Here is a 143,077-nt window from a genome sequence, read left to right as displayed (position 1 = left end):
TTAAATAGTTTCTAATAGTAATTGTCAGCCAATAACAAAAAAGATGATTTTAAAGCATAAAAAAAAATATTAACAAAACAACTTAAATAGTAACAAATAGTAATTATCAAAAATTAACAAACAACATGATTTAACACTTAACGTAGCATAGTCACAAAAAAATCAACTCTTAAAAAGTGGTACAAATGAAATGATCTCGCAAAACAGTAATTATCAATCAATAACAACCAAGACGATGAATTTGACCCATAACATATTCACAAAAATCTAAAATTTTTAAACGTTACATATGTAACGATCCGACATACAGTAAATAACAAACAAACATAACATATATATACAGATATTATCTAAGTAAAAACAATTCTGAAAAGCGTTATACAATGATCCTAGGCATACAGATAAAAAACATAATGATTTACAAACATAATAAGAACATATTTAGAGTAATCTTCTAAATTCTTATTTTTGTATTATTAAATGTTTGTAGTAGGTAATTCCATAAAGTACTACAGATTTTAAAAATTCTTTCACGGGATGCTACAATTCCATGTACGCCATTTAATGGTATGTGGATAAACGAACAGCGGATTATGGGAGAAAACGAAATAGCGAAAATCGCGTAATCTATGTGGGCGAAGCCACAGCGGAATTTTTTTTTTTTTGTTTCTAAGCTAAAATATACACATTTAAAAACTTGGAAAACAAAAAACATTGCAAAGACATTAGATGTCAAGAAGAACTGCCAATATGTATGTTTTCTACAAACATTGTTTTATAGTACTGACAATATAAATATAAATATTCAACAAGAATCTTAAAAATTGTTATCTAAGCTTTGTCTTGATCACATTATTCTAATTGTATATTTTTGTCTTTACATGATTTTCTAATGAATAATAAACAAAGATTATGAATTAATTGATTTGTTTTTTTCTATAAAATGCTCATTACTTAATTGCAAACTAGTCTACTGCTTTATATTTTTAATTTGTAAGTCCTGAGATATAATAGCTTTGAAATGAATTTGGCTCTTGTTTACAAAATGACATAAAGGTTTAGAAGGAAAGTGTAGTATAGTAAGTTGTTTACGTTCTAAGTATGTAGTATAGGTATGTTGTATACCTTATAAGCCTTATATTTAAATGACAGTAATAAACATGCAGTTTTACTATGAACACGTCTTTTTAAATTAACACTCCTCAGTCCCATCCGTACAAAAGCACAATGAGCTCGAATCTTTCCATCATTCTTTAAAACTAATATAATTGTTTAAGTCGTCTACTGGTTTATCAACTTTTAACGAATCTTTACATTTCTGACATTTCGTTCTATCTAATAATTTTGCAGCTAAATAACCACTAACATATACTACTGGCTGCTCCAAAAAGTTACATAAATCATTTTCATATAAAAAGAAATCGATTTCATTGGGCAAAGACAAAACAGGATAAAATATTTCATCAACAACTTGAATGTCATCATTATTATTTCTATTAGGCATGTCAGTGCGGACCCCGCTAATATCGTTATAAGCTACAAACAATTTATGTGTCTTCCTCACAGTTCGCATTTCGACTGCCAAACGCTTTAAGCTTAATTTAGTTTGAGTCAAATGACTCAGCAGGATTTTCTCATGTTCAGTTAATGTAGAATCTGAAATTTAAAAAAAATCCTGTTATTATATATACATTTTTTTGTTGAAAGTATACAATATTATGTATAATGTGATCTATTCCTTTAATTTCATAAATTTTTACTTAAATATAATATTATAAAATAATTTATTGCTTTTATTATATTAAGATACATTTATTATTTTTATTTCAATATTAAACAACGCTAATATTGATATATTTTATTAATGATCGTTACAGTTTAATATGTATTTAATTTTGCTTTAAATAATAACACAAGTATACGACAAAGGAATGCCCATTGCATGGTACAATTGGAATCATTGAATGTAATTATTTTTTTTTTCCGTTTTTCTTCAATTTACTTGAAATATTATAACAATAAAATATACGTATTTGATTACTAAGGAAAGAGCTATATCTAAATAAATTATTTTGTCATTCTATTTTTTAAACTATACTATACTTTAATAGTATAATATCGAAATATATATATATATATATATATATAAATGTATAAAATATAGATAAATGAAACTGTTAAACATTAATGTTAATGCATATTTAACAAAACTAAGCAAACTTTTGATTTATAAAATGTAAATTATTGATGCAGTATAATTAAAAATTGATTTGACTCTCATATGCTTTATATTAGTCAAATGTGTACCGGGCTATTCATAGGTATAATGAAATAAATAATTTTCCCATAGAAAGAGTGTGTGCTTCTATTAATAACTGGCCTCAACTTTTAAGTGTATTGCAGCCAATGCAGACCACTTCGGATTAGCTTTATTTTCATAGAATTATATTAATGTATTAAACTAAAACACTGCAATAGTAATAAATGTTATGTGCAACAGAATAAATGTTTTTTTTTTTCTTTATAACAATATTCAGGACATATATACATATATATTGGCATTATATATTGGCCTGCAGTGTGTATATATATATATATATATATTATGGATAGATACTAACTACTACTATTTACATAGTCTACCACATAACTACATTAATAACTACCACAACTTAATCCCTTGTAGTTGAAGTTGTAAATTATGATTTGAAAATAATTTCAATAAAAATAATTTAAAAAGGAGTAGGCTACAAAGAACTATACTGAATTACGTTCTTTGCTACATTAAAAGATTGTTGAAAATTATACCTCTATTTCTATTAGGTTTTCCCACAATTCTTTCATAGTTGCAAACAGGAACTTTAACATTTTCTACTGATTCATTCTGGGAAACTGTAATTACATTGATAAAAGTGAACAATAATAAATAAATATCTTTAACACATACACACGGTTGTCTTTTCCTAAGGTAAGCAACTTAACACTTGTTTTATAGACAACAACCAACATGCATATATATATATATATATATATATATATATATATATATATATATATATATATATATATAATATATATAAATTATAACATAATTATGTATAGTAATACACCCAGACTCAGGCAGGAATCGAACCTACAACCCCCGGAGCAGAAAATAGAACCAGCACAACTGGAATAACAGGCTACTCATCTAAATGTATAAAATTCAATTTTGAGACAAATAAACATTTAAAAAAAAATTAATACATAAAAATGTTTTAGTTGCTTATAATTATCTATGTAGTAACATATACAGTTAGAGAAATATTTTATATAATAAAGTGAACTTGTGTCATAAAATTAAATGCTAATTAGCTATATGCTTATAGTAGACATGTTACTTGTTAATGTTTTATGTAATCAAAAATGTGAAATTTTCATTTGTTATTCTTACCTAGTGTTTTTTCAAAAGTAAGTCCTTGTGGTGGCTGCGAAGTAGAGGGCAAAGGGAGAAAGCTGTATTCAGCATCTGAAAAATAGTAGTACAATATCTAAATATATCTAGTATCTATTACTTGTTAATTTTTTTTTTTTACATTTTCCATTATTTACTCACACTTAAATTATTTGAATTTTATTTTCTACTAGCTTCTACCCGCAACTTTGTCCGCGTGGAATAGTTACTTTGGGCTAGCTGGGGAAGGTCTCAGAAGGAAAAAATCCGATTTTGAAACATTCTTCATTGGTGCTCCACTCTTATTGGTCTTTGCGTTATAATATATAGCCTATAGCCCTAGCCTTCCTTGATAAATGGGCTATCAAATACTGAAAAAAAATTCAAATTGGTCCAGTAAGTCCAGAGATTAGCGCGTTCAAGAAAACAAACTCTTTAGCTTTATACTAATATTATAGATTTGATATGAAATTATTTTTATTTTAAAATTAAAGTGAATGATTACTTATCTTGTTATAAAGAAGATGAAAATGATTATTTTCCAAAGGTGTTATTCATAATCATTTTATAGAAAAATAAAACTAAAAATCTTATACTGCATTGGATCATTTGTATCATATGTTGTGAATCGTTGCATATATGTGTTAAAAGATATTAAAGATTCTCAGAAAGTGTTTTACATATCTCTCATTTTGTCAGCGATATGTATATCAATCAGCCTTAGATATCTGATATCTAAGGGCCAATATTATCTAGGTAAATGTATAAATAATAAATTAAATATATTTCAGATGATTTTTTAGAACATTGACTAACAATAATCTATTATATGATATTTATTACAACTGAGATTGTACTGCCATTATCAGTACAAAATATATTTAAAAATTATCTTTTTCTATATAGTACAATTGTGAATATTTGTATGACTTTTATATAATTTCATCTTTTTTTTTTTTTAAAGTTCCAGTACATACTTAGTAAGACAGAGTTTTTGAAACAACAAGACATTGTTTTCAAGAAAACTTTTTGTCACTTATTAAAAATGTATAAGACTTGCAACAGCAAGTTATTAAAATTATAAGTAAGTTCATTTAATTAACAATAAAAATCTTAATTTTATCCATCATTAAAAATATATTACATAACCAAACATGAACTAACAAGATGCTGTACCTCTTAAAAACACTTGTTACTTCTAACAACATAACATAAATAAATATAATATAATAAAGTAGTTTACTCACTTTTAGATAAAATATTTTCATTCCATTGCACATTCTCTGAATTTGTTATATCTTGAAAACTAGAAAATAAAAAAGAATTTATCATAAACATCAATTAGCATATTATGAACCAGAAATAAGACTAGACAAATAGCTAAACAAGAACATCGAGAAAAAATAATTGTAATGTAATTTATAATTATCATAAACATATAAAAAAAATTTGCACCTTTCAAGACTTGAGATTTTTCTTTTTCTTCACCATATAAAGGAAAATCTACCAAAAGACTGTCATCCAATGGTTGTGGCAAATTTAATGTTGGAATAGCATTTTTAATTAATCTATTGCCCTTTGTATTAAAATACTTTTTTTCAAAGTGATATCCACACAAATATTTAATTTCATGCAATTTTTTAACGGGTATGTAAGCAGTCTTCATTCCCAACTGCTTTGACCCAAGAATGACACCTGAGAGTAGAATTTTAATTGTCAATTTAAATTAAAAGTTTAAATTTTACATAGTCTACAACTAGTTTTCTAGTATACATAAGTATGTATAATACTTTAATGTTCCTTTATTACTACAGTTAGCTATTTACTGTTATAAAGATTTTAAGTAGAATTTATTTAAATATTGTATTGTTCTATTGTTAACACCACAGAGCATAGTAATATTTACACTAACCGATCTGGATCAAGTGGAAACTTCTTCAAAAATACATTGGCTCCAGTCCAGGGGTCCTCTTTAGACCACAAATAGTACATTTTTGATATCTCACATTACGTTTCACTGTATTTTCTAAAGGAATGAAAACAGAAAAATATAGTATAAGTAATAAAAATATAGGTATAACTATAAAATACTATTATTTTTTCTGTTGATATAGATATTAAGAACTTATTTTCAAAAGCAAAATTACTTCGTTCGACCAAAAAGACGAATGATTCAGGTTCAAATACAAACCCATAGTAAATCCCTAGAAGCGACGAATAATATTCTCACAATAAAGTATTAGGGCTTAGAAAATATATATGCAGAAAAATCTAAAAATCCAAAATTCCGGCGTGGTTACTCGGTGGTTGCAATATAATATGGCGGTTAGGAAATAATTGTTCGAGTCAAAATTTGACAATTACGACGTTTCCGACGTTTAAATTTTTTCATTTTGACGTACAATTTTGCCAATTTATATAAAAATTCAAGTTTGGTATACAAAGTATAGCAAAAAAAGTGTCGCCCTACTGGACAGGCGGGCTATGCTTTAGTATGTAGCGATCGGTCTCCTTTTCTCTATGCTCCATGATTTCTATAATTTCAGATTATTCATGGAGCATAGAGAGACTATGCTCCATGAAATTGTTGATGATTGTTGCAAAATTGCAAATTACTTACTGTTTATTTTAAACATTTTTTCATTTCTTAAAGTTAGTAAAAAAGAACTCAAGTTAAATTAATTAAATAGAACCTATTTCTTTAAAGACTGATAAATATCATATGCTATGTAAAGATAAATGTTTTACTTATATCAGTATCAGTCAGATATCCAACTTGTAATATGTTTACAGTGGCTTCGGGATTTCGGTTAGCAATTACAAGACATGTATCATCTGCGAACTAGTAACATGTGCAGTGTGCTATTAATGATACAATTGTTCATGTCGTTGACGTAAGATAAAAAGAAAAGTGGGCCCTGAGCTTTACCCTCAGTGATCAGCCACAGACATACGTTTACTTCAAATATTATCTACTTATACAGTAAAAATTCGGTTTCACTTCGATGTTATAAACTAAGGACTATTATAAATCACTTGAAAATTAAGTTTTAGAATAATTTTTCAAAAATTAAATATTATTATTTTACACTGATGTTACGAGTATCCGCTCACATGGGCTGGGCCCAGATTCCCAGAATGTTACCAGCCGCCAGGATTCTTGAGTTTCTTGACACCATTCCACGTGCACACGTATATGATTTGTACCATCATCATCATTACAGCCTGTACAGTCCACTGCTGGACATAGGCCTCCACAAGTTCGCGCCAAAAATGATGTGAACTCATGTGTGTTGCCCATTGTTACCACGCTGGGGTTGGTGAACGCAGGGCTGGCTTTGTCGCACCGAAGACGCTGCTGCCCGTCTTCGGCCTGTGTATTTCAAAGCCAGCAATTGGATGGTTATACCGCCACCGGTTGGCTTTTTAAGTTCTAAGGTGGTAGCGGAACTATATTATCCCTTAGTCGCCTCTTACGACACCCACGGGAAGAGAGGGGGTGGCTATATTTATTTTGTACCGCAGCCACACAGTACAAAGTACAGTAAAATTTGAAAGGTTCAAACATAACACCAATACTGACAAATAAATTCTGGGATGTATAAACAAAGAGTTTATTTAATTATAATAACTGCAAAATAAATTCTAATTAAAATATACTTATTTAAAATTCACAGCTTAGGAACTAAATATTTACAGATAGCTATGGTACAAAATACAAATAATGTCCGCGTAAATTGAAACAACGAAAATGTCAAAACTATCTGTATATACTCTTTGGTCAAAACGAACAAACAGTTTGACGAACAGCGGAAAAGTCATTCGAGTTGGATTTTGGATTTGGAACGGAGAGATTGGAGTTGTATCGAATAATCAGAAATTTTTACAGAAATCATAGTATTTATTTATTTATTAAAACCTATTTTTAAATTTTAGTGCTATTTTTTGTTAAGGTATAACATTATTTTTGTTAAATTTGGTTCATTTACCGTAAGCAAAAATATATTTGTTCCATCGAATCGTAATAAAGGCCGTTCGCTGGGCGTAAAAAGAAAATGGCGTGTGCTACTCTTAAAAGAAACCTGGATTGGGAATCTTCGGCACAGCTACCATCTAAAAGGCGAAGATGTGCTTTAATTGCTGCTAGCTCAAGTACAAGTCCTGGCATAAAAGTATCGGAATCTTCCAAAAGTTCTAGTTCTGTATTTGGAGAGACCGTTAGTGCATCTGTAAAATTGACCCCAGGTTTGTTTATTTTTGTAAATCTGTCTGGCTTAACAAAGAAGTTATAAATCAAACTTTCCCTTATTATTATTCTAGATTTAGTATAGTATTCTAGATTTGATTATTGGTCAGCTGTATAATTTATCGCCATTGTGTTTTGATAAATCGTGAATATTATTTTAATCATGCTAGAGAGAGACGGGCGATGCGTGATGACCGTTGGGCGTATTGGCTTTGTTTTTTATTTTTTTATTTTAGATATAAAAAAGAAATAACGCACTCGAGTAAGCTATCATTTGCTTCCTTTATAGCAAGTTCAGTTGCATGCAAGGAACTAGTTTTTATATCACGATAAACTTGCGTTAGGTATCTGAGATCGCTACGTACGAAAGATAGCGTTATTGCAGAACTGCAATTAATGTAAATCACTTCTAAGCAATAATCATAAGTTGATTGTTTTACATTTATTTAACCTAATTCTTTTTTCAAATTACGTGCTAAGGTTTTTTGTTTGATTTTTTTAAAGATCAGCATAAGACATTGCAGATTTAAAATTGTTATGACATTCAATACGAATTATTCTTTATGAATCTGAAAAATGGACTTTCAGTTATAAAGCCTTGTCATTATTTATATTTTACGTACCTAAATCTATCTTATCATTATTTATCATTCAATTTAAAGTTATAAAATTTCGGATATTATGTACAATCGAGGAGTGTATGGATAGGTTAGGGTTATTTTTTTTTTTATATAACGAAACTGTCGTTAAACGTTGTACTTTTTAAGTTAAATAGGTTAGGGCTATTTTTTTTTTTTTTTGTTAAACGAAACTGTCGTTAAACGTTGTACTTCTTAAGTTAGATAGGTTAGGGTTAAATTACACTCCTCGATTATACATAATTACCTAAATTTCAATAAACTTAATTGTGTGCTAATTTTATTGTAACACTATTTCAATAAATTGCAATAACATGGTGGGTATTTATTTAATAGAAAATATCTAATTTCATTCAAATTGCCCAGTGATCTTTACAGGATAATTTTAAAATGAATACAAAAATGTTTCAGTGTTGGTCATGTTCAACTTGCCACTGTAATGTAAAAAGAAAAACTGAGGTAGGGCACAACAGGAATTTCCTGTTCAAAATATGGAGCAGCCCGACTGGGGTAGTATCTCGACCTTACAGAAGATCACAGCAAAATAATACTGTTTTCAAGCAGTATTGTGTTCCTGTTGGTGAGTAAGGTGACCGGAGCTCCTGGGGGATTGGGTCGGCAATGCGCTTGCGATGCTTCTGGTGTTGCAGGTGTCTATAAGCTACGGTAATCGCTTACCATCAGGTGAGCTGTACGCTTGTTTGCCGACATAGTGACATAAAAAAAAAAAAAACTACAATATAATCTATTTTACTTGTGTTTTTTTTTTTTTACTTTTGATATACAATTCTTTTAGGGCTCCGTTTCATCTGGATTTGAAATATTATTCATTTTATTAGTTAATACATTATATATTTCTGTATATAAGACTTAAAAATAGAAATTATAGTTTTATTATTAAAAAAAATTGTCATTTATTGGTTACATTGTTTTAAAAAACTTTGTACTGTGATTTAGCCTGTGATATCTCACTGCTGGGCATAGTCCACTTTCTCTAAGTAGTATGTAGCAATAGAAAAAATGTCTGTATACAGTAAAGATATTTTTGCATTGCCCACCCTACCCTTTGTCCTCTCTGGCCACTACTCACCACAGGAACACAACACTGTTTGAAACCACTATTATTTACCTGTGATCTTTTGTACGGTTGTGGTATTCCCCAGCTGGGCTTCACCAGATTTAGAGCAGGATATTTCCTGCCGTGCTCGTATGATACATCAATAATGTTACTACTTAAAACATAAACATTCTAGAACGCATGGCACAGGAAATTTACAATGAGATGAAAAGGCTTCAACGTCGCCGGCAGCTGAAGCTTGCATCGGGGGTTGCAGCGTCTTGCTCTTCGTCTAGTGGAAGTGAAGGTGATACCTCGCCACCTCATCATTCGCACGCCACACAAGGAACTAAGATTCATCACAGGGCGCTCTTCACATTTAAACAGGTATACTACCACATAGAGGTTTTTTATTTTATGTCAGACATTAGGAGACTATCTGTAAAATATGTGATGCAAAACTTTCCAGTTTTGGACCTCCCATTTGACACGCTAAGTAACACTTTCAGCAACCAAGTAAATAAATATTAAGTACCAACAGCTTAAAAATAATTTTTATATTACACACGAACTACTTACTATAAATAAAGATTTTTCTTATTTTTTTTTTTTGAAGAATATTAAATAGGCAGTGCAAGAAACTCATTGTGATGAAAAATATAAGAGCTGAAATCAAGTGTAAATTTAACAGATTAACAATTCTTTTTAAGTGTTTTCAAGAAAATTTAGTCTTTTATAATTTTAGCTGGGAAATTCTTCATATTACTAGAAGCTTACGCAAATAATTGGTAATAAGTATTGATACAATACCAAACAATTCATACTAATCATCGAAATGTGTCATTTCTTTGTCCTGTTAATGTTTTATTAGTTGGTTTCAAAAAATGAGGTAATGTAGTTAATGAAGAGTGTGTTTGTTTAAATGTTTATAATGTTATCATTTTTAAAAATAATGCAACTAAAAACATCTTAAACTGCTAAGGACTTCTAGTCATTAATAATTATTGATAAATCTGTCTTTAAAATATGTTTATTATAGGGTATGTGTTTGTATGTGTATATATGTTTTTTTTTTACTAGGTGCGTCTTATCTGTGAGCGTATGCTTCGCGAGCAGGAGGTTGCGCTGCGTGCTGAGTATGAGTCTGTGTTGAGCAACAAGCTCGCCGAGCAGTACGAGGCATTTGTACGCTTCAATATTGATCAAGTAAGTTTTTTTTTGCAATTAGGTCGGCAAACAAGCGTACACCCCTCCTGATTGTAAGCAGTTACCTCCGACCCCCAGGTAGCCTGGATATTAGTGAAGTAAAAATGTCACTTGTGAATTTCTATTTCTTAGCTATTTATAAAAAAAAAAAAAAAAAACTTAATAAGCAGCTTGTAAGAAACAAGAAATGTTAATAATATAACAATTTTATAAAATATGTACTAAAATTGCAAATGACCAGTGTGTTTTATTTTATGTTGCATGGTTGTTGTGATTTTGATCTATGCACATGTTAAAAATTTACAAATTAGGTATGTCAGATACATTTAATGAGTTCTACCCAGTTTGTTACTGTTTGTATAGCTAAATTTATCCAGTTTTTTACAACTGTACTTAACAATATATAAATTATTTTTATAAAAATGTAGGAGTGAATGCATAGTATCCAGTGAATGATAACTTAAAAAATAAAAAAATAAAATAAAATTATAAATTCTACTAAAACTCCTATCTCACTTTGATTGGATATTTATTTTAAGTAACGCAAAATGTTATATTAACAAAATTGTATGTGTTTACAGGTTCAGCGCCGACCACCTCCGTCTACTTGCATTCCTTTTGGAATGGACGCTGAAAATATGCATCAGGATCTTGTACCCAGCTGTAGGTTTTACCCTGATATTTATTTATTTTTTAAAATACACAATAAAATCATCTTGAGATTGTAGTGGCAGACGCACTAAGGTGCTGTGTTCTGGAAATCACTTTTATAAATTTGTATCTTTTTTTAAATTCTGTAAATAACATTACAAACCAGTAAGGTAAAATTTAGTATTATTTGTTAAATTTACGTAATGAGTACTTAATAATTAAAACAAAAATAGATATGCATATTACACCTCTCATATAATTTAATATGATTTATTAATCTATAATAATATAATATGTGAAAATTTGTAATTAACCAAGAAACTTTTTATGTCTTTGACTGTTATGAATTCTTTTTAATATTTTATTACACATTCATTTCAGATCTGTCCTAATAAAAAAGGAGATGCGTCCTACATTGAAAAATATCAAGACAAACATATTTTGGTATATGTGAATAAGCTTAGTGTAACCTAATGATGGATATGTACATTGTGAGTGGAATTTAACTGTGACTGATATTGTGGGTTGTTGCCTGTTAAATATCAATACAGTATTAAAAAAAAAAACTTAAAATTGTTTGAAGGGACAGCCAATATTAATGGGTTGGCCTATATAAAAACTGTCTTACCCATATATCCACAATATTAACTGAGATAAATTCCATGGATTGGTCATACTACATAAATATAAAATTAGCTTATAATGCTTAGTTAAGATTTGCAGCATAATTGTGTTCATAGACTGAGAAAATTCACAAGGATTGTGAGGAAAGATGGTTGAAACAATGGGAATTTGTTTGACCATACTATACTAACTATAATTCGCCTTTTTTTAGTAGGAGATCCGAACTAGAGACAAAGTTCACCCATCTGCTTATCGGATGTAAAATAATTTAATATTTATTTTAGATTAGGAAAATAATCCCGAAAGAGTTGCCTGAAAAATCCCAGCCAGTCTATATTTAATTTAATATTGAAAAATTAATTTTTATTTAAAAATGTACCCACAAGTTTAAAGAATAAATTTGATATCAACCAATAGTATGAAGCCTGTAGAAAATTTAAATATTGGGTTGTATATTAATATATGAAGGGTCAACTGCAATAATGATGAATGTCTTTTGTTTTTAAATAATTGGGTTTAAAATTTACCAACGTTGTAAAAAAACTCAGACATGAAGATTGTAAAATGTTGTTTATTAAAGTTAAAGTATAGGCATAATGGTATTATTTTTTAGAAAATAATCATTCCAAGGGTATTATAAATTGATTAAAAATAATTGAATCTTAAGTAAGTCTTTAAAAATCAGGACTATAATGATCACTGTCCACACTGCATTCATAGTCAATAATGATTGGTGTCCAAATGACTGTTCTAATTAACTTCTGAATCTTTAATATTTGAAGCATGTGGAAGTTCATCGTTATAACGTCTTGTTGCAACTGAAGGGCGTCATATTTCGCTGTTGATATAGATAGCTTCTCTTTATAAGCCAAACCAGGTAATGTAATTCGCCCTCATTAACTGCCTTGATAGACTGAAAAGAAACTGGTGTGTTCACCACACTTTATTCCCATGGACTATTATTAAATTTTTTGTGAAACATGAGCCGTGGGTGTTCTTTCTGGACTCTAAATTCACGCTCAGGTCTTAGGGGAAAAGGACAAGTTTTTTTGTAAAACGGTTTCAAAGATGCAGTCCAGCCTTTGAATGCATGACATTGAAAGGTTTCGGTCTCTGTCGAGCTTCACGCACATGTTCGGCCCATTCTTCAGGATGTTCAATCCTAGCCTTTTGATTTAAGTAGACCATGTTACGTTCGCATTCCATGTATGAGTGCCCTCTTATTGGAAATATAACTGTGACAGATTCTAAGCGATTGCAGCAGTGAACTATGTAGTGTAGCATTCTGAAGATGGTATAATTTTTATTTTGACCACCACACGAGTCACAGAAAATTATAAGAGTCTTGACCTGTACCTCCATTTCATTAAATATGAAATGGAATAGATGAGAGGCCACATTGTCTGATCCTTTTTTTCCAATACTCTCATCGTAAGCGAAAAAATAAGATGAGGAATCAGCAAGCACATGAATATTAAACATAAAATATCTCATCTGTCTTTTATAATATACATCGTTTGTAGTTATGTTTGGTACAGGAAGATTTTTTGAGAAATCCATTGTTATCGCTATTGTTGACATCTTGTCTAGCTCTCAAACGAGCTTTTCTTTTTTTATCATAAAAATCATCAGCTCTCTTCTTGTGTGTTTCCAATTTCCGTGGTTAAGTTTTCAATTCCGAGTCTTCGAAGTTGAGTCAAAATCTGAGATTTTTCGTGGCAATCAGGAAGAGAAGCAATCTTAATTTCAAATTGCTTTTTCTCAGCTTGAAATTCATCGTAAGTCGAACACGTATCCATCCCGGGATAACCGAATGATATATTGAAGTTCTTATTGAAAAAGTTGCGATATGTTTCGTATGATACTTTGTTATTTGGATTGTTTTCATCATACATTTTGTGAATCTTAGACTAGTTCAACTCATCCGACAGATATATTTTTTGACTCTCACGTAAATTATAGTGGCCTTTTTTAGCATTAATTGTTTTCGGAGTGTCAATTTGCTTGTACATCAAATCAGTAGTTAGTTTAAAGCTTTGTTTTAACATGTATCCCCCGTTTATCTTTTTGAACAACGCCATGCTCAGTCAGTGATTTCTGAAGAAATTGAAGTCTTCTTCCAGTGATACCATGTAAGGATATAAAAGCTTTTCTACAAACCGGTAACTCGTAAGTATCATCCCCAATCATACGAATCTATTAAGAGTATGGCTTATTATGTGATTTCGCATGTTCTTCACCCACTCGTGGAAGACGACGTTGTATATTAGAAACGGTTATAAGCCCGCTTAAATAATTATCCTGATCATACCTGTTCGCAAAAGACGAAAATTCCTTGTTGGTATTTGAGCGGAAAATACTAAGACGCATTTTCGGAGCTGTGATGGAAAATGAGAGATGGCGAACGCGTTATAACCACGAGCTATACCAAATGTACGATGAGCCAAATATAATTAAGACCATAAATATTGGGCGCCTGCGTTGGGCAGGGCACGTGTTGCGAATGGACGAGGCCAGAGTACCCAAGCGCCTTTTAGAAGGCCGACCGGAGGGCCGCAGAAGTCGAGGCAGGCCCAAGCTCAGATGGTTGGACGGCGTCGAACAAGACATCAAGACCTTGGGAATAACAAGTTGGAGAAGGAAAGCCTCTAACAGATCGGACTGAAGAGCTTTGCTGGACCAGGCTAAGGCCCACCCGCGGCTGTAATGCCTCAGATGATGATGATGATACCTGTTCGCAAAACTATTAAATTGTCGTATTATTCTTGTTCTCTGGTCTTCACTTATCATTTCAAAACATTAAAAACGATTACACTTGCAGTTATCGCCAATTTCATGTCCTTGGAGTCGAAGTTTCTTTAAAACGTCACTCATTCTTCCTGTCTGTTTTCTTTTTTTCGTATTTGTGATCATTTCGTTGTTCTCAGCCAAAATTTTAAGAAATAAAACACTAAAATCCTTATAACATAACCTTACAGAACGACAGACTCACAAAGACTGACGAAACAATTTGCGAATGGCGGGATCGGGATCGCCGCTGATTTGACAGGAAGATGGCGGTCAGTGCGAGGCGATGGACTTTTTTTATTGCTAATTGCCATGAACACCTGCGACGTTGAGCGTTCTAGTCGTGTAGTCAATATATTAAATACATATTTATCACGGGACTGCAAGTGATATTGCTAAGTTTGAAAACTAGATTTCTAAATATAATTTCAAGTGACCGGAATGGCATTACTCGTTAAAATTTAAATATTTTTGGACATTCATCATTATTGCAGTGGACCCTTCATATATTATTCTAGTTACTTTCACTCATGTTTTACAAATAAATCCTATATCAAAATGAGCGCTGTTTCATTCCAATAACAGGGTTGCATGCTGTCTGGTTTAAATGGCGGTTGTTTAATATAATATAGTCTGGCCAGGAATTTTAATCCACCAATGGCAACTCCATCTATACAGAGAAATTTATGTAAATACAAAAATAACTTTAACATTTCGTATTTTAGAAAGAATTTTATTAAGTTATAGTAGAAGAAAATTTAATTTTTATTCATGAAGGTGAAGAACACGTCTAGTTCGTATCTTAGACTATTTGGTATGTAGCCGAGATGGAACCAAATATAAACTGATTGTTTGTCATAGTTAGACTAGAATATCTAATAACGCAAATAAATTCACACAGAGTGCCTGCTAAGAATCATTGTCATGTGTTAATTTTGTATTAGTTAGCCATTTTGATTTGTTTAATTTTTTTAGTTTACTTAGCATTATCGAAATATTATTTTAGTACATAAATTTTAATTTTTATTTCATCTGTCCTACATCCTACTGTGTTGCATGTAACTCACCCCGATCTTTGAAATGCCCTTGTATCAGATTACTCGGTAATTAATCTTTTTTATATTCTATAATAGTCTATAGAAAAATATAAAATTTTTCTCATATTAAACTTCTCTCGTTTTTGAAACAAACGGGCTGGTCAATTGTAGTTACTTTTATTTAATTTTTAAGTTATTTTTGTCTTCTCAAGTATTGTGCTATGCAAGTACGGGCTAAGATCTAGACTAGGTAAAACCGAATTAGAAAAACCGAATTATGGGGTTTTTGGGTATGGAGGGTGGAGGGTGTAGGGAGGGTCTATACAAGGTAACACTGTCACACCTCAAAACCCCATGGTTATGGAGATATCCATGGTTAAAGTTTTGAGGTTAGAAGAAGAATTTAAAGCTATTATAATACCTTTGAGCTCGTACTGTTTGCATTGTGTGACAAATCAACACTTTTAAACAAAATAACGCGTCAGACATAATATTCTAATAAAATTAGTAACATTGCGTGCTAGAATATAGGTTAAGAAATTCGAAAAATACCCAAAACCGAATCGGAGCACCCCACTGTCCACGTGGTCTTGGTCTGTCCTACCCCTAGTGTTTTTTTTGTGCCGCGGAGGCGCGGAGGGAGGGCAGCCCTTCCGCTTTCGCACGCAAGGGCGGAAGGGCTGCACTTCCCGCAGCGCCGGAGCCAAGCGTTCCTCTAACTTTCGAAATTCTTCTTCTAACCTCAAAACTTTAACCATGGATATCTCCATAACCATGGGGTTCTGAGGTGTGACAGTGGTACCAGGGGTAACGTTCCCCACCCTCTCCCCCCCTTCCCCCCACGGTCCTGAAATTCGGTTTTACCTAATCTAAAGCTTTACCCAAGTACGTACTGAGTTATTTTTGAATGTCATCGGGCTTTTGTTTTATAAATGAGTTAATTTTTATTGAATATAAAAAGATTTAATTTGTTACCATGCATTATTCAGTAAAAACAATTAGGATAGGTCTTTTATAAATTGTATTATCAGCTCATTATTAAGTAGGTTATTGGCGTTTAAGAACTGAAAATAAATTAGCTAAATACCACTAAAATTGATTTTTATTTGATCGTACTCAATAGCTAGAAACAAAAAAGTGCCGAGATAATGATACACGAAATATTAAATATGCCTAATCTTCTGACGTGTATATATATATATATATATATTCCGTTTTTTTGGAAGAGTCCTATTTGGTAAACAAACCGCTATCAATCGTAATTAACGTTTTTTACGCATTTATCACTCACTTTTACAACACATTCGCTTAAGGACATTTGTAAAACTCCATTTACTATTTATTTCACTAAAAATAAATATCAATTTATCATTTTAAAACACATAAAAACTACTAAAATAGGAATTCCGAGAGTACAGATAACTAATATTTTCGAATATGACATTTCAATATCTTTTTTTAAAAGGCAAATAGGGATGTGGTCAGAATATTTTAAAGGGGCCTACTCAAAGTACTGCCTGCAGGGCCTGCTTGCAGCAAGTGAATGAACAGCATGAACGATAAAATAGGCCATGTTCTTTAACTATATTTTAAATTTTCACGAATTATAACTTGTTAAATAATATTACCGTAAAGCGATTTGTTATTAATTTGTATTTTGTTATTGTTTTTTTTTATGTTGAGCGCAATAAATGCTTACAAAATATTTCAAATGTCAATCATTTATGGTAAAGTATTCATTGTAAAGGTTTTATTTTATATTATGAATATTTCTGAATTAAAATTTCATCCCGAACATTTTTAACGCTATCCCATATAATATTAAAGTATACCACATAGCAACGGCATAAACGTTTACTGTAGTACACAGGAAAAAAATTTGAGACTTTAGGATGAGACTTAGGATTATCCAATGCGAGCTTCGTGGAGTACAATGTTATTTATTAGTCCTTTTTTGTAGATGTTAGAGAGAGTGTGCCGCTGGTGACAGGTGTTTTATTCATAGTAAATACAAATAATGTGACAATAATATTAATAGGGTCGACTATTTTTTAGACACATGCGGCCCCCTATTTTGTTGTAAATTTTATTTTTGGCGTCTTTTTTACCGACCATTTCACATAAACGAAATATAAATTTGTTGCCTTTTATGCTCGATGTTCGATTATTATTTTTTTTCGTAATTATGTAACCTCTACTAATCTTAGCAAAAATATTCAATATATTATTAGGTTTTGAAATAATTTTAGCGATATGTTTGCGTTAATATTCGAACATAAAATGAATTTTATATTCGTCTATGGCTTATTAATATTGTTCATTCATTTGCTCTTTGTGTCACTTTACTATACTTACAATATTACTCTATTGTCTGTGGTCGGAAGTACGCCATATTTGTTTACTATTTAGGACTATTCCAAAAAAATAGAATAGACTATAGTGTATATATATATATATATATATATATATATATATATATATATATATATATATATATATATATATATATATATTATACATACATATGGATATATACACTAGCTGACTCCGCAAACGTTGTTTTGCAATATATGTTATTAAGTTGTAGTCGTAGTACGTGACACTGACGAAGGGATTGGTCCATAAGCTTAAAGTTGCTTAACGGGCTATGCTTGGGGTTTCTCTCAAAGATAAAATTAGAAATAAGACTACGAGAGAACGAAAGTAACCGACATAGCCAACAGAATTAGCAAGTTGAAGTGGTAATGGACTGGTCATCGGTAATGGGCTGGTCATCGGTAACGCCGGACCGATGGCCGTTGAAGTGGCAGTGCGCTGGTCATCTGTGTCGCAAGACCGATGGCCGTTGGAGCTGTGGCGACATCGTGTCTTTGATTGGAGACCGCGTCTTCGCAAACGCAGTGTGGAACGTCCTCCGGCCCGCTGGACCGACGATCTACGTAAGATTGCCGGTGTAGGCTGGATGAGGATTGCGAAAACCGGGATGTCTGGCACTAACTTGGGAAGGCCTATGTCCACATAAGATTGCATTTTGGTTGTATTATAAAATTATTTCACTGAGCTAAATGAGCTGAAGAGCTAAATGAGTGATATATATCCTAAGATCAAAATGATATATATATCTCTCTTTTTTTTCAGTGATCTAAACTTCGCATGACTAGCCGAAAGAGAGCTTTCAAAACTTCACCCGTCCTTGTCAAAGTAGGGTTACCATATTTTATGTAATTTATATGTACATCGGATTTTACTGGGCCACCTTATATAATTGTCTATACACGCTCGTCGATTCTTGATGCTCTTTATGTTACATGCCTTTTCATGCACCTAGTAGCATAACATGTTCAATCGTAAAGGTATATTTTTAAAATTACAGCGATCACTCACGTGATCATTTTCTATCTTATCTTTCATCGTCATAAATTATACTTAATAGAAGTAGACAGAAATACTTACACCCTTGGTGGGGATTTAATTTAACATTATTATCCAGTGGGAATTTTTCATGTTCATATTCCAGAAATCCCCTTGAAATTTGAAATGTCGTGGTGGGGATTTTATACTTGCTTGCTTCTCTATACCCCTATTATAATTCATGCCGTGATGTGTTTCTTTCTAACGGAGGCCCCTACCTATAGCAATGAACGCGATGATCGTCTCGTCGATGGACCCAACTACCTATAGTATCTAACCCCAGGTTCGCACCGGCAACAACACAGGTTATAAACAGCTATCTATGTCTATCACTCTTTGAGGGTTTGATTGCGCTAGGAACATGTTTTAGGAGCATGTTCGGAACGGAAGCATGTTGTAGGCATGTTGCAACAAAGAGCATCACGGAGGGGAGTAGCCATGTACAGGCGTTCCCCTCTGTCAAGGTATAAGGCCAAATGGCCATATACATACAATAAAACTAGTTGCAGCCGCACTGATCACTAGACTAAATCTAGTTGCGCGATTGAATCAACGTCCTTCAAAAAATGCCAAATTGTTCTGTTTTTTTACTTCAAAAAAAGATCTGCCACGTCAAATTTACTAAAACATGGCGTTACATTTCATACGTAAGTATTTTTTAATCACATTATTACTTGTATACTTCTTTTAAACCTTTTTTAAACTTAAAAATTACAAATATTATCGGTCGTGTTGACTCGATTTGTTTACCAACATAGGCCGCTCGCCCTCATACAATATGCGGATCGGTCGAGCGACTGATCGGAGTCTATTTCCGAGAAGTCACTGTCGCCGAGCGATAGTGTTGTTACCGGTTCGTTTGTAGATGGTAATCGATAAAAACGGCAAAGACAAAAGAGGAGACAGACATTTTTGAGATTTTGATTTATTTAAAATATTATATTGCTAGCTTTTTTTATAAACATAGTTATATAATAAAATTGCATTAAATTAAATATAATACACGTATTATGAGTATTAATACATTTTACTAGAATTACTTATTGTGAACTTTGACCATAATGTTTTATATAAAAATTTGGCAGGATTTCTAAAAATCCAAATTTAAGGGATACATGGAAAAAAAATGTAATAATAGATTAACCTGGACGCCCACAAAAAATAGTGTAATTTGTTCAGATCATATCAATACCACTAACTTTCAAGTGTTAGCGAACAATAGAAGGATTAGTCGAGGGCACCAAACCAACACTAACGCCACACTGTTTTTGTCCCGTAAGTTTTTTTTTGTCTCATGTACAAGGTACTCTCGACATAGGTTAATACTATATTTTCAAAAATACTAGGGATCCTTACTAAAACTCCAATAATGTAACCCAAGGGATAAAAAAATAACCTAAAATATTCCTTACATTGCGTGCGCTGCAAAAACTAATGATAATAGAAATACATAATGTAGTAAGACTTTGTAGAACACATCATTATCTACAATAATTGTATTTGCTCGCAAACGAAAAAAAACCGACTTCAATTCAATCGATAAGTAATACAATATACTTAATATATACGCGTTATCAAAGGTTACTCAAAAATATGTTATCAGATCTCGATGAAATTTGAACGCGACCACATGATAAACATCAGCTTTCTATTAAATTAAAAATCATCAAAATCGGTCCGCCCAGTCAAAAGTTCTGATGTAACATACTTAAAAAAAAAACAGTCGAATTGAAAACCTCCTCCTTTTTTGGAAGTCGGTTAAATATTCACGAAAAGTTAAATACAAAAAAATCTGACAAAGGTGTGAGATTTAATGATGATGTAAAATCTTTTGCTCTTACTTTGTATTTTTATTCTGCAAAAGCATATAGACATCTCATGTGTGCATTCCTCATCCTTCTACTTTGAGAAGTCAAAGAAGAAAATTATAAAGTATATTGTTTATTAGGACCCACCTCACATGATCAAGCTAGCTCGAAATGTTTTTGCGGAAACTAAAATGCGTTCTGAAAAAGGAGATATTAATAAGAATAAGATCAATCCATTTTCTTCTTATTTCGGCATGCGAAAGCAATCTAGAAAAAAAATATTATATTTACTAACACATACACCATGCGCGTCGATCAAATGTGGCCTACATTGTCGCCTACCCGTGGAAGAATAAGGAAGGAAGGTGAGAGGGGTTGGGTCATCATCATTACAGCCTTTACAGTCCACTGCTGGACATAGGCCTCCACAAGTCCACGCCAAAAATAACGTGAACTCATGTGTTTTGCCCATAGTCACCACGCTGGGCAGGCGGGTTGGTGACCGCAGGGCTGGCTTTGTCGCACCGAAAACGCTGCTGCCCGTCTTCGGCCTGTGTATTTCAAAGCCAGCAGTTGGATGGTTATCCCGCCACCCGTCGGCTTTTTAAGTTCCAAGGTGGTAGTGGAACTGTGTTATCCCTTAGTCGCCTCTTACGACACCCACGGGAAGAGAGGGAGTGGCTATATTCTTTAGTACCGTAGCCACACGGTACATTCTCTAACCTGTCTCGCATCCGAGGTAGTCGTTTTTTTTAGTGGTTCGCATTTTATAAATTTGACTTTTAGTCGCGTAGATCGCTCAAATACCCGTATGTCACAAAGTTCAAGAGATGAAAGTCTACTCCACAAAAATAACATATTATTTATATAACTCTACAGTATACACTATTCATATACAGAATAGGTAAATATATCATTCATCATCATCATCATTTCAGCCTATTAAAGTCCACTACTGGATATAGGCCTCCACATCCACAAGTTCGCGCAAAAAATGGAGTGAAATCATGTGTTTTGCCCATAGTTACCAAGCTGGGCAGCCGGGTTGGTGACCGCAGGGCTGACTTTGTCGCACCGAAGACGCTGCTGTCCGTCTTCGGCCAGTGTATTTCAAAAGCCAGCAGTTGGATGGTTATCCCACCATCGGTCGTCTTTTTAAGTTCCAAGGTGGTAGCGGAACCGCGTCATCCCTTAGTCGCCTCTTACGACACCCAAGGAAAGATAGGATGTGGCTATATTATTAATGCCGTAACCACACAGCAAAATATATCATACTTCAAATTAAATTAATTACTGCGAGCTATATTAGCGGAGATTAAACATTAATTCTAAACGAGACTTTTTTATACGACTAGAGTATAACCCGCAAGGGTTAACTTCAGACCTGAGCGCAGTAGGTAGTACACAACGGCGCTCAGGTCTCAAGTTAACACTTCCGGGCTACACCTACCAATGAGAATGATTCATGATTATTGAAACGCAACTTGATAGTATTTAGACAGAGTATATTTATTTAAAATAAAACAAACATAATCGATTCTATTATAAAAAGTAATGTGATGAATGATTTAAATCGCCCCCCAAGCCTCCACGCCACCATTTTTTTTTGAGTCTCTTAGCGCTCCCTTTAGGCCTGCAGCGCCCACAAGGGGGCATTATCGCCTACTGTGGGAAATGCTGTATTATAGCATGGTCTGGACTAGTTTTTCTCTCCGTTGTTTCGTGTGGCGAATGATATAATAATATATTTCTCACCTCAATGCGTATGGCAATATGTAGTTACGTATATGACATTTGTCAAAGTTGCAGTATCATTAATCTGTGCTGTTAAATTAACGTCTGTCCCTGTGTGTTTTCTTAAATATCATCAAATCTTGATCAAATCTCGAAAAAAGATCACAAAATGAGTTTTGAAACACCAACAAATAATGGAAATATTAAACCAGAACGGAGATACTACGATCGATCTAAATCAGACGATCTTCATATATCGAGAACAGACATGAATATGTTGATAATGAATTATTTAGTCACAGGTAAGGTCTTTTGTGCTAGTTTTAACAAATTGGTGATTCGCACTCCCTGTAAATCAATATAATAAAATATATTGTAATCGTTATAGAACTTTAAAGCAGACTTTGATAACAAAAGATAATGCAAACGTGGTAAATAATTAGTTTTTTTTTTGTGGCTTAAATCTTTTCTCTTGAATGTCGGAAATGAATTAAATAAACTTTCAGAAGGTTTTAAGGAAGCAGCTCTGAAATTTCAACAAGAAGCTGGACTTCAAGAGCCAGCATTGTGTAGTTCTCTGGATGAACGTATCATGATTAGAGAAGCAGTCCAAAATGGTCGTATCCCTGAAGCCATTGCGATGGTTAACGCCTTACATCCTGAATTATTGGACAACGATAGATACCTTTATTTTCATCTACAAGTAAGCACCACTTTTGTTACAAACTACTACTTATCAGTTCATTTTGTACAATAGATGGTGATCCATTGTGTTCATATGTCAAAATTAAATTGTATGAAACTCATTATATATCTTATTATGAGGAGATATTTCAGTATGAATAATTTTAAATTGATAAAAGATTGCTTATTGTAACTAAGCAAATTTATTCCCATCTTATTGTTGTATTGTATCATACTTAAGAGCCATTTCACAAAAATCGGTAACAATCCGTGAAATTGTAACATTTTGACGTCATTAATCTCAGTATTGGATGCAATAATGTCATTTATATTTTTGAAATATAGTACCTTTGTAGTTAAATAATGAATCAGAATTTTGATTTATAGTGTATGTACAAAATAATTAACCTATTCATCAGCCGCCTCCCTGGGTAAACGGTCAAAATGTATACTTTGAAGTTCTATTTTTCAATAACCTCTACCTTCAAACTGTATAAAAAATATGGTAATATGTGGAATATTTTTTTGTTGACACATAATGCAGATTTTTTAACATTTCTATCTCCATTAATCCGTAATAATAATAATAATCTCTATTAATTGATAAAAAAAATTTAAAGTTACGAATATTTTCCAAATAAGTACAATTTTAAGTGATATTTTTTTTTTTTAAAAAACAAAGAAATTTTAAGGAACTATCTCCACCAAAGTAAACTAACATCATTTAGGAACATAAAAAAAAATTAAAATATATTAAATAGTTAATATATTTAATATATTTTTATTTATTTTTAATACTTTTTGTATTAAAAAAAAAAGCTAGTGTATAATACCACGCATCAAACCCAGTAAATTAGTCGAGCGCCAGCGCTCTTAGAGGTGAGGTACACGCCAAATTCTACGCAGCCGTCTCTTTCGCTCACACGCGCCAATCTACTGTTGTTATAGTGTGATAAACCGCATTAGATACTTTCATAAAAATAACAAAAATATGTGAAAATTACTGTAAAATAATATAATGATAATTTCTGTAAACAAATGTATAATTTTATTTTTTTTTCTCACATTATCAATACAAATAGGCATTTAAATGTGTTTGTCTTGTTATTTGTTAATAAATATGGTTGATTGGTCCAGATTTTCTGGAGAATAATAAAATGCCATTTTATTTATATCGTAAATATTCGATTCATTTGTAAACTTAAAAAACTAAAAAAAATAAAAAAAAATGTTTGATAAAATTTATTTTTCATTTTTATTCTAAATTTATTGACTGTTTATATAACATACTTGAAATTTTTAACAAGTTAATTATGTATAAAACATTTCATACCACAGTTATTAATTTTTATGATACATTACAAAAAAATCAAGATGGTTTTTTGGTTATCGCACTATACCAAGTAGCACAACGATCGCACGGCTCGTACGATCCGCACAATTCGACCAAATTTACCTAAACTTGCAGAGCGAAAAATTGTGAAATGGCTCTCAATCTCCTAAAGCTCAACTTAAATTTAGGTGCATATGAACTACCTACAGCCTGACATATTAAAATTATAGTAAGGTAGCAGTGATCTCTTTTACAATCGCCTGTCTGTCTGCAAATTTTGGGTTGAAAATGACGTTGATATTTATAAAATTGAAGATGTTTTCAAGGTTGATTAAAGGTATAAATAGTTGGGTTTCTCTAAATAAAAAAAAATAGGCTTACATCTTGTGTTACAGTTTTAGGTCACCGGCCATTATTTTATGAAATTTATGGGGATTGAAATTCTAAATGTTTCATACTTTGTTGTACTTATACTGCCTCTAATTAGAATTTTTAATTTTCATTATTCTGCCTCTAATTATTATTATATACATGCTGTTATACTTTGCTTTAATATCATAGAATTGCAAAGCAAACAATGAAGTCAATATGAGTATAATTATTTTAATCAATTAGAATTTTATAAAATAAAATTTAGAGTTGTAATATTGGTCACAAAAAATGTTTCTCTTCATATTTTGTGTATTATTTTGTTTTTTAATAACTATAGCCTACTTATATAATTAAAAATATTATTGTCCTGTAGATAAACATCTTTTTCACAGTAGTGTTTAACTTTTCTAAATTTTCTTAGCAATTGCAACTACTGGAGTTGATAAGAGCTGGTCGCGCTGAAGAGGCACTTGCATTTGCGAGCGCAACATTAGCGGAAGCTGGAGCAAACGACCGCAATGCTCTTACAGAGCTTGAGAGGTCTCTTGCTTTGTTGGCCTTTCCAGACCCCCATAGCTCCCCATTCGCTGATCTTTTACTACCTTCACATAGTCAAAAGGTAAGTTAAATATTGAAATATGTTCTGTCAACTTTTTAGTTATAACATTTTGAAAACTACAACCAAAAATAAAAATTAATAATTGTTCTTTTGTTTATGTATGTGGTTGCTAATTAAATTAAAACAAAATTTTAATACCTTGTTTATATTTACAGATTGCAAGTGAACTGAATGCAGCAATACTTAAGATGGAAAACCAAGAATATACTAACCCGAAATTGTGCAGCCTTTTAAGAATGATCCTTTGGTCGCAGAGCGAGTTCGACAAGCACGGTGTTAAATATCCAAAAATGACCGACCTAGCTAATGCCACAATAGAACAGCCCAAATGAGATAGGTTTAGAAAAAAGAATATGTTTAGTCGTGATCGATAAAGGAAGACAACTTTTTTAAAATTCAGATTTATATGTATGACGATTAAATTTATGCTTATAGACTCTAAATTTTAGCCTAAAATAGTTGACTTTTTTTCTTAATTATATGATTTTAAAAATTGTACAATACTGACAAATTAAAAATAATTTATTTAGAGATTTAATTGAGTACTCTGAAACAAAAGAAGTAGAGGGAAGTTTAACTCATGATAATTATTGCTTCAAACATCTCCAGCCATCACCATCCATCACATACACTAAACATTATCTAAATAGTTATTACATTTGTATAAAATGACAAAAGAACAAAAACCATTCATATAATTATGGTAATTTTTATTTTAAACCCTTAAAATTTACAGTTTGTTTTTAACTTTCCCTATAATGTTTACTCGAGCCTGATTTCTTACTTTATCAGAATATCTATGTAAGAAGCTTGTCTTAAAGGTTTTTTCAGTTGTATAAATAAATCTTGTACAGTAAATAACTATAGTAGGACTGTAGATTGTAATAGTTGTTATAGCAATTTCTCCAATTTATGTATTTCGAATATATAGTATTTAAAAGGTTTTAAAATTGATAACTTTCAATATGTCTTCTAAATAAATGGCATATAAATTAATATATATAACCTCTTTTTGATAATTGACACTCTTTATAAAAGCATATTTTTCATGGATTTGCGTTAATGTTTAATATTGCTTTATTTAAATTGTGACAAAGATCTTGAGCATACTTTTAGATGACAAAAAATAGCTAATACTGTTTACATTATTTTTTTATAGTCTTTCAATAAATATAATTATAATTGGTTCTTTAATTGACGATATAAACCTTACAATAAAAGAAGATTATAATACTTATAGAAAGTAGATATTTGTGTAATTTCAAATAGTATTTAAAACCTTGTGTACATTTTTATTCAAAATCTAGTTTATTGTCGAGAAAACATAATTCTATTACCAAATACATGAATTAAAACCTGTAGAATTAATATTTAAGGATTTTATATTTAAAGTATACAATTAAACATAACTTATTAAGTAAATACGTGATATTTTATTTTTCCAATTAATAAAAACACGTGAATTGTCCTATGTACATGTGGTCAGTCGTTTGCATAACAATCACATTTCATCCCATTTCAATACATTGAACAAATTGTCTGATTGGTTGTAGATTATTTGTCACCAGCCAAGTACGTAATCTAGAGCCTTTGATATTATACCAGTCGATCTCTGTGGCACTGGAGCTGAAGGTATAGGTGTAGGGCAAAGTGACCTTGCCGTAGTTTGTCTAAAATAAAACAAACATATATTTATAATAAAATAATAATTGTATATTTACATTATGAAACTAAAATTTTTGAAAGTAACCATTGTACTCACTACATGGTCATTAAAAAGCCAGTAGTTTAAAGTTTTGGTTTAATTATTTTGACAAAAAATCTGATTATAAAGAGGAGATTTATATTAAAACAGAAAAATGTAATTTTTTTTTCTTTGATAGATTTGTATGTATATCAAGTAAATATCAAACGCACTATTAGTAACTAGTGAAACTGGCCCTTAATCTTTTCAATATAATTGAATGGCTTGAAAGGGTAAGTAGAATAACCAAAGCAATATAAAACATTTAAGGCTTCCAATGATTACCTTTCTGTAACATTTCCTGGACTAGTAATACCCATGCGGGGGGGTTCTCTACACTCCACAACACCCACCATAACACCTGGTAATACTTGTCTTCCATTGAGGGCTATGGCCCTCTCCTTCTCAGCCCTTGTTGCATACCGCACATGCGCCCAATTACCTTGGGTTGGATATTGTTTATCTGAAAATTGTTTATAACTCTCATGAAATAATTAAAATTTATAGAATTAAAAATAATAATATTTGTATGAGAAGCAATCCTTCTTTAATTGAAACAGCAATTGGGTATTACTATAATTAAATTGGGTATAACTATAATTATGTATAGCCACAAATTAACAATACAGGTAATAATTGTGTTTGCTCGCAAATTAAAAAACCGAGTTCAATTACAACGACCTGTAATACAACATAAGTAGACGAAAAAAATTAACAAACACACTGGTCGTCACTACGATTTACGAGTGTTCCCATCGATTTCTTTGGGATCCCATTAGATCCTGGTTTCGTTATCATGGTACCACCCTTGGGATATCTCCTTTCCAACAAAAAAGAATTATCAAAAATGAGTTGAATTGAGTAACCACCTCCTTTTTTTAAGACGGTTTAAAATAAACTACTATATATTGTTTTAGCGTTTACTCATGTATAAAATAATATCATTATGGCTCACATTGTTATATTTTTTTTCTAGTAATAAAATATCAATCCTATTATTATACAACAAAAGTTTATTTACTTTACCTAGTATAGCACCACAGTTGCTAAATCTCGCTAAAACTGTATTAGCTGCATTAGGAGGGAAACCAAAAACAGTGACCCAGTACTCATCCTGCTCCTGGCAGCTGTCTTGCCACTGGTTCATTGTCTGATTATTTGCTGATATATTATTAACATACGAGTTGTGCATCATTGAGTTATTCCCATACCCTAGAAAACTATTTTCTTGAAAGAGTGATTTATTAACTGAAGGTTCGTTGCTCTTGATCGTATCAAACAAATCCTCTATGGGTGGTCCAGTTGTTTTGTTAGAGTATGATATATTCGGAGATGCGGGCATATTGGCAAATAGATTTTGTTGCTGGTTATATAGAGCTTGCTGGTGTATGGACATGTTCTGTCGATATATTTTCTGGTCTGGAGTTGAAGTTTGAGTTGGACTTGTGGGGGAGCCTGGAAAATTAATACATAATTACAAAACGAAAAGAACACGCTACAAATATGTGATTTAAGTACTCACCAAAAGCTAAACTGCGTCCTTTTGTAGGGGATAAACTATTAGGCCGCGGAGATAAACTAGATAAAGTCGGTGGATTTAATTCTCCTAATAGAAAGGGCGGTAAATATCCCACGTTTGGACTCCCAGAAGGAGAATGAGTAGGACTTCCTAAAGTCATAGGTTCCATTTTTAATAATCTTTGATTTCCTTTTAGACTGATGGATAATGTACCGACTTTTAGTATTATTTTATTTTGTCTTGATTTTAATGAACACTTAACAACTAATTCACCAGAACACCATCAGACTAAATTTTGACAAGAGCCGTTATAACATTATGTTTATGTCAAAATCAAAAATTAATTGTGTAAGAAAAATCGGATACTCATTTTAAGCTATTCTTAATTCATCCCAGCGGGCCAGCACAGATTGATTACTTTATCTGTGAACGAATATTTATGATAATAGTTTAATATAAATAATGGAAGCTTTTTAGTTCTGTACATATTGGTAGCATTGATTAAATTGTCAAAACAGCAGTCAAACAAACGAATATGGATTCTTCTGTGGCTGAAGAATCTGAAAATTTTGTAGCATATAATAAAAATGAATACAGCAAAACAATCTCTAATACTCCAACGAACATCTCAACTAGTAGTAGTAATATAGTGCATAAGTTATTTAATAGAGAGGTAAGTTTGAATTTGCTTTGGAGATTATATCTTGATTATCTTATTATTTTAGTTTCCGTATCATAATAACTCACTTAAGAGAGATGTTGAATTTAAAAATGACTTAGCTTTTAAAACAGAAGTGTTTAATATCATTAACTTAGTTATTAAGCCACTGTTATATATGCTAAAAGTATTTATTTATTAAATTTTAGTCAGTCATTTAGTTGTGTTCCTAAAGAATAATATTCTTTGCAGATATTTGGTAGTACCTCCAAGAAGCCAAATGAGAAGTCGAAAAAGGTGTTTGATAAAATCCCTCCTCGGTTGCGGTTTTGTCTCATGGATATAGTGCCCATCCAGTACTTAAGGGAACATGTATTTATGGGCTTTTCACAATGTGGACAGTTTCTTCTAAGTTTTACTTATAGTTGTAACACCCAAGTGTATTTTCGGGAAAGCTCAAAATTTACGTAAGTATTAAAGAATAAATTTCATAGAAAATATCAATAATTATTAAAACTGAACAAAAATAAACATTATTCTGTTTACAAATCTCTTTATTTGTCTTTTTTATTATTGAGCTTGCTTGTTTCTTATTACAGGCTACATTTTCTGTCTTGGGTGCCAGGGCGCATAGTTCGTCCGGTGCACAGTGTTCCTCTGTTTGGAGATGACTCCGTAGACAGTAAAGTGACAATATCCATGGCACAATGGAAACACAATCCTGGAGTTCTTGTGGTGTATGGTATTGCGTAAGTATGAAGATTTTAAATTAATTACAAATTAAAAAATAAAGGCAATGGGGGTTTGTGCTTATGTAAATATTTAATTGTTTTTGTTGTACTGTTTATATATAAGTTTTAAATATAAGTGAATTATAACTTCATTGTTTTCCAATGTGTTGTATTGTTTAACTTAAAAATAAAATATAACTGTAATGTTATTACATTGAGTAATTGATCTACATAAATTAATAGATTAGTCATTTATTCACACATTAAGATTATCACATAAACACATTTAAGATCATAAATCATATCTAAGACTTAACAAAATTTAAATATAATAAGACACATCATAATTTCTATTGTCTTATAATATTAAAAATAGTTTGAAAAAAATAATCTATCAAGTTTTTTAATAATCGTGTTGTGGGAGTTACAAGTATCATTGAAATATAATGGAGCATATTTATTAAAAATCTGTATATATTTTTTAGAGATTCCTGTTCTGAAAGATCTTACCTCAGTGTTGTTGGAGTACCTCGATTAGGATGTAGACAATGCTCAGCTATTTCCAGAGATGAAGGTGAGTTATGCTAATATTGTGCCAATATTATAACACAGTTACAATTGTGTTATTGTTTCAATCCCTGCTCCTTATATATGCTTAAACAGGCCATACAGAAGTATATGTTTTGTTTCTGAACCTGCCACTCAGGCTTCTCATTCTACCGATTTCTGTTGAGTGGGATGTGTTTTTTATTTATTTATGTGAGAATTTTTATTTGTTACAGATGACTTAAACTGGAGCAAACGTTGTTTAGAACATAGTTTTGCTATACACACAAGGTTTTTCTGCACGTCCGATTCTAGTATGTATGAGCCAGTCGTCCAATTAGCATACTCAAATCAAATTATAATTTACACAGATTTCATACATATATTAGAAATAGATTATGTTAAACCAGACCAGGACAGAACGGAACCACCAGAGGAAAGCAAATTCTCATTAGATAGGGAAGAAATAAATTCAATTGATACTAATCCTAGTACGCCAGCTTCAGACGTTTCTGCACCCTTCCAATCGCCTAAATATCAGAACAATGTTGTTCAAAACATTTTAGCTGACTTTTCAGACCTAGAAGTCGAACCATACCAAATGTCCAGGCCAGTTCAGTTGCCAGATGTTATGGGACAAGAGCTCTGCATTCAGGCATCATCTATATCCCATAATTTAATGGAAGAGTGGGAAGGTCCATCACCATCAATTAGAACATTAATCAGCCCACCATTGAGATCTCCAAGACGAAGACCCGCCGAAAGTATGTCCAGATTTAACGAAACGCATAGAATTATAGCAGAAAAAACTTACGAATTTGTTGAAGAAGCGGAAACAAAATGCGAAAAACTCAGTATGTTTAGAAAGAGGCGTTTAGCTGATAAGAAATACGAGTTTTCGGAAGACAACAATGAAAATATTGTTCCTTTTAGAGTATTAAGGAGTAACAGGAAGTATTACACGGGGTCTACCAGTAAAAATCAATCGAAAAGGGCGAAATCACCGCCCGTTGAAAGTGTGGTTTTGAGAGCTCACAATCAGATTAGTAGACCGCCATCGCCGACGACTAGTTTAGATCTTAAGAATCCAGGACTTTCGTCACTCGAATCTGATAGAAATAGTGAATCGGAATACAGAGTTATGGAGATGTTAGACGACGGCTCCCTTAAAACAGTATCAGTGCATGATAACACTTCGAAAACATTGTCAGATTGTCCAGTTAGTCCTCAAGATCCTTATTTAGTACATTCGGGCAATTCCAAATGTAGTAAATTCTTTACGCGGTATTTTCTGGAAAGCGACGATGAAATTACGTCAGTTATTACCGATTCAGAAGGTAAGGAATATTTTTTTACTTAATGTTCATAAATTGTAATGTTTTGTTAAGATGCAATTAAGTGTAGTCTAATTTTTTCTTTAAGTCGACATTTGATAGAGTTGACAAATTCGAAAAAAAAAATGTTGTGCTTGTCATACTATAAAAGTGAAGATGTGTACAGGGTATTTTTTTTACAATTGGGATAAACATTATGTATTATCTTTTGGGATTTGAGACTGTATTGTGGTTATTCAAGGCACAATAATTACAGTTGATTAAAAATCATTATCATCACCATCACTTCAGCCTATTGCATTCCACTGCTGGACATAGGCCTCCACAAGTTCACGCCAAAAATGGCGTGAACTCATATGTGTTGCTCATAGTCATTACGCTGGGCAGGCGGGTTGGTGATCATAGGGCTGGCTTAGTCGCATCGAAGACGCTGCTGCCCGTCTTCAACCTGCGTATTTCAAAGCCTGTTTTTAAAGTCAAGTTTGATAGTTATCCCGTCATCGGTCGGCTTTATAACTCCAAGGTGGTAGTGGAACTGTGTTATCCCTTAGTCGCAATTTAGGCTATATTCTTTATTGCCGTAGCCACAGCTAATCGGTCTTTTAATTCATAATCACTCAATCGTTTATTACTAGTCCACTAATATTAAAAAAGACGAGTGTGCTTTAGACCTCACGACTGAGGTAAAATTTCTGCACAAAACGCCTGCACCGTGTCTTAAATATACAAAAAATACTACGAGAGAAAGAAAATGTGCGCTCGCACCTCTCTCACTCGCTCCTGCTCGTTCGAGCACACCGTTCGTAACGTTTTCGTCGGTTTTTTTCTATTTCAAGGTAACGCCTACCTTGAAATAGGAAAAAAAAAAAAAAAAAAAAAAAATTGCATGTATTTAGAATAAAAAAGGACATGGGTTTATAAGCCCGTGGATGTATATGACTTGTAAAAAAAAAAAAAAAAAACGTTTTCGTCAAACGTTCTAAAGTAGTAACGGCCAGCCGTACGCGTGCGCCCGCAGACGACTGCATCTCCGGCTACCACGTGGCGCTGCCGCTGAGCGCCACGGGCGCGGGGCAGGCGCTGCAGGGGCTGGGCGCGGGCGCGTGGGAGCGGCGCGGCGGCGGCGCGCGCGCGCTGCGCGCCACGCAGCGCTCGCTCGACACCGAGCTGCTGTGCAACGAGGTGTGCGGCCGCCTGTGCCGCCTGGGCGGCAAGCACTTCGTCTACTGCTTCGACTGGGGCTGCCACGTCATCGACGTCTGCCACTCCAGCGGCTGCCTCTCGGGGGTCGGTCGCCTTCTCACCTAAACTCTGTTCGACGAGAAGATGTACCAAATCGACACCGACAATTTATACTACGCCAATTCGACTTTTCGATAAGTTTGTTTTTTTAATGCGAACTTGATAAAATGTGTTTTTATATGTAATAAGAAAATTGTGAAATTGCAATGAATAAATTAACTATTAAAGATACCAAATTTCAAATAAATTTCTTAATTAATATAAAAGGTATCAAGTTTTTCCCTTTTATAAGCCTCTATTGTAAAGTTCACTTTTAAGAGTTAGCTTAGTATAAATTGCTGGTGTCGAAATGTAAACAAAGCCCATTATTTTTTCGTAGCGACGACGGAACGAACAAAATATAGTGTATCTCTTTCTATCTTGTTTGTTTGCTATCTGCTGCACGTCTCTCTGTAGGGTCAGACGATATTGTATCTGGCCTTGAAAACAATCGAACCGCGGACGGCCCTTTGATCTTGTATTATTTATTTTTATTTCATTCCGTGTCCTGAAGCGCTCGGGGTGATTTTTATATTTCGATAATTATTATTTAAAAAGGATCAAATCTTATATACATAATTATAATTAATTATATTTAATTCAGTAATTATCAGAATATAAATATATTTTACATTTTAAATAATTTTGTAAGTAAAAAAAAGGTTACAAAACCCTGCATAGTTGAATGACCTCACATTTGGTTTGTTTACATTTGGTATCTCGGCTCGTTGAACGCACTATAACATGCTTTTATTTTTCTTTTTTATACAATTAGGTCGACAAACAAGCGTACGGCTCCCCTGATGGTAAGGGAATACCGTAGCTTGTCTACGCTTGCAACACTAGAAGCATCGCAAGCGCGTTGTCGACCCTATCCCCGATTCCTCCCAGGAGGTCTACGATGTTAATGTATCCTCGCCTCTTTAAAATACTGTCATGTTAAGTTTTTCTTTTTTTGTAAAATCGTATCCTCCTCATTTGTTTAAACATATTTGTGTCTTTTCAACTAGATATTACCCAGTAAATAGAGTACCTTAAAAACGCTATCGCTATATGTTTTTTTTTTTTTTTTAGTAAAACAACTAGTGTGGTTAAAACCACTGTTGGCGAAACCTGTTCTTTCTCAATAACTGTTCAGTAACTGTCTGAAAATCGGCCAACGTCTATTTTTCATTCCCCTAATTTAAAGGGGGGGGGGGGGGGGGGTTGAGAAGGTTAATGAAATATATGGCAAAACAACGTTTGCGAGGTCAGCTAGCAATTGTATAAGTAGTTACGGTGTTTATATAAAATTCATTTTATGTGAACTATTTTAGTAATGTTGTAAACAAGCATCAATTTTATTTGCGAACGAAGCGCTCGAGTTCTCCTAATGTTAATTTCCACACATATATTTGAGGGGCAAATGAAAACAGAAGGTTACGGTTTACGTACAGCTTTGCGCGATGTGGCTGTGGGCGACCGAGGACACGGCTCTGCTGCAGTGCGAGGCGTGCAAGGACGCGTCGGCCGGCTGCCTGCAACATCGCCAGCAGTACGCCGCGCAGGTACTAAGGCATACCACGCCTAGACAAACGAATATTTGTAATATTGTATTTATATTTTAACCTGAATGAGTAATATTAGTACTGTGTGGCTACGGTACTAAAGCATATAGCCACCCCCTCTCTTCCCGTGAGTGTCGTAAGAGGCGACTATGGGATAACACAGTTTCACTATCACCTTGGAACTTAAAAAGCCGACCGGTGGCGGGATAACCATCCAATTGCTGGCTTTGAAATAAACAGGCCGAAGACGGGCAGCAGCGTCTTCAGTGCGACAAAGCCAGTACTGCGTTCACCAACCCGCCTGCCCAGCGTGGTGACTATGGGCAAAACACATGAGTTCACGTTATTTTTGGCGTGAACTTGTGGAGGCCGATGTCCAGCAGTGGACTGTATAGGCTGTAATGACGATAATGATGAGTAATATTAATGTATTTGGGATATATTATATGTTTTTTTGAAACAAGGTTTGTTTTAGTGTCTTTTCGTCTGGGATCTCGTGACCGGCGTTTATAGGACTGAAAGAGTGGCCATGACTGAGGATTCCAGTCAGGAAGGGACTAGAGGTATTTTATTTGTTTTCAAATATATTTTTTAATTATCAATCAAATCAATTAACGCAGCCAATAACATATTGCTTCAACTAGTCAATACACACGGGATTTTAATTTAATTTGATCTAATTGATCTTTATTCATCGTGTATTGTATATTACATGTAAGTGTGAATTTTGCCTATTTCTTTGTAAACAAAATCAAAATTAATCAAATAGGCTTCAAAAGCACTTTCGAATCGTCAAATTATAAATTAAAATTTTAATTACCGATAAAAGGGTAACTACCACCGATGATAATTACCGATAAAAGTGAAATTATCATCAATGAACAATGAAATGCCCGTTTTTTGTGATGACATGTTCTCTCCTTAGTGTCAGGGGTGGAGCGAGCGCGCGAACTTGCAAAACGTCTGGGAGCTGTGAGCGCGCCCGCTAACGATAATCGCCTACTAACCACGCTCACTGGTACGTAACACCACTATCACTTAAGACCTCCAATTCCAAGGTACCAACCCTGTTCTAGATGGACTAGTTGTCCTATAGTAACGCTGGGTAAGAGCCAACCCTGTAATCCAATTTAGGTGCCAACCCTGCTAAGACCTCCAATCCCAAGGTGCCAACCCTGTTCTAGATGGACTAGTTGTCCTAACGCTGTATAAGAGCCAACCCTGTAACCCAATTAAGGTGCCAACCCTGCATTAGACGGAGTCGCAGGTCCCATAGGCGCCATCCCTATTAATGATGCTGTGTGTGCGGCAAATATGTGACAAATGATGTATCAGGGTTTGATAATTTTTCGGTTAGTGATAGGTAAACTTTAAGAAAGATTAGATTTTCTCTATTTCTTTAATTACTAATTCAAAATTTAAAATAAAACTTGCAAAAGAATAAAAAACTAACTTCAATTACATCGACAAAAAATATTAAAGTAAACACCCTATATGAAACCTGACAAACAGGGCATTTCAAACAAAAAAGAATAACCGAATTTGATCAACAAAATCCAAAAGTTATGAGGTTAACACACATAAAAAATGCAGTCGAGTTGAGAACCCACTCCTGTTTTTTGAAGTCGGTTAAAAAGGTATAAAAACTGAACCACAACATTATTGCTTAAAAACTTACTTCTTCAGTTAAAGTTGCCATATATAACGAATAATATTGATATATGTTTTGGATTTGAGATATGTTCATAATTTAATTTATTTGTTGTAATGCTAGGTAAATCGTTAAAAAGACTGACAGACTTTGACAACTGCGTCGAGATCACCAAGAATCATCCTGACAGCTCAGAATCCGAATCGGAATCGGAATCGTCCGAGGAAGACAGCGATTACGACTGATTTTATACCACTTTGTATAACATTAATTAATACATCTTTGTACATTTAACTGCTTTGATTAGCACACCTGAGTTTCGTACTGATTCCTTAACAAAATAAGAAAAAACATCCTCTAAAATTGAATTAATTCGCCTGAATTGATCGAAATATAATTTTCAAAAATTGGGCTTTAGTCCATTTTTAATTTTAATTAAAACAAAATATATCTATAATGTTAAAAACACGCCGATAATTCTTATACATCATTATAATATTATAATATTTGGGAATTTTTTATTATTATATTTCGGTTTTCAATGGGTAATTGGTAATTATAAGGTATATTGGTACGAAACCTCATTATTAAGATAATGTTAACGCACATATTTTCATAGAGACATCAATAAAATAAAATAAAAAAATTAATATTGCATTAAATTATGTTACCATCAAATCTGAGAAGTCTAATTGTATTAATACACTTTCTAGTCTATTGCTTTCTATTTTAAAATACAATGAAGAATTTAAACAGGTCATTGTGAATGATGTACAATAAAATCTCATATGGTATCATTGATATTAGAAGTGTCATTTTGTATGATTATATGTAATTTAATGTGTGTTACTGTTAGCAAAAATGTTGTATGAAAGGCCTTCACGTGTAGGAAACTGGCTGGCTCTTTTTCAGAAATATAATATCAAATGGTATAATACTGATTATATGATTGATTTAGATAATAAAAACAGTCTAAAGAACGTTTTATTCAGAAAAATGTAGAATAAAAAATGTATATCCCGGCTATATATAAATACATTGTGTACTTTCCAGTGATCATAAATGTAGGTATATTTCGATAAATTTGTATAAACTAGAACCAAATGCAATAAATTAAAAAAAATTGATGATACTACAACCAATAATATCAGATTTTTTTTATATTTTTTTTTTTGTGCCAATTCTGTTTAGTTAAACATAATTCTAGTGACTATGTTTACTTGATAACATTTAAAAATGTTAAACTGAAGGATGAAAACATTAAATCTTATACGAATTTTGAGTCGAATAAAATATAAGTTTGCAAATATGTGGAGATATTATAGATTTTACGAATCAATGTAATTAAATTACCTTTAATGAGTCTAAAATGATATCATTCATAAAATTCTATTCTGATGATAGCTCATTGTAATGGTTGTGATAGAGTGGAAGTTAGGATTCGTTTTAAGGGAAGTGCCTGTTTTTTCTTTTTTATTCTCAATAAACTTACTACTATTCTGGTATTAATATTTATAATAATCGTAAATGTGTTTACATGTATCTGTTATTTGTACATTATTCCACTATTTGAATACGTAATTAGATAGCAATCTAAAATTAAAATTGTACATATATTTTTAGAACGTTAATGAAATAAACAATTTTATATTTTTATCTATGTTTAGTATTATGATACAGCGAAGATTGATTTGAGAATTATTGAGGAGAGCTAGTCGCTATCAAGTTGCTCAAACCTTTGTCTTTTCTGAATAATTGACAATGTACTGCTACGTTTTCTAAGCAAGTGGCGTGTCACAATTAAAAATCGCTATTGACTCTCCTCTATAATATCTGTATGGAAAAACGAGTTGACTCTTTTGATTAAGGGTTTGTTTCGAAAGTTGCTGGTCAAAAGGTATCTGACATATGAGTATCCAAAGAAAAGAAATGTTATATATTTTTCTTTTTCTCTACGAATTCCAGCTTATATGTCAGATATTTACATTCGCAAGCTGTAAATTTGTTGTAAGATTATTAAGGACAAGCCCTAATTGCCTATTTTATCTGCAAGAGATTGTAGATAAAGCTTATCAGTAATTTAGGTTTTTTGTAAACTTTTACAGCAACCAGTTAAATAGCCCATAAGTGTACGTACTACTATGTGTAAGTGTTATACTGTCACATTAATCACAAGAACTAAACTGAACTATCACAAAAGGTATATTGCATTTAATAAAATAGTGCCCAGTATAGGGTACTACGAAGAACTTGCCATGAAAATGTACTTTAGCTAGATATGGAAAAAATAAACATGAAAAAATACAAAATCCCTTTTTATTCTCACCATCGTCCAAATGTTCACAACCAAAACCGTAATCACCCATTTTATTACAGCAAAATATACACAACACACTGAAATATTCTCTAATGTATTTATCACTGCTTTTCTTACGATATTAATTTAGCTCTAAAGATTTTATTTTTATTTTTGTGTCATACATACAGCTACTGAACTATTTATTGCTTACTTTTAAAATCTATAGGTCCATTACAAACGCCTGTTGAAGATACAATGTATATATTACAACATCAACACTATCGTGTTTATAATGGGATGAGATAGTCAAAAAATTGCTATGCTTCAATTTCAGATAACCTAATAAGTCCTATCATTTGTTAAGAACGCAACAGAACAGAACAGATATGTCAATTGCGCATTTCGCAATGCGTTGTTAGAGGAAATAGGGGAGGAACTACTTCTTAGTAAGTTTATCTTGCGATTTTTTGTGTTTTCAAACATAATTCAATATTTTGTGTTTCTTGTTTTATTTTTTGTCTTTATATTTAAATATTAATGTGTAACACCATACATTTGGGTCCTTTTTTTGCCAATTAAAATATCAATCTATAGTAAGAGGCACAAGCTTTTCTGTAACCGCCTTGCGCAATATATGATTATTTAGGTTTTATTTAAATGCTAGCAAAACTATGGGTAATATAATAGCAAGTTTAGTATAATACTAGGGTTTGGTATTGAGAGTTAAAAAGTTATTACTAACATTTGGGCTAAAATAATAGATGTAGTACTTTTATATAACGCAAATGTGATGAACGTTACGTCATACTTTTGGAAGAATTAAATTTATTACTTACAATTATTTACGATCTAAATATTATGTTTAATACGGACACATTCATATTTGTAAACTACTTGCATAGAACAAAAACTATTTTATTAAATTTTACAAATGTATAGTAGACTATTTTTTCTATAAAACATCACTCAAATTTCCATAAAAATCTATGTGAATAATTAAATTTAACATGTTAATATGATGCAGTAATTTTAAACTAAAATATATCGAGTGATATTACTCTTAATTTACAGACATAGCTCGTCTATTGTATATTGTATGTGTATTTTACAAATTTCTGTAATAAAGTTACTGGTTCACTGTCTTGTAATTATAAAAGTCGATTAAGCAATTCCAAGAATCGGTTAGTGTTTGGTCACAATCCAAATGCGTCTTCACACTCTGTTTCCTGTTCCTGCTCCAAGGCAGGTTGAAGGTGTCCACATTCTTCGATCATGCAATCGAGACTCAACCTTTCGATATCATCCCAAGACAACTTGTTGAATTTTTCTTCCACTACTTTTAACAAACGATTTGCTGCATTTTTAGCCTCCATTTCTGACATGCCATGCTTTTTGAAATATTTCGTGGATACTTCTAAGAGGCCCTCAGGTTTCTTAACAACTAGGTTTAACTTTGTACCGTTTTTGATTTGAGGGTAGGATTGTACTGTTTGATCGTCTGCTAGAGTTCGGCCTAGTAGTAAGAGTTTCTGTTCCGATATAGGTATCCTTAGCGTCGTTGCAATGTGTGATTTGATTTCTGATATTTTTGTTGATGGTTGAACCTTAAACGAATAAACACAGAAATTTATTAATTAATTAGTAACGCTGTGGTTACAATTCGTAAATAGATAACGAACCTGTAAACTACATTCGCCGCCTTGTAACTGCTTTATAATAATATTCATGATTTCTGGACCTTTATTATTTCTTTATTTAAATATATGAAACAAAATTTATACAATATTACTTATTTTAAACAAATAGTATTTAATGTGATCATTGACAAATGTCATTATTCAATATTGACAACAGATTGACAGATTTAATTTGACTGCGTAAGATTGGTTGCACAGACTAGTGAGATGCTAGTGAGAGACAGTATTATCAAAGAAAAATAATTTTAACAAGTTTTAGCATATAATTTTTTGTATTCGTATCTATGTATAATAAACTATAGATTGCTGGTTATGTAAAAAAAGACAATATTCTTCAAATTGATCAATATTTAATCTTAATTTTTTTTCAAATAATGTGTGGAAATAAGTCAACGTAAATTGTATTAAATATTTAAAACAACATCATAAGGGTATTTTGATATTTTATGATTTTTTAAATGTAATATAATGTATGGTATGTATATTGTTTTCTAATGTTTACGCGAATTTTACTCATTATAATGAAACAACTTTTTTCGGATTTTATCGTGGTTTATTAATTTTTTAAATGCTTGAAGAGTCCTCCCGTGACCATGGTGCGATAAAATCAGAAAAAGTTGTTTCATTATAATAATGTATGTATTATAAATTTGTGTGCATTGTTTACTTAAAAAACCGTAGTTGTGCTAAGTTCATGAAGTTTAAGCAGAAAAAGTTTTTTGAAACTACTTATTCGTCTTTTTTATTACAAATAAAATACTAAGTGTCAGTTCTTTAAGTCAATCTTTTCTTTCTCATTTTGTAATTTAACTACTATAAGCTAATAATTTACATATTGGAATATTTGGTTGTACTTATATAGGTACATATTAAATTGAAAATATATTTTACGTTTTAAAATTATATGTATGTTAAATATTATAAGGCCATCTAGATTTTTAACTCGTTGAAGTAAAAAAATAAAACAATACATTGACATTTTTTCTTGTCGTTATTACTAATAAATAAAATTAATTACCAAGGTGATAGTTAAATACTTGCTATCTGTTAAAACACCTGTGATATCTCACAAATAAATATTAACAACAATATTATGAATTCAAATATGAGTGAACAAAATGAAAATATTAAAGATAAACTCATTACGTATGGCGGTACAAAAGTTATGTCTGTCTACGTGTGTGAAGTTGAAGGTATTCATTTATAAATATTTTATGTGCAATAATAAATTATAGCAAATTTAAAAATATTACATAAATAGGTATTTTAATAAATGAAAAAATAAGAAAACCATTTATTTTCTTAAAGTATAAAAAATCGAAAAAATTTAAAAAAATCTTTAAATACTCCTTGATATAATTTTATTTCATAAAATAACAATAGTTACATTTAATAATATTTTCACTTTATGTATGTAATTTAATTGAATATAATTATTTTTAGCACTTGAAATTAAATTTTAGAGCACTTAAAATTATTATTTTTTTTTATTGTAGTTGCCTTTTAGCAGAAGTAAAATTAAAATAATTAAGAAACTTTCCTCAGAAAAACTAATTTTATCAATATTGTATACGAAGTTACTATAACATTTTTTTACCAAAAAAGCGCCCTCTATTACTGTAGAACAAAATTATAATTATTGTCATTGACTTTTGGATAGGTTTTGCCCGGACGGATCCGTAGCCTAGGAAACGGGTGTAGCTACAACAACACTGCAAGTTACATAAAAATCTTGTTGAATCCTTATGAAACTATAAATTCACATTTACTCTTAAATTGATTATATAGAACATTTTATTTGAGGTGTCTAGCGTAAATGGTTAAAGTGATGAGTTTTTTGACAGATTAGAATGGCTGGCAGGTAGGATATTATTTTAATTTTAATAATTATTAATTTCAAGAAAAACAAAAATTATGTTATGTGTATTTATTAAGCCTTGATATAGAGACGTAAACCGTGCTGTTTCTAAAGTAGGGAATGGTCTAAAACATTCCCCTCTTTTCCGTACCTTATCAAGGTGAAAAAGCGATCGCCTATCAATTTTATCATAGTAGTCGGGATAGGAGGGTAACCGGTGCCTGGTACGACCACCCACTCATATACCTCCCAAAATGCGAACGACATTGTCTCCCTAATGTTATTGATAATGAGTAGCTTCAAACTAATATAAATGGATTAACTACAATATCAGCTGATATTAGCACACATATTTTCCTTTAGCAAAAAATAAGCTGACATGTCTCCTACCTTATTTTCTTTACTTACAAATAAAATAAATACAAACTATAAAAACACCAATAAATGAAAAAAAAAACTAATTTAAATATTTACTTTAAATAAATAATGTTATTGTTATATATATTATTGTTGTACAAGGATACAAATAATAAACAAACTTTTTCACATAAACAAAATATCACTTATAATATACATTAATTTACTTATACCACAACACATAACTAATATAACTGCCAATTTATCTATACTGGGGTAATATTGTGCAGCCATGCATATTACACGAATGGCAGGTGATGTCAACCATGCGTAACACACCTGCACACCCCCACTGACTGTATCACAAAACTAACACACAAACGAGCCATCAGCCTAATAAAATGACAAAACTATACAATCTGTACCTTGGAAACAGTCGTTTGATCAATACGAAGTACTGAATGCCAGTGGATACTTTTTATAATGTGCTACATGAGTGCGAGTGTGCTTCTGTTTTATGTTGTGTAATATTATTTGCGTAAAATGTCCGAGATGGGATTTGAGAACGTGTTTTACCTGGAGAGTGAGTACAGACTAGAGGGACGAGTGAAGGTGCGGAGGGACGGTGTTGCCAGGTTACACCCCAGATACTCCGCACTGGAGCTTGAAACAGATCAATAACATCTCTATCACCTTGGACTGTGTTATGCAAGATTTTGCTATTCGATTATATACTATTTGATATTTTATTCTCACGGATTAATATTTTGTAGCAAAATTTGCATAACTTTACAAAATTGCTTAAAAAGTATTCCTTATAAGCAGTTCTCTGAATACTTTTATAAGATATCTTATTATTTATTAACAATAATGTATAATTTTAATATATTAATTATTTATTTTTTAATCACTAGATAACAAAAAATATAGGGAACTCTTTCATTATATCAGATTACAATTAGATACAGGTATCAGAAGAGGGAAAAATAATTTCAATCATACAATTAGAGAGGATTAGGGAGAGTGCAGGGATTAAATATCCATTGTACCTTAATAATTGGTATTTTTTTCAATTTTAATACTTTATTTTAGTATTACAATATCAATTACAGTTTTTTTGTTTTAAGTAACACTGCAAAAAATTGCTGAATATATATGAACATTTCATTTAAAATTTATTTAATAAAAATTGAAGCATAATATTAAATGCAAATATCAATTTATCTTATAATTATGGATATCTTTTGAATCTATGTAATCTTTGAGTAAAATAAGTTAAATTTAAAAAGTTGTTTTTAAGTAACTGAACAGTATGATTTTTAGTTTTCACTAAACTGATTTCGATGAAACTGTACGATTATATTGTTACTAAACAGAAAAAACTAATTTAGTATGCAATTAATAAAAATACTTTTGGTTGATAACTAAGAATTAAGCATAATTATGTTTTTCCTGGATCACCAGATATGAACATTTCAAGTTTAATAGCAATTGGTTTAGTAGGTATAAAAAAAGAGTAATATGTATCCCTATGTATAATCAAAATGTATGTGTACAAAACTATGTAATGTATGTATATTTGTATATACATAATATATCTTTGCATAATGCGTGTATTTACGTATATATTGTTGCGTAAAATATCATTTTTTGCGTAGTGTACTAAGGTTGTAATATAAAGGAATAGGGAGGGGGGCGGGGGGAATATAGAATTGTAGAAAAGATGTTTACATAGTATGGAAATTCTTTAATAAAATAAAATGGAAATAGGAGGTAGCTTGGTTTGGGGATTATAATCTACACTTATAAAATAATTTGTCCCGATTTGCTGACTGTAGACTGACTGACCGATTAATCATCGCCGTTTTTATACTTTGAAATTTAGGCTCGAGTTTTGCATTTCCTTAAATTAACGCGGGCTTAACCCAGAGGGCACTGCTCGTTATGAATAAAGTTAAAAATGTCTACGTATATAATATTACAGACTTTGAGTGCGCGGGCGACGAGGTGCTCGTGGAGTCGTCCCCGCCCGCATCACCCGACATGGCGGCGAGACTGGCGGCGCCTTCGCAGGTATACTATACCAGTTTCTTGATGGAAACCTATAAGATTTTATTATTTATTTATTTATTTATATATAATAATAATGTAAACATTACAGATCTTATAATTTGCGTTTACAAAATTTCGGTTATATCGAATCTTTGGTCTCAATATACCGCTTTACCGCTTTGCGAAATACAAAAAAAAAATGTTAAAAAAAAATATGTTTAAAGTTGGATTCCACGCCAGCACACCATTAAGCAGAGTCAGTGCTCGAATTAACGGTGACCCTGACTCTCGCATCAACCTCGCACTGTGTCTCATCATTGCAAACAGAGTATGCCGCCGAACGTGGTTATACTTTGGCACGCTCAGAGGTATCAAACTTAACACTGAAGGGTTAAAATTTTGTCAGTAACTAGATTATAAAAATATATAGTTAAAAAACATTTCTTCTTACTTTAAGAGAATCATATCCTAGCATCCCTCGCAAAAATAAAGAGGGGTATACGCAAGGATAGCCTCCAAAATATCCATATTTCTTGAAGTAAAGCCATCTTAAAAATTTCTTTTGGAGTTTTTCCAACATGTGTTTGTATTTTGCCTCATGTGGACTCCAGATAACTGCGTTACTTTCTAGAACGCTACTTACGAAGCTATTGTATAATATTTTCATAACCGCAGCACTATCAAGGTCACAAGATTGCCTCAAAACAAATCCTAATGATTTGTAGGCTTTAGTAGCGACATTTGTAATATGATCGGCAAAATTAAGATTTGAACGTATTAAAATTCCTAAATCACTTATTTCGTTTGTCTATTTAATGTACAATTATCTAACCGATAATCGTACACAATCGGATGGTGCAATGGTGGTGTGATGGTCACAAAATGATGGTGATTATATAGGAGGCTATTCGTGTATTAAGCTGCTATTATGGTAGCGCAGTAAATATCTTGTTCGAAATTTAGAGCAGATCGATTGGGGAATTACTCAACCTTAGAAAAGATCACAGCTAAATAACAGTGCTCTCAAGTAGTATTCCTGTGGTGTTCCGGGGGGAGGGGGAGGGGGGGGGGTTTAGGGTCGGCAACGCGCTTGCAATGTTCCTGGTGTTGAAGGTTTTCATAAGCTACGGTATCTGCTTACCATTAGGCGGACCGTAAGCTTGTATGCCCCTTTTTGTAGGTTTTTTTTTTTGAAAACAACTGATTCTTGTTGTGCCGTTGTTATCGGAAGCAATTAAGGAGTGGTTTTTAAGCACATCTTTGAAGCGCGTTGGTGTTATTATAAATTATTTTAGTAGTATTGATTAGGGTTCGTGAAAAACTAATTTTATGTTGATGGATGGAAATGCTAAACATTTTTGGAAGAAGTAAATGAATTTATGAGATATTAGTTCAATTCGATTAATGGCTTTTAAGGCACCATAAGTAATTAATTTTTTTTCGTTGCCGTAGTAATATCAAAGGGATCATAAATCGTATTGAAAGCGAATAGTTTGTCGTAAACAAAAATAGAAAGGAAGGTAAATTATCATTTAGATATGCATAACCAATAATTGTGTTTGCTCGCAAACGAAAAAAAAAACCGACTTCAATTACATCGACAAGTAATACAACGTAGATCGACGATAAAATAGTCAAGCAACTACGCGTTATCAAAGATTACTCAAAAAGTACTAATCAGATCTCGATAAAATTTATATGTGACCACATGATAAACATCAGCTTTTGATTAAATTAAAAATTATCAAAATCGGTACACCCAGTAAAAAGTTATTACGGATTTTCGAGAGTTTCCCTCGATTTCTCTAGGATCCCATCATCAGATCCTGCTTTCCTTATCACGGTACCAAACTAGGGATATTCCCTTTCCAACAAAAAAAGAATTATCAAAATCGGTACATGCAGTAGAAAGTTATGCGGTATAATACAACGTAGGTCGACGAAAAAAGCGTCAAGTAAAAACGCATTATTAGATATAACTCGAAAAGTAGTTGTTATATCTCAAATAAATTTAAATGGGACCAATTGGCACACACCACCTTTCGATTAAAACAAAATTTGTCGAAATCGGTCTACACGGGCAAAAGTTCTGATGTAACATACATTAAAAAAAAAAAAAAAAAAAATACAGTCGAATTGAGAACCTCCTCCTTTTTTGGAAGTCGGTTAAAAAGTAACTTGATTTTAAATAATTTGTTTTTTGCCCTTACATTGTAAAATTTCAATAATTAAAATATTTCGTCATATTTTTGATCTATGAGTTTATTAATTTTAAATCCTAAATATAATTTAGTGGAGTTGTAATGTAACCTTAAAGAAATTTGCCACAATAATGTGGCATTTTTTTTTTGATTTAATAAGTAATTAACGCACTTTGAAACTTTAGTTTTTGGTTCTTCTTGGGTAAGGGTTAGACGTGAAACGCGTTCTTGACTTTTTGAAGTTATGTTTTAAATATAATCAAACAAATATTAATCGATTTTTTATATATCTGATGTCGACAAAAATAGAATTAAATATGCCACTTGTGTCCAAGATCATATGCGAAACCAACTATAAACATTATAATGAAATAACTTTATCGGATTTTATCGTGGTTTATCCCACCCGTGACCATGGTTGCTGTAAAGTTTTCGAAACGTCGAGCATTTAAAAAACTTAATAAACCGCAACAAAATCCGAAAAAAATGTTTAATTATAGTGAGTGAATTTTGCGTAAATATTAGATAGCTATAAACAAAAAAAAAAAAAAAAAAAATTGAGGATTCATAAAGTAATATTTCCGTGTAGGGCGCAGGCACGGGAGGCGCCTCGCCCAGCGACGTACGAGAACTAATCGTCATTCCGGACTCCATACACTTGCAGCACGCCATACAACAGGTAAATATGGCATTTGGATTTGGACATTTAGAAACATTTCTAACAAGCTCTACAGCTTGGCTGATATCTTCAAACCATTCTCCCAAGTGAAAGAAAGATAAATAAATTAAAAAAAAAAAAAAACGGTAAAAAGGATCAGTTTGGTTCCCACGTAGATACGTAGAGACACTAAGTCTAGATATAAGAATGAGCTTTCTATTAATGTTCGCAATACTGTAACATATTAATAATAAAGAAACAAACAAAGTCATGGGCAACTAGTGAGCCCATTGACTTAACATTTTATTTAAAAAAGGAAGTCCGTTGACAAGAAGTTGACATTTATATCCAGATACTTCAAGGTACAGGAAATTTAGGTAAACCTAAGTCGGTAGAATCTTCTAGAATTATTCAATGTCTATGAAAACTTAAGTGATTATTTGTCTTATACTAATAATAATTCAATTCTAACCACTGAGAGTATCAGTTTTATATGTTCAAATATCGACTTCAGATTGGGCCTTCCTTGGTTGGCCCTTCCTATGAAACATCGTAGATCACTTTGAGATGTGGTCTCTTACAGCAGTAACCATTATATTGTAATTATGTTATTTTAAGAGGGTAAGCAAAATACCTAAATGCTTTCAATTATTTAACATATGATTGGTTAGAAAGAAATTATGTAATTCTTGGATGTGGAAACGACAACTCTTCAGACCTGTTACTCATTACCGACTATCACTCATATACTAAAAAAAGTATGCCCCTTGTTGAAGGTGGAAAACAGAAACGGCTTTTTTGTTGTTAAGACTGGAATTGGAAAGAACACGAACTTCTTTCTTTTCTTTTCTTTCATTTATAAAAAAGAGCTTTAATCATTCCGTTTAATTACAATAAGGATGATATCAATTTCCATGCAAAAGAAATCTGCTTGCAATTACAGCATCCATTTTGATGGTGAGATTAGTCATTGCCCCTGTTAGACAAAGACATGTAAAATACCTAGTAATATTGTTTCTAAATATTATTAAAATTTATGAATATTTAATAAATATTTGATGATTTTAACTTTCATTTGCCGACACGAGAATAAGTCAAGTTCAGATTTAGAATATATGAATCTCTTCAAGAGTTTTTTATGAATTTTAGAGACTTTGTTTTATAAATAAATTTTTTTCAAAGCGAAGACTATATTTCGGAACTCTGCTTAAAGAATAACAATCTTCTACTATGGTTTAGTGGAAGATTGTAATTCTTTAAGCATAATAACAATCTAATAATTTAGTTACAAGAATGTGGTCAAGGTTCTTGTAGCCTGCCAACATAATCTGCCAACTTAACTAATGAGTCTGTGATTATTTTTGGTGTCCGTTAGAAAATTTGTTAATAACTTGTCTCAAACCCTCTTCTCAGGTATCAAGCACAGTGGTGGAAGTGAACGGCGATAGTTCCGGACACTCCAGTCCGACTACAGAAGCCCAACACACATACATTGTTACCAGTACGTACTAAAGACTTTAGGCATGTTTCATATAGATAGTTAGTTGTTTGTTTTTTTTTTTAAATTATGATTAGAATTAGTAAGAAGAAGAATTAGTAAGTTTTTTTCTATAATTTATATTTTTAGTAATACCAGCCTTGAGCAGTTGACTAAGGTGGATCCAAAATTTTGTATTTACTCCCAAAAAGAGAAAAAGGAAGATTTTTAGGGAGTGTAAAATTTATATATTTATTATTTTTATTTAAAGCATGTTATTGTAGCTTTGTGTCGTTTTATTTGCACATTATTATATTTTTATTTCCGTACCGTACGCACAGTCAGCAACGCATTGGACCAAGAGTCGCTCCACATCAAGTTTGAGACGCAGAGTGATGAGGAAAGCAAGTGTTTTTGATTTTTATTTTTATTTTAACTCGCTTTTGCATGTTTTTGCATATATTTATATATGTATTGTATTTCAAATGTTAGATAACAAAGTTTATAGTGTTAACGAATTGAATGGTAAATGGTTTTTACGTTGTAATAATGTAGTAGGTAAAGATTTTAACATATTAAAAGTCACATTTTTTTGAATGTCAAAACACTCAAAGTACTTACCGTTTACTCATATTTCGAAGATATGATAAGCTTCTTTTAAAAAAATTAGACGAATTTAACTCATAACATATATTTGTAACTGAGTATAGAAAAACGAGCACTTGCATCTCGAGAAACCTTTGATGAACTGTCCAAACAAATGCAACTACCCTCCGATATTAAATATCACAATCTGATCATCTCCCACCTGTCAAACTGATACCGTATTTAATACACCCTTTATTACAATAAATCCGTGCGAATTAAAAACTACCTTAAGATTATGGTGATAGATACGAAAATTAAATATTTTCGGGGCGTGTTTAATAAAAAAAGTTTAATAATAGATAATTGTGTATGCCCCTTCGGATTATCTACCTGAGCGGTCATCGTCAATGCGATGATAGGGTGACTCGGATTTAGATGTTTATTGTTGACTAGTTCGGCACGCGACGTCGCCTGCGCATCACTTTGCACATATCAATAAAATTATAAAAAAAATCTTTTATAGAAAATATTAATTTTATAGAAGCGAAGACTAAATATTTCTAATGCATCGACATGTGTGTTCTATACATGTTATTAAAATATTATTTTTCTTTGTTCGTTATTAAGACAAGGTCCCTATAAAATTAAAAATGCAATAGATATATAAATGAAAACTAATAGTATGAAGTTCGTCATGTCAGCTGGTATAAAAAAGTACCTTAGCAGTAATATGGATATTAAAAAAAATACCCAAGCAAGAATAATATAAAAAACTAGCAATACCCGAAATATTCGCACTAAATAAGTAAAAAATTTACGGACCGTCAATCGTGTTGACGGTGTTTCAAAATTAGCAAATGTATATGACATACATAATTTTAATAATTAATTAATTTACAAAAACAAAAGCAATAATAATTTTTTTTAGTTGTGGATGCCGGTAGAGCAAGCAATTATCTATAAAATGATATATAGTTTGTGTGGAGAAATTGTGAATTTTTTTCTAAAAAAGGAGCAAAACATCTTAACCTTAGCGTATATATGATACGTCAAGCAACAAATAGACTTATTACTATTTTTAACATAACAAAATTTACTATTTTTTTCAATAATTTTCAGTATAATAAATTCTATAATGTATATTTTTTTTTATATATATGTAAATAACTTGCTTGGTTACCTTTGATGTGACGCCTTCCATTATGTGTCTCCGTTTTGCGCGCTCCTTTGTACGCGTCTATATATTGCGTTGGATTTATGTTATTTACTTATTTTTATGTACCTAATGTCTGTTTATTTCGCTATTTTTATGAACGTCTGGTCTCATAAAGTTCGGTTTATTTATATTTGTATGAATGGAAATTTTAATTTAATATTATTTTATTTTGTATCAATTTGTGTTTGCTATTTAGGAAATATATTTCAAAACATTTTTATGCACAAGTTTTATTTTAATATACTTGAATAGAGTAAGTCATAGCACTTCTTGTGGAAATTACAATCGAGGCAGTTTCAGTATGATATTTTTGGAACATAGTGTATATCTTATACTAGCTGACCCGGCGAACTTCGTATCGCCTAACACAAACTTTAGCGTATGGTATTAAAGTTCAAATTGACTTTTAAGTATTATCACAAATCTTTTGTATGGGAGTATGAAAAGTGTTGTTTTTAGACTTTTTCAGGAAATTTAAATATATTTTTTTTAGAATTTTTCTCTCCATAAGAACCATCCTCGTACTTCAAGGAATATTTTAAAAAAAGAATTAGCGAAATCGGTCCAACCGTTCTCGAGTTTTGCACTTAGCAACACATTCAGCGACTCATTTTTATATATCTTATATATGAAATTCTCGTGTCACAATGTTAAGTTACCATACTCCTCCGAAACAACTGAATCGATTTTTATGAAATTTTGTGTGCATATCGTGTAGGTCTGAGAATCGACCAACATCGTTTTTTCATACTTCTAAAGTTATAAGGGCGGGGGGGGGGGGATTAAGGGTGTTAATAAACTATATGGCGAAACAACGTTTGCGGCGTCAGCTAGTTTTATATAGATTGTTTCCGGTTTCCGTTATAAAAATGAGGTACTGGAAAAATTGGTCGTTATATTTTATCACTTAACGGCTTACTAGTGATGAACCGATTGCACTTTTTTGGTTTTGTCAGTGGTTCTTCTTCTTTAGGATTAATGGCTTTCAATAGTGCCAAATGAGTTTGTCAGTAGTTAAAGTGATAAGAAATGATAAGTCAGAAATATTAAGAAAAATCGAAAAATGTATTTTTTTTTTCGATGTTATTTGACATAAATTATTTGTAAAATATTATTGTAAATAATTATGATTATTAGTGACAAACTCTGCCTCGCTATTTTTCTAGTAAGTCTCGATTTCCTGAAAATTTTCGAATAGGATAAAAAGTAGCCTATAAATTATTTTAGTACAAAATAAGTTGGTACCCTTGGTTCGATACCGGAACAGACGTCAGATCCATATCTTTTAACTCTATTACAATTTGAAGTTTGTAGTTTACTCATAGCAAGTTTCTAAGAAATCCTCTTAAACACAAAGTGGCTTTCGAAAAGAACACAATTTTTCTAAGCGAAGTTCTGATATGTACGATTTTTTATTTTTGTGTTACGCACACATTCAAAAATGTTAAGAAGTTCTGACGTAAAATCCAAATATGTTTGTTTTTACTAAGTCATGAAATCTCAGACCATAATTAACGCATACAAAAGCCGATGAGAGCAACGAACTAAATGCAAAATCAGTTCATTATATGGTATCAGTGTCGGCTTAACAAATCAATTAATGTACACCGGCCAATAAACAGTAACAAGGGGCATGTTTGCAGCTATATCGCTAACATGTTGTACAATGGGCGTGTACAGGTGGGGTGGTCTTTGATTTGACGCGACTCGAAACGAGATGGAAGGTGATTTATAGGCGTGTTGTACAGTGATTGCGGAGCTAATGATTTGGTCTAACGATAAAATTATGTTTTTGTTTAAACGACTTAAAAATATTTTTTTAAGAGGTTTTCAATTCGACTGTATTTTTTGTGTGTTGTCTTATTAATTTTTTTTTGTGGTTCACTTAAGATTGGTATGACACTTTTTTATCGAAAGCTGGTGATTGTCGTGTGGTTCCATTTATATTTCATCAAGATCTGATAAGTACTTTTTGAGTCATTCCTAATAATGCGTAATCATTTGACTATTTTTTCGAGTACCTTCGTTTCAAAAAATGTAGTCTGTCTTTTTCTTGGCGAGAAACACAATTACAATTATTCTATATTCATTCATTATGTTTCTTTAGATCCCGATATTATTTCTCGTTGATAATTTTTGGATTAAACAACGACCTTTCACTATATAGGTCCCATTTTTAACTATATTAGAAAATTAGTTTAAATAATTTTGTTTTATACATATAATCGCAAGGTTTATATAGAAGCCTAATGCTTTTAGCGAAAAATAATAGGCTAAGGAGTAAGATCATCGTGACTCAATAATTTAAAAGTCTAAGGTTTCGATTTTTGCAAAAAGTGTTATGACTTAGGTACTCTATACACGTGTATTAAAATAAAACTTGCACATATTTTTTTTTAATATTTAAGGCTTCGAAATTGTAACAAAAAAATTGTCGCGTTTGATTAGGCGCGTATGATTAGTCGCTGCTAAAAATATTTATCTCCATATAATTATTTGAAAAACTGAAACTCGTCTTTAAAGCCAAATATCCTAAAAAAAACAATGGAAAACTGATAATACGCAAGTAATTATATCACATCATGTACAAAGTCCAATCATAACTAATAATTGAGTAAAAATTATAATTATTTAAATAAAACAAAAGTAAATAATATTTACAAAATGTTACACGTATATACATTATAATCTTTAATATTACTTTTCGAGTTATATTTAATAATGCGTATTTACTTGACTACTTTTTCGTCGACTTACATAGTATTTATACCGTATATCTCTGCGTATACCGATTTTAATAATTCTTGTTTTAATCGAAAGCCAATGGTTGTTATGAGGTTACATTTAAACTTGATCGAGATCTGATGACTACTCCGAGTAATCTTTGATAACGCATATTTACTTGACTATCTTTTCGTCTACTTACGTCGTATTACTTGTCGATGTAATTGAAGTTGGTTTTGTTTTTCGTTTGCGAACAAACACAAATATTAAAATGTATACAATAAAATAACTGTAAAGTATTTAATATAAAAAAAAAAATTAAAAAAAATAAAAAAAAAAAAAAAAAAAAATTAAAAAAAAATCCGCGTCCAACCCGTGTGTCGCCCGCTTTACTCGGCCGGTAGCGCGCGGTCGCGACGCTCGCGGAGTTGCCCGGGAGACGTCCGGCGGCATGGAGGTGCCTCGCTACCGCTCGTATTACCCTTGCGAGTTCCAGATGCTGCAGCCGATTCAGTTCAACATCGAACGTGAGACGCGTTTGTTTCATTTTTATTCATTCAATAAATTAACTGTCTTAAATATAAAAAAAAAAAAAAATACACAGTATTGGTTGAGGATCAATACATACCCATTGGTTAAGGATCTTTTATGTTTTTTATCGGCCGCTTAGTGAATCAGTAGATTTTTAAATCGCACCTGTTATTAATAGGAAAGTAATAGTATGTTTTGTGGTGTTTCGTGCATTTATAAATAATTTATCTAAACTACTGTACTATTAACATTACACATTAAAGATTTTTAATATTATTTTTAGCTTTCATCGGCGCTTTTCATGGGTTTTTTGATTGTTTAATTATACTGTATTTCTAACTTTTTTTACCATTATTTTCATAACAAATTCATAACATTCAATAACACTTATAACAATCTGAAGTCTTCATATACTAATAAATATAAAATGGTATATAATGGATATTATATGCTGTTTTTATGTACTTTTATTTTTTATAATTTGTTTCCAGGCGAAGGTGGTAATGGTGTCAACTACCACGTGCAGTATGTGGAGCCGCAGGAGATATACACCACTCAGACAGGACATCAGACACACATGTAAGAAGTTTTTTATTTTATGTTACTAAATAATTTATACTGTTTCATCACATTATCATCATCACAGCAGCCTTTCGCAGTCCACTACTGGACATACGCCTCCACAAGTTCACACCAAAAATGGCGTGAACTCATGTGTTTTGCCCATAGTCACCACGCTGGGCAGGCGGGTCGGTGAACGCAGGGCTGGCTTTGTCGCACCGAAGACGCTGCTGCCCGTCTTCGGCCTGTGTATTTCAAAACCAGCAGTTGGATGGTTATCCTCCCATCGGTCGGCTTTTTAAGTTCCAAGGTAGTAGTCGAACTGTGTTATCCCTTAGTCGCCTCTTACGACACCCACGGGAAGAGAGGGGGTGGCTATATTCTTTGATACCGTAACCACACAGCACTTATTTATACTGTTTACTGTTATACTGTTTACATTTGCCCAGCTTTTTTTATATGAGACCGAGATTATGCCCAGCAGCACATTGTTACAGACTAAATCAAACGATCAATGATTTGTCCGGCCACTAAGTTGTGCTGGCGTTTTTCGGTAAATTGTTTTCCCTGGACACAATTTTAGATATCAATTTTGATCCAAATTGCCAGATTATGGAAGCTGGTTTAAAAGTGCGTTTTATTTAATTTTTTTATTTATTTTTATATTAGCTTAGAATATAAACCTGCTAAAACCATATTTTGGCATTATGACGTTTTTTATACCATTCGACCGTGTCAATAGAAATACACAATCTTGAAAACAACCGACCAGTTTTCTTCTAAAATCGACAAAAACGCGATATGTGTAAAACTGACAAATCCAAAACCGCCATTTTGTACTGAGATTTCGATACGTGCCTGTGGCTTGAAAATTCTGAAGAGTTTGCAATTGTTTGGGTAAGCTGAATTCTTTTTTACACAAATGAATCAGAAAAATTAAATAAAATAATTTTCTATAACGATGGTTGTACCTATCAAAATTAAAACAACTCAAACTGTTATGTCAAATAACAAAAATTTCTAGAAATTGGTCATACATAGGTAGAAGCCGACAGTATTCATTCTTTTATTGAACAGGTTCTTGAAAACAAGAATATCAATGTGCCTGCACAGTATACCTAAATTTGAAGAACAGCATGAAAACACTCCAAACCTTACGACGTAACTTATTTAAAACATGTTTTTTTTTTTCAAAAACCTTGATGAAGTGGGTTTTTTCAAAAGCATTCGTCCTGGACGGGGTAAGGTAAAGATTCTAAAGTCGCTGGTATTAAAGCTCTTCAGTACACTCCAAAGCGTGAAGTATTCTTTAAATTAAGATTCACAGAAGAACGGACCGTACTACCGCAACGAAAATCACCGGGTGTTACTGCTTTTCCGTTTGTCCGAATTCAGCAATTTACTAGGAGGAAAATAACAAAAAGAATCTAAAAGAAAAAGATCTGCAATATTTATACAATACCTTACCTGAAGACTACCGTAATTATTATGATAATTTACTTCATGACTAGTAATTAACTAATGTTGTGACTGATTACAACATTGAAACCAAAAAGTGCCCAAGGCGGCAAAAGAAGTTTTCACTTCAAAATATTTGATTATGAAAACCTGCTAAGTCACGAAAGTTGTGATAAATAAAGACTAAATTAAATTACCTTTTTTTTTTACTTCAAATAGTACGGAATACTAATAGATGTTTAAAAATATAGAACATCATTTCAGCCTATTGCAGTCCACTGCTGGACATAGGCCTCCTGTGTGCTGCCCATATAACTCATGTGTGTTGCCCATAGTCACCACGCTGGGCAGGCGGGTTGGTGGCCGCAGGGATATGAAAGTCTTTGGATAAAATCTATTCTTATTTTTTAGATACGTTTTTTTGTCTCCTGAAAAATCTCAGTTCAGATGAAGGAAAGGACGGATCTTGTGTGTAGTTAGCAGGTCTACACTCTAAACCGATGAATGTTATAACTTCTTGCATTATTGTAGTACATTAATTTTGACTGTATTCAGTTGCTCACATCAACCCAATCCATTAATTCTGCTGGATTTTGTCGGCATTGGAATTATGCGCACCGGCATTGGAATATTTTAAAATCAAAATACTTTTTGGGTTATTCTTGTTTTGTTGAAAGTGACATGTCGCGCTGCTGAATTGGAATACTATTTGCGAATTTGGAATAATGTTTTTTTTTTTTAATATATATTTTTTACACATGGCGTTTTATTTGGAACATATGCAATTTAATATCTGTGTTTTAGTTAGTAATTTAGTATATTAATATGTCCAGATTTAAGTTAAAATCTATCTAAAGCACAGTCAATGTGGTCCGCTAATAGGTAAATACCCATCTTCAACATGAATAATAAGGCCTACGGCTAGCAGTGTAATACAGTACAGGTTGAATAAAAAAAAAAGAAACGTGTGTGCTTTAGACCACACAAATGAAGTAAAACTTCTGTAGCAATAGGCCTGCACAACAGGCCTACACTGTGTCTTAGATATACGAAACGTAACCGGCTATGAGAGAAAGAAAGAAATCACACTTTTCGTAAGGCTCTCGTCACGCATTCACCAGCTTACTCCCTTATTCAAGCGTGGGTAAAGAAGTTTTACTATCTACGATTTTATTTTTGTGTTACCCACACATTAGGAATTCTAAACATTTTTGAATATCATATCAAAAATTGACCGCTCTAGCGGGGATCGAACCCGCGTCTTCGATTGACCGTAGATATTAAAAATAGCATGGTGTCGTCTCCTGTCAAAGATTTTCATTGTAATATGAAACTTTGAATAGTTACGGTTTTCTGTAAAGAGCTCACTATAGATGGCGCCACGGTTCGCTTAAACCGAATATAAAAATCATCATATCAAAAATTTCGATCTAGCGGGTACATCGTTCCATAGCTTAATTGGCTAGAGCGCCGACACGGTCAGTCGGAGACGCGGGTTCGATCCCCGCTGGAGCGGTCAATTTTTGATATGATATTCAAAAAGAAGTTTTACTTCAAAAATCTGTTATGTCTCGTGTTCGTGCAGGGAGACGCTTCGCACGTACCCGGTGTACAACGTGACGAACGTGGGCGCGGTGGGCGAGGCGGCGGTCACGGCGGTCACGGCGGTCACGGCGGTCACGGCGCCGCCCGACGACTGGGCCGGCGAGTTCGCCTTCGCCGAGCAGCCCGCCTCGCCCGCGCCGCCCGCGCGCATGCCGCCCGCCACCGTGCAGTGGCTGCTCGACCACTACGAGACCGCGGAGGGTGAGTGAGGGATGTGCTGCGCGCACGGCTACGATACCGCGGAGGGTGAGTGTGTGAAGACGGCGAAAGTGCTACGTGCTCGACGACGAGAGTGCGTGTAGCTGCAGGAGGTGCTACGACGACCGCTACGAGACCGCGTTGAGAACGAGATTGAGTGTGGCCGTGCCCATATGGAGCTGTAGGTGGTGGTACCTGCAGAACTGCTACGATGCTGTTTGGGCATTTTAAGGCATGGGGGTATTATTAGGTAGTTTTCAAGTTGTGGAGGGTAATTGTACTGGTAAGGTTATATTCTGCTGATGTTGTTAGTTCGATTATGTAAAGAATAATGTACATGAGTATTAATTTTCTCTGAAATATCCACTTATAATTTTATTATAGCCTTCATTTTTTATTTATGCGCCAACTCATTGCGGAGCAGCGTGGTGGATTAAGCTCAAATCCTTCTCCTACATGGAAAAAGAGGTCTATGCCAGTGCGGGATGTTATAGATCTGACTGTGACTGTTACAGTCTGACGGCTCACCTTATGATAAGTGATTAACATAGCTTATAGACGCTTGCAACACCAGAAACATCGCAAACGCATTGCCGACCCTACCCCCAATCCCAGTACGAGCTCTGGTCACCTCACTAACCACAGGAACACAACACTGCCTGAAAGCACTAATTTTTGGCTGTGATCATTATTTGGCTGCGATCATCGGTAAGGTCGCGGTCCATCCCCACTTGGGCTGTCTAGATTTTGAGCAGGATATTTCCTGCCGTACCCTACCAAAGTCTTGTAACTTTGATTCATTTTCGACGTGTACACCATGCCCGCATAAGGCAGCGAGGCACAACAGAGAGAGTAACCAGGTGCCCGGCGCAGGCGTGTCGCTGCCGCGCTCGACGCTGTACGCGCACTACCTGCGGCACTGCGCGGCGCACCGCCTGGAGCCCGTGAACGCGGCGTCGTTCGGCAAGCTCATCCGCTCCGTGTTCGTGGGGCTGCGCACGCGGCGCCTGGGCACGCGCGGCAACTCCAAGTACCACTACTACGGCATCCGCGCCAAGCCCAGCGCGCCGCGCGACGTCAACCCGCCGCCGCCGCACAAGCAGGACCTCGACGACGACGCACCAGTGAGTGCTGCTCACTTTTTTTTTTTTTATACATAGATAGGCTGGCGTTTGACCGCTATTTCACCTGATGATAAGTGAAAATGTGGTCTAAGATGGAGCACGCTTACCTAGAAGTAACCTATTCACTCGCGACTTAAAGATCCCCAGGTCATAGCTTTCGGGAAACGCAGACTTGTTATGTATTTATGTTACTAGCCTTAAATGTTAGCTAGCTTGAATACTTCGCCCACATTTGTGAAATTCCAAATACCAGTTGCTTCAACTTATTATCCAGAGCAAGAACCAAGGCGAGCACAGTGTGAGTCGTAGAAGAACATCTTGGCTAAAAAATCTAGGTCAATCGTTTGGGAAAAGCACCCGGTCGTTATTCAGTGTCGCAGTATCACGGGTACAAGTTGCAAAAATCGCCGAACTTCGTGAACAGATGGTACTTTAAAAAGAGGAAATTACTAACTTTCTGATTATGACTACGTTTGCGTGATCAACGCTAACCGTTTTTAATTATTACTTGAATATAAACTTTTAGAATCAGACTACAGACTTCTGATGGATTTTCTCTTTGATCATACGTACATTCTTTCGAATACATCAGTCAGTCTGTTTCTCAGTCGATAGAGCTAGGGCAATGAAACTACCATATACCCGGAGAACGCGTAGCACTTTATTAAAAATATTCTTAAACTATATGTAATTTACAAAACCTAACGTTAGCATGTTTAAACACAGCGCAGCGCCATCTAGTTTTACTTTATAGACAGATATTCTAACAATTACAACTAAGTAATATAATAATTTCTAAATTATACACAGTCATTAAGTCATTAAGTCCGTTTTTCTTCTTCTAATTTCCGTTTTTATTCCCCATTAGCCGGAAGCGAGGGAACGTGATATCGAACAGAATCCGGTGGGTGTGGGTGGGATCGCACACCGTCAGTATTTAGGCTCCGTGAGCGCGCCCGACCCTCCTGAGCTCACCATTGACGAATTGTCCGACGATGTGTCGCCTGATGCGTTACAGCAACTGCGAGAACATCACAGGTGAGAACATCAACTGGTGTTACCAGCCTTAAATACTACTACTGTTGCAACTCTCTCTTCTCGTCAGCCTATCGCAGTCCACTGCTCGACATAGCTCTACTTAAGTTTGGGCCAAACCTCTCATTTTTGCGCAATCCTCATGCAACCTCCACTGGCAATCTTACGCAGCCGGGAATAGTGGGGCTGCTGGAAACTGAAGGTTCCAAAATTTTGCCGCAAACGCCCATAGGTTGATGTTAGCAAGACTGGCTTTATCTCACCCAAGACACTGCTGCCCGTTTTCGGTGTGTGTAATCTTCAATCGGCTTCTACTATTCCAAGTTAATATAGGAATTTTCTTATCTCTTACATGAATGCAATGAATGCTTATCCCTTAGTCTCCTCCTACGACATCCGCGAGAGAGGGAGGAGAGGGGGCGGCTTTATTCTATACTGCCGTAATACACGGCAAAAGTATTGCCATTAACATTTTAGAAAATAAAACGTGACGTGTACATGTGATGTTTTACGTGCGGCGCAGACAGCACGGCGTGGAGTTCCTCGAGGCCGTGGCGGCGCTGGACACGGGCGCGGTGGAGCGCTGCCGGCGCGGCTTCTGGCGGCGCGTGGGGCGCGCGGGGCTGCGCCTGGCCGCGCGCCGCGACGTGTGCGCCTGGCTGCGGCGCGCCGAGCTGCGCCTGCACCAGCGCGCCGTCGACCTGCTGCTGCCGGACGTGCTGCGGCCCATCCCCTCGCAGCTCACGCAGGTGCGCGGGACTAGTGTCGTAGCTTCCGGCGGGGCTGCGCCTGGCCGCGCGCCGCGACGTGTGCGCCTGGCTGCGGCGCGCCGAGCTGCGCCTGCACCAGCGCGCCGTCGACCTGCTGCTGCCGGACGTGCTGCGGCCCATCCCCTCGCAGCTCACGCAGGTGCGCGGGACTAGTGTCGTAGCTTCCGGCGGGGCTGCGCCTGGCCGCGCGCCGCGACGTGTGCGCCTGGCTGCGGCGCGCCGAGCTGCGCCTGCACCAGCGCGCCGTCGACCTGCTGCTGCCGGACGTGCTGCGGCCCATCCCCTCGCAGCTCACGCAGGTGCGCGGGACTAGTGTCGTAGCTTCCGGCGGGGCTGCGCCTGGCCGCGCGCCGCGACGTGTGCGCCTGGCTGCGGCGCGCCGAGCTGCGCCTGCACCAGCGCGCCGTCGACCTGCTGCTGCCGGACGTGCTGCGGCCCATCCCCTCGCAGCTCACGCAGGTGCGCGGGACTAGTGTCGTAGCTTCTGGCGGCGCGTGGAGCGACTGCTGTCTGTTCTGGGAATCGTGAGGACTCTGGGTGTATTCATTTACATTTATTGGTATCGGTATATGTATTATTTCTGTGTATGTTTATCAAAAAATAAATTCTGTATCAGTCGACTGTTAGCTATAAGAAAATTAAAGAACAAAAGCAGTAAATCGTATCGTGCACCTCTATCCCCCGGCAGGCGATCCGCAACTTCGCCAAGAGCCTGGAGAGCGCGCTGGCGGCGGGCGCGAGCGGCGCTCCGGCGCTGGCGGCGCGTGCGCAGGGCGCGGCGGCCGCGGCGCTGGCGGCCGCGCTGCGCCGCTACACCTCGCTCAACCACCTGGCGCAGGCGGCGCGCGCCGTGCTCAACAACCAGCACCAGGTCCAGCAGGTAGCTCTGACTCCTTCAACCATTCCAACTCTACTGGTCTCTTCCTTACAAAGGGAAAAAAAAAATTAAAGTGAAATCTAGACGCTACTGGTCAATTTTATAAATGGATTACGACACCGAATTTTTGACCTGTTTAGATGTTGTCGGACTTGAACCGCGTCGACTTTCGCGTGGTTCGCGAGCAAGCGGCGTGGGCGTGTGCCTGCGGCAGTGCTGCCACTGCGCACCGCCTTGAGGCCGATTTCAAGGTACGATTCATGATACTATATTTATACTACGTTTTTTGAGGTCCCTACTTAAACCTCACCGGTAGTATCCAGCACAAAATGTAAATCAACTTAACTGAAATACTTCAACCTTACAGGGTAACAAAATAATACTCGTCTCAACTAGTGTTGCGTTCGTGTGTTAAATAAGTGGGTCGTATGCTTGTGTGGCAGGCGCGGCTGGGGCGCGGCGCGCCGCTGGAGGCGTGGGCGTCGTGGCTGGACGGCTGCGTGCGCGCCGCGCTGGCGCCGCACGAGCGCCGCGCCGACTACACGCCGCGCGCGCGCCGCCTGCTGCTCGACTGGTCCTTCTACTCCTCGCTCGTCATCCGCGAGCTCACGCTCAGGTGCCACACCGCACACACACACACCACACCTGCACACACACACTACACGCCGCGCGCGCGCCGCCTGCTGCTCGACTGGTCCTTCTACTCCTCGCTCGTCATCCGCGAGCTCACGCTCAGGTGGCACACCGCACACACACACACCACACCTGCACACACACACTACACGCCGCGCGCGCGCCGCCTGCTGCTCGACTGGTCCTTCTACTCCTCGCTCGTCATCCGCGAGCTCACGCTCAGGTGGCACACCACACACACACCACACACACACCACACACACACACACACCACACCTGCACACACACACTACACGCCGCGCGCGCGCCGCCTGCTGCTCGACTGGTCCTTCTACTCCTCGCTCGTCATCCGCGAGCTCACGCTCAGGTGCCACACCGCACACACACACACCACACCTGCACACACACACTACACGCCGCGCGCGCGCCGCCTGCTGCTCGACTGGTCCTTCTACTCCTCGCTCGTCATCCGCGAGCTCACGCTCAGGTGCCACACCGCACACACACACACCACACCTGCACACACACACTACACGCCGCGCGCGCGCCGCCTGCTGCTCGACTGGTCCTTCTACTCCTCGCTCGTCATCCGCGAGCTCACGCTCAGGTGGCACACCACACACACACCACACACACACCACACACACACACACACCACACCTGCACACACACACTACACGCCGCGCGCGCGCCGCCTGCTGCTCGACTGGTCCTTCTACTCCTCGCTCGTCATCCGCGAGCTCACGCTCAGGTGCCACACCGCACACACACACACCACACCTGCACACACACACTACACGCCGCGCGCGCGCCGCCTGCTGCTCGACTGGTCCTTCTACTCCTCGCTCGTCATCCGCGAGCTCACGCTCAGGTGCCACACCGCACACACACACACCACACCTGCACACACACACTACACGCCGCGCGCGCGCCGCCTGCTGCTCGACTGGTCCTTCTACTCCTCGCTCGTCATCCGCGAGCTCACGCTCAGGTGGCACACCGCACACACACACACCACACTTGCACACACACACTACACGCCGCGCGCGCGCCGCCTGCTGCTCGACTGGTCCTTCTACTCCTCGCTCGTCATCCGCGAGCTCACGCTCAGGTGGCACACCACACACACACCACACACACACCACACACACACACACCACACCTGCACACACACACTACACGCCGCGCGCGCGCCGCCTGCTGCTCGACTGGTCCTTCTACTCCTCGCTCGTCATCCGCGAGCTCACGCTCAGGTGGCACACCACACACACACCACACACACACCACACACACACACACACCACACCTGCACACACACACTACACGCCGCGCGCGCGCCGCCTGCTGCTCGACTGGTCCTTCTACTCCTCGCTCGTCATCCGCGAGCTCACGCTCAGGTGGCACACCACACACACACCACACACACACCACACACACACACACACACCACACCTGCACACACACACTACACGCCGCGCGCGCGCCGCCTGCTGCTCGACTGGTCCTTCTACTCCTCGCTCGTCATCCGCGAGCTCACGCTCAGGTGGCACACCGCACACACACACGCCACACCTGCACACACACACTACACGCCGCGCGCGCGCCGCCTGCTGCTCGACTGGTCCTTCTACTCCTCGCTCGTCATCCGCGAGCTCACGCTCAGGTGGCACACCGCACACACACCACACACACACACACACACCACACCTGCACACACACTGTCGTGTGCTCGTGTAGTTTTTGAGTGATTCCTAATGTAATGTAATGTAATTGTATTGTGCTCATACAGTTGTTGATGTTAATTGAAACCTTTTTTTTTAAACTAACAAATTTATGTTTTCGCGCTTTGTCTCAAAAATATATCTTAATATATATAAATCTCGTGTCACAATGTTTGTCCGCGATGAACTCTTAAACTACTTAACCGATTTTATTCAAATTTGCACACCGTGTGCAGTTTGATCCAACTTGAAAGATAGGGTATATTTTGTTTTGATATATGTAATTATTATATTTAAGAAAAAAATAGGGCGATACGAAGTTTGCCAGGTCAGCTAGTCACTCTATATAATTGTCTATTTTAATATTAAAGTTTGTAGAAGTATCCACATGTATAAGTAAAGTTATGTTTCGGGCGGCAGGTCGGCGGCGTCGTTCGGCTCGTTCCACCTGATCCGGCTGCTGTACGACGAGTACGTGAGCTTCCTCATCGAGCGGCGCGTGGCCGAGCACCGCCGCGAGCCGCCCATCGCGGTCATGCAGCGCGCTATGGTACGCGCTTCACTCTACCGTCTCCCACTATCTCCTCTCTCCTCGTAACATCGTATAAATAACTATCATCATCATCATTACAGCCTATACAGTCCACTGCTGGACACAGGCCTCCACAAGTTCACGCCAAAAATAGCGCGAACTCATGTGTTTTGCCCAAAGTCACCACGCTGGGCAGGCGGGTTGGTGACCGCAGGGCTGGCTTTGTCGCACCGAAGACGCTGTTGCCCGTCTTCGGCCGGGTATAAATAACTAATTTTGTAAATATGATGACGACGATTACTTTGTACGTGTCAGGACGACGACGACGAGCTCCCCGAGGAGCCGGCGCGCTCCGGCGAGGAGGAGGACGGCGAGCCGGAGTGGGAGTGGGAGGACGACGACGACGAGCCGCCCGACGCCAAGCGCGCGAAGGTGGACGAGTAGCGGTGGTGCGTACGAGGGCACGGGGGCGGGGGACGTGTGTGTGTGTGTGTGTGTTTATAGTCGGGCTGAGAGCGGGAGGGGGAGGTGGGGGAAGGCGTTATTTTGGAAATTTTTTAGTTGAACTTGTTTAGGCCACTTATTCCGTATAATTTTCATTTTATATTCGATGAAATTAATAAATAATACTCATTATATTTTGGCCGACCTTTTTTTAGATACTAATCGTCCCTCGTAAGTATCGCGTATAAGCGCGGCTTCTGTCGTCCCTTACAGAATGCCGACCCGAGTCATGGCCCTTTTAGCCCTAGGGTAAATACGCCCAGTAATAATCTATAATATAAAAATGAGTCGCTGAATGTGTTGCTAAGCGCAAAACTCGAGAACGGTTAAACCGATTTCGCTAATTCTTTTTTTCAAATATTCCTTGAAGTACGAGGATGGTTCTTACGGAGAGAAAAATTCTAAAAAAAAAAAAAATTAAATTACCTAAAAAAGTCTAAAAACAACACTTTTCTATACTCCCATACAAAAGATTTGTGATAATACTTAAAAGTCAATTTGAACTTTAATACCATACGATAAAGTTTGTGTTAGGCGATATGAAGTTCGCCGGGTCAGCTAGTGCATAATATATATAGTAATGGTGGTGTGTACTATGTCTACTAGGTGTGTGATTTAAATGTAATATATGTGTGCCATCGAATGTGGGTGAGTTCGCGTGTAGATTTGTATGCGTGTGCACATGTGAGTATAGATATGTGTGCGTGGGTTATGTGTGTGTTTGGGTGTAGGTACTATGAACTCATAGATTACAACGCAAGTCAGGTCATTCCACTGAGTACATAACATAATGCGAAGTTGGTAATGTCATGTGTAGCGCTATTATTACGTTCCGATAAAATAAACATATTCATTAATTTTCAAAATAATGTTTTGGTTTAGCTTAGTCTCTAAGTTTATCTTTACATTTTCAGGTTGTTTGAGTGTAATATACTCATTAAGCAGTTGGAACTAAAGTGAAGTGTTTTTCACGCGAGCCTCAACAACGTATGCGAGTCACTAAAACGACGTCAACACCATAAACTCATATACTCAGCAAAGTTCACATAAAAGGATTTAATGAAAATTTACCAAAAAAAGGAATGTGATTTCAAGCAATCGCATTTCAATATCAAATGTAAACACATTTACGTTTAATTATATAGAAAAACTTGAAAGTATTTTTGCATTTATATAGACAAAGAGTACCCTAATATCTAGTCATAGACTCATAATATCTTAAAAAGCTCAATTCATATGTGAATAATATATTTATCTTATCTGTGTACGTAGTTACGAATCTTGCAACTCTAATAACAACTAATAAAGAAATTGATAACATTACTCTAAAATATATTTGATTGCAAAATTGTATCCTACTTAGAGTTGCAAGGTTGAAAAAAATCATTGGATGTATTTATGAATCGTATTAACATTGATGTATTTGCACTACTATCGTCTATTCGCAGTTGAAGTAAGTCTTTCAGATAGGCTTTCTAATTTACTACCATTTTGTTGGTCAAGGGGCGTGGCTAAGGTCTGTGACAGCGATCTGTCACTACTTTAACGCGAATAGACTATACGATCCATTTATTAAATGTAATACCGTCTAAAAATGACATAGAAATATTATATACTTTAGGCAGTAAATAATATAAAATTAAAATTAAAAAAAAAAATAAGTAAAACAGGTGTCCATGTAAATACACGTAGACTATTTCTGTACCACGCTACTTAGTAGAGTTTGTAGCAGATTAAGCGTATGATTTTAAATATAAATGTTATTCACAAGTAAGTGGTAATAAATGTCTATTATTATTGTCATAATGTTAGTGATTTAATAAGTTTACATACTCGTAGCTCATTATCAAAGAATGATTTATAAATCACTCAATATATAAACTGTTTCGATGTAACTAAGATTTAAGATTTTAGTCTATGGCAATTTTTAAAAAAAAAATCTGGGTGAGAAGCTTCACCAGATCTGGATAAAGTTTATCCTGCACATAAGTTACGAATAGACTTTAACAGCGGGGGCTAGAATAGACCTTCGGGACCTGTTTCACCTCAAATAATAAACTACAATTTATAGATTCAAAATTGCGAATAGAAATATTTCATAAATAAACACAATATAACCAATCACAATGAAGCGTTACTCGACCGGCGTGTGCACCACGTGATCGCACACATCGATAGCAGTGACGTATAGCGGCGTTGACGCGAACAATAATCTATGACACTATTGTACTAATCTCTCACCATTGAAATTGGGCTTAGTTGCATGACCTGTATATAAGACCGTGGTTAACGGCAACCGGTGAAACAGACCTATGACACCATGTTGGAAGCCATTATTTTAAATGAATGAGAATATAGGTATAGAGAAAATAAGTGTTTAAATAATAAATAAAAAATACTTTCTTGAATATTTTTTTTTTATTCTTATAGTATGTCAAGACGAAAATTTGGAAGTGATCATATTATAATTAAGATTACTAGTAGTTTGAGATCACGCTTATATTATTTTGATAATTTGATTTGCGCACTAATATAACATAAAGATATAATATATTGGAAATACGTAATAAGTAGCTCCTAGGGTACAAGCCTTTGTATATAATATGACTATATTTTCTGAAAATTCGATGAAGTAACATGTATGTGTAAGACGTGAAATTTTCTGCATTTAAATTAATCATTACCATCAGCACTACGTTTCTTTGATGTGTAAAAAGTTTGTGTAGTATTAAGAGAATGTTATTATCATTTAATATCGCGAATATACGCGTAGTCTAAGACCTGTTTCTATATTCAAATAATACATTAAATTTTGATGTTTATTGAACATAGTAAACAGCTATGAAAGTTTTAGTGCCATAAATATAGCACTATATAGTTGTCTATGGTATATCATACGGTGTCTTGTATTTACACTATGGTATCTATAATTTTGTCATATATACGTGGAATGATATGGACCTGTAACATATCACAATAGATAAAATTTCATATGTCTGTATTTATATTCAAGAGCCAAAACGGTATGATATATTGTAAAAATATTGATGTTAACTGTAATCCATATTTATTATGAATGTTATACGTAATCAGTATGTATACATACTTGGGAAGGAGGCTGTCTGTAGTTAAATAAATGTATTGAACAATATTATTGAGGTTAAAACCTCTTTCTTATATCTGTCGATCATCTTTTAAAAAATTGACGCCATCTTTTTATAGTATAAAAGATAAATAGTTTTTCATGTTATAGTCGATAAGCCTTGATGTATTTTGAAAGAAAATATCGATGTTTACATGATATATTAAGTGCATCTAGTTGCTGTGTTTGAGGTAATAAATAATAATCAATGTAATAAGATGACTGTGAAATACGTAGTTAAAATTCCACACCTTTTGAAATCTTGGATGTGTTCTAAAATGTAACAAACTACTGTAATGATGATTGTAATGTCAATGTTTTTCCGTCTTTATAACTGGCCAGTATATTATGGAATATTTGAAAGTCTAATTCGGGAGATAATTTTTAAATACATACAGTCAATCCTACTTTTCTATACTTTTATCTATCAAAACATTTTAAAAATAAACTCGTTTGAAACAGGCTACTCAAAGAAACGGACAAACTAAAAAACATTTTTTATGAATTTCCATAAATAAAAATTAGTTTCTACCCTCAGAATAAGAACAAAAACTTTTGAAAAATTTCTTCGTGGTTTTCGTATTTATATAAATAAAATATCTGTGTATAAACAGCCTCCTTTAATCTCGTGCACATTCCTTTAATATTACGTGTATCTCAATATACCCGAGTATATTTTTGTATATACTGCCTTTGTTGTTGCCTTATCTTCGCCCGCCACCGCTCGGGTCCTACGGTTGTGTTTCAGGGCAAATAATATTGTTACTGACGTTGTGACTATTATATGTTACCGGAATCTGTACAAAAAATCTATTCTGTAACAGTAAAAATCAATTGAAATTAGAAATCCTGTGTGATTGGACATAATTTAGAAAGTTATAATGTTCTTGCAAACGAGGTCTATAGAAAACATTTTATGTAAACAAGTTTGAAAAAACGTTACATGCCTTTGTTTTGGCTTACTGATGCCTAAGTACAAAATATGTCTTTGTATGATTATTTTGTTCTAGAAAACTTGTTATATAAATAGAGAGATCTTAATTTATGTTCAAAGGCAAAGTTTAGGAGTGGCGCAATATAATTAATCAATTAATTTTTGTCTTGAGATTTTTACTGTTGCATTATCTAGTTCATGTAGAAATTATATAAATTTTTGGAAATTGAATTCTATATAAAAAAAAAATGCCTTATTACATCTACGCCTTCATTACGATGACAATATTTGATGGTTCAGTGAAATTAAATAAAATTCCAAAATCAGATTATCCGTGCCTACAAAAAAGAAAAAAAGTCTATGACTAATAATGCCTTTATTTGAAATTTGACCGTTTAACATGGATAACTTTATTAATTCCGTATTTGCACTAGATTTAGGTGTATGTTGTACTGGTGTGAACTTCACTAAATAATATACGGTATTCTGAGAAGTTCGCGCTCTAAATGTTACTGTATCACGTAATAGTATAGATGTAACCATATATGTGTCTAATTACTATATGTAATGAGTGTCTTGATATTTGAAGATGAACTGTAGCTAATAATCTTTTCTTATTAAGGATATATTTCATTACTGCCCTGTTTTTAAGAATGTTAAAATCAGAAATAATGTTGTTGGTATACCTTTTTATAATTTTTGATTATACATTCGACAATTTTAATGTTTGCAAAGGGTTAAGAATGTTTTTTTTCTGTAATTCGTCATAATAGTGACATGGTAACTTTTACTAATTTTAATTTTCCAGGCTTAGTGACTTTAATTTAGGACTTGAAATAGTCCAGTACTTTTGAAGTCTATAATTTTCAGACTGGGCAAAAACCAGATTCAAGACGTGTAAACCTCTGTCGTTTAGATTTGGATTTTTAGTCGAGTTAATATATTAATAACATTAGATGTATTCTAACTTCAGGTTGTGAATAAAATGACAATTTATTAGCTACAGTTTGTAATCTTGAAATGAGCTTAACTTTTTTACAAAGCTAGGTAAGGGTCTATCGATTTGTTTCAATTTCGGATGTTTAATTTGTGCAATGAATTGGATGAACCGCGCTCATTTTGCTCAACATTGTTTAAATTAGCTAAAAGCTAAATTTCTATATTTATCTTTTACATTTTTTTAAATTTCATTTCAGCTACTATTATGTATTATTTTTGTAGTCTGAAGTTTTGTGTATTTTTTAAATTCAAAGAGCGTGGTTCGGAGCGTGTCGACTGTTAGTCTATAAGCATCTTCTTGTATTTTATTGTTGTAAATCATTCATGCGCCGATGTAAGCGAAGGACGGTATTATGTATTGTCTGGAAATAAAGCTAGTCAAGTGTTTAAAATTATTTGTTATCCTCTAACACCTCTAGTTATCTTTGAAAGCACTTTCAATGTCGTTGACAAAGCTACTGCTTTCGGGCGAATCGGAAACCTGCAGCACAATAAAACAAAATCTATATGATTATGAATTTTTAATCCTCTTTAGAGCAATTTTGCAAAGTAACAACTAACAGCAGAACCAATCTTACATCATTTTGATTTATTTAATACACATGAGTGCACCAGTGAGCTTTTCGTATATCTCTGGAGCTCTTTTTTATGAAAAGAACTTTTTTCTGGTGTCAGTTAGAGACATGACCATAGTATTGTATTGTTGTGGGTTCGGTTTTCCGCATTTAGACACAAAGGTGGTCCGTTATGCGTGAAGAGGGCTGGCTAATTAGCCAGCCCAGCTCCTTCCAGAAACTCAGAAGCCTCCTGGGGCGTTCACAGGCTTCTCGGAGCGTCCTTATTTCCTTAAGGATGGTAGCCCGGTGTGCGGCCACTCCCTCGTATTCCAGGATTACGTGGGCTGTTTCTTCAGCAGCCAGACATCCCCATTCCAAGTGCTTTTAGAAACGTAAAATTAAATTAAGTGTAATAAATGTTAGGTTTTGTAAATAAATAAAACAATGAGATATTCTCATAATAAATATTATTTCAACGTACCGTGTCTTAGCCTAGTTAATGTACATGTACGGCCGCAGATGACACAAATTAAAATAATATTTACAGAGAAGTTTTAATAAAAATATATGATATATGAACTGTACTTGTCAACTGCAACTCGTAAACTTATAAATACAGTACAAATAATAGAAATAGCAATAGTTATCGACCAAATTAAAAACAATCCCTTACTCCAAACTTGATTATAATTAAAATAAATCAATATAAGCACGAAAGCTAGCAATTGGACTAATCTATAACAAATCTGTATAATCAACAAATACAACATTTAAAAATAAAGCATTGTTACACGATTGAAATATCTAATGGCAGTTCAATGGAGTTCGGAATGCCGTCCGATTCAAGTTTAGGAGTAAGTTTGACATTTGCAGAACAAGACTTTCTATCAGTCGATGATTTACTCAATTACATTAGTATGCAAGTGGTTATATTGTGATAATTTGCATCAAATAAAATAAGGTTATATTTCATAAATGTTTAACAAAATGGTCATGGAAGTGTTGGGTCCAATTTTCGGCATAATGGCGCATTTTCATACACTGTTAAAGTCAACTTTCGGCCAATAGAAAGTATGTGTTCTGCGGAACTTTAAATTACATTAAATTATCAAGTTCGTAAAAACTAGTTTTAACTAAAATCACAAATAAAATATATAACGTTTGTCGTTTAATGTACAATTTACTATTCTCTCTGAACAACGAATGATATTCTATAGAAAACAAATACACCGTATCGTCATTAAATCAATACTAATGCTAATGACAAAATACAATTATGACGGCGTATTTTCTTCCAGATTTTGCAAATAGAATTTGTTTTATACAGAATAGCCACGTTGCGAGTGTAATAAAAGTGGTATTTATCGTTTGTTAAATAAAATTTTTAATTAATTTATAAAATATAATCATAACATCGAGATCGATATTATTGAAACTACATAAAATTTGGTTCTATTTCATATGCCATTTTTAGTATTCTTCTAAAACCTAATGATCGTTCTATTTCTTCACTATAAAGTAAGACGCGTGTAAAGAAATAGAGTAATGCGATATGTTTAACAATTCAATGATGAAACGAAGATGGCTTCGAGACGGTTCCGACGAAAATTTTATTTGGTACTTATTTTAAGCTAACAGTCTAATGCTAGCGTTAAACTAAGCTCGAGTCTAAACTACCTAAACTACCGTTAGGTAAAAGGCGGTAAAGTATAAATATTTTTTAGAAGACAGTTTTTTTTAACTAGTAAATAATTCACATTCAATAAACACATGAATTCACGTTATTCTTGGCGTAAACTTGTGGAGGCCTATGTGCAGCAGTGGACTGTATAGGCTGTAATGATGAAATAATTCGTAATATCTGTGACATACAGACACGGTCGTTCGTACGGTAAGCAACCTAATGCTTGCGTTAGCCTAATGCTTGGTGGTAGTAGCTGAGTATCTCTTTTTTTTGATAAGTACATAAAAATATTACCAAATATAAATAATATACCCATACGACTCTAAGTATAAAATAAATATAATTGTGTCAACATTTTACAAAAACAGCGAATTTGAATTGAACAGTTATTGCCTTTTACCTAAGCAAGGTAGTGATGTAAAACGCCGAAACCGATTACATCGTCAGTGTAGAGATTCATAGCGGCGTAGAGTTCAGAGGGCCAGCGCAGCGGAGCGCTTGTCGCGGCTCTTGTTGCGCGCCACCGTGCGGGCTTTGTTGTTCGCGCTGTTTTGTAGGTGCTGGAATAGGAGAAAAATATTATTATTTTATATTTTTTTTTATTTTTATTTTTTATGTCACTAGGTCGGCAAACAAGCGTACGGCTCACCTGATGGTAAGCGATTACCGTAGCTTATAGACGCCTGCAACACCAGAAGCATCGCAAGCGCGTTGCCGACCCAATCCCCAATCCCCCCCAGGAGCTCTGGTCACCTTACTCACCAACAGGAACACAATACTGCTTGAAAACAGTATTATTTTGCTGTGATCTTCTGTAAGATCGAGGTACTACCCCAGTCGGGCTGCTCCATATTTTGAGCAGGCAATTCCTGCTGTGCCCTACCTCAGTTAATGACTTGATCAAGTGTAACATTTACTGAAAGATAAATTGTATATAGGATTATGTGTCTATTGTTTTTGTTAACTCGAATAAATGAAATATGCTTTATTGTAGACTTGAAATAAATACAAGATAAAATATTAAGATCCTCCTTATAGGTAATAGTGATTTCTTTGAAGAAACTGGTTCGACAAAAAACTTTAATAAATAAATAAAATGAGAATAGAGAGAGAGAATATGGCTAAGCGCGCACTGGCGGCCAGGCCACAGCGGCCAGTATTGCGACCAGGCCGCGAGTGTCGCGACCAGCCGCAAGCGTCGCTCTCAAGCCATAGCCCATAACGATATAATTTGAACACTCCGTAAACAGTAAAACATCTATCCGCGGCGATCAGTGCGCGCACACTAGCGCACGATCGTACAATTCTTCGAATCTCGATGGCCGCGGCGGCCGGCTGGCCGCAGGTACGTCGCAATGATCTCGTTGTGCGCGCTCTATGATACGATGTACATACATTTCGCTGGCCGCCGCGGCCCGGCCGCTGCGGCCAGACCGCCAGTGCGCGCTTAGGCTATCATTAATGTAGGTAGGCGAAAAAATAATTAAATATGCATTATTAAGAGTAATTTAAATATTACTCATGAGACCTTGCTCAAATTTAAATAAAATCACAAGTACTAGATTTCGAAAAAAAAAGATTGATCTAAATTGTCACGAGTAAAAAGTTAGATATGTTTATGCAATTTGTTTTGACCTTGTTATCTGTACCGGGGGTTGTGGATTCGATTCCTATTTCGAGTCTGGGTATAAAATGTATTATATATGTTTATCGAGAAAAAAAATATGTAGCTATATCAGTCGGCCTTCGCCTATAACATAAGTATTAAGGGGTTCACTACCTTAGCTCAAATTCAGATTTCACCCGTACATACACATGAGAATTGAGAGCGCTTGGTTGTTCATCGCGCGAATTATATGTATTTTCTCCCCACAAACATTATCAATAGTTATTTTTAAAAAAACGTACATATAAAATGTTCTTCATAGTTATTTCAATTACCATGCTTAATCTCAAATCCATAAGTTCTATATTTACTGAGATATTAAGGTTTTAATACAAAAATAGAGGTAACTTTGCGATTTTTTTGTATCGAGAAAATTTTATGAGATCGTGTTTTCGAAACATATGAAAGATAGTTTATGTCCTGAACTTTACCATACATAAATTTCAAACTTAAATATTCAGTAGTTTGGAAGATATGGATATCCTGCTGAGTGGAAAATAAGCAATTTGAGGTAGCATACACTCTTAAGTCGTTTACTTTAGGAACAGACGACCACGTGTGTATGTCATATATATTTAACTAAAACTTTGTTATAACGAAACAACCTTTCCGATTTTGACCATGATTGCTAATATCATCCGAAAAAGTTGTTTAATTAGAATGAGTGAATTGTACTGTGTGGGCTACGGTACTAAAGAATATAGCCACCCCCTCTCTTCCTGTGGGTGTCGTAAGAGGCGACTAAGGGATAACACAGTTCTGCTACCACTTTGGAACTTAAAAAGCCGACCGGTGGCGGGATAACCATCTAACTGTTGGCTTTGAAATACACAGGCTGAAGACGGGCAGCAGCGTCTTCGGTGCGACAAAGCCAGTACTGCGGTCACCGACCCGCCTGCCCAGCGTGATGACTAATGCAAAACACATGAGTTCACGTTATTTTTGGCGTGAACTTGTGGAGGCCTATGTCCAGCAGTGGACTGTATAGGCTGTAATGATGATGATGATGATGATGATTAGAAATTCGTTTAATTTCCGTGGATAAAGTGCTAAAGGAGAGTCGCGGTCGGCTCACCCGCTGCAGCTTGTTGAGCCTATGGCGCGGCGGCGCGGCGCCCGCGGCCGGCAGCTCGAGGCCGAGCGCGGCCTGCAGCGGCGGCGCGTGCGGCGCCAGCGCGGCCAGGCCGGCGCCCAGCGCGGCCGCCAGCGCGCCGTACGCGCCGCGCGCGCCCCACGACTGCAGCGCCAGCGCCGCGCCGCACACGCGCACGCGCTCGCCCGCCACCACGCCCTCCTGCGCACCGGGAACTCGTACTTATACACAAGCCTATGCGGATTATTTTCAAAAGAGCAACTGCGGAGTTTCTTGCAGATTCTTCTCCGCAGCATCTACATTCCGAATCGGTGGTAGCTTCACTTTTACAAAAATAATAATTTATATTTAAAGTTTTAATTTGTAAAATGACGATTCGAAAGTGCTCTTGGAGCCTATTTGAATAAAGCTATTTTTGATTTGATTTGGATATCGGTCCAATCGAACATTAATATGGAACGTTGTCTGGGCACTAGTCTACGCCACGCTTGTGAGATGCTCCCGCGTGTACCACACACATCTGCATGCATATATCACTTAATTATTTACAAATTATCAGTCTATCGCCGAGTTGCACGAAACAAAATGAAAATTTAAGTAGAGATTAAACTAATTTAATCACAAGAATTTCATACAATTTTTGCGATTAAATTAGTTTAATCACTACTTAAATTTTAATTTCTTTTCGTGCAACTCGGCGTATGTCACACTAATAAAATGCTCCAGTGTAAAGTAGTAGAAGAAATTTGTATTATGATGCTCATAGCACCGTTTAAGTTCTCATTAACTTTTATATTATTAAATTCAGAAACCTGTAAGCACACATAGCTTACATACTAACCGTAAACCGCTAATACTATAAAACGTTAAACATTACAGACACTGGACAGTCGCAATAGCAACACAGATGACAAAGAAGCGGGAGGGCCGCACCTCGAAGTACTTCAAGATGTCCCTGAAGGTGGCCCGCTGCAGCTTGCGGTCCCGCTTGGCGCGGAACTTGTGCGAGTCGCGCGCCAGCCGCTCCAGCTTGGGCAGCACGTCCTCCTCGCCCGACCACTCGTACTCGTCGTCGTCGCCGCTCGCGCGCTCGTGCGCCGTGGCCAGCGCGCCGCCCGCCGCCAGCCGCACCTTTAGTGAATTACCGTCAAATTTATTATTATTCTAACTATTATTAATTTTTTTTTATAGAAGCCAATTCGAGTTTTACAATAATTGTATAAATCATAAACAGTGATTGATTCGTGTCATGTAGAGTCAAAGAAATGAGTTGCTGATATGGACTCATTGTTGACATCTTATAGGAATGCTGAACACCTGAATACCATGACTGATGGACTAACCTCAAAGTTACACAGTTAAAAAGTTCAAAGTTACACACAGCACATCCTCCATTAACGTCAGGTGTTAGCCAACAACGTGCCCGTGGGTGCCTGCAACGCTAGAAGACAGAAGCACACCAGTACCCTACGGCCCGGCGCCCACCTCGAGGCTGCAGGCGTCCAGCAGGCCGGCCAGGCGCGCGAAGCCGGGCGCGCGCTCGGCCAGCAGCGCGCGCGCGTGCGGCGGCGCGGCCAGCAGCAGCAGCAGCGCCCAGCCGTCCAGCGCCGCCGCGTGCCACACGCCCTCCTCCACCGCCGCGCCCGACACCTTCACGCTGCCGTCATCCTGGGGGACACGACACTCTTTACTACAGCGTTTCCCTCTCTTCAGCCTATCGTAGACTCAGAAATATTCATTGAACCCACTGACGTAAGCAGGGTTACTAGGCCGTCAAACGTAGTAGGACATTAACCAGCTAGGCCTCAAATCCAGTTAAAAGGCCGGACAATTTTGAATTTAACCTGGCACGCATTCAAAAAGCCTAACTATGTGCGGCTTTACCCGAAAGCCTGGCAACACTAGACTTAAGTACATCCATTTAAGACTAGCTCATATTTGAGCCGTGTTCAAGATTTTCTATGAGAAATTGAATTGATATTTTACAGAGATTCGACCTGACTTCATTAGAAATTAGGAATTCCACCAAGAAATGTGAAGTTGAAACTTTAATGTGAGAAAAATAGTAGTTTTTTTATAAAGGTAGAAACATTAACGTTATTTTTGCGCAAGATATGAATGTCTTTTAGATTTTTTTTTTAAATTTTACCTTAAGAGAGAAAAAAGTGGACGAAAGTTTGTATATAAAATATAAATGCATGTTTAGTATTTTCAAATATGCATTATTATAAACATATTTACATCTCATATGTATCTAATATATAAAATTCTTGTGCATAGTGTTAAACATTGAACTCCTCCGAAACGGCTCGACCGATTTTAATAAAATTTTGTGGGCATATCAGGTAGGTCTGAAAATCAGCCAACATCTATTTTTCATACCCCTTAGTCATAAGGGGGGGAGGGGGGATTAAGCGGGTTAATAACATATATGGCAAAGAAACGTTTGCGGGGTCAGCTAGTCATCTTATATGGATATAGGCTGTTTAATAGATCAGTTATGAAATCTAGAACAATATTGTATATGTAGTCTGCTGTATTAATATAAAAATTATCATGTATATTTTTTTATCACATTATAGATACGATAGTGTTCGAAGATATTGACATTGAATATTTATGCTAGCATTGGGTCATTGCCTTTCAGTATTATTGGCCTGAGACAACCTTGACTCTACTGCGTACATTATGTGATTTTGTTCCGCATTACTTCAAACAATGATAGTGCTAATTTGTCAAACAATTTTTGCTGTTTGCTTTTGTCACGATGTTATAAAGAGTTCTAATGTAACATTGGTGTCGTTGATTTTAAACTATTACACAATTTGTATATGATGTATTATAATGTATTAACTATATAATAAGTAGATATTTTCAAAAGTATTCTGGGTAAATTAAATAAGAATTTTCTTAGAATTGTTACCATAGGTGGGATTTAAAAAAAATATGAAAAAAATTATTGTGTTTAAAAAATACGTTCTGTAATTAAATATATTGACAGCTTAAAAACTAGTAAAGAAAATGTTATGTTTAGTAATGTAATGTTAAATATCACAGCTAAGTACTTATTTTAGTTTTCATTACAAAAAAATTAATATTTAGTGGATATTAGCTAGTTAAAAAATAAAATAGCAATTGTACCCTGAGGTAGCTGCCGCTGAAGATTGTCTCAAACATGCTCATTATTTCAAGCACCTCAGTGAGGTCATCTTCCAACAGGTAGCACAGCACTGCTAGCGATGAACAGCACTGTAAAGAAACATGATATTCATATATATATTAGGGGATCTGGCAGTCCTTCCCAGAATAGGAGCTTCACATTAAATTTCTATTTTTTCCAGCTAGGCAATAAAAAGTACCGCTCAATTTTATGTAATGGTCTTTTCAGCAAATTAAATTTAGTGATATATAGGAGCGCTACCACACTACCACTAACTTTCCATCAATCCATTGAAATCAGTCTAGCCATTTAGAAAAAACACACGTAAACAATTTAAAGAAACAGAATTAAGATGACTGATAACACACATATTTTTAAAAGTGTTTATTTAACTTACAATGTATGTAAGTAATTGTATGTTTGTAAGCATATACCTTTAACTGATTGAGCTGAAATTCTGTATACACGTTTAGTTTCGATGAAAATGCATTGTTAGCTGTGTGACGTCATTCTATATCCAAAGTGGCGTCCACACCCAAGATGGCGGAGTAATTATTTTTAATACACTTCTACAATATGGGTATCAAATGAAAGGGCTTGCGGAGAATAGCTCGTAACATGAAGTGATGATGATTATGATGACTCTAATTCCAATATGGCGGACTCGTAAAGATAGTGAACTAATTTTATTATGTTTTACTCCAGTATGGATATCAAATGAAAGGGCTTGCTGATAGTTACTCGCAATTTTTTTTTACGTTACTTTAAATCCATGGCAGACAAAGTTTGTTTTCCTACATTATGGGTATTAAATGCAAGTATTTGCTGATTATAGCATCAGACTGAGATACCTGTCCAGTGATTTGAATTTTTAGTTCAAAAACAAGTTAGTTATTTTAAATGCACAAAAAGAATAAAATAAACGTTTCCTTTAAAACTTTTACGATCAACATATAATGTCATTACACAATTTATAATTATGATATAGCTGTCTAGTTTAGACAAATTCTCACGTTTTTGGACAAGATTAGTCCTAGTTGATAAACTAAGTAATTAAAATAAAAATAACTTGATAAATCCCAACCTCAGTACGCGTCTCGAGTGAAGCGGTCTTGTCGACGGCCGCAGCCGCGAGCGCGGGACGCACTTCCGCTAAGAACTCTTCTGTGCCCTCTTCGCCGATCTGAGAAGAAAAAAATTTTATTTTATATAATATACATATTCTACTTCTATTCTACTTCCACTTCGAAGATTCCGCAATACTTGAAGACAAAAGTCTTCGTGCAATGCATCCTGCCTGTGTTAACATATGGAGACGAGCCGTGGACACTGACGAAGGGCCTGTCCACAAATTTAAAGTCGCTCAACGTGCAATGGAACAGGCTATGCTTGGGGTTTCTCTCAAAGATAGGATGAGAAATGAAGACTATCCGCGAGAGAACGAAAGTAACCGACACAGCCCACAGAATTAGCAAGTTCAAGTGGCAGTGGGCTGGTCATCTGTGTCGCAGGACCGATGGCCGTTGGAGTAGACGTCCTGGAGTGGAGACCGCGTTTGGCAAACGCAGTGTGGGACGTCCTCCGGCCCGTTGAACCAACGATCTACGTAAGATTGCCGGTGGTGGCTGGATGAAGATAGCGGAAAACCGGGATGTGCGACTTTTGAGAGGCCTATGTCCAGCAGTGGACTGCGATAGGCTGAATTGACTGATTTACATATCCATAGTTTCAAATTAATGGCTATATGAAAACAATCTATTATTTTAATTGATTTTCGAATAATAATGTAACACTTATTTTGTTTGAATTATATGTTATGATACTAAATTTTAAATGGAGATTATGGATAGGATATTTATAGAAAATTGCATAATAAAATTGCAAAATAATTACAAATTCACGAAATAAAGATAAAATTTCATAAATTAAATGTCGTCACTATTTTATTGCACCAATCTTATTTAGATAAGAGTAGTTTGAAACCATAATACTATTATTTAAAGTGGCAACCCCAACTTCACATTTACGGGAGTTTTTGAAAGACGAATATAATATAATAATCATTAATTGCAGACAAAAATTAACTATAAAGTTTTAGTGACAATGATCTTATGAACATATTAAAAACATTTTTTTTTACAACTAGGGTGGCAAACAATGGTTCCGCTCATTCACCTGATGGTAAGCGATTACCGTAGCATATAGACACCTGCAACACCAGAAGCATTGTAAGTAGAACTTAAGTGTACATATATGGTAACTAGGAAATAAGTGTAGATATATGATAAGTAGCAAAAAGTGTAAGAAAAATAATAAAATGTTCAGAAATTATGAATGAATGAATGATGAGTGATCAAAAAGTACTTGTAAGGAAAAACAAAGTTTTACTAGGCAGTCACAGGACTGTCGATTTGTAGTTTAACTGAAAAATCGCCAGTGGTATGCCTATATAATAAATGCATGTTTAACAAAAGGCATGGGTATTTTGAGCATGTGGATGTTAATTAAAAAAAAAAGAAACACCAGAAGTATCGTAAGCACATAGTCGACCCTACTCCAAATCCTCGTAGGAGCTCTGGTCACCTTACTTACCACAAAAAAATAACACTGCTTGAAAGCAGTATTATTTAGCTGTAATCTGTAGTCAGACAGCGCCAGATTTTGAGCAGGATATTTCCTGAAGTGATGTACTTTAGTAATGGTTATGTGGACTGTGGTAAATGGTTTACAAACCTGTAGAGCCAGTAGTGGTACAACAGCCGCTGCGGCCTTTTTCTCTCCATCCCTACCGCGCCTCAGCGCTTTAGTAACGTGGTCTGCAAGAGTAACGCGCTGTCCACTTAGAAGGTGGGCGAGGTACCGCCGCTGGAGCGCATTACGCAGCGCTACAAACGCTGCAGCGCGCGCTGCGTTCGCTCGGGCGCTTAACGCGTCGATAATTTCTAGAACCTTTTCTTCCAATTTCTCTTGATTGTCGTTTTCTGGATGAAAAATTACAATTTTACATAAGATAAATTGACATAGCTAATCCTCAGAAGAAAAGTGACATATTAAGATTATCCTTCTACCCACTATTATATATCAAATACGTTATCTTTATAAAGGTCGTAATGTTTGGATATGCATTTTAATAAGGTTGCTACTTGAAATTTGGTATTTTTTGATTCTAACAGCATTATTAGATATTTATTAGTATTATATGACACATTGCATTATGAAATGCCTGCATCTGGTCGAGGACCTATAAAGTACTTTTAAGACTTTTAAGACTGAAGTTGAATGTACCTCACTACAAGTTTATAGACTTACAATATGTTATGCACGAAGTATTCAATACTATTCAAAATATATTTTCTTTGGAAATTATTTCGTTTCACTCTGAAGATTGAAGAAATATAACCCAAAAAGAATACAATTTAAAAGTACTTCCTCGTACGGTTTTGTACTCAATAAACTTCATGAATATTCTTAAGCAAGCAACATATGTACCAGTTGTGTATAATTACAAGCACAAGATAAAAACCGGTTGCTACAAGTTCATTTATTGTAATTATTTGTAATGTTACTTCGTGTCTCTTTGTTATGTTTTCACTGATATATGAATGACAATTAATTGTAAAATTTGTCTTTTAATATAACTACCTTATGATTACATAAACTGTATAAAATATAGAATTTTTGATTTGTTGATAATATTGTGTTATGACAACTTTAATAAATTTTTAGTACATTCACAAGCCTTAGTTAAGAAAGTATTTTTAATATAAAAAACAGACTGTTAAAATTCATGTATTTCTTATAACAAATCTAAAAATATAATAAAGATAGTACAAAGTCTATTTACTTTGTATCAGATTAATCAACTTTGTCTTAAATTTAGTGGAATATTTTTTTGTATACTTTTGGTTATTGTTTCACATACCTGTGTCATCGTGATTACTTCTGAGATCAGATGCTCCGGAAGTTTCCGAGTAGTTGTCATTTGTCATATCAATGCCTGCATCTTCGTCTGATGAGTAAGGAACTTCTGTTCTCCGATGTTCTAGAATTGTAATAATACTTATCAAGACGTGTTGAAATAAAGGACTTAACTATTATTGGTTTTTATACATTTATTTTCTTATAGGTTTTGCTTAATTTAACTATACTAAGTATTGTTTTCATATATGCAATTTATAAGTGTTGCAAAATGTTTTATATTTATTAATGTTGTGTAATTTTTTTCTGTTTAAAGAAGTTGTGTTTGCAAATAATAACTATCATGTATGTTTAGAAAGGAAAAAAAACAATTTTTGAGAAAATTATCCTAGTTTACGGATTACCTAACACAATCGCATGTAAACAATATATTAATTATATAATTAAGTCACTTAGTTTCTTCAAGGTCAAACAATTTTCGTATTTAATAAAAAGAATACAGCGTCGTGTTGGAAAGGTTACGCGCATGTTGTTATGAAATCGCGAAAGTTACATTCTCTAGTTAGCTAAGGAAGTTGTAATGGTTTCACTGTCAAAAAAGTGAGCATATGGTAGAAAAGCGATTTTATCGCTAATCAGATCGTACAATGGTACGTGGACTTGTCGTCAATGCGAGCAGAAACGACGAACACAAGGTCGCCGCGTGATATCATTCTTGGCAAATTCCAAGCAAAGCAATGATACACAGAAATACGAATAAAAAAAAGCCATAAAAATAGATGAAAACTTACCGTATTTTCCTTTTTTCTTTCCTTTAGGCATGGTGATTGTGATTTCAGATAAACTGCTAACGATAAAATTAAATATATTCACTAGTTAATTAACTACTTTTCACACTAGATCAAGACGGAGAAAAGTATAATATATCAGTTCTTATAGAACAATTTGGGCACCAAATATAACATAAAACTAAAATTTCAGAAAAACTTTTTAACATGTTTAACCGTGTATCATGCACACACGACTCCGCTTATTTAAGCAATGGCGTCTGACAGCTTGTCATTTAAAGGGAACGAATTTGCGACACGATTTGCGAGGGTTTTTCCACCATCTTTTCCACCATATTGAATAGTGTTGTCATTTAGATGGTAAAGAATTGCTTAAAATTGATCTAAATGTTGAATAAATTATATAGTATTTTGGATGCAGCTAGCTGTATTCATTTATTTCTTCACCAATAATTACAAACTTTTAATTCAACTATGTAGGTTTGGAAAAGAAAGGAATTAATTACATATAGAACTTTTGGAGATAACTAAAAAATAAGTATTTTTTTTAGATTGGTAATTTTTTATTTACTATTTGTGGTGCAATTTTAAGTTCGGAAACTTGAACTACTACTGATGACTAATCAGCCAGATTCATATAAACTCCAGCCGGCCTAGCATGCATACAACGAGATATCTCTTGACGAGAGAGAAAGATAATGTCTACATCGAGTATTTTCTCGATTACCCTAACATGCGCACTACGAGAGACAAAATTCTCTTCCGAAGACTTCGCCTTGTCGAGTAGAGAAACATTATCAACCATAATCACAACTGAATATCATTCTTATTTCTTATGTCGTAAAGTTGAATTTACAAGGTTATTGACCAATTTCAAACGAGTGACACATGTTTTATTTAAAAATGTTCTCGGCCTTTTGGCTAAGATAAAAAGTGTATATCTAATTTAAAAAACTCTAATATGGAAAATAAAACGGCGTAAGTAAATGAATTTAATTATATATGTAAAACAATATGCTCGTGTTGTGCTTTATATCTTGTCGCACATTAGATAATTGTAATTCTATCACGCATTGTTTGTTTTTTTTTTTTAATTTTTAAAATTTTTTGAATTTTTGAATTTTTTTTTTTGATTATTGATTTTACTTTTATTCTATTTAATTTTATTTTTAGTTATTGATTTTTTAAATATAATTTTGTTTTGTTTTTTATTCTGAATGTTGTCTTGTCTTGTTGTACTAACCCAATATGGACTTATACTTTGGTCTAAAATAAAGTATTATTATTATTATTATTATTTAGAATAAGAAGCAACAGGGCGCAAATACGTTTTTTGTGTCATTATATGGCACACTTCACTCGACTTTTCGCATTTCCCGCTCTTCGTATACCGAAATTATATAATTATAATAGGGAAACGCCATGGTATACAAAAAATAGGCACCCGGTTTTATTTATTTTTTATTTATCGTCTTTCTCGTCGATAATATTGAAGACGAGAAGTTTCTCTTCCTAAAACGACAAAATTCGACAAAATTACGATGTCATGTTAGCTTCCGTAGAGATAAATATCACAGATCACTAAAATTTAATGATTATCTCTTCTTGACGTAACGAGAAGAGTATCGCGTGCACGCATGTTAGCTACTGTAGACATAGAGAGATAATACGAGAAAAGGGGTCGACAAAATTTTGTCGTGGCGTGCATGCTAGGCCTGCAGGAAAGTAACTTGAATAACATTATAAAATACTTTTTGGTTATTATTACACAATATTTTTTTAAATAGGTGGTGGTAATTTCGTAATCAATTTAACATTTAAGCAATTGTTTTATCTTTTATTTTTATTAGATAATTTTGTAATAAACTATAACTATTGAGACAGGGACTTGTTCAAAATCTGCAGCAGCCCAAATGAGGAAGTAGGTACCTCAATCTCACAGAACCCGAGACCACAAGTAAATAATTTTGCTCTCAAGTTGTGCTATGTTCCTGTGGTGAGTAAGGTAGCCAGAGCTACTGAGAATGGGCTGTGTTAAAAGCGGCTGTACTTAAGTCGACAAAGCACTTGAGATTCTTTTGATTTTAGAGGAATCCATAAGCTACTGTATTTACCGTAGCTTAAAATTAAATAATATTTTGTGAAAAAATTATGGGCGTGGCGTTGGTGCAGTGGTCAGCACCTGGCTGACATAGTTTCGGTTGCAGGATCAATTCCCACACATAAAAAATATTTTTCAGTAGGTATTCGTTTTGTTGTTTAGGTGTCCAGTTCAGTCGTGGGTCATCTAGATGTTTGTGATAGTGTTTTGTGTAATTCGGGACTCTTAATATAATATAAATAGAATCTAACACACACAAACAATCTCTACAAATTTTTAGTGTATCACTATACGATATAGATTTTTATGAAATGTTATAATCTGATATTAATTGTTGCTAATTTGCAAATAATTTTGCAATGTTGTTTAATTTATTGAGAAAAACGTAATTTGCACAATTTGTAATAATTATTTTTCGATCGGTTTTATTAATATTTCTTGTTTTTAAATTATTAAAACGATATGAAATTTGAATACAGATTGTATGATAATAATGTTAATTTCTGTCCCCGGTACTAAGTTCAATGTGTACAATAAATAATATTTATAATAATTATTATTAAGTCCAGCGTGGGTTATTCTCATTACTGACAACAACAATTTTGTCTGACCTTTTCCTCTAACGGGTTATACATTACACTGATTTTTTAATGCAAAGTGTCTTATAATACTGTATTAAAATATTACGCAATTTTATTTAACCTAATTAAATTAAATATATAATAATTAAACCTAAGTTATACAATTTTTCCCTTTTTACAATTTGGTTGAAATAATTTATCATTATCTTATTTAGTCTTCTGTTGGCGTATAAAACATGGATAGATTGCGTCTGAAATGAATACTAAAATCCTATCTCTGGCTACCTCGAATTATAATATTATGCAATTTTGTGTATTTCACAGAAGTTTTTTATAAACAAAAGAATATAGTTAAATCTTTACCAAAAACCAAAGTGAATAAGGGTAAGTTCTCCAAACCCTAAATAAAACAAAAAAAAAAGAAAAGAAAGACAAAGCAGTCTGTAGGTGCGACGTAGTTGTTTGCATGCATTTTTATACATATAGTATAAGGTTGAATTTACAAAGCAAATTATTTATTATTGATTATAGGTAAAGAAAAATGTTATTGTCTTTTTTTACGCCTGAGCATTAAATACTTTACTTTTCATTATTTTAAAATATTTGAAAATTTATAAATAAGAAATAAATATTGCATTCAGCCTGTAACATCCCACTGTTGGGCAGAATCCTATTTCTTTATGTAGAAGAAGGATTGGAGCTTAATCCACCACGCTGCTCCACTGCACCTTGGCAGATATGTGCGTTACTGTGAGTAACGTTCACTATTAGGTATTTATGATAACAACCTGGACCGACTGCTTAACGTGCTCTCCGAGGCACGGTGGGGAGACCCACGAGGACAGACATCCAAAGCGGAAAGAAATATTCGTACAAATACAAATATCCATCCCGAGCGGGAATCGAACCCGCAAACCGTCGGTGTTTTAGGCAATTACATATACGACTTCTAAACAAGAAATAAATATATTGAATATAATCATACGCATGGTTGTTCGTTGTTGTAAGTGCAGAAGGTAGAGTAACTGATAACTACTAAATTGATTACTAAAATTTGAGACAAAAAAGACTTTTAAAAGTAATATTATTATTAGAATCGTTAAGTTGGTACTAATTACTATCTACTCGGATATCATTCGCTGTGTGGCTACGTTAGTAAAGAATGTAGCCACCCCCTCTCTTCTCGTGGATGTCGTAAGAGGAGACTAAGGGATAACACAGTTCCACTACCACCTTGGAACTTAAAAAGCCGACCGATGGCGGTATAACCATCCAACTGCTGGCTTTGAAATAGGTACACAGGCCGAAGATGGGCAGCAGCGTCTTCGGTGCGACAAAGCCAGCTCTGCGGTCACTAACCCGCCTGCCCAGCGTGGTGACTATGGGCAAAACACATGAGCTCACGCCATTTTTGTCGTGAACTTGTGGAGGCCTATGTCCAGCTGTGGACTGTGATAGGATGAAATGATGATGATGACTCGGATATAATATAGATATAATACTGTGCTTTTAATATAAAAAAAAAAAAAAAAAAAAAATTAAGTATGGGCCAGAAAGAGATTTTAGACAGGTCAGAGTAGGTCGTTGATTTTCCATCCCGTTTCCCTTGTATTACGTACATGTTAAGTATGAAATTCAAGCCTGTTTGAAACACTTCTAGTTAATCGCTATTGACTAAGTAGTTAATTGTACCTATATGTACTTTTCTTAACTTCCATTTACATAGATTCAATTTTTAAAGTTAATATTTTAGAAACAAGTAAAATCTGTCCTTAACTTATTATTTTCATGTGAAAATTACTACCAAATATCCATCCATCCGGTTATTTGAGAGAAGAGTTGTTTATTGCGCTTGCGCACCTATATACAATACCTATATACAATAAGAACTTAGGTAGGTATTACCAAAAGTTATTATTTTATAAATAAAATTACTAAGTATTTTTATTTTGCCGTCTTAAAAAAATAATCAATTAAATATAATCATTTTTTTACTAGTAATTATACATAAAACATAATTTTAACTTAACATAATGAACGCTGAAAATCAAAGTAAATATGAGCTCACATAAATAATCTTGTATTTATAAAAAAAACATTCTAATAAATATTTTTTTATTTGAATATCTTTTACTTATAAAAATACATATTAATAAAAATATTTAAAAATGCAAAATATTTAAGGAACATATTTACAGCTTTGGTTTCAAAAAATCAACATAACTATTTCACAACTTTAACAAACAATAAACACAAAGAAAATAAACAAACAAATAATACGTTGTAATACTATTTGAATCATTCCTCTGCTCCTGCGGCCTTTCGTCCTTCCCATTAGTACCCTTCCAGCGGGCTTTTTCTTGATTAGATCCGTATAATTTACCGAACTTGTACTCAGCGCACTGCACGGTCACCATCGGTGGTATACCGAGGAATATTAAGCGCGAACTTTTTCTCATAAATTTAGAGGAACCTCTCATTTCTTGAACTTCGTGTCCATTTATGTACCAACGGATCTCTGTATTTGGTTCAGCGCGGCACAACGCTCGCATGTCGTCTCCTTCTCCGAACTCCTCGCCTAAACCTTCTAGTAAAGGTTTCCTGTGCTCATGACCGTGAACTTCCATGTAGGCTTTACGCGTTGCGAAGTTGTATGGAACTAAATCTCGTTCAATATCGCATCTGTACAAACCAGTTGCCTCCTCTGTAAGAGATCCAAGTTTTAGACGACAAGCTGTTGGTCCGCAGGCGATGATTTCGATTCTTCCTATACCAAGGATCGGAAAAGACCTAGTGCTCGGAGCGCGACCAGGTCTATAGCGGAAGAATTCGTTCGGTTCCTTAAACCAGTTGAGTAAAGTGAAGTTGGCATCATATCGGCACTCGATTTCGACTTCATCCTCTCCAGGGGACACGACTTTGGGTACTATGAGGTCGGTTATGTTGAAAGTTCGCGCCTCAACCATGATACTCGTAAGGAGTAGGAGCGCAAACACCAGCATGGTGTCGGGTCGCGCGCGCGCACCAAACTGCTCCCTCCCGAGCTGACGCGTCCTTAATTAAACAGTTTATTACTCCGACACTTAACCGTTCAACGGATCCCTTCGGATTACCCGGGAATTTTTTCGTCATTTGTAAATGATAGACAAACGTATAATTGCGTTATCGCTAGGGGTAGTATTCTGTCCGGGGTCTTTTGTATAATTAATAATGGACACGGTAAAGCTTTAATAAATTAAGATAGAAATAAATTTAAATGTTTACTTGACATTTATTACATTGTTCTATTAGGTTAATGTGTTGTACAATTATCATACAAAGGGTGACGAAACCATAACAAGTAAAAAATCGACTACTGTGCCACTTACAAAAAAGATTTTAGGGCAGAAATTGTGACATAATTTATAATTTCAAGCCAATTGAATACAAGCAGATAATTAATTAGACGTGCTAAATGTAGAAGATAGCATTTTTTTTTGTTAAGTGTATTTAGTAACTTATAGTTTTATAAACTTTAATAAAACCAAACAAAAAACTCCAGGTTACGTTTATTAAGGGTGTCAGCGGTGCCGGGTTGGAGGTGCCGGCTCCTTGTGTTAATCACGTATGAAATGTGTCATCAATTTCGCGAGCTAGATTGATCTAATCTACTCGTAAGCGCCTGGCTAGTGGACACGACTGATATTGTATTTCCTCTCACTGATTTAAATAAACAACCTTCGGAATAAGCAGGACACTAATAAAATATGTACCAAATTTGTTTTGTTATATCCTTTAAAAGAGAGTTATATATATATATACATATTTTATGTCCCTTTTTATCGCAGCTATTTAAAGTAAGATAAGAACATTTATTATTTGAATAAAAATGACAAGTGCATCAGTATCACTTCAGCCTATCGCAGTCCACTGCTGGACATTAGGCTTCCACAAGCTCGCGCCAAAAATGGCGTGAACTCATGTGTGTTGCCCATAGTCAACACGCTGAGCAGGCGGGTTGGTGACCGCAGGGATGGCTTTGTCGCACCGAAGACGCTGCTGCCCGTCTTCGGCCTGTGTATTTCAAAGCCAGCAGTTGGATGGTTATCCCGCCATCGGTCGGCTTTATAAGTTCCAAGGTGGTAGTGGAACTGTGTTATCCCTTAGTCGCCTCTTACGACACCACTAGAAGAGAGGGGGTGGTTATATTCTTTACTGCCATAGCCATACATCTTAACATTAGATATATTGTAACTATAAATAGGAACTAATATAGTACTACTAAAATGAAATGATAATATTTATTTCACTATAAGTTAGTAAAATCAGTGTTTACTTAAATAATGTAATAAAAAAACATCAAAATTTAAATGAAATCAAGTTATGATATTAAAATAAATATAATAAAATTTAAAAAAAAACTTAGGTAATGTACGCAATGTTACACTGATTTATTTATGTTACAGTTATAGCGCATAACACTGCCAAGTGGGTAGATTGTAGAGAGGATACAATGGTAAATCGTCTTAAACATTGACCAGTGACGTAGCGAGCGTAACTCGCGTCCTGGGCACAATATATTATATATACGAGTATATTCGAAAACCATAAAATATGACCAGCAATTTTTTGTTTTGTGGACCATTTGGCGCTCCTTTGTGAGTAGCGCCCGGGGCATGATGCCCCCCTTGCCCCCCCCTCGCTACGTCACTGACATTGACCCAACGATATCGGACATTTAAATGTTGGATAATATGTAATTAGTGTAGTTTGTTTTTATTTGTGTTAGTGTACAAATCTTTTATTGTATGTTTGTTGCAAAATTCAATAATATAAGTTGTAACAATTATCAGATCAGGTCCTGAGTTTTGGAATAACAATAAACATGTCAAAGATTCTTTCATTAATAAAGTTAATTGGGTAATAGTAGTAAAAATAGTATGATTCAACGTTACTGCGGACCAGCATGACTCAGAAAATCACTGCTATTATGGACTTACTCGCTATTTTTTGCGTGCTAAATGTGTAATTTGTTTACTAGCAATCATAAAGATATGTGGCTACGTCATTACAGAATATAGCCACCCTTAGGATGTACTTACATAATTTCCTTAAATTCCCCATTGCATCCTAATTTGGTGGAAAGGAACAATTGGAGCTTCCTAAAATTTTGTTTTTAAAAGTTAATCTATTATGCAGGGTCACACCGGGCGTATCTCGAGTGGCCCACGCGTCTCGGAAACAAGACATTACAATTTTATTAGCAGTAATCTCTTTAAGTGTTATCAGTCTAATTGAATAATGCATCGCTATAGTGACTGATGCTTTATTATAATAATACTAGCGATTCGCCCCTGGTTGGCGTATCCTACCCATAGGTAGGGTAGGTACCTATAATGTTCTTAGCGACAGTGCGGAGAGCGCGACCTGGGGGTAGGCGAGTCCCATCATATCGGTGTGAAACAATCGCTTGAATTTTTTACCGATGTGCTATTTTTTTACGATAAAAGATATCATATTATATGGATTACAACAATGAGAATGATAAGATTTATGTACCTACTTAGCGTATTTAACCTATGTTTATTTATTCATTTAGATTAATGGCTTCAAACAGTGCCAAATTAAAACAGATGATTTCGTCAATGTCACGTAGACATTAACCTGTGTTGTATCCATCTAAATAACTTTACAATTACCTTTAGCATTTTTACTTCAGTATTGACCACTTAATAAAGTAATAATAATAAAGACGTGTATACACCAACCATAAAAAATAAATGATTTCTTAGCGTATAATTTACAGAGATTTTAGAAAAAATGCTGGTAAAAAGGTCGTAGACTTAGCTTATATCTGCTTTTCAGTCCGCACCTTTACAAATGATATAAAAAATTTACAAAAGATAGAAAGGGTATAGGTATAAGTAAATTAAAAAGTTAACTGAGGTAGGGCACAGCAGGAATTTGCTGCTCAAAATATGGAGCAGCCCGAATAGGGTAGTACCCCGACTTTACAGAAGATCACAGCTAAATAATACTGCTTTCAAGCAGTATTGTGTTCCTGTCTGTGAGTAAGGTGACCAGAGCTCCTGGGGGGTTGGGGATTGGGTCGGCAACGCGCTTGCGATGCTTCTGGTGTTGCAGGCGTCTATAAGCTACGGTAATCGCTTACCATCAGGTGAGCCGTACGCTTGTTTGCCGACCTAGTGATATAAAAAAAGTAAACTTCCTTTAAATTGTAGATATATATAATGTTATCTCCTACTTTTTACACACATATAAATGGGAATATTCCTTCATAGGTACATCATTTTCTTTTCAACGCGAAATGATTAGGCAACGTTTTCGTTAATAGCTTCCAAGTGGTTTGACTGATTTCAATCTTTTCGACAAATGTCCTTAAATATTTTAATTAATTTATACTAAACCTTTAAAAATAATGCACCTAAACTTTCCTTAGGAATCACTGTGACTGATAATGTAAAACCATAATTATGAAAATCCTTTTGGTAATTTTTGAGTTTCTCGTTAACAGACCGACGCGGTCGGGGGTTTAGTTTTATTTATATAGTTACATATTTTACACCAAGGTTTTACATGATAACATTAATTCGTTTTTAATTTAACATTTTAATATCAATATCAATATCAATCTAATGGTATCTAGAGTCTTATCTCTAAATTTTGCAATTTCGGCTTGTCATACTGACGTAATTGTCTTACTAATGAAAAAAAAACCGCCAAATAATAATGATAAAAAAAAACTGTTAAAATATAAACAAACAAATCTTCATTGTTTTTCAAGTCTACGTCTCAGTGGTTATAGTTTTTATTACAGGATACGCTCGAGTATCTAGACTCGAGTGACACTTGAATTAAATTTAATGATACTTTTTGATGTTATACTATACTTTTATTATACGTTATATTGTCAAACAAGACCGAAATCTAAATTCTTTATTGTATAATCTGTCCACCTTTCGGTGCCACATTTTTTAAAATTATCTTTCTTTTTTCTTTTCCTTTATTCTTTATTTTATGAAATTATAAATGTTCGTGCCTGCAACAGTAGGTATAATAGGCAAAAAAGTAAATAGTTTATTAGTAAAATAATACAAAAACCTATTTTAAAATATTTAAAATGGAAAGAAAACTGTTACAAAAAATGTAATGAAGGTCACACCTTGTTGAAAATTCCAAATATAAAACGTATGGGAAGTTACTGTAAACGGTGGTGTTTAAAAGAGGGATTCCAAAATTTTCTTACAATTTTCATACAATTTTTATATGTTTTTGTATGGTTTATCTGGATTCCAGATAGATCTGTCAAACACACAATAGTTTACAATAACTTCCCATACATTAGTTGGTTAAGTTGCATCGTTTTTTATTTGGAATTTTCAGCAGGGCAGCCAAATAATACTGTTATGTATTATGTAGTGCAATGTTGCTGTGGCGAGTAAGTTAGTCAGGGCTCGAAGGTAGCTTGATAGATGAGTCAAGCGAATCTCTGTCATGAACACAGGCGAAGAGTAGGTAGCTCGGTTTGTAAAATGAAAAAACGAAAAAAAACCGACTTCAATTACATCGACGAGTAATACAACGTAGATCGCCGGAAAAATAGTCAAGTAACTACGCGTTATCAAAGATTACTCAAAAAGTAGATATCAGATCTCAATAAAATTTATATGTGACCACAAGATAAGTATCAGCTTTCGATTAAATTAAAAATTATCAAAATCGGTATACCTAGTAAAAAGTTATTGCGGATTTTTGAGAGTTTCCCTTGATTTCTCTGGGATTCCATTATCAGGTCCTAGTTTTAATGTCATGGTACCAAACTAGGAATATCCCCTTTCTAACAAAAAAAGAATAATCCAAATTGGTATATCCAGTAGAAAGTTATGCGGTATAATACAACGTAGGTCAACGAAAAAAGCGTCAAGTAAAAACGCATTATTAGATAAGTAGTAGTAAGTAGTTGTTAGATCTCAAATAAATTTGAATGGGACCAAATGAGACACACACCACCTTTCAATCAAATTGTCGAAATCGGTCCATCCAGTCAAAATTGAGAACCTCCTCCTTTTTTGGAAGTCGGTTAAAAAATATTATAATGTAAATAACAAATTATTTCCTCCTTATCTACACGCTACCGCTGTCAAAAACTAACACAACATGACACCTAAATTCTAGCCGTTAATTAACAAATTTTCGTTTTTATGCGGGAACAGTTATAAATTCTCATTTCTTGTAATTAAATTAATGAATCAGATTCGTCATGCTTAACATTTCAATTATTAAGATAAATACTTTGATTTAACTGCCCTCTACCAACAGAAAGTAGAACTACTATGTTACGTTTTTCACAGTCGTTTAGTATCTGCCATCATATGAAGATGGCGCTGTAAGTAAAAAATCATAAAAACGCAAACACTGCTCTACATCTAGTTTAAAAGTTTTTATTTTTGCATTCATATTTTTATTGAGTTGACCCATACAAGAAATATCCTAGAAAAAGTGAGTATATACTGACATAAATTTTGTTTACGCGCCAATTTTCATAGTCAAGATATAAAATCTATACATGAAAATTGTTATGTATTATTTTTGTAGCCTGTTTCGTTGTTGGGTAGAGTGAGTAGAGTTATAGTTTGGCACTGGTTTGTGTACGACACTTAAGTCTGAATTGCATTATTTTGTTGCTAATATTTTATTTTTATTTTATAAGTAATTGAATGACAACGCTATGTTGTAACATAATTAAATTTCATGTTGGAAGCGGCATTATATCCTCGTTACGTCAGTCGCGTTGTCAATTTGCGCGATTTATACCTCGGACTACGCCCCCACACGCGACTTCGCGCGGCCCCTGGTGTAACACTCATGTATTCGCATCTTTTCGTAAAATGTATAAAATCAGATTATATCTCTAAACAAAGGTTTGTTATACATAAACATATACACGTATATTTGAACGAATGGAATATTATTTGGTTAGGATTTACTTATATTACTTAGGTATTCGTATTAATATGCACACATTGAATGCTCTATTACGCATTTAGATAACAATATAAAAATAATAATATTTTTAACCGACTTCGAAAAAGGAGGAGGTTCTCAATTCGACTATATTATTTAAGTGTGTTACTCATAGCTTTTTAAAATAAATAATAGTTAAAAAAAATTATGAAACACGCTGTTATATTATAAATAAACCAAACTAAAGAGGAATAATATCAAAGTGTATTGTCATCGGTCCTTAATAAGGCTACAAACAATAAGCTTAAATTAAATTTGAACATTTTAAGTGGGTCAAAATTAAGTCCAAAAGAGTCGGTTACATACAATCATACAGGTCATCACTTCAGCCTAATATAGTCCATTGCTGGACATAGGCCTCCACAAGTTAGCGCCATAATGGCGTCATGTGTTTTGCCCATAGTCACCACACGTCTGTCAGTCAAACATACAGGTGAAGCTAATAAAAAGCCTGTAAAAAGGGTAGACTAATGTCGATGATTATTTTTTTATTCGAAAGGGGGTACTTCTTATGTGGTTCCATTTAAATTTAATTGAGACCTGACGACTACTTTTTTAGTTTACTGTTACAATGCGTATTTACTTGACTATTTTTTTTCGTCTTTCTACATCGGTCGACTTCTTGTGTTACTACTGTTCTTATGTTACGTCTGTTGTCGGTCGATGTAATTGGAGTCGGTTTTTTGTTTGCGAGCAAACACAATTACCGCGAGTCAGTAATCGTTTACTTGAACTCCTTTTCGGCTTGCTTGAAGGGGCTAGTACAACAGTCTTATGCAAGTTTGATCATGAAAAAGTGAACTATTCAATAAAACCCACTATTAGAGCGTTAATTACTCTACAGCAAGATTATCTTGATGGGTTAAACAGAGGAACACGGAGTTTTTTTATACAGGTAGGTAACGGTAAGCGATTACTGTAGCTCTTAGACGCCTGCAATACTATAAGCATCGCAACTGCTTTACCGACACTATCTCCAACTCTCCCTAGGAACTCTGGCTCACTTACTCACCAAAGGAACACAACACTGCTTAAGAACAGTATCATTTCGTTGTAATCTTCTGTAAGGTTGAGGTGCTTACCCAGTTGGACTGCTCGAGATTTGGAGTAGAATACTTCTTCCTGCTGTGGCCTATCTCAATAAGGAGCTTAATTAGCCGCTGTTCTTTAGCAGCTAATATATATTCCCAAAAATTGCTTTTAAATCACGCAGATTTCTCGAGCGATTCTCTTCACTGTCAAGTAAGACGTAAGTTTGTAATAAATCAAATACTTGAAATTAACTTAGATTTGGACCAGATATTTAATTATTCAAATTTGGTCAAATTTTGGATCTCAACTTTGTGACTGTCGGTTTCAACTCAAGTTCAATAACTACTGAATTATCAAAGGAATAATGAAGTTATGGTAAAATTACATTTATATTTTACAGTAATAGAGATAGCTCTCTTGAAGGTCGTGGTATAACATCACTGACAAGGTGCTAAAGTTGGGTATTTATTTAGAATTCATCTCACATTCGGCCGTGAAGGCCGTTACATATGTGTCGTTATGAATTCTGAGACAATTCGTACGTGTACATATAAATTCCAAGAGCGTGACCAAAGGTAGGCATTTGGGTAGTAGAAATAACTAATAATATTGAAAGTGAAGGTATTTTATTCTGCATTGGTGTAGGGCTGGATATCAGACACGTTAACCCATTGCAGATTAACCGTTTCCTACTAAGATATTGATTCCATACTAAAAGTAACGATCCTTATCATAAAATATGCTAATAATAGCAACTAGAAGCAAAGGCTTCATTGGTTCTCCAAGGCATGATGGGGATGTCCATAAGGACATTCGCTCAGATTAAAAACATGTATTTTGTAGGAATTCAAATACATACTCCAAATGTCCAGATTATACAGGTAACAGCTGGCGTGAATTATACGTCGGTCGCCACTGAAATAGAGTTTCCACTTACAGTATACGGTCTTCAATTTTCCAGACTATTGATTTGTATATTCAATTGTGTTTAATATTTAATTTACTATTGCAACTAAGCTGAAGATCAACTCGATTGCAAAACTATAAAATCAAGATCCATTCATTGTTACAGTAAATTCTTCGAAGAAACAGAATGTTACCATCAGATACCTACCAGATACCTGTCTGATTGCAGATGCCTCAAACTTCGGCGTTCCTGAAGAGAATACTCTGCTAAATAGTTTATAGAGGCGTTCGTTGCACCAGTAGCGCATTTGTGAATATTTAGAATGTTCTTGAATCGGTTACCTACTTGGTTCGAATTACTTAAAACGTGGATGTGCATTTGTGATTTCTGAAACTGATATAGAGTTTTGATCAATTGGATTATTAGGCCGTAAAAAGGTAGAGAGGGGAGAAAAGGAGAAGCTTAGGCCAAAAGTCATAAATAAATATATTGTAAAGACTTAAAAATGTTTTCATAAAATACCTACTGGCACAACTTACACGATATTTTTTGTAATGAAAACTGAGGCAAGTAAGTAAGTTTATTAAGTAATAATGGTATACTATTTTTCATCAATGTAAATCAATTTTAGAGAAAACATTTTTAGGCTTGTGGTTATGGGGTTTTTTAAAAAAAAAAAGAAATTTCTAGTAGCCTTAACACACTCGCAGATATAATATCAAATGTGTAGCCTATAAAAACATTGGTATTTTATCCAAAAAATCCGCCAAAGATATAAAAATACGTTCTTTAGTTAGACAACATCAATAGCAAATTTCTTCCTTGAAATTTGCTTCTTTATTGATATATTAATAGATATAATGGCCGAGAGTCAGATCTGGACTACTAGATGAATTTAACATATTGAAGTGCATTTTAACATAACAGCACTTTTAATTTTCTTGCTTTTGACAAGGATTTTATCAGATATTTTGTCCATCTACGCAAATCGCTTCATGATAACGGGATCATATATGTACGAGTGCATACCCGCCAACCCGCAATGGAGCAACTTAAGCTCTGATCCCTCGCCTACACGGAGAAAAAGGTTTATGCGGCAGTGGGGTGTTACATGCCGAATCGTAATATTAGTGCATAGTATTAACATTGTAGACGATATCTAGAACGACCTCAGATGACATCAATCTGCTTGGGATCGCATTATTAAAATAATCAAACGAAAAACCGAACTTAATATACCGCAGATTTAAGACTCAGCTAGCATTTGCTGCTTAGAGAGGACTAATTTATATAATAAATATTTATATTTTAAATAAGAAATATCTACACATTACACACACGGTCGTCTGTTCCTAAAAAAAGCAACTTAATGCTTGTGTTATAGGTAACAGTTGAATAGTATAGCTACATATTTTTCTTTCGATAAACATACGTATAAATAATACATATATATATATATTTTTATACAGACTCGGGGTGGGAATGGGATAAACAGTTGTTTATCCCATTCCCACCCCGAGTCTAACAAACTGCGCCAACGGGCTAGTAAAATTAAAATATTGATGTATTATAGTATAGTTTCCAATAACTTAGTAACGCTAGGACGTCTGACATCTCAGTCCTCTCGTGACCATGGTTGCTGTAAAGCATCGCATGTAAAAAACCTAATGAACTGCGATAAAATCAGAAAAAGTCGTTTCATTGTAATGACCTCAACAACTTTTTATCATTTCAAATGTTTACTTTCTTTGGTTAAACGCCCTCTACACAATTCCTAAATAATGTTATGTTTTATTCTAGACAGGATTCATCGTAAAATCTTAAAACTCTTTGAGTAAAGCTGAAATAAACTTTCCTCGTTCAGTACAGAAGTTTGTAATAGCGCGATACTTTTCTTCATACTTTAAAGTTTCTTCCGAATTGAGTAGCTTGATTGACGAGGATTCAAAAACTAATTACTATATTATTATTAAATTTAGTATTTCAAACTAATAAAGTATATATAGTTATTAAACAAACATACTATTACGTTACACTTTCTAACCGCTGCTACTGTATCGTGTCGACTGTCGTTTGTTCAAAGGTTATGTGGATGAAATTACTTTTTTATCGATAAGATTCCTTTTGTACATTTTTTGTGCGTTTCTTTACTCTATATATTTGTATTTTGGTGGACAGTGAAAAATAAATAAATAATCTCCCTGTATTCACTCGGACATTCGCTCGAATTCGCAAATATAAAGATGCAAATTCGTAGTAAAAATTTTGAAACAAAAATTTATTACAATACAAAGTTTTAATGCTAATGAGAGGAATATTCTTTTGTAAATCCGAAATGAATTACGACTGAAATGAGATAATTATTCACAGAATTTAATTCGTATTCAAAGCGAGTACATACTTTTCATATACTAGATATGAACCTGTGCTGAAAGCGAAGCATTCATAAATCAGCGCGGATAATCCCTGTGCCTCGCGACCGCGTTATTAAAACCCTCATGAAAATCGTCTAATATTGAATTCTCGTAGACAATTGTTTCAACCATATTCCAGCTTTATTAAATAATATTTCATGACATTATTAATATGTATAAATGAGAATTCGCGCATTTGTAAGCGAAATATATGACAAGTACATATATATTTTGTACTTTTCTTTATGTGTTTTTAATGTTAATGTTGTAATGTTTTTTAGTAATTCTAATAACACGTTTTTCGTGTGTTTTTATTTTACGCCTATCAATGGAAAATAGAGAGGAATTTAATATAAATTATAAATAAAAAACTAAATAAATAACAAACAATTTGAAATAACTTAGGGGTTTTACCCAAAAATTCCTAAGAAGTAAAATAAAAATCAATCATAGCGTTACTATATATTTAAAAGTGAAATGGGTTGACTTCATTTTTCTACTTTTGTGTTTAAATTATTATTATGTTCGGTGATAGAGAAAATTGTAATTAAAGAAAGCAATGTAAGGTAATATAATATGAATCCATGTTTATTATATTGTTCAAGGTAAACAAAAGCCTTAAAGTTGTATCAAACTTTTGCGATGTTTATCAGAAAAGAGAAGTCCAAGGGCTGTCTCACTTGACGATCCAATACCTACAAATACTCGGTATTGTTACCATGAAACTTAGAAACAAAGAAAGAAATTCAGTAGAGATCTACACGGTGGCTTTATCGCCGAAACCACGATCTTCTTTAAGTAATCTTAGTATACAAAAGTATTGAAAAGCATTGTTTATTAAAAAACTATCAACAAGCTAAATGCATACATATATCGTACATCAACAGAAACGCTCTAAGCTTTGAAGAATAAGGTTAACCGAAGCTACTCGTACATGCTGCTATGTTATCTACTATGTTGCCATTGCGTCGTACTACGGTAAGGGTAACGCGACATGACTATGGGTCAAAGATTGTAGAAGGAACTTTTAAAGTCAGTTTATTTACTCATTGGTAGCTTACTGCTAATTGAATTACATTGTTAATAATAATTAAGTAGAATAAACAAGTTAAAGTGCTAGGCTCTAAGTCTAACAAGTTTATGAGTTCTGGAATACAGTGTTAATTTTTTTTTTAATTTTTACCAATAATGCGTTGAAAGTAATTACGCACCACGATTTAGTAATTTTAAAACTCAGTTTTGTAAATTAGTCAATTTACTACAATTTAATACTATTTATTCTAATTTAATTTAATACTATTATATAATCATGATGATGATGATGATATAATTATATAATTTAATACTATTTATTCTAATTTATTTTAATCAAATTACAACATATTTGTTGAATATTACTAAACTTCTACTAAAAATAAGCTTAGTATAATTCCTTACACGTATTGTAATTTTGCTAATCAAATGATAATAATAACGTAATGATATCGAAGATGTTTAACAAATTTTAAAATACACAAAATTTGCAGTAAATTTAAATATTACAAAGAAAATTAGTAAATTTTCAATGACTACAACTTTGTTTTGTAATTTTACGAAAACTTCTAGTAAACCAAAGTACAAACGATGATTGTAAATCTTAAAGTTTTTTAATGAAAGTTGACGAACAGTTCCGTAAAAATACAATGCAAGTAGGTTTTTACATGAAGATCGTAAAGCTACAACACATCCTACTAAGTTTCCTGATATATTTTAAAGTTACTAGAATTGTATCACGATTTCGCAGTGATTTGGTAAAAATCCAATTGTAATTTCACCCAACCTTTGTTTTCTAAAATGATTGTAATTTTAAAAATATTTTTAACAGTCTAGAGAATGTGTCTCATCAAATGTTGTGTAGACGTACTTTACTGTACGTATTGTACGTTCACAGGACGCTCGATCTTGATGACCACCGGCGTATATTATCGTTATATTCTTTATTTATCTTGTAAGGATCTCCGGGTATGGCTGGATGAGAATTGCGGTAAAACCATCAAATTTTGACTTCACTGTGGTAAGCTATAGAGTAAGCGAAATAAATGCATCATCATCAATGGCCCTAATAAAATGAAATTTTGCGTCAGGTTTTAGAACCACACACAAACCAAATTTTTAAACCAAACCTACCTCTACCTATGACGAACAACTTTATGACCCAAACAAACATTCGTCATGAGCGAAGATGGAAAATGTTTACTAACGTTATAGCTGGTTTCTGTGACCATTGCGCCACTACGTCATCGCGATGTCGATGGCAATCTTCGAAGTCGGAGCTAGGAGCCGTTTGTCACTGTGTAGTCTACGTCTTTCTGTACTACATTTCTATACGTAGATATCATGTCGAGTATTGTACACCTGTACGCCTTTATTAGTCGGACGTTACATTACAACATACTTTCCTCTAAAAGCAGGCCAAAATATCACTCACATTATATAATAAGATATGCATTATTATCGTACATGTGTATTTTTAAATCGTAAAATCGAAATACAAGTAAATCGCTTAACATGTAACGAACACAAAACACCGTTTTCCTGCTACAAAAAGTATTAGTCACGTTTGATTTCAGTGTCCAACAAATTTACATGTATTAGATATTCGTATACGATCTCGCGACACGGTGACGTGTGTGTCGTTAGTCGGAGACCACCGCGGCCGCACGCGATGTCTCGTGACGCACGCAAGGGTAAGACGCATTTCCATTGAGAAGTGATAGAAGTTGGGCTATATTTCGCAACTTTCAATAAGATATCATGTTATTATTAACAGCTTGATGTTGAATGTTATTTAGAGAGGTTATTATCACCAAAATATTTACTTGACTATTCATTTAAACGTTTTGAATTTTAATCCAGTCTGAAAAAAGACACACTCAATACTTTGAGACAGATTATTTGTTATTTTTAAGACTAAATTTCCAGATATGTACATAAAAGTAGTAACATTTTTGAAAAGAAATAAATTTATATTTTTTTTTAATACACATTGTTAAAATGCGACATTGCGACATGCGGATTTTAACAATGTGTATTAAAAAAAATATAAATTTATTTCTTTTCAAAAATGTTACTACTTTTATGTACATATCTGGAAATCTACAAGTGCAAGTAGTAGGTTACAAGGAATATGTATTATTTACTTTTAGATTACATAATAAAATCATCGTCATAATTAAAATAAAAAAAAATTGAAAAGGTACGTATTTTATGTACATATATATGTATGTATGTACGTATAAACAATCCCACAATAAGGCATACGTACTCTAAACAAATTTGTGCTGTATTTTTAGTGTAGAAGCAAAGTTTTTTTTTACTACGTGAAGTATGACAGCGGGCCCCGTGTTCATACACGCTCATCTGAGTTTGTTGGACTCCACTACATGTATGAAGTGCTACGGGATAACTCGATGAGTTGTGTTGCTCTGGAAGAGACTGGGTAAAAGTACGGATGCTTTACTTACATATTTTATGATTAGCAGTTAGCAGTGATAGCAGTCCTGATCTTAAAAAATAATAAACGCTTAAATATAAACTTTTTGAGATAATATTTGGACGAATCTGCAGTTTTAACCAAAAAAAAGTTCAGTATGAAGTGCAATGACTATTTTAACATAGACGATAGCAAACTCAATACTTACGTATTCGCTATTACCATTTTAATAGGTATTGAATATTTTCCTCTGAAGCCTATCCAGTATGAACATAAGTCATGCGAGTCCTGAACGGGATGAGTTCAGTGAAACTTGGCCGACTGTTTGTAATTTTAAAGTAGAGAGTTACACACAGCTTTTATGAGTTTTGTTGCCGACTCCTAACGGTGCGGTCTGAATAGCGATTATGCGTTAGGAGCCCATCAGTCAAAACTTTGTTTTATGAGCTGTATTGTTGAAATTTTCACGTCAATAATGTAACCTAGTGCTGTGTGGCTACGGCACTAAAGAATTTAGCCACCCCCTCTCTTCCCGTGGGTGTCGTAAGAGGCGACTAAGGGATAACAAGGTTCCACAACCACCTTGGAACTTAAGAAACCGACCGATGGCGGGATAACCATCCAACTGCTGGCTTTGAAATACACAGGCCGAAGACGGGCAGCAGCGTCTTCAGTGCGACAAAGCCAGTACTGCGGTCACCAACCCGCCTGCCCAGCGTGGTGACTATGGGCAAAACACATGAGTTTACGCCATTTTTGGCACGAACTTGTGGAGGCCTGTGTCCAGCCTCTGTGGACTGTATAGGCTGTAATGATGAATGTAACCTACTCGCACGATATTAGACCTTTCTACGAATATATACACGTATACATATTATATTGAACGTAAAGTAAAGATTCTATTACATTTTAATAATTAAAAACGAATACCAATATTTGAGGTCCACCTGTGTTTATAATATTAATAAAATAATAGATATATTAAGAAACTCGAAATTAAAATAATTTTCGAGCACTGGGAATGTTTAAAATAAACAAATTTCAAACTCTGAAAGTAAATACGAGCTAAAGATCGTATCCAAACATCCTGCTGAGCGGACGTCCGGTCTGCCTTTCCCTCCTACAATTAATCTTTCAGCTATCTTCCGCTGCGAAATTGTTTTCGTGGTTATAGTTATGGTTTGGACTAAATGTTTAAATTCACTATTTTACTACCCTCGTGTCGTGTTTTGAATCTGTTGTAGGCTTCACCTTTATAAAAAATTAGACCACACGACTGAAGTTAAACTTCTTTAGGTCCATCTAGCTTATATTTCCCTCTAGATTTCCGTTCACTTCACCCGATCACACTTTGCATAACGCTCTCGTCACGCATTCACCAGCATTCTTCCTAAGTCAAGCGAGTGTCCATCAAATATTGTTCTCAAACAAAAAAAAAATCGATGAATTCAAATTGTCAAGTAATTAAATAAGAACATCATTAAGGTATTCGAGGTCAATTAAAATAAACATTATTATGGGTAACTCAAAAAGTACTCATCAGATCTTGCTGAAATATAACCACAAAAAAGGACCAGCTTTTGAATGTTAAAAGAATCATTAAAATCGGTTCACCCAGTAAAAGTCATGAGGTGATACACAAAAATAAAGTCTAATTAACGACCAATTATATAGGCCATATATGTATAAGGTCTTTTGGCCATATAGTGTTTGTCATAGTCTAGGCATTTGTGATTGCATTAAATATGAAGCATTTTGTTTATTTACAAGCATTTATACAAAGACAAAGATACATTTCGAGCGGCACTCGAACTCACCGACGTTAATAAAATTTATGTCACGACTGTTCAGGAACGGCATTCAAAAATAATAATATTATTAAAAAAATATTTTTTCAGTATTCGCAAATATATTATCAAACGATTTACATTAAGTAGGGATGAATCAGAAGACAAGTGTATAAACGATTGATAAATTGACGTACTGGAGCGTATAATTTCGTATATAAAATTCTCTCTTCATTCTTATCTCTTCAAAGCATTTATAATCCTCATTCAGTATCAACATTACCTTTATCTCTCCAGCGACTGCGGACTGATCACTTTTCCCCAATCCTCCCCGTTTTCCCATCATTAATTTTTTGCCTCCCTCGCAAACATTTCCGTTTGAGAATTGATTGTCCAATCAATGTGGATGACGGTCATTTATTCAACCACCGGCATCACGAGACATCTTACACGTGTTTCGTTTCGTAAATCATTTTAGAATGCGATGCTATTTATTATTCTTCTAATGGTTACAAGAGCAATTTTTTTTTAATAAATTAGATTCCTTGTTTTAGAGGGACAAGGATAAAATTTTGAAATATTTATATCCTTAATCTAAAAGATATAGTAAAAATAGATAAAATACAGGCAATTAGTTTCTTACTTTAGGAACAGCCTGTTACGTATATTTAAAAATAGATGAAATATAAGCAGGGGTAGATTGAACTATCAGGGGTAGTAGTTGTTGAGGTTTGTGAAGTATTTTTTTTAGAGATATTCAGCGAACGATGATATACCTGATGTTGAGTGATCACTGTCATTCGTAAGCTTTCACAGCATCGCAAGAATCGCAAATGTGTTGTTAGTAAAGGGATGAAAGGGAGTAGGAGGGATTTGAGAAAGAAGAGGGTAGGGTGTTTGCTTTCGACCCATTTTACTTACCGAATACTCTCAGGTACAATGGTACGTATATGTTTATTCTTTCCAATATATTCTTATAGATTTCGTTTCGTGTCTTTATGTGCTTTCCGAATTAGGTCAGAGTGACGTATTTCAAATAATCACAGGGGAATCAAAACCACCACCGACGGATTACGGCATGGTAGCAAAGTAATCTATATTTACAATTAATCATTTTAAACATATCTTTCGAGACTACCGTTTATACTTTTTGGAAACTTTTGTTAAAAAATATTGACAAACTTCTTTTAAGTTATCATCAATAAGAAACAATATCAAAATGCAAGGCGTAAAAGTCGCAATTTATTAAATAAACGACAAATTTATTTTCTATTTCAAAATGGCGTATAGCAATGTCGCGTCAGTTTGGCAGCGCCGGCGGCGTCAGAGACGGGCTTTGGAAAAATATCGCCTGTAACGTCAGGCAGCCGTCGCGCGCAAACTACGTGCTTCAGACGAGGCGACACACGGACACGATCTTACGAAATATACATCGTTAAGAAACTTAAGAATTTGAGATTATATAGATAATATAAAATTGGGATAGCTATGATTATTTATTTACTTATTTGAGGAACTCCAAAGCAAAGATAGAACGTAGGTATGAAAAATAAATTATAATATGCCATTTAGGCATATGATTACTGAAATCGATTAGGATAGCTGTGAATTTTTTTATTGATAATTTTAATTAGACGTTAAATTCATAAAATATAATTTCCTTAAATCACCAATATATGAGATGTACTCTATTAATTATAGGAGACAAAGTGTTAAGTTATACGGTACATAAGTACTCTCATACGAAAAATACCTAATTAATTAAAAAAGATCGATTTATAAGCATTCGAAACCAAAACTTCACAACTCTATTTTTATTTATTTTAAAATAAAAATGTTGGGATTGCTTGTATGTATGTTTCGCATGTAAACAACGAATATATTTTCATAGTCAATTAATAATGCATAATTGCAAATAATAAAATTTTTAATTGCCCATCTATTTACAAATGGTAGAATATCGATACCGAAGCCAAAAATATAGTTTTTAGAATTTTGTCTGTTTGTCTATATGTATGTCCGGGATAAACTCAAAAAGTACTGCATGGATTTACTTCAAATTTGGCACGAATATTATTAAGAAGTCGGGTCAACATATAGGCTACATATTATTATGATATCACCTACGGGGAACGAGCAGTGAACCTTTATTTCTTCAACGCATTCTGTAACAACGTGTAAACTAACGACGCATATTTGAATGTTGTTGTTATTATGTTAATAATCATGTCATAAGCTAGCTTCACACTATAAATAAAGACATTCTGTAGTATATTTAGTGTCAGCATTGCACCCGTGCGAAGCCGGGGCGGGTCGCTTGTAAACAATAAAAATAATATGAATTCACTTAGATTATTGACTTAAGGTAACGAAATTTGAATAACCAGTTCACATTTTGACGGTTCAATAAGTTGTTGTCACAATGTAAGTAAAGTCTATTAATTAATTTTTAAAAATAGGAATATTTAAGTTCTATAGCCGTGAGTATAACCTTTCCAGTACAGCGTAGCAAGCATCGGTCCAGCGGACATTTTGACAAGCGCGTTTTTCACTCCGGCATTCCAGCTAGTGGTTGAACTTTCATAAATACGTATTTAGCCCACCTGCTGCTCAGTGTACGGGTTATGTTTAAATGTTTGAAGGAAATTAACCATTAGCTCAGAGAGGTCTTTTGTTATAATGTATGAAATTTTTTATCGCTTTTGAGTTAGGATTAGTTTTGAATTTTTAGCCGACTTCAAAAAAGGAGGAGGTTACTCAATTCGACTGTATATATATTCGAACACATATATATATATTTATGTATGTTCGGGGATGACTTCTTCGTTTATGACCCGATTTAGATAAAAAAAAAATTGTTGGAAAAGAGATATCCTAATTGTAGTACTATGACAAGGAAACCAGGATCTGATGATGGAATTCCAGAGAAATCGCTGGAAACCCTCGAAAATCGTAGTGACGACTAGTGCATTTGTTAATTTTTTTCGTCTAGTTATGTTGTGTTACTTGTCGATGTAATTGAAGTCGGTTTTTTTCGTTTGCTAGCAAACAATTATGTTGTCACGGTTTGTAATGTGACGTTTTACGAGATCACAGAATATTTATTATTGGTATTGTTGGGTTAAGGACTAATAAAGAAAATAAAAAATATTTCTGAAATTTAATATAGGATCGATTCTCGACAGCACCGAATATTCATGGTATGTTCTCTACCATACGTGACATTGAAATAACTTATACAAACTCTATAACGATGATATGAACTAAAAATCAAAGTATAGTGATCGTCGCTGGAACTGGTTTTAATACATTTTTGACTAAGATGGTTTGTAAAGTCTTACAATTACTTTATTTATCTTTATGACATATACATAGTAATATTTTTTTATAAAAATGCCAAGTGTACAAGTGCAGTTGCATTTTAGACCTTATAGGATTTTAGATAGGAATCCAATCGGATTGCTTGTTTTAATGATTCTTTGTGTGAGTGAGGACATGAGAAAGAAAGGAGTAAGCGCTGAAGTGACGAATAATAGAGAGGAATGGAAGAGGAAAACATTTTGTACCGACCCTACATAAGTAGGATAAGAGCTGGGAGAAGATGGTGAGTACGACTAGGCTAAGACAAGGATCAAAAATATGCCTCTTAAATTGAACAGTTAGATCACCATCGGACAATAAACGTCAAAGTGGAATATCTCGGACGTTTTCATATTTGTACAAACGAAATAGTTCCATCAAATTTTACATTAACACATAATATTGAACATTTGATATAAAAATACAAGATATACACGACATGAAAAATGTCTGCGCCAGATCAAACGACTAGTGATGTACGATAGCGAACGATATATCCAACAGTGGCCATGCTAGCTGATAGCGATGTGTTGCAATGTCTGCGTCTCTCTCAAGAGCTAGCGCACACTGCACTGCGAGTTGGTTGTACTTGTGTTTTTTATGTGCTACAAACATATTATTATACTAGCTGTGACCATGGCTTCATTCGCGTGGAATAGTGACTTTGGACAGCATTTTTAGGATATAAATTTTAGTTTATTTTGTAATATAAACACCGTCGTTTGGATATTAACTGAGGTAGGGCACAGCAGGAATTTCCTGCTCAAAATATAGAGCAGCCCGACTGGGGTAGTACCTCGACCTTACAGAAGATCACAGCAAAATAATACTGTTTTCAAGCAGTATTGTGTTCCTGTTGGTGAGTAAGGTAACCAGAGCTCCTGGGGGGATTGGGGATTGGGTCGGCAACGCGCTTGTGATGCTTCTGGTGTTGCAGGCGTCTATAAGCTACGGTAATCGCTTACCATCAGGTGAGCCGTACGCTTGTTTGCCGACCTAGTGACATAAAAAAAAAAAAAAAAATTACATGTTCAACGTTATTCTTTACATTGACATAACTTTTTTATTTATGAACCGATTGACACGATACTACCTTAAATATTAAGTGAAGCTTACCACAATATATTAGTGAACACCGCATCTAAATCGGATAAGCCGTTTCTGAGAATAGCGTGAACAAACATATTACATTTATATTTTTATTATTATGTAATGATGATTGATTGTTTCTGTTTAAAAATCAAAATTAAAATATTCTTTATTCAAGCGCATCAAAAGTGCTTTTAAATTATTATTTTACTAGTTAAAATTATATTATTTTTTCAGTAAAATCTCCACAGTTACTCTATTTAGTATATTTTGCAGGAACACTGGGAGGTAACGGTATAAAAATAATTCAGACCTTAAATCCGAGCACTGATGTGTACTTTATAATTAATGCAGTGTGTAGGTGTTTGTGTGTTTGTGTTTGGCTGATATTTAATATTTACTTTTCAAGAGAGCGTGTTTCTCGAGATGGAAAAAGGTACATATGATAGCTGTTTTTATACCAAGGATGTATTTTATGACGTTGTGCGAAAATTTCACAAAAAAAAAAAAATAAGAAAAAAGTTGTTTATCACAACAAGCATATTTAAAGTAGCAAGTGTTCACTTTTGTTATATAACACAGATTGGACAAACAAAAGTATTACTTCAGGATTACTTCGTAGTGCGCGCTTGTTCTAGTCGCTAGATACTATCCAATGGTTAACATGTAGCGTCGTCTGCGTCCGGCTTAACGGCCTCGCTGAATTTACGACACTGCATGGCTTTTAACCGTTCTGTACGGATTGCGTAGGTTTTACTCTTGTTCAGGCGATGTTCGATACGAGCAGACCATGTTCAGGTCACTACTGAAAAAAAAATACAGGTGTAAAAGTATCCAAGACAAAATTTTATGACAAATATCACAAGAAGTCTCTATGAGAGGTACTTAATTAATCACATTAAAATATAAATTATGTTCGCCTGTTCATTCATACTTAGCGGATCCGGTGAACTTCGTACCAACATTTAAGACGGAAGTTAATCATTTTTTTTGTCGAACATAATTATACAGCGCTCTTGAAAATAACGAATACTATAAATATATTCATTTAAAAGGTATGCACATGTACATGTATATTTACCTATGTTTTGGTGATTCTTTTATAATGATAGTAGACACATCGGTGAGGCAATTTGAAATTGTTAAGTCAACGATGATGTACAAGGTTTCACGCAGATCTGTATCCGTGAAGTTCTAGTGAGTAGAGAATACTTACAGTTTATTTATATACAAATAAATAAAATTGGAGTGTCTGTTTGTAATATTAAAATAACAGCTTTTTATTAAATGCATATGGATGTATACACACGGTATATATACCAAAATAACATTTTTTACAATTTTTGTCTGTCTGTCTGTCTGTTTGTTCCGGCTAATCTCTGAAACGACTGGACCGATTTTGACGGGACTTTCACTGGCAGATAGCTGACATAATACGAAGTAACTTAGTCTACTTTTATTTTTGAAATTTATTTATTTTATAACTCTTGTGAACCTAACAATAACTTTTTCGTTAGAATCCATGCGGACGAAGTCGCGGCCACAGCAAGTTATTATATAAAAGTAAAACGTCCGCGTCTTAACCATTCATGAGGCACACCAGACCTATGAGGACGTCATCGTCCTCCAGACAAATACAAGGAGGCTCAAGATCCACGACAGCGTTTCGCACGCTGTAGTCGCGGTGACTAGACACACCAACACCTGTGTCTATTACACCGACGACCGTGACGACGCAATTGGTCGCTTTGTGGCGAGGGCAGCGGAGATGACGGACAAGAAAATCCTTGAGCATAGTCTCAAGATGGCCATTCACCATAGAGATGCTGCCGTCATTGAGAATGTGCTCAAAATGTTGAAAAATGTAGAGGTGTGAAGACATTATTGTATTGTAAGTATAAATTATGCGTAGATAAAAGTGTAAAGTAAGTAATATAAATAATAAAATTGAATGTAATAGTATAGGAATAGGATAATGTAATTGTAATGATAAGGCTTTATATATTTACTTAATAAGATAGGATTAGTCATATAATATATTAATAAAAAAAAATTAAAAAAAAAAAATAAATTTAAATGGACAAAACGATTCCTAACCACAAAAAAAAAAAAGTACCTAACTACTAACAATAACATAGGTTAAGTGTACATTGTAAGTAGCAAATAAGTGTACATATATTGTAGTTAGAAAATAAGTGTACATATATTTTAGTTAGCAAATAAGTGTAAATATAATAAAAATAATTAGTATATAAGAATATAAAATAAGCAATATGTAGAATAGTCTTGGTCAGTGGACTCGCGTCGACTTTTAGAAATTTGAAATTTTAAGACTAGTTATTAAGGCTTCTAGATTCTAAGTTGCGGTGAAGTACCGATGCATGTTAAAAAAAAAATAATAATAACAATATATGGAATAACAAAAGCACGGGCATAATAAGCCTGTGGATATATCACATAACTAATAAAAAAAAAAAAAAAAAAAAAAAAAAGTAAAACGTCTCCATATTCTGTCTGAGCAGATATCACGTCGAAAGTAAAACTTTTAAATGAAACATAACACGCTAACATTCTTCGATTAAGTTTGTATTGTTATACGAGTAACATTCTTTACCCAACACTCAGACAGCTCGGTATCAACTCCTGTTTCTCATTAGTCTCCAACTCGCGCCAGTAACTCGCCGGGCGAGTTTTAACTTCAGTATTTACACTTAATAACAGCTAAAGTGTCTCCAGGCGGCTCTTTATCGTACGGTTGAAATGCATTCAAGAAGTTTGTAACTTGCATTTACTCTATGTTAAGTTGTTATTGAGTCTCTTAACGAGCTGAAAACGTCAGCTTTTAAGTTAAATGTACCAAGTGATATTGATGTGAGAAATTTATATTCTTAATATTCGTTCTCGTTTGCGACTTTGGTATAGGGTTGATTCGATTGCTATTAACTTAATCAATTTTCTTAAAAAAAAAAAAATAGTGGTAATAGTTATATGAGATCAACCAATAAAAACAATATAAAACAGAGTATTACTAACTAACACGGACTTTAATTATGTCGCTATTTTAACCTAAGACTGTTTAAGGTTAAAGATTTTTATTTTCTTATTTAAGACCATACAGTCATTTGCGAGAAATAATTATTTGGCTACATAATTAAATGTATGAACGGATTTTTCAAGACATAGCCTATGTAATCTAGCACCGATGTATGTATATCAACATATGAAATGACATTAATTTCTAATATATAAAATTAACGTTTATAAGAGAAGCATTTTATTAATATACTACATAGCTGTACCCTGCGCGCGTTGCTACGCTTTTTATATATATTTTTGGTCGTACCAACTCAGAAACCTTTGTGGGCTCATTTATGCATACTGAACTTTTACTTTACTGAAGATCATGAGATGATCAAATGCATAATTTACGATTCTGTAAAGGACATACAGACAAACATTCATTTATATATATATATATATATATATATAGATTCGTAAGAAGAAGTACAAAGTGCTAACAAGAGAGCATCATCTATACGTAAGCATGGAAAATAGAATAAATACCTACGACCGATATTCAAGTTAAAAACAGAACCATTTAATCTAATCTCTAAAGGTTAAACTATAAAGATAAGGAAACGAAATTATTATCCAACAAAACTCTCAAAAAATCCATGTACAGTGAAAGTGTTATTTTTAAGTACGATGCCTCATCAAAAAGTTTCGTAGTTGGTTGTTAACAGTTTTTATATTAGCAATATACCAAAAATAAATAGTCTTACTATACACTAAATGCATAGGTTGAGTTTGTGCCTTTGATCTTAATGATAAAAAAAAAAAAAAAAATGATTTTCTTTTTAAATAAGTAAGGAACAACTTTTAAAATACTTAGATCTCTAGTTTGACTTTTTTCAAAGTAGTTAATTTTTATAGAGAAATGCATGCGGATTAACTTGAAATAGGTGTAATTGCTTTGATAAAATCATAGCATTGATTTTGAATAGCCCGTTGGCGCAGTTTGTAGTGGCCCTGCTTTATGTTCCGCGGGTTGCGAGTTCGGTTCCCGCCTAAGTTTGGGTGTAATATTTGTATTTATATATTTATATATGTATTATTTGTATGTATATTAAAAAAAAAGTTCTAACAGTCGGATGTTACCTGTAACACAAGCGTTAAGTTGCTTATCATAGGAGCAAACGACTGTGTGTGTGTTATAAGACATTTATTTATTTATTTAGTCAAAAAATTATGAAATAAAGATACAAAATGAGTCAACCCTGCATATTTCACAATTTCCTAACTATGGGTTTTATCCAGGCTGTCAAACCATGATATACCTTATATCTCGTGGACGTTAATCTAATTTTATAGTTTGCAAACTAGCTTAAGTAACTTATATTTTAGGTGCACTTTGTTTTTATGTGTGAGCGTCAGGATACTTGACATCAAATTAGTAGGTATGTATATAAGAACATAAACACATACATATTTTCTAATTTTTGAAGCCTTATTTCAATTTCTTTATAAATACTAGCTGACCCAGCAAACGTTGTTTTGCCATATATATTATGAAAATTTAGGGTTGTATGTATTTTTTGAAGCTAAATCATAATAAAATAAAAAATAAACAAATTATCTAAAAATTAAAAAAAAAAAAATATTTAGGGGTGGACTACCCTTAAAATTTGGGGGATGAAAAATAGATGTTGGTTGATTCTCAGACCTACCCAATATGCACACAAAATTTTATGAGAATCGGTCAAGCCGTTTCGGAGGAGTTTAACTACAAACACCGCGACACGAGAATTTTATATATTAGATTTTTCATCTGTATCCACTAAACAGTAAATCTGATATCCTTATGCACATTCGACTCATTATATTTTATTTAAGACCCACGGGAAACTTAACTTCACGCTTCTTATTTTCTAGTTATTTTATACTTCAACGAATACTAGTCATACTTTTGTATTTCAAGTTATATTACATATTTAGTTACCTAGATACAAAAATACATAGCACTGTTTTGAAAAAGATTTTAAAGATCTATTTTCTTAAACATAAAACCTACGTGTTGTGCCAAAACTGCTCTGGAGTTACGGAGTCATGCGGTCACGTTCCTTCGTATCAGAAGTAATTTATATCCGTGTTGCGGCCAGAGTGGACAACATTCAATAAAGTATGGCTTTGTTAAATATATTACGAAATTTATTTTTCACCATCTGTTTGTGAAAACTTGAAATTGTTGATTTATATATTCTAATTATTTCGTATTTTATGAATTTCGGTAGATGTAGAGAAAAGAATAAGTTATTTCTATGGTTTTGTTTTTTTAATACAACAAGCTCGACAAACATGCGTACGGCTCACCTGATGATAATCGATTACCGTAGCTTATATATCTGCAACCACAGAAGCATCGCAAGTGAGTTGCCAATCCTGCCCCCAATATGAGTTATATAGATACAATATGAGTTCTGGTCACCTTACTTTCCACAGAAACACAACACTGCTTGAAAGCAGTATAATGTAGCTACCATCATGATATTATTAGTTAAAAATAGTAATGGGCTTGAGAAGAACTAGATAAATGTAAAGCTGATATTTTTTTAATTTGGATCATATACCAGAAGTAAATATCTTAGTTCGATTCAAAGCAATTTCCTATAACTAAGCTAACCTTACGTAGGTTTCAGGTCCCTCCCTCCTCCAAGTACTAAGTTTTAAGAGAGATTTCAACGAGCGCTAATGTAAAACCTAACCGCGGGCATTATCCAACAGATGGTTATAATGAAGTAACCTGGCTGGGTGATAGCACAGAAGCACACGCGAGCCCTCGGCGCTCAATAACTCACGCCTACCAAAATGATCTACGAGCATTATACGACACTTAGATATTACAGGAAGGCTTTCTAACAATAACCTTAACGAAACACGGCATGTTAAAGCACGAGATATGAGTTAGAAATTAATATTTACTAAGTTCAAACTTAAATTATAATTCGTTCTATTGCTTCCACTAGTGACAAGAGGGCTGGTGTATTTTTTGCCCAGAGAATCTGCACAGCGATTCAACGGTGAAATGTTGCCAGCATTCGTGGCACCATTCCTTGCGGACATGATTTATACCGTAACTATTTTTAAAGATTTAGTTCTTAAGTTGTGAATTGTAAATATGTATAATATTGAAAAATTCTTCGAAATAAACCTACCTATATTTTGTTTTTAACATTATTGTTACAATACAATCGTAAACATGTCTGTTTTCAGTTTTAATCTTAGTTATCACAGGCATTGGTGAGTCATGATCGTACTTCGTATTGATTAATAAATTGTGTTATGATTGATACAAATGCTAATTACATACACTTTTGATGCCATGAACTAATTTGAGAGAGAATTAGTTAGTAGTTAGATCTTAGATCCTTTAGAATTTGATTTTAATGTCAGGTAAATTTGGTCCAAATGTACCAAATTCTTTTCCTAATTAATAAATTTATTTTATGTACTTTTTCTCTTATGTATTTTTATACTGCTTAAGATGTATCTTTTTTCATTTATTATAAACTATTTATAATTTAATTAAGTCGTATGCACCTAGGTATTCCTTTTTTTACAATCCAGATTTAATCGTCTTAATTGACAATAGTATTGTGGTATTCGCGATGCAGGGACACATTCACAACATTGCATGTCCTGCTGTACTTACAATATTCATAGCGAGGTCACAGAACGCATGAGGCGAGAAAACGGCGGAACATCGCGTGCCCGCTATGAAATATTATGAACAGATAGACGCTTTATTCCTACCGAAAAACCTTAGAAAAGGAAACAAGAATTCCTTAGATAAGAACAAAATATGGAGCAGTGAAACGGAGCGCGTGTTATTATTTCGTAAGCGTCTACTCGACTTGAATGGTTTGAATGAGTATTGCGGGATTGTTCGAATGTTGAATGCATTCGAACAATGGTGTTTACCATTTATTTATATTTAAAATTTATTTTATTTTAGCGAAATTTATATGTATATGGTTTGTCTCTTTTATTTTTTAACGTAGTAAGTATTTAGTAATCAGGGGTAGTAGTAAAATATATATAAAAAAACATTGGTTGTTTGTAAAATCGGATTACGGACGATAGTTTTACGTGATAACGTCATAAAGAAACATTGATGAAAAATTGCATACTTTTATGAATGGGAGACCCACTAGGACTGCACAAACACCACCCCAAACAACAACACTCCAAACACCGTGCCTCGGAGAGCACGTTAAGCCGTCGGTCCCGGTTGTTATCATAAATACCTAATAGTGAACGTTACTCATAGTAGGGAATATATCCGCCAACCCGCATTGGAGCAGCGTGGTGGATTAAGCTCTGATCCTTCTCCTACATGGGGAAAGAGGCCTATGCCCAGTTGTGGGATATTACAGGCTGAAGCGATTTATGAATGGAACTAAACTATTATTACTGAATTATTTCAAGCCAACACTTGGAACATTCGTGCCTCTCTATCGCTTGTTCCGCTCTCTCTCTTTCACGCTCAGGCTTAGGTGGAACGTGACACTTTTTCGTGCGTGCAAAGGTCAAGAGTCTAGATGATTATGAATCTGTATTTTTTTAATGTTACGCCTAAATAGAGTTGTAGGTTGTCTAAGTTTGAGGTTTTTGAAGGGAAACTTCTTTAGGCGCATGAGGGGTAAAATTTACGGATTAATAGTGTCATGGCGTCACGAGTCATGAATTTTTAAACGTCCATACCACGTTGAATTCACCGGTTCTCGTCCGATAACTGAAGTTAAGCAACATCGGACGCGGTCAGTACTTGGATGGGTGACCACCTGAAAACACCGCGTGACGTTGGCTTTTTGTTTTTTGAAACGAAGTTCCTTACGGCAGGGTTGTCATTTGGCTGGGTGAGAGAACTGAATTTTTTTTAATACTAAAACCGTAAGAAAAATATATAACGGAAGTGACGTAATATCAGTCACACGACTGTATAATATGAAGTTTGTAAAACTAAAATATTACTAGTAAACTTTTTTAAAATTATTTATGTAATTTTATACTGTCGACAAAAATAAATAAAGCCATATGTTTTTTATTTCACTTAATAGTTTGAATTATTATTATTATTATTTTGTTTGATTTATTTTATTTTACGGTATTTGTTATTTTCTAAAATACTAATTTCCTAAATACTTTTATGTACTTAATTAAAAACCAAGCAACAAAATTTAAAAAAAATCAAGAACTAGAAAATATGTATAAAATTCAACATTTTTTTTTCAAATTGTGTTGCTTCTATACTATCCGAAGGAACTTCGTTCCTACCTGGTGTCTCATGACACCACATTACGCTTTTTTTTTATACCACTAGGTCGACAAACAAGCGTACGGTTCACCTGATGGTAAGCGATTACCGTAGCTTATAGACGCCTGCAACACCAGAAGCATCACAAGCGGGTTGACGACCCAATCCCCAATCCCTCCCCCAGGAGCTCTGGTCACCTTACTTACCAACATGAACACAATACTGCTTGAAAACAGTATTATTTAGCTGTGACCTTCTGTAAGGTCGAGGTACTCTACCCCAGTCGGGCTGCTCCATATTTTGAGCAGGAAATTCCTGCTGTGTCCTACCTCAGTTAAAAACTATTTTTTTTTCAATTCGTTTTTTTTTTTAAATTAGTTTTTCAATTAGTTTGCCAAAGAAGCTTCACTTCTGACACGTGTAATTTGTATGCACGCATTTTTTTATAATTAAAATCAATTGATATATATAATTCACTTCGAAAATTCCGCAATGCAAGACAAAAGTCTTCGAGCAATGCATCCTGCCTGTGTTAACATATGGAGCTGCGACGTAGACACTGATGATGGATTAGTCCACAAGTTTAAAGCCGCTTGACCTGCAATGGAACGGGCTATGCTTGGGATCTCGCTCAAAGATAGAAAAAAGACATAGCCTACATAATTAGCAAGTTAAAGTGGCAGTGGGCTGGTCATCTGTGTCGCAGGACTGATGGCCGTTGGAGTAGACGTGTCCTTAAGTGGAGATCGCGTCTTGGCCAACGCAGTGTGGGTCATCCTCCGGCCCACTGGACCTGTATAGGCTGGATGAGGATAGCGGAAAACCGGGATGTGCGAACTTTGGGAGCCCTATGTCCAGCAGTGGACTGCAATAGGCTGAACTTAGTTGATTTGAAGTTAGAAATCTTATTATGTTTTTGAATAAACAAAACAGTGCAGCTAAATTATACTGTTTATAAATATAATTAGGCGTATAGTCCCCTTCTTTATCCTCCAGAATATCATACCAATTATGTGAATTAACATTTCTGTGATCTTATTTTCTCAATATTAAAACGATATTTGCGTTTAAATAAACACAGTTTCATCCGTGAAATGTCATGAACTCGCGAAAGTTGGAGTCTGTTGCAGATCTTAAAGTTGTTGAGATATCATCTTCGCAGATATTCGAATGTTTTAATTTATTCTCGTCGTGTTTGTCGAGATGAAACGTAACGTGTCGAAGTTTTGTTTGTTTCTTCTTAATTCTCATTTGACTAAGCATGTTTACTCCGATGAAAATGTATAAATTATTTATATTCGTATGTATTTATTTTATTTTAAAATTTCTTTTCAGTATAATTAATAGCACAAGTGATTCAATGCCAGGTTAAATAATATGAACGAGCGTCCATGGCGTCCCCACTACGGTGTCGGCAGAAAAAAGGTGTGGGTTTTAGTGGATAGTCCGGCATTGCTCCTCACGCCGGGAGTTCCACACTCCCGTCACCTTCGTGAGGCGGGGTTAGTGCGTAAATGTATTTCTCCATCTATAAAAAAAGGTTAAACAATATGAAAATGGAATTTATAATTAAATAATCGCATTAGCTATAAGGATATTTTTTAAATGAATATAAAATTTCTAAACCTTCGCTTCTTTCGTAGTCTGCTTAAAATATTAAACAGCTGTTTGTGTGCTACATACAGCAATATATTCAATTCCCTCTGTTTTATTTTATATCTATAGAAACGTTGATTATTTACAGGCAAGAGTAATTACACTATAATTGAAATGTGGATTTTTGTATTGTAATTAAACTTGAACCAAAATTAAAAAAAAAAATAACAAGAAATATAAAAACAAAAATAAAATCAATTTTTAAGGAAGTGATAAAACATACACTTACGCTTCAGCCTGTAATATCCCACTGCTGGCCATAGGCCTCTTTCCCCATGTAGGAGAAGGACCAGAGCTTAATCCACCACGCTGCTAATACATAAACGAAAATAAAATAAACAAATTTCAATATATACAACATATTGTTGTATTCAATACTCCTCATGTTGTTTATACTTTGGCAAATATCAAACTCCTCGTGTGAAGTATAACAAATTCCAATAATTTCCGATCCGTAATATTTCTTAATATACGCAAGCTTTGCGTAAACTTTCCGTACATGGAAGTTCGGAACAAACACAGGAATACTTCGGAATTTTCCAACTCTACAGATTTATTACCGGCACCACTCCGTAACGTGATTTATGAGAATATCGTGTCATCGTATATTTTAAAATCCATTGCAATTCATTTTAAAAATATTTTCCTAGCAGTTTAATATATTGTTTGATGTATTGTGTGTAGTTATTTATTTATTTTCTAATTATTTTTGCGTAAATATTTAATTTACTTTTTGTTGTGGCTTTATACACGTATTGTTGTTGGCAATTAGAAGATTCGTTACAACGATTATTTGCTTATGCTATTTTCTATTAGGTACTAAATTGTAATCTAGGTCTTGTACAAAACTAACATTACTTAATATAATAAATAAATGTCATTGATAAGTTTGAAGGAACTTTAATTGTTAAGTTTAGATGTTTTTTTGTTTACATAAACAAATATTAAGGTTTAGTCTGTAGGTTAGTAGTAAGTGTAGGCTAGATGTGACATACGGAAAACTGAGATGTCTGGCGTGAACTTGGGGAGGCCTGTGTTCAGCAGTGGACTGCAATAGGCTGAATTGACTAACTGTCTGTAGGTATTGGTTTATTTTTAATGTGCTTTTTTGTATTTTGTAACGATAAAATTAAATTTAATTGTCATTATCCTTTTACAATAACATTGCACGAGTGTAAAAGAATCAAGCCTGTGCAATTCCACATTAAACATTACTTTACCTTACTGCTGTATCCTCTCAGTGTTTCTGAAACATTTTACTAAAAATCTTAATGCCAAAATATTTTAATCTATGGAATAGACTACATTCGGACAAGGTAGGATCGTAATGCAACGTTTAGGGACATTGTGAGTCGTTTGTAAATAAATTTTGAGCGAACATGAGGGCACAAAAAGACCCCTGTTTGCTTTGCTAATTGAATTCATTGTAGCTGCTTAAACGATATTGAAGCTGAAGGTCCACAAGATAAATAATGCTATTTAATATAATATTAACGTTAAAAATATATAAACCAAATAATATTAACAATTTCTCATTATGTCACGTAGATCACAGCAAAATAATACTGTTTTCAAGCAGTATTGTGTTCCTGTTGGTGAGTAAGGTGACCAGAGCTCCTGGGGGAATTGGGGATTGGGTCGGCAAGGCGCTTGCGATGCTTCTGGTGTTGCAGGTGTCTATAAGCTATGGTAATCGCTTACCATCTTTTATTTTATTTTAATTAGAAGACATTCAAAACATCACGGTTGTTTCCGTAAACCTGCTTTTTTCTTACATAAGTAATTAAATATGGAGATCGAGTTTGTATGCGTTGTAGTACTATTATAATAATTATTTTTCAATCATTTTCTATTGGTCTCTAAGCTATCAGATTGTATTAAGATATTCTTATTAGTTAGTGTCTTAGCAATGTCTATCTAGTGGTCAACAAGACCAATCGATGTTTAAAGTGGTCTGTACGCGTGCATACATTTCGGCGAAATTAAAACGTTTTTCGAACAAATCTCGACGGATAATGGATAGCCGGGGATGTGTTATAATTGCGACTCTGAATTAACATAATAAATCTCATTAAATTAGTATTGACGCTGGACGACTAATTAAAATAATTTAAATGCGGCTTGTTATGGATTTTTGTTTGTATTAGTATTATTTATTTGTACTGATTAGTGCATTAATTTTGTATGATTTATTGTCAACAATGGTTTAGTTTATTAGACGTATCTGTTATAAAACTAAGTACACTGACTGTGAATAGATTTAATTTTTTTTATATAACTAGGTTGGCAAACAAGCGTATGGCTTACGTTGTTTTGGCATATATAATTAACCCACTGATTGGGGGAATTCCTGTATAGCTTAGGAGTATGAAAAATAGATGTTGGTCGATTTTTTTTATATCACTAGGTCGGCAAACAAGCGTACGGCTAACCTGATGGTAAGCGATTACCGTAGCTTATAGGCGTCTGCAATACGAGAAGCATCACAACGCGTTACCGACCCTATCCTTAATTCCCCCCAGGAGCGCTGGTCACTTTACTCAGCAACAGAAACACAGCGCTGCTTGAAAGAATTTTATTTTATTTTAGCGTATTATTTAGCTGTGACCTTCTGTAAGGTCGAGGTACTACCCCATTCGGGCTGTTCCAGTGCCCCTACTTCAGTTTTAGAGTAGCAGACCCATAGCTCACCCGAAAGACATTGTTCTGTCTAGCGAACTGACAAAGCGTGTGTAGATGGTTTAATTGTTACATTTTCTAATAAAAATTAAACTTACTACGCAATTTTCTTAATTTTTCGATCCATAAGAACCTTCTACTATGAGTTAAAAAACTTATAAAACAGTAGCCGAATTACTCCATTCGTTTTTGAGTTTTGTACATCATTCGAAACACTTTTAGCGATTATTTATATAGATTGTAAAAAGTAAAATGACGGTACTTCTGCTAAATTGTTCCTGTTCTAAGTTTTTGAGTTTACACTTAATTATTATTTTTTCATAATTAATCTATATTGAACTATCAATACGAACATGGATGCTTCTAAGCCCATATTGTTAAATAAAACACATTTTACAAAACGCAGTAAAGAAATATTATTCGCTTTCATTGTTGTCGCCTCAAGCACGGAATCCCTTCTACAAACTCGTAACATAAAGTAAACGAGTACGATTATTTTCAAAAACGCTTCAGCTTTTATTTTTTATGTGTCTTTCCTAAAGCTTCGTAAAGTTTAAATGAAAAAGGTCCACCCGCATATTGACCCAGTTATATTTGACTTGAGATTTCTTATGGAGTTTTGTTTATCTATTACTGAGTTTTTCCGATGAAGAAAAGCGAAGTTCTTCGTATATTATTAATGTTTGTTTCGACTTAGATGGCTTTTGACAATTGTTTGTTTTGGAATAAATAGCTTTGTAATATGATAAAGTATTTTTATTATGTGCTTTTTATTTATGTATAATTGTACACCAAATAACGTGATATATCGTTACGCTTTTGCGCATTTTATTTTTACGTAAACCTTGACCTGCCAATAACGAATACAAACAAAACAAAAATAATTTTTAAAATTTGTGAAATCGTTCGGAAATTATAAGTGTACAAAATTTTTGTAGATTACTTGCATCCCGCCCGGCTTTGCACGGGTATTTAATGAAAATTTCAAAATCATTTTTGTCCTAATTGTGTTGAAAATATTATATAATATAGTCTATGTCATCCGGGGATAGTGTAGCTTACTAACAGTGGAAGAATTTTTCAAATTGGTTCGGTAGTTTCGGAGTCCATTCAATGCAAACAAACAATCAACATCTTTCCTCTTTATAATATTAGTATAGACAATATTTGCCATATATCTTTTACAATTATGACACATTTAAAAATAAAATTACAGTTTTTAATACAATTAATAGATATGGATTCGCATGACGAACTGATAATTAACATCTATAATAAATCAAAAATATAATAACACATTTTAATCTGCTCAATCATCGTCATGTCGGATCAAGCGATTATTTTATTAAAATTCATGATTCAAAATTCGGCATCCAGGGCGACCAGACTCAATAATTACAAGGACTAACAACATATAATTACAAAACTCAATTTATTGATAAAACATGCCAGTAGGGTTATTTTACAAGAATTGTGATTTTATTTCATGAAAATCTGTTATAAAACAAGTCTCAAATCTTTTCATCTTCCAGAGGAACTCAGGCCACATTACGGAACACGATAGACATTAGATTAATAATATTGATATTAAACTTTTTCATAAGTAAGAATAGAGAAATAATTTATTAAAAAGAAATAATTTATTTTTAATAAATTATTTCTTAAGTCTACTAAGTAGCTGATTTATGTTATCAAAAGATGATCATTGCTATTTAAATAAATGTATACTAATGTTATATTGACTTTTATATCGGATTCAGTGCCTCCTTATTTAAAAGTGGTAGCGTCATATTTTACATTTAAAATTGTTTGTCCGCATAAATGATATTTTATTACAATCGGGTATGTCTTCGTAGAGTGATGACACGAATGCTTGCAGGACTTTCCCGACTTCAAAAACAGATTCTTCATCAGATATTCAGAGGATTCGTAACAAAAATCAGGCTTTCTTCAAAACTAGCCATCCCGCCGCCAGAAGGCCCACTCATAGAGTCGAATTTTATGGGATTTTGTGCACTCTCACTTGAAATTTCTCGAGTTTTGATTGAAAACAGTACATAGGATATAATTTAGATCCAAGAAATGTAATTCCTATTGTCATACGAATAATTATAGATTTCATGATAGCGTCACGGGATGAAGGCAGATTCGATTACCGTTTGTGAAGACTTTCCGCTCGTTTGCGTCATTAATGCGTGCCACATTATTGAGGATAACGTCTTTTTAAAGCGATGGATATATTTATTGTAGTCTAACTCCCTGCGGCGTTTCTACTATTGATTACCGTTCGAGCCTAGTTCCGCAGGCAGTTTAAGAACTTATAAAAAAGAGGCTATTATTGATTTTTTAAATTGTGAAATCGGAGACCAGAGTTCGTAGTAGTAGTCTTATCATTAATGCATAACGATTTAAGAAAATGAGCATGATAAATGAAAAATTCAAAAATTACAGTAATAATTTTATCACAATGTATCAAATATCCAATAAATAAAATAATGGTTCAAAAAGATTGTAAAGCATCATTAATCACCATTACCATAATTTTGAATCTCTTTATTAATGAACAAAGGAATATCTAACGAAAAGCGACTCAGTTTTATTTTCAGCTTTCGAAAATAAGTAGTTTCAGCAACTATGCGTATCGCCACAATCTCTTCATTAATATGAAGTAGGGTGCAGCACATATTTTGCTCAAAATGTTGGGAAGTACTGCAACCTTACAGAAGGCCACGCTAAAAAACTTTACTTTCAAATAGTGCTGTATTCCCTGTGGTGAGTATAGTAGATAGCCAGAGATGACGAGAGTCAAAGGTAGGGCCAGCAAGAAACTTCTTATCTACCTGGTGTTGCAGATATATGCTGTGGTAACTGCTTTCCATCAAGCGCCATACGCTTGTCTGCCACGATAGTGGTGTACTCGTAGTAATGGCTTGTTCCTTTTACAAAAATATTAAGATTTTGTAAGCTTATAGTTTTATATTTATAAATTCGTAGCGACATCTATCTCGCGACATACAAACTAGATAAAACTGACGTATCCTACATCGCGATATCAAAGTTATCAGACCGATTGAGCGGACGAGGAACTCAACACCCCGTTCCTCGCACACGCCAAAAATTGATTATAATAAAGGTTTATTTAGTTTTTATGTGCTCAAAACGCTAACGAATATTGTGTATGATTCAATATCGTTGTATCTAAAAGTTGTCCAACGCTCGATAGATGGCGTGCGGATTAACATAGATTGCGCTAAAACTTTATTTACGGGTTATATAGTATGTAAGGTCAATGATTTACATAAACGAGTGATCGGTCATCGGTGTCGGTAGCTGATGCGTAGATACTGTCGTGGTTTTATTTATTCAATCCTAGAAGTAATTCACGACTAGCCCAAAAGTCGACCGCCAATCGCCGTAGCACGTCAGGCGTTATACATTGTATCCAATACCGTATCGTGACAGAAACATGTAACACAGAAGTGGGTCACGATAGAAATATTGCTTTGTATCTTACAAAGGAGAAATGTATTTTTCGCGTAAATTGGTTTTGTTACATATCGATATTTTTTATCGACGAAAAGACAGGAGAATTTCAATTTGAGATGTACTTTGTATGTATGATCTTGCATAACGTTATATGCAGTCCGGGTTTTATTAATTTCGAACCCCGTTCAGGACGTTTGCCTTTGTGTGTTATTGTATGTGTTTCTTGACACCCGAAAAAAGGCGTAAATCATTACTGGAAACATACGAGTTCCAGCTGTATAATAATTATGTAAGTTAAAATGTAGGTTAATTTCTATCTTGAAATTTCAAGCCCAGGATTTTTTAGGCAAAACCGCAGAGCGCAACTAGTGATGGTACGAGTATTATGATTTACTTGTCAGATATTGAATGTGAACGCTCAGCAAATCAGATTTATGTCGTTGGTGAAAGCGGTGACCGAGAAAGTTCTAATCGTATAGATGTCTCGAGGGAGATGAATTTATCGAATTTCAGCGCTTTTCCGATTATTGTAAGTCGATCGAAAAAAGTTTTAATTGAATACTTCTGAAGAAATATCTCGATGTAAAAGTAAACATATATTTATATTTTAACTACCTGACCCAGCCACGCGTTGTTGTGGCTCAGTAATTATAATTGTAATTTATAAAATATATTTAAATTCTACATTCAAACGCGCTATCTATAATCTAGAAATAGAAATACGGAGCCATCTATCGGATATCTGTGTAACTTAGATGCCAAAACATGATATATACGGATTTTATAGAACTAATCTATAAATACAGAATAAAGTCGTATAATAAACATTTAATTTGCTGTAACAAATATTGAGATCAATAATTGAGATAAAAACTACCCTATCTCTCAATTTGGACCAAATTACAATGCTTACAAAATTTGATAAAAATGGTTCAGTAATTTCGGAGTTTATCGCTAACATACATCGTGACACGAAAATTTTTATATGTATAGATTATATATCTACTTATTATCGAAACTGGAAAATTAAGGAAAATTAATTCTGCTCTATATAGGACAGAGGTTAGAGCTTAATCCACTACGTTGCTCAACTGCAGGTTGGAGAGTAATTTTCCTACCAATATTGAAAATCGCTATCAGATGTCTATGACAATAACCTTATAATATAGACTAACCTTCTGATATTAGACTTACAAGAACAGACGCTTAGACGAGAAATGAATATTTGTATAAATACAAGTATCTGCTCCGAATGGGTATCGAACTCATAACCGTTTGCGTTAAGGCGAGTTATTACGTACTAGACGTTTATCTAGTGTTTAAATTCTTCTTCTTAGTTGATACATTCTTATCAGAACGGTCGAGGTCTTTACGAGTGATGCGAACTGATGTAACTTACCTCACAATCTCTTAGAATATAAATCTATTTTCGACCTTCTTAGTACACTTATCGAATAAACCGCCCACAGCAGATTTGATCTGGTACATAGCATGGGTCTCATGGTCTCAGTCTTCCGCACCATCGGATACCCTCCAATCTGCCTTGCATAACAAGACGCTCGGTGGAATCGCTGTTTCATCTCAAAATTGTTCGCTCGAATTCAGTCCAAGATACTCCAAGCGAGCTCCGTAATCAAGGTTATATCATTGTTTTCAATAGCCCAGGAATTGGAAGGCAATGTTTTTGTGATTATTCAAATATTATGGCAAAAGTTTCAAAACGCTTCAGTCTGTAATATCCCACTACTGAGCATAGGCCTCTTTCCCCATGTAGGAGAAGGATCAGAGCTTAATCCACCACGCTGCTCCAATGCGGGTTGACGGATATATTCCCTACTATGAGTAACGATCGCTATCAGGTGTACATGATAACAACCGGGACCGACGGCTTAACGTTAAAAGTTTCAATATTCGTATTTATCAGCATGTGTTTCAATCTCTTCGCAGATTACTCAAAGGTAGGTGTTGTGATCTCCTCTAATGCTCGCTTGAATTTGCGCGGAAACCCTGTTCAGTTCCATTACTCTCACCCCCTTTGCTTTTATTACACGTCGCATATTTACTAGAGAAAGAGTGACATCGGTCATTCAGTGTTGTTTTTTATTCGTAGCTGTTGATGGCTTCGATTTTTCGCCCTTACGCCCCTGATCCTCCTGTTTAAACAACATAAAAATAATATTAAAATTTTATATAATTATCTAAGCAGCCATAACTTTGTAAATATCTCCTGATATTTTATTATGACTATCAATTTTACTGTAATTAGCTATATAAAAAAAATATGAACTGTATTTTGTAGCATTATCTAAATTCTAATTTTTTTGTAGTTTTATTTTGCTAATTATAATTGTTATTTTGCATACATTATATTTATTTGATACTTAAATAAATAAATAGTATAAGGATATGTGTAAATATGATGGATATAATGGGGTATGCGTGGTTAAAGTTTAAAAATTAAAGAAATGTCTAAAATATTGTATATTATCTATCTTTATTTTGTACAAACTGTTTTAAACTTAGACTTCGAATTTCCAATCTAAATACGGAACGCCGTTAAGTTAGATAAATATTTTATTTGTACATCAAGTATGAAGATTGAAGATACAAAGAAAGACAAAGCGACCCGAGGAATTACTCCTTCCATACAACCGGTCGCATATAAACTGCCTTAAACAGCTCCTTAGAAACCTTTTACACTGCATACAACATACCGCACATTACCATACATAGAATCTTCATTCCATCTCTTTAATAATAGTCTTTATATCATTGTCATAAGGGTCATAATGCTATGATGTATTTGGACGCGTCGCCCTTTGTACACTGTACATCATAAAATATACATTTCGGGTTAAGTCAGAAGGGACAGTATGAAAACAGAGCCTTTGAATATGTATGGGTAGTGGATGGACGAACGAGGTGTCTTGGAGCTTCCATAAATGAACTACGATAGCCAAAACTGCTTTGGACGTTTATAAGGAGTTTCGAGAGGTTGTTTGTGAATAAAGTTTACTAGTATTATTACGGAAATACAAAATATATGTTTTAAATAAAATGTCATGAAAAGTCTGCTTGTATGTATTATCTATAATATATATAAAAGCGAAAGGTCACTCACTCATCACGAAATCTCCGAAACTATAACACCTAGAAACTTGAAATTTGGCAGGTAGTTTTTTTATAGAGCGTAGACATCCGCTAAGAACGGATTTTACGAAACTCGACCCCTAAGGGGGTAAAACGGGGGTTGGAAGTTTGTATGAAAGTTCTATGTTTTTGAAGTAAGATGCTTGATATTTAAAATGTATGCTCTATAAATGATGAGAAGGTGTGCAAATAATATATATTTAGACATCAACTCCCTTTTTGGGTTAAAAAGGGGGATGGTAGGTTGAGCCACTCATCACGAAATGTCCGAAACTATAACACCTAGAAACTTGAAATTTGGCAGGTAGTTTTCTTATAGAGCGTAGACATCCGCTAAGAACGTATTTTACGAAACTCGACCCCTAAAGGGGTAAAACGGGGGTTGGTAGTTTGTATAAAAGTCCTATGTTTTTGAAGTAAGAGACTTAAAATTTAACATGTATGCTCTATAGATGGTAAATAGGTGTGTAAATAATGTATCTTTAGAAATCAACTCCCTTTTTGGGGTTAAAACGGGGGATGGTAGTTTGACTCACTCATCACGAAATCTCCGAAACTATAATAGCCACAAACTTGAAATTTGGCAGGTAGGCTCCTTCTAAGACGTAAACATCCGTTAAGAACGGATTTTACGGAAATCGACCCGTAAAGGGGTAAAACGAGGTTGGAAGTTTATATGAAAGTTCTATGTTTTTGAAGTCAGAGACTTGAAATTTAAGATGTGCGCTCTAAAGAAAGTGAGGAGGTGTTCAAATAACGTATCTTTAGCAATCAACTCCCTTTTGGGGTTAAAACGGGGGATGGTAGGTCGACTCACTCATCACGAAATCTCCGAAACTATAACAGCTATAAACTTGAAATTTGGCAGGTAGGTTCCTTATAAAGTGTCGACATTTATTAAGAAGGGATTTTATGAAACTCGACCTCTCAGGGGGTTAAACGGGGGTTGGAAGTTTATATGAATGTCCTATGTTTTTGAGTAAGAGACTTGAAATTTAAAATGTATGCTCTATAGATGGTGAGGAGGTGTCCAAATAATAATAATAATAATAATACTCTTTATTGTACACCATTAAAAGAAACAACAGAGAAAAAAAACATAAAACGAAAGATGTACAAAGGCAAATAATCTACATATATAAAAGAGAAAGGTCACTGACTCACTCATCACGAGAACTCAAAAACCGCTGGGACCATCCAGTGGTTTTTAATCCATCCAGGATGGACAAAGATGAAATTTGGTAGGTAGGTAGATTAATTAATTGGTAGATAGGTAGTAAGTAGACGTCCGCTAAGAACGGATTTTGCAATATTTCACCGCTAAGGGGGTTTAATTGGGGTTGATAGTTTGTATGAAACATATACAGCAGCTATAAGTTCGCCTGATAGGCTATTTATACTCCAACCTGAAAATAAAACTAAAAATGTGGTATATAGAGAGGTTTTATAAAAATAACTATTAAATTATACCAAATTGTGCCTTTTAAAAAGTTACTTAGTGTGATAAGAATTTCAAGTGAAATTTGCGTTAAACATCTTAATAGCCTTAATAGCATATCTTCATAACCACGCGGACGTAGTCGCGGGCATCAGTTAGTGTATTATAAAATAAAGTCTCCAAAAGTGTATGTGATCGATTCGCTCAAATTCTACTGAACGGGTTTTCATGCGGTTTCACCATTGAGAAGGGGAAGGTTTACGGAACGGCTAAGCCGATTTTGATGAGAGTTTCACTGGAAGTTTGCCGGGAAAACTTTGTGACACACTAATTTCAACGCGGGCGAAGCTGCGGGCACAGCTAGTATAAAATATAATTATATTTTCTATTATAATCTATTCCGTAATGAAACGTAGGATATTCTATAAAACAGTCTTTCAAAATAATATTAGCAGTATATCACATTTAAAATATCTATAATTATTTTAATAAATGTTAAAATAAATATAATTATTTTTTATATATAAATATTTATAATATTTTTTTATTAATATTAAAATACTTAATGTCTAAATGACTAAACCAACTTTACATTTAAAAGATTCTTTTTTCAAATAGGTTCCTATTAATAATTAAAAGCAATAAGCACACGAGATATTTATAACCAAGAAATAGATTTAATTTTTCTAGCTACGCTGACTTAAAAATAAACAAGATTCTAAACATTTTAAACATTTTTAAAATCGTACATAATAAACAAGATTACCCGTAAATGAAGTAAATAATTGTACAATGGACTCGTTAATCTCATTATACAACTTAATTAGGCATTCTTTTAGAACAAAAGAGGGGAATTTTATATTTGAAATCTTACTGACATCTTCGTTGTTAAAAAAATGCACAGATTATAAATATTTAGTAGACGTTTTAGATTATGGCTTTATCTATACCAAATGTATTTTTTATTTCTTTATTCTTTTATTTACATATAATTAAAACAAAAATATAATCTAATTATTTCTTTGATAATTGTCGAAATAAGATCGTAAATAAGATAAAATTTGTGATACAGAGAACTACAGTGGCGAAAAAACGATTTAAGTTGGTATTATATCCGGAATAAGACGTTTTCTCCTAATTTTCACGCAAAAATAATTGCTAAAGTAATGCGCTTATTGCGTCTAATAATAGAAACATAATTAAACTTAAAAATAAACAAATTATATCTTAGAAATCTTATCTTAGAAACATAAATACTATTTAATGATCTCGATTGTCCATTTACTTACTAAGGCGGTGTTTTACATTAATATAAACTAAATTATAATAGATTATTAATAGATTTTGTTAGTAAAATTTAGTATTCGCAAACAAAAGATATATTATTACAAATAATATTGTTTAGAAAAAAAAAAAACGGTTTTTTTGACGTGACAACGTCGAATAAATCGATGAAAGCCGGCGGCATGCACGAAAAAGGATGACTCTTGCATTAGGCTCATTGTCCTGTTATGTTCAGTGATAATATATGAAATATAGATAGATGCAGCGCAAGCCTTATACTATCACTCGATTGGCCTATACGTCCGAGGAGATCTTTTGTTATGACGTTGTCACGTTAAACTATCGTCAGTAAGCCAACTTTAAAGACCACCAATTTTTTTTTAAATCAGTTGTAAGCATTTGATGGATTTACTGTAAGTTTTATAATAATATTATTTAGTATTTGTTGCTTAAGGAGTATATTTCTGTCTTTTTTGTTAGTTGTTTGGAATAATACTTATTATTACATATTGTTTTCATAACTTATGTAAAATTTGCGCATAACTATACTTATTATAGTAGTTTATATGTAAATAAAAAATCATTCATAACAACATGATATTTTTTTTTAATTAAAATAATTGATTGGCGCCCTGTTCACCAATCATTTTTTAAACAACAGATAATAATAAATCGTAAAAATTAAACGCCTGACATACGCGTGGACCGGAACGTCGCCCTTGACAATACAGTGAGGCCATAGCGGATTTATTATTTTTGTCGTAGACATTTTATATGTTAAATGATTGTTTTAAGTCTATTTTACATTAATAAAAATAAAATTTGTTGTTTGTATTACGTACTTGTCATTTAGTAAATTTTTTTGCGTCGTATGTGATAGAAAAAAAAGTTTATTTATTTATTTATTTATCGACGCTGTCAAAGTCAAGAAATTATGCTGCTTTGTTATACATATGAATACTAACTACCTAGTGTAGTTCTTGAGTAAAACTTCAAAAGTTATTATGTTAATACAATTCATTAAAAAAAAGAAACAATTATTTTAACCGTAAATCTGGCTACAGTATTGTGTGCTCATAGCCCAATGGAATCACTCCCGGCGGGATACAGGACAAATACCGATAAAATATAATAGTGACATTTGTAATTCGAATATTAATGTCCTCTTACAAACATTCTGAGTGATTTAAGTTCGCTTTTATACGTTCGAAATGGAAATAGTTTCGTTAAATCATACGGTATATTTAAAATTTTTAATGTTATATTTTAATTATTTATTTGGAGTTTTATTTTGTATTTTATACTTTTCTTACTTCGTATATTTCAGAAAGTAGTTCTGGGTGTAATAAAAATGCCTTAATTCTAAAAAATGTTTGAACATTGTTTCTTAGTTTCTTAATAAATAGCTGTTTTGATCCCACGTTAGTATAGGTGTTACAACTATGGATTAATTCGCTCGCTTATGGTCAATATTTCTGTAGGCCTTACAAATATGTGCATATCATTATGTAGATGTGTGTATGTATATGTATACGTGAATATAGTTTTTTTGGTGAATTGTATATGCTGTATATATGAGTCTTATATTATGTATATAATAAATTGCCATACTGGTTGTACCATGCTGGTGTCGTCTCTTGTCAAAGATTTTCATTGTAATATGAAACTTTGAATGGTTACGAGTTCTTAGAACCAAATATAAAATCATCATATCAAAAATATCGATCTAGAGGGTACATCGTTCCATAGCAAAATTGGCTAAATCAGTGACACGGTCAGTCGGAGATGCAGGTTCGATCCCCGCTGGAACGATCGTTTTTTGATATTATATTAAAAATTCAATAATAAATGTATATAACATTAAATTTAAATATTTAAATGTATATAACATAAACCGATTCTAAAATATAGAAGACTGATTTTACATTTATGGATTTAGTGATATTGGTTACTACGTGAAAACTCTGAACATAATGTATGAAAGCAAAGATTGCTTCTCATTTATTTGGATCGTCACATATTACTCTTCGTAACTCTATCAACATTTATCAGAACGTTATTACCAAAACAGTCTCCATTAACGTATTTTATTACAGCAATGGATATTGGATGGCATTTGTTTGAGAAACTTCTCCTATCAAATCGCCCCAGAGCTCGTTGTTCGCAAGAATCGCTATGAGCAATGGTCAGTTCGTTAGGGATGAAGTTTTGATTACATTGCCTTGATTTGGAACTATGAGAAGTGTAGACGAAAATAATAGTAAGTATGTGTAATTCTTTAAGTTACTTAAAAGATAGTATGATGTAAATAAATACATATAAATGTGTTAAGTCAGTAAGTTTATTAAGTCAGGGCAGGAAATATTTTGCTCAAGATTTGGAGCAGTCCCACAAGGGAAGTACCTTAACCTCGCAGAAGAGTGCAGATGAATGACATTGCTCAAGTAAGATCGGGGACGGGATCGGCAACGCGCTGGCAATCATCTTGTGTTGCAGGCGTCTATAGGCTACGGTATCGGTAGGTACGGTTTGTAAACTCCATGCCAATTCTTTATCAACTATTTGTACACTTCCCTACCGCTTCTCATTTTATATGCCCTGTCCTATACCCTAAGGTTGTCTGGAAGAAATTGCTCTTAGCGATAAGACCGCCTTTGTATATCTTTCTTCGTATGTATCCCTTTTTGTAACATTTCTTTGTAGTTTACAATAAAGAGTATTTATTATTATTATCCGCTAATCATCACCAAGCGGAATGTACGTGTGTAATCTTTGTGATGAAAACAACTTCTTGCCAGTGTTTAGGTAACAGATGATTAATATAATGGTGTCTTTGTTTAATTGTTGATAGAATGATGACGTGTTAGCGCAGCGGTCATAGCACTGACTGTTAAGCTAGCGTTCGGGAGGGTTTGTTCCCCGCACACGATATAAATTTATATAGGCGATTCAGATATTTGTCGTGGGATGGGCGCTTGTGCTTACGTATTGTATGTGCTTTTGGACTCCCGATGGGGGAGAAAATTCTCTTAGGTGTCGTTGAGTGTGAAGTTTTTATTATTTTAATTACTAATATAAATAATCTAGCATCTCGTTCCTATACGGACATCATCATCATCATCATCATCATCATTTCAGCCTAATACAGTCCACTGCTGGACATAGGGCATAAGTTCGCGCCAAAAAAGGTGAGAACTCATGTGTTTTGCCCATAGTCATCACGCTGGGTAGGCGGGTTGGTGACCGCAGGGCTGGCTGAGTCGCACGTGACTTGCAATATGTATGAAAATTTCGACCAAAATAATTCCGTACGATTATTCTAACTTACAAATTTAACTTTCACTTCTTACAGGAAATTATCGGGACTGTAACTTTAAAATTTACGACCATTACAACTTTTCAATTTGTATTAGAAGAAAAATAATACACCAAAGTTGATTGTAACACTTAACAATATTTAATGCGGAATTTTCCGCCTTTGATATAAATCAAATAATATAAGATTTTCTAAAAGAGTAATTAATTATTATTTAAATTAAATTTTCTCTCTAAGGAATAATTATTCAAATTGAATTTCCAATTCCAAGTAAAATTTTCCTCTTATACAGATTTTTCAGAGCATTTCAAATATCCTTTTTTCTTGCTCTAAATTAGCGTGACGTAATTATTAAATTGGTAGAACAGATTGATTTTTTCCATACATGTAACATACACTGTAATGGATGCATGTATAGAATTATTTTATATTTATTTGAAAATGAAAAAGTAAAGGTAATATAAATTGTGTTTGCAGGCAAACGAAAAAAAAAACCGACTTCAATTATATCGACAAGTAATACCACATTAATAGATGAAAAAATAGTCAAGTAAATACGCATTATCAAAGATTACTCCAAAGTTGTAATCAGATCTCGATGAAATTTAAATGTGACCACATAATAAACATCGGCTTTAGATTAAATTAAAAATCATTAAAATCGGTACACCCAGTAAAAAGTTATGCAGATTTTCGAGAGTTTCCCTCGATTTTTTTGGGATCCCTTCATCAGATCCTGGTTTCCTTATCATGGTACCATACCGGGGATATCCCCTTTCCAACAAATTTTTTTTTATCAAAATCGGTTCATAAACGACGAAGTTATCCCCGAACATACAATTAATAATAAATCTGCTTTAAGAGACTCTGGGGCCTCTGGGGGATGAAATTCTGTACTAAAGGTCCAGAAACACACAAAATGTATAATAATCGTATTTTATTTATTGGTGGCCCTTCAAGGGCTTTTATTATAATTTATTAAATGCTTAGACTATGACAAGTATTATATCGTTTATAATAAAGGCTTCACACTTAACGATCCCCAGTAGAATTCTCTTCTATTTCGGGGGTCGGAGACACACAACACATAAGCACCAATGCCCAGACAACGGAAAACATCTTTATGGCCAACAGAAATGTTTAACATGCGCTGAGTTCGAACCCGCAGCCGCAAACGCAACAGCCAGTGCTGTGACCGCTGGGCTAATCGTCAAATTCTATTATTATCAGATTGAATATTCGCGAATATAGCGAAATTGTCACGTTGTAAAAATTCTCCAATGCGTGGTTAAAACTTAAAGCCACCTATATATTACATACATATCAGCGTTAAAAATTAAAATGTGACCTCACTTCTTCATTCGAGTCTGTTGGATGTCAAAATTATTTGTATGAAATTATTGAAAAAAATGAAGATTATCATAATATCGTAAATATTTTTTATGCTTTTTAACTTGACCATTAAACAATAGCTTGAGATCTAAACTTTGAATAAAATATTGAAAATCGTACGTGATTACTCCAATATTTTTTTTAGAAAAAAAAAGAAAAAATATCTCGACCAGTGGGATTGTCTCCCTGTAGTTACAATATCCAGACAAAGACACGGATGACACTTATAGAAGCGATAAAAAGATTCAGAATTTTCCAGAAACACCTCGATTACAATTCCCGTTCGCATTTCGTAACGGCGGAGAATGAGAAAAGCAATTTATCCGACAGTAGTAGGATAACTCATTTCACACCCGCGGGCGATTGTTACAAGTTCGAACATTCGTTACGGCATTTTACTTCATAAATTAGCCAACTTTTGTATAGAATCTGTATAACTTGATTTGTTTTTGATTGCGAATTGTACAAAGCGAATTATACATCGTATAAATTAATTATTCGATCTCTAATGCCGAAGCCGCGGGCTATTACGACGTCACCGGAATACGAAATTCGTTGATTAAATTACGACTTCGTGGCGAGATCGTGTTTAAAACGAAATTGTATGTATTTAGTGTTTTTTTTTTTTTTTGTCAATCGTTCTGGTGGATTTTGTTAAGGATGTCGTCGTGGGTTCAATTTCCAATTAAAATTTTCCAAAAAATATATTCAAGCAAATATATATTTTTAATTTAAATCTTATTCCGAAAGACTTTGTACCGCCGTTACTCTTGAGAGAGAGAAATTGATTCAGTTTGAGGAGTTAGGCTTAGGAACAACGGCAACTATTGAAAAATTTCTTTACCATTTGTGGCTTACTTTTTATATAGACATAAACTAATCATAATATTTCGTAAGTAACCAGAGACGCGCTTGCGATGTTCCTGACGTTAGAGGCTACTATAGGTTACAGTAACCACTCAGTTAGGCAGACCGTAAATGTTTGTCATTCGTTGTGAAATAAAATAAAAAAACAACACAAAATTCAAACAAGTAAATACATCTCTTCACATAATATGTACATACATGTATGTATTACTGTCCGCTGAACCACATGTCACGTCACTCGGTATTACGTCACAGCGTGACGTCATTAGTCACCCCCGCCCAGTCACTTTTACGCAATAATTTATAGCGAAAAGTAAGGTCTTTTATAAGACGGTTTTTCCTCCCCGGGGCACAATGTCTTTCAATTTTTAGGTTAAAATGTTAAATGGTCTCTATAAATCTACGGAATTTATTCAGAAGTTATTTGCGTAAGAGATTATAGAGCTAAGTTAAAATTTACTTTTAGAAAGTTAAAAATACTTAAAGTTTTTTTAAATACTAAACCTTGCAAAAACTTCGAATAAATTTACATAAAAAAGTATATAAAATCTAAAATATATAAATAAAACTTCATTTCAACAACAAACAATATAACACAGTAAACTTAAATCTCACATACAAAAAAAAAGAAAACAAATGCACTGAGACAATAGCACAGATCCTTAATATGACGTATCATTCTTTTAAATAATATTTACATAGTAATCCTTATACAATCGACTTTAATACTGTAAGTCATTCTTACTGTCACAAAATGTTACAAAGGAAAACCAACATTATTTTAAAGGGTATAAGTATCATAGTTGTACATGTTCTAGTATCTTATTTTGTCATGATCGGAATGTCCAATTAACAGTAAAGACGGTTATGAGGTTCTTATCTGTGGAACATCTTCTGTCATCACGCTAAGGGTGGTCTCAGGAGTGAATAGGTATATTTTAACCTTCTCGTTACTATGTGTTATATGCTTACAAAGAGTAGGTATATATGTAAGAATCTCTCATAAGATATCGGGAGAATATAAATAAAAAACTTGCGTTGTTAAATTTATTATTATAAATGATAAGTACTTTTATTCGAAAAATCTAGCAATTATAAGTAACTAAATAAATCTTAAAAAAATTATGCGATATCATCAATTCTTTCTTACAGAAAAACATTAATTACAGCGTAAGATAATTTAAACAAAAGAAATTTAGGAATTCCTGTATATATTAATAAAAGTTGGTGACCGCAGGGCTGGCTTTGTAGTACCGAAGACCCACCCGTCTTTGACCTATGTATTTCAAAGGCAGCAGTTGGATGGTAATATCGCAATCGGTCGGCTTTTTAAGTTCCAAGGTGGTAGTGGAACTGTGTTATCCCTTAGTCGCCTCTTACGACACCCATGGGAAGAGAGGGGGTGGCTATATTCTTAATGCCGTAACCACACAACAACGACGATCACCAATCCGCCTGCCCAGCGTGGTGACTATTGGCAAAACACATAAGTTCACTCAATTTTTGGCGCGAACTTAAGGAGGCCTATGTCCAGCAGTGGACTGTAATAGGATGAAATGATAGTAAAAGCTTAGCCTATTTCAGTCCACTGCTTGACATAGGCCTCCCCAAGTTCGCGCCAGATACCCCGGTTTTCCGCAATCCTTTTTTTTTTTTTTTTTTTTACGTGGGGTAAAATCCATCATGGATACCCTCCAGCAAGGGGGCGCCAGAGGGTTATGTCAGACTCCTACTGACTAAAAACCACCACGTGTGAGCAGTCGTCCGCCTGGCTGCAATCCTCATCCAGCCTATTAATTAACTCCCAAACCTTTATGGGCTCATGTACAACACTTTGCTAGATACACGACATACACACACGACACACGACCATATGCATAGTTTACAATTCTATAAAGGAAATACAGGCAAACATATATTTATATAGATATTCTGCCGAATAAAATATTAAAGTAGTTGAAATCATGACCAAAATAGTCTGTTATTTAACAAAACAGCAAATACAAGTGAATGTTTTCAAATAAACATAATATTACAAAATTATGCGCAGATACTTGTCTATATTAACGTTTAAAACTTCATTAAACGATGTTTGATATTGTCGCTCACAATGCTAAGGCTTTGGAACTTAATAAATTTAAGAAATTGCGACATTATTAAGCAATTTAGTTAGCTTCGTGCGCTGTCCTTCCTCGATGGCGGGAATTACAGCTATGCATACATAACTAGACAAATTCAGGGATTCGCAACTGTTGCGGTTTTTGTGGATTTTTTAAAGGTTAATTTAGATGATGCTATTTAAAATATTTTTGCTTAATTGTAACATAGCGCCGAAGACGCCACGTTGGCGCAACGGTTACAGCCATAGATTGTACCTGTTGCGCTAAAGGTAGCGGGTTCGATCCCGCACATGACAAGCATTTGTATTGGCCATACAGGTGTTTGCCGTGGTTTGGGTGTTTGTGTAGTCCCAACGTGCCTCGGAGAGCACGTTAAGCCGTCGGTCCCGGTCGTTATCATGTACGCCTGATAGCGATAGTTACTCATAGTAGGGAATATATCTGCCAACCCGCATTGGAGCAGCGTGGTGGATTAAGCTCTGATCCTTCTCCTGCATGGAGAAAGAGGCCTATGCCCAGTAGTGGGATATTACGGGCTGAAGCGTAACATTTAAAAGTGTATTCTTAAAGTATTTAAAGTAAAAGCAAGTAATATGAAAAATAAAGTCAATGCCTAATTAAGTTAATTTCTCCCATGTAAAACTAAAAATAATTAATCAAAACCTATTACTGAATTAATATGTCAAATTCTACAACATCGAGTGTCATCAACTACAAATTTTATAAAAATACTATATATATTACTTTATTAAAGATTGCAAATTTAGATAGGTAATGGATAGATAATAATGCATATAAGTTGAGGAATGGTCTAATTTTGGTATGTAAAATGTTTTGGTGATAGAAATTCGTTGTAGTTAAAGTGTAAAACAAATCGTAATGTATCTGTGAACTGCTGGACAATTTTTGTATTTTTACCCACATAATATGTTGATAGTTTCTCATGTAAGTGACTGTGTATTTTCAATGAGAAAATAAATATTCTTTAAACCTAAATTTGAACAAGACAAAAATTAGATTAGATTGGCATTCAAGCTTCAACTAAAGAAGTAAGCTATCAGAGTAAATTATTTACTATCCATACATTTTTACAATTAACCTAGTAATAACTATTCAAATAATTTATTTTTACCGTTATTCATGTTTACATAAAAAATAATTGGTAAACCATTGAAAATATTTTTAAATAACATTGAATTACTGGCAGTCTAGTTATTTAAGCTATTTCATGCGAGTTTTGGTTGCACGTTCATTATGGTTTCATTTAAAACAGGATGTTAGTGTATTTCATATGAAGACATTACGAATAATTACTGTGTGATATTTTTTAGAAAATTCTAAAATATATTGTTTTTCAGTTAACTAAAATTGTGATATTTCGGATGATATGGAGAAAATAACTTTTGAAATAATGTTTTCGTTTTTTTAATTTTCGTAACAAATAATAGTTGATGTATTTTTTGTTAATAATTTGTAAATCTTGTGTATACAATGAGTTTTTAAGTAGACGTTGTTTGCAAAATTTGTAGTGTTGAAGACAATCGATAGGTAATACAGTGATACTTAAATTAGTCTTGCGGCCAAATGTTATAAAAATTAAAATTTAATATGCAAGGTTATATTTTGGACGGCTTCATTTTTTCAGAAATCAAACAATTTTATAAAACGCACGAAAATTTAAATTAACTATCTAGACTATTTTACTTTATAACAGTTTTTTAGAAAAAGGTTGATAAACGCTGGGTTTCGTTAGTACAGCTAGCTGGAGAATTCGCAGTGGACGTGGATGGAGCACAAGCATTAGTCTAATGTTCAGCACTTTAGATCGAAAATCGCGTTGCAGCGAACCACGGTAACACGTTCACTTTGTACAGTGGTCGGTGACACATTGACAGGTGATTATGACCGTTATAGACTTGTTAGAGGATATACAGCCGAGCGCTGACTATTTATTAAATCTGTTGAACCCATTTACAACTGGTGATTACTAATCAAAACGTTTTGTGATGTAAAATATTCATACATAATGAAATTCTGGTTTTGAATACATCGGATGCTAGTTGTGATTCGCGGTTTCACTCAAAATGACTTTGCGGACAAATACAATATATTTAGATTCACAACACAGTCTTAGCTTTGTACAATTGGCGGTCTTATCGCTAAAAAGCGATCTCTAGCAGGCAACCGTGTTGCGAAGGATATTATGACCAGTGAATACAGACAAGCATATGTGTACTTTTAACATATATAATAATGTAAAATAAAGTCACCGAAATCACAAGCTTATATTATATATATATATGATATGATGATGATATATTTATACAAATAAATAAAATGATGATATATGATGATATATTTATACAAATAAATAAAATGGAGTGTCTATTTTTAATATTAAAATAACCGTTTTTTACTAATTGCATATAGATGTATACATGGTTCATACACCAAAATATTTTTTTTTTACAATCTGTCTGTTTGTTCCGGCAAATGTCTGAAACGGCTGGACCGATTTTGACGGCACTTTTACTGGCAGATAACTGATGTAGTAAGCAGTAACATAGGCTACTTTTATTTTAGAAATTTATTCATTTTATAACTCTGAAAACTGAACAATAACATTTTTATTAAATTTCACGCGAACGAAGTCGCGGGCACAGCTAGTTTCAAATAAAAGTTTTATTTACGTTTTTAATCGGATATTACGTATAAATCGTATCATTTAAAGTATATGTTTGACTATGGAGATTGCAAGGTAATGGATTTAAACTTCATTTTTTTATCGAAGGTCAATGTATAATTTGTTGTCTCCAGTAATCTTGGAGATACGAACGAAGTCGCGGACACAGCTAGTTCAATATATAACGAACTTGGCACTACACTACCGCATAACCTAAGACGTAAGACTATTTGATTGATTAAGCTTGAACATGATTCGGGATCTATCCTTAATTGTGTTACACGTTCTTTTGTTTTTCGCTTAATAAGATCATATATCGCTGTGTGAGTGGAAATATATCTTTGCAAGAACTGGCCGTTAATCAACTTCATAATAAGAATTATGTTTACTGGTAGTGTTTTTTTTCTTATGAATATAATTTGATTCTTTCAGGGTTTTTAGGACTATGTTTTGTGACCTCCTTGATTGTAAATCAGTTTTTGTTGTTATATTAGTGTGATAAAAATATAGGCGAGTATAAAAACAGACGCCGCGATGGTGCAACGGTTACAGCCATGGATTGTACCTGTTGCGCTGGCGGTTGCGGGTTCGATTCCCGCACATGACAAACATTTTATATTGGCCATACAGGTGTTTGCCGTCGTCTGGGTGTTTGTGCAGTCCTTGTGGGTCTCCCCACCGTGCCTCGGAGAGCACGTTAAGCCGTCGGTCCCGGTTGTTATCATGTACACCTGATAGCGATCGTTACTCATAGTAGGGAATATATCCGCCAACCCGCATTAGAGCAGCGTGGTGGATTAAGCTCTGATCCTTCTCCTACATAAGGGAAAGAGGCCTATTAGTGGGATATTACAGGCTGAAGCGATACAAAGAGAAACTTTGGAGGTATACTATTTATTTATTCTTAATTATTTCAATTTATCCTCTCTCATTTTATTACGATGTAGTGGATAATAATTAGTTCTAATTGTTTTACATTAAATCAATTACAGACTGATCATCTAGATTTAATCAAAGGCCCACTGAAGCATTTGTAATATAGCGGTAGTCGATGATGTACTAGAGTAATAGAATTACGGACTACAGTTTACGATATAGGTGCATTTAATACAAGTATGTAGTTACACGTGTAATTAGAATCATTAATTAATTAAAACAAATATTATTATATCAGTAATACACAACACACACAAGATTTTTTTTTAAGTTTATTAAATTAAGTTTGGTTATGTGTTGTAAATCTAATAAATAGTGTGCGGTATTGTTTTTAATTACTATTTAAATTATATATTACTATTAACCACGGTTTTCAAGCTTGTTCCTGATGGTGAGTAAGGTGACCAGAGCTCCTAAGGGGGAGGGTCGGCAACACATTTGCGATGATTCAGGTGTTGCAGGTGTCTATAAGCTACGGTAATCGCTTACTATCAGGCGAGACGAGTACTTTTGTTGGTAGGCTTCGTCATCGGGGCTTACTAAGTCAGAATTGATTGCTCTTCAGATTTTGATTTGCGACGAGATGTCACGATTATGGTGATGTAGGTCGTAATCAGGGCATTTCTGATTATTTATTTTATGGTATCCGAACCCTTAACACATAAGCAAAATTTACTGAGGCATTTAAGTGTGACCCGTTTATAAATTAAATAAAATTGAT

General features: G+C 34.2%; 9 protein-coding genes, 1 long non-coding RNA gene and 1 pseudogene across 10 annotated transcripts; 6 read left to right on the top strand and 5 right to left on the bottom strand.

The window, feature by feature from the left end:
* Window positions 1-1,246: 1,246 nt before the first annotated feature.
* LOC123654478 lies at window positions 1,247-5,899 on the bottom strand. Its single transcript, XM_045590378.1, has 5 exons — window positions 5,625-5,899; window positions 5,346-5,459; window positions 4,681-4,739; window positions 3,434-3,508; window positions 1,247-1,656 (listed from the first exon to the last, which is right to left on the bottom strand). Exons 2-5 carry the CDS (start codon window positions 5,423-5,425, stop codon window positions 1,247-1,249), a joined length of 624 nt encoding a protein of 207 aa, XP_045446334.1. The 5' UTR covers window positions 5,426-5,459; window positions 5,625-5,899.
* Window positions 5,900-7,231: 1,332 nt separating this feature from the next.
* LOC123654173 (akirin-like) lies at window positions 7,232-12,452 on the top strand. The gene is made up of 5 exons (XM_045590095.1): window positions 7,232-7,678; window positions 9,571-9,761; window positions 10,455-10,580; window positions 11,162-11,243; window positions 11,613-12,452. Exons 1-5 carry the CDS (start codon window positions 7,489-7,491, stop codon window positions 11,621-11,623), a joined length of 600 nt encoding a protein of 199 aa, XP_045446051.1. The 5' UTR covers window positions 7,232-7,488; the 3' UTR covers window positions 11,624-12,452.
* A 10,257-nt stretch (window positions 12,453-22,709) lies between these two features.
* Window positions 22,710-27,062, top strand: LOC123654172 (glucose-induced degradation protein 8-B homolog). The gene is made up of 4 exons (XM_045590094.1): window positions 22,710-22,934; window positions 23,139-23,335; window positions 25,443-25,640; window positions 25,796-27,062. Exons 1-4 carry the CDS (start codon window positions 22,802-22,804, stop codon window positions 25,970-25,972), a joined length of 705 nt encoding a protein of 234 aa, XP_045446050.1. The 5' UTR covers window positions 22,710-22,801; the 3' UTR covers window positions 25,973-27,062.
* On the bottom strand, window positions 27,054-29,240 carry LOC123654171 (nucleoporin Nup35). Its single transcript, XM_045590092.1, has 4 exons — window positions 28,907-29,240; window positions 28,411-28,839; window positions 27,670-27,847; window positions 27,054-27,310 (listed from the first exon to the last, which is right to left on the bottom strand). The coding sequence occupies exons 1-4, from the start codon at window positions 29,070-29,072 to the stop codon at window positions 27,202-27,204; spliced, it is 882 nt and encodes a 293-aa protein (XP_045446048.1). The 5' UTR covers window positions 29,073-29,240; the 3' UTR covers window positions 27,054-27,201.
* A 169-nt stretch (window positions 29,241-29,409) lies between these two features.
* LOC123654170 lies at window positions 29,410-36,960 on the top strand. Its single transcript, XM_045590091.1, has 10 exons — window positions 29,410-29,576; window positions 29,814-30,028; window positions 30,161-30,310; window positions 30,778-30,866; window positions 31,075-32,175; window positions 33,191-33,459; window positions 34,890-35,000; window positions 35,476-35,563; window positions 35,926-36,018; window positions 36,775-36,960. Exons 1-10 carry the CDS (start codon window positions 29,439-29,441, stop codon window positions 36,894-36,896), a joined length of 2,376 nt encoding a protein of 791 aa, XP_045446047.1. The 5' UTR covers window positions 29,410-29,438; the 3' UTR covers window positions 36,897-36,960.
* LOC123654175 lies at window positions 36,025-36,419 on the top strand. Its single transcript, XR_006743201.1, has 2 exons — window positions 36,025-36,134; window positions 36,238-36,419. It is a non-coding gene; the product is annotated as an uncharacterized LOC123654175 (long non-coding RNA).
* A 1,989-nt stretch (window positions 36,961-38,949) lies between the features above and the next one.
* LOC123654174 (ubiquitin-like protein 4A-B) lies at window positions 38,950-40,819 on the bottom strand. The gene is made up of 2 exons (XM_045590096.1): window positions 40,630-40,819; window positions 38,950-40,554 (listed from the first exon to the last, which is right to left on the bottom strand). The coding sequence occupies exons 1-2, from the start codon at window positions 40,675-40,677 to the stop codon at window positions 40,144-40,146; spliced, it is 459 nt and encodes a 152-aa protein (XP_045446052.1). The 5' UTR covers window positions 40,678-40,819; the 3' UTR covers window positions 38,950-40,143.
* A 3,749-nt stretch (window positions 40,820-44,568) lies between these two features.
* On the top strand, window positions 44,569-67,133 carry LOC123654477 (transcription factor RFX3). Its single transcript, XM_045590377.1, has 15 exons — window positions 44,569-44,935; window positions 47,705-47,794; window positions 49,187-49,274; window positions 54,183-54,305; window positions 54,801-54,888; window positions 57,914-58,134; window positions 59,005-59,255; window positions 60,124-60,293; window positions 60,814-61,039; window positions 61,749-61,940; window positions 62,078-62,188; window positions 62,381-62,553; window positions 64,712-64,841; window positions 65,139-65,272; window positions 66,242-67,133. The coding sequence occupies exons 1-14, from the start codon at window positions 44,807-44,809 to the stop codon at window positions 65,265-65,267; spliced, it is 2,121 nt and encodes a 706-aa protein (XP_045446333.1). The 5' UTR covers window positions 44,569-44,806; the 3' UTR covers window positions 65,268-65,272; window positions 66,242-67,133.
* Window positions 67,134-71,409: 4,276 nt separating this feature from the next.
* Window positions 71,410-83,628, bottom strand: LOC123654169 (interferon-related developmental regulator 1). Its single transcript, XM_045590090.1, has 9 exons — window positions 83,272-83,628; window positions 82,485-82,604; window positions 81,296-81,543; window positions 79,647-79,745; window positions 78,544-78,651; window positions 76,888-77,070; window positions 76,336-76,533; window positions 75,385-75,603; window positions 71,410-73,203 (listed from the first exon to the last, which is right to left on the bottom strand). Exons 1-9 carry the CDS (start codon window positions 83,300-83,302, stop codon window positions 73,117-73,119), a joined length of 1,293 nt encoding a protein of 430 aa, XP_045446046.1. The 5' UTR covers window positions 83,303-83,628; the 3' UTR covers window positions 71,410-73,116.
* Window positions 83,629-87,923: 4,295 nt separating this feature from the next.
* On the bottom strand, window positions 87,924-88,977 carry LOC123654580. The gene has a single exon (XM_045590479.1). It carries the CDS (start codon window positions 88,950-88,952, stop codon window positions 88,179-88,181), a length of 774 nt encoding a protein of 257 aa, XP_045446435.1. The 5' UTR covers window positions 88,953-88,977; the 3' UTR covers window positions 87,924-88,178.
* Window positions 88,978-116,782: 27,805 nt separating this feature from the next.
* Window positions 116,783-116,901, top strand: LOC123654838 (annotated as a pseudogene).
* The last annotated feature ends 26,176 nt before the right edge of the window (window positions 116,902-143,077 follow it).

Source organism: Melitaea cinxia, chromosome 6 (assembly GCF_905220565.1).
Source record: "Melitaea cinxia chromosome 6, ilMelCinx1.1, whole genome shotgun sequence".
Classification (NCBI taxonomy): domain Eukaryota; kingdom Metazoa; phylum Arthropoda; class Insecta; order Lepidoptera; family Nymphalidae; genus Melitaea; species Melitaea cinxia.
The sequence above is the reverse complement of the archived record's forward strand: the minus strand, read 5'-3'. Positions and strand labels throughout refer to the sequence as shown.

Excerpts from the sequence above, each read along its gene's own strand:
- LOC123654171 (XM_045590092.1), bottom strand. The coding sequence starts at position 29,072 with ATGGAACCTATGACTTTAGGAAGTCCTACTCATTCTCCTTCTGGGAGT. Across the intron at positions 28,840-28,906 it reads AGGACGCAGTTTAGCTTTTG|GCTCCCCCACAAGTCCAACT; the intron begins GTGAGTACTTAA and ends TTAATTTTCCAG. Across the intron at positions 27,311-27,669 it reads CCAGGAAATGTTACAGAAAG|ACAAACTACGGCAAGGTCAC; the intron begins GTAATCATTGGA and ends GTTTTATTTTAG.
- LOC123654169 (XM_045590090.1), bottom strand. The coding sequence starts at position 83,302 with ATGCCTAAAGGAAAGAAAAAAGGAAAATACG. Across the intron at positions 79,746-81,295 it reads TACCACTACTGGCTCTACAG|ATCGGCGAAGAGGGCACAGA; the intron begins GTTTGTAAACCA and ends TTTTCTTCTCAG. Across the intron at positions 76,534-76,887 it reads TGGACGCCTGCAGCCTCGAG|GTGCGGCTGGCGGCGGGCGG; the intron begins GTGGGCGCCGGG and ends AATTCACTAAAG.
- LOC123654477 (XM_045590377.1), top strand. The coding sequence starts at position 44,807 with ATGAATAAAGTTAAAAATGTCTACGTATATAATATTACAGACTTTGAG. Across the intron at positions 58,135-59,004 it reads CCACTACGAGACCGCGGAGG|GCGTGTCGCTGCCGCGCTCG; the intron begins GTGAGTGAGGGA and ends TGCCCGGCGCAG. Across the intron at positions 60,294-60,813 it reads CAACTGCGAGAACATCACAG|ACAGCACGGCGTGGAGTTCC; the intron begins GTGAGAACATCA and ends CGTGCGGCGCAG.
- LOC123654580 (XM_045590479.1), bottom strand. The coding sequence starts at position 88,952 with ATGCTGGTGTTTGCGCTCCTACTCCTTACGAGTATCATGGTTGAGGCG.
- LOC123654478 (XM_045590378.1), bottom strand. The coding sequence starts at position 5,425 with ATGTACTATTTGTGGTCTAAAGAGGACCCCTGGACTGGAGCCAATGTA. Across the intron at positions 4,740-5,345 it reads TTTCCACTTGATCCAGATCG|TTTTCAAGATATAACAAATT; the intron begins GTTAGTGTAAAT and ends TTTATTTTCTAG. Across the intron at positions 3,509-4,680 it reads TGAAAATATTTTATCTAAAA|ATGCTGAATACAGCTTTCTC; the intron begins GTGAGTAAACTA and ends ACTATTTTTCAG.
- LOC123654173 (XM_045590095.1), top strand. The coding sequence starts at position 7,489 with ATGGCGTGTGCTACTCTTAAAAGAAACCTGGATTGGGAATCTTCGGCA. Across the intron at positions 7,679-9,570 it reads ATCTGTAAAATTGACCCCAG|AACGCATGGCACAGGAAATT; the intron begins GTTTGTTTATTT and ends TAAACATTCTAG. Across the intron at positions 9,762-10,454 it reads CGCTCTTCACATTTAAACAG|GTGCGTCTTATCTGTGAGCG; the intron begins GTATACTACCAC and ends TTTTTTTACTAG.
- LOC123654172 (XM_045590094.1), top strand. The coding sequence starts at position 22,802 with ATGAGTTTTGAAACACCAACAAATAATGGAAATATTAAACCAGAACGG. Across the intron at positions 22,935-23,138 it reads AATGAATTATTTAGTCACAG|AAGGTTTTAAGGAAGCAGCT; the intron begins GTAAGGTCTTTT and ends ATAAACTTTCAG. Across the intron at positions 25,641-25,795 it reads TACCTTCACATAGTCAAAAG|ATTGCAAGTGAACTGAATGC; the intron begins GTAAGTTAAATA and ends TTATATTTACAG.
- LOC123654170 (XM_045590091.1), top strand. The coding sequence starts at position 29,439 with ATGGATTCTTCTGTGGCTGAAGAATCTGAAAATTTTGTAGCATATAAT. Across the intron at positions 30,029-30,160 it reads CGGGAAAGCTCAAAATTTAC|GCTACATTTTCTGTCTTGGG; the intron begins GTAAGTATTAAA and ends TTCTTATTACAG. Across the intron at positions 36,019-36,774 it reads CCTACTAACCACGCTCACTG|GTAAATCGTTAAAAAGACTG; the intron begins GTACGTAACACC and ends TTGTAATGCTAG.
- LOC123654174 (XM_045590096.1), bottom strand. The coding sequence starts at position 40,677 with ATGAATATTATTATAAAGCAGTTACAAGGCGGCGAATGTAGTTTACAG. Across the intron at positions 40,555-40,629 it reads GCGGCGAATGTAGTTTACAG|GTTCAACCATCAACAAAAAT; the intron begins GTTCGTTATCTA and ends TATTCGTTTAAG.